At 38.1% G+C, this 144,179-nt stretch overlaps 1 protein-coding gene across 2 annotated transcripts; it reads right to left on the bottom strand.

Moving 5' to 3' along the window:
• Positions 1-36,629: 36,629 nt before the first annotated feature.
• On the bottom strand, positions 36,630-126,821 carry POT1 (protection of telomeres 1). Of its 2 annotated transcripts, XM_056118315.1 has the most exons (19): positions 126,642-126,821; positions 123,040-123,112; positions 118,589-118,680; positions 104,596-104,706; positions 104,077-104,124; positions 99,978-100,092; positions 84,599-84,729; positions 82,783-83,073; positions 77,185-77,340; positions 73,328-73,497; positions 72,480-72,568; positions 65,737-65,793; positions 63,730-63,886; positions 62,221-62,423; positions 58,014-58,149; positions 46,076-46,164; positions 42,789-42,880; positions 38,590-38,695; positions 36,630-36,835 (listed from the first exon to the last, which is right to left on the bottom strand). In XM_056118315.1, exons 1-19 carry the CDS (start codon positions 126,762-126,764, stop codon positions 36,723-36,725), a joined length of 2,352 nt encoding a protein of 783 aa, XP_055974290.1. In that variant the 5' UTR covers positions 126,765-126,821; the 3' UTR covers positions 36,630-36,722. The 2 variants fall into 2 exon arrangements, with proteins under 2 accessions (XP_055974290.1, XP_055974291.1); XM_056118316.1 differs by lacking the exon at positions 118,589-118,680 and having other exon boundaries at positions 126,642-126,701.
• Between the last annotated feature and the right edge of the window lie 17,358 nt (positions 126,822-144,179).

Genomic DNA, 144,179 nt, shown 5'->3' with positions numbered 1-144,179 from the left:
TTAGGGGGAGAAAGGAAGTTTTGCTTATACCTGGGCCATATGCAGCAGATCTTGCTCCTGACTGTGCTCAGGGGTCACTCCTGGTGGGACGCAGGGGACCATATGCAGCACCTGGATTAAACTGGAGTCTGCTGCGTGTAACACGAGTGTCTTAACTTCTGTACTAAATTTAAAAGACACATTTTATTTTACTTTATTTTGGTTTGAAGGATCCACATCTGATGATGCTCAGGGCTTACTCCTGGCTCTGTGCTCAGGGATCACTCCTGGAAGGATTTGGGAGGACCAGATGGGGCCCTTAGGGACAGGACCCAGATTGGCTGTAGATAAGGCATGCACTCTTCCTTTTGTGCCCTTTCCAGCCCCCAAAAGACAAATTTTAAAGATAAGAATTACTTGAAAAGAGATATATTATAGGTTTGCATATCTGAAGAGATAATGATGAAATCTGTAGGAGGAAAATTGGGCTGGTTTTGTCCCTTAATGTCATCCTGATCCACAATGGTCTCCTGTTGGTTCTGTCCCTCCATGTCACTTGTTGTTCCCTGGTCTGTTACTGATGCTCTGAATTCTGTCTCCGGGGCTCCTTAGTCCATAAGCCCACAGCTCTTTATCCCCTTAATTGTTCCTTATTCTCAGGCTGCATGAGTAAGAGCTGCTATTTTTCAACTTTGGGCAGATGCCTGTGGAGGGTCAAAGAGAAAGCGGCCCAATCTGTTTTCCCATTTCTTATTCTTATTAGCCATCTTCTTTGTCTGATTGGCTACCCTGCATATTGGTGCGATTTAAAATAATCTGTTGTGGGGCTGGAGCAATAGCACAGTGAGGAGGGCATTTACCTTGCACGAGGCTGATCCGGGTTCAGTTCCCAGCATGGTCCCATATGGGCCCCCGAACACCGCCAGGAGTAATTTCTGAGTGCATGAGCCAGGAGTAACTCCTGTGCGTGGATGGGTGTGACCAAAAAAAAAAAAAGAAAAAGAAAAAAGAAAATAAAATAATCTGTTGTAATTAGTTTACCTGGTTCCCACTCCTGTGCTCTTCCCCTTCCCCACCCCACCCTGGTGACAGGCAATGTAAAGAAAGTACACCAGTGTTTGCTCTCAGGGTCCATGTTATAGAGATATGTGAGGACCCTCTCTTCCTATTTCTCAGCATTTATTTTTGAAATGTGAAGCCTGTATGCAAATTCTTTCTATGGACACCTTTTGCCCTGAATTCTACTTTTATTTCATTCCTGCCCCCCCCCATACTAGTAGAGGGTCAATAAGGAACTAAGACTGATGTGATCGGAAGAATAAGAATGGCCTTGCTCTCCAAGCCTGTGTTCTCCCTTGAAGCTGCTTGTCTCTCTGTTTCTTTGCTCGCCTATTTACACTTTGGAGAAAGCCTGTGTTCTCTCTTGAACACATACTTCTCTCTTTCTCTCCCCTCACATATTTTTAAATAAGTTTCAGTAAAAACGTATTTAGTTTGAACGCCGTATTTGGCTAGGGCTTTGATGATTGCTTCAGTCTCAACAGAATCAAAGGCCTTCTTTAAATCAATGAACCTTAGACAGAGCGGCATCTTGAACTTTCAAGAAACCTCAATGATTTTGGATATGGTGTGGATATGGTTGATTGTGCTGAATCCTTTGCGGAACCCAGCTTGCTTGCATGGTTGTCCTTCATCTAGTGTTCTTCCAATCCTATTCAGGATGACTCGAGTGAACAGCTTGTAGATGAGAGACAATAGGCAGATCTGGTGATAGTTGCCAATGTCATGGATGTCTCCCTTCTTGTACAGTAGTACAGTCCTGCTGGTTTTCCATTGGGATGGAACCTTGCATTCAGACAGGTAGCATGTGAAGAGCCGAGCCAGTGTATTGATGAATACTGACAGTAGATTCTTCAGGTGTTTGGGTCTGACCTTGTCTGGGCCTGGTGCTGTTTGCATCTTTACCAGTGAGATGGCATGTCAGATTTCGGAAAGGAGAACGTTGGGAACAACATATTCATCCTGCGAAATTAATTAACTCAATACATCAGGATCCTCCGTGAGCTGTATTACGGATTCACTACCAGGATCTCACCTTTCTACAAGGAAGTGATCATTGATGTCAAGAGAGGGGTTCGGCAGGGCAATACCACTTCACCGAAACTCTTCGATGCCACCCTTGAGAATGTCATGTGACGACTAGAATGAGAAGGAATGGGAGTGAAGATAGATGATCCGTGACTACACCACCTCTGCTTTGCTGATGACATTGTTCTAATAACACTAAACATTAGCCAAGCAGACCAAATGGTGTCCGACTTCGACCATGAGTGTGGAAAAGTCAGACTACAGCTGAATCTCACAAAGACAATGTTTGTGAGAAACAGTCTTTTTCCTGACGCTCCATTTGCTCTCAACAGGATGAACATCTCCGAATGTAACAGTTATGTGTACCTAGGTCGAGAAGCCAACATGACGAATGACCTGCCACCTGAGTTGCGCAGGAGGAAGAGAACAGCTTGGAACGCCTTCAAAGAGCATTAATGAAATAGCTAAGAGGATGAAGAAACTCTGGCTCAGGGCACATCTCTTTGATTCCACTGTTCATCCTGAATTCACAGAGACCTGGGCCCTATGCAAACAGGATGAGAACGCTATTCGGGTCTCCCAAAGAGGAATCAAAAGAGCTATGCTTGGAGTAACCCGCTTCACTCAAATGAGAGAAAGAATCCAGAGTTGTTACCTCTATAGATGACCAAGAATCAGGGATGCTGTCTCATTTGCCAAGATGTTGAAAATCAAATGGGTTGGACACGTAATGAGATTTGGATTCCCAAAGAGGAATCGAAAGAGCTATGCTTGGAGTATCACTCTTCACTCAAATGAGAGAAAGAATCCGGAGTTCTGACCTCCATCGACGATAGAGAATCAGGAACACTGTCTTGTTTCCCAAGGTGTAGAAAATCAGATGGGCAAATCAGATGGGCTGAACACTTAATGTGATTTGGAGACGACTGCTGGACTAGAGTCATTACCGACTGGATTCCACAGGATGTCAAAAGATCGCGTGGCCGCCCACTTACGGGATGGTCAGACCTATTCATCACGACCCTGAACGTTTGAGGTTTAAGGCTCTTCGTGTTTCTGGAGCTAGCAGATGTCATTGGGCTCACTAGCACATTACAGGAACAAATGGAGATGTTACTGGTGCCCACTTGAGCAAATCGATGAGTAACGGGATGTCAAGTGATCAGGTGAAGAGAGAGATATCCTGTCTTTCCACAGTCCTTTTTCCCCTCACATCTTGCATATCTCATACCAATGCACCTTACTAACGAGAATATACAAAGAAAAGGTTTTCACACTTTCCCAAATGTACAACTCAAGAGTAATAAATCAGCTTCCCTGTTCTTTCCTGACATCTCCTACCCTACCTTCTCCCCTTCCTTTCTCAAAAGAGGTTTCAGCTGAATGCAACCATGTTACTTCCAATATTAATTACCTGAGAATCCTGTAATATCCATATACAGAAAGATCAACTTTTACATGTGATGATTCCTTTCTAGCTCCAGAGAAGTCCTGAACCTCCTGAACCTTTGATGGTCAGTCTTAATATTCACTGCTTAGTATATTACCTATTGTAGTCTTTACTGCTTTTAATGTTCACTGTACACTTTCCTGATTACATTTGTCTTCAAAAGAATGACTTTGTCTGTTATTCATTGTTTTTTTTCTCTTCTGGATTCAGAGTCATCATTCCTATAGGCCAAAATTGGGACTCTAAACTATATAAACAGAATGGTCATTTTCTCTCCTACAAACACACACACACAGACACACACACACACACACACACACACACACATGCTGGAAGACATTTCCAAGGAGCTTTAATAGTTAGTAGAATAGGGGAAGGGTTTGTAGTAGGACAATAAAACAACTATAGTCCAGCAGCCTCACATAATGGTGCCTCAGGCGATGCTGAGGTAAAGAAGTAGAGAGGACCAGAGTATATTTTAGGAAATAAAAGCAATGATTGCAGTATCAGCATCCAGCTGGGAGAACTGTCAAGCTAGAGAAGAGTATCACTGAAGGAAATATTTTTTTCTATCTGGAATAAAAATTTGGGCAGTGGTGAACTCTTTCAAATATTTTCTTAAGAAAGGAAATTTCTAATTAAAATCCTCCTAGTATATAAGTCAATATTAATAATTGGACCCAAGGATTCTCATACATTTTATGAAGGTTAAATTCTGATCTCAAGGTTTGTTTTATTCACACCTGGAATATTTCCTGCTTCAGATCTCCAAAGAGTAACTGTGGTCTTTGTTTCCCATAAGATATTGGAAATTACCAGGAACACACCAAAAGGGCAGATGCTTTCTCTTTTCCTAACATGCTTTACATGCAAATTATTCTCTATAGACAGTATCTTACTGCCAAAGTTATATAAATATCTGGAGTCTCTTGGAGAGGACAAGCAGTGGCAAAACCTACTGACTTATTCAAGACAGCCAGGAAACTCAAAAAGATTTTTAAAGTTCTTCCTTTCGAGCCAGATGTAGGAATGATTTATTTTTTATAAGAGTTCCTTTTCTGAGTTATTTACTTGTTCATTTTGCAATTTGATTTCTACTAACATCTATTCCTGCTTATTTCTGATATTTATTAACTTCCTGGTGACTCCTTGTTCAGTAAAAGTTAATGTCTGACTCATGTTTTATTTTTACTTATCTTCCCATTTTTTTAATTAAAAAATGCATTTCTAATCTAGTGCTACGCCTACCGTTTCTTTGACTTTCTGTCTCCACTAACCTTCACCTCCACTCAGCAGAAGTTACCTCCACTCGAGTCCCATCCAGAGCTTTTTAATCCCCTGGTATTTCTCTGCCTCTGAAATATGACATTTTTCCACCACATGCTCTAATTCTAACTTGCCAGCTCTCTCACTCTGTTACCATCATTAAACATGTAGTTTTACTTTAGAGTGACCTCAGTACTCTTAAAAACACACCCAAGAATTCCTGTTTGGTATTCTCATCCAAATTTAAGTCCCAATTCCTGATTTCACATTTAAAATGGTTCAATTTTATTACAGTTTTCTCTCTTCATGGTGACGTCTCCCATCCAACTCACTGCAAATACTCACCTGGATTACTTCGAAATATTCCCACCAATCCTCCTGATTCTCGTCTTTCCAAAATTCCTTCTAGGCCACTCTCTACCCTAGGTAAAGAAAATTTCTTAAAAACCGGTTGGTGATATTTCCTTAACTAAAACCCTATAATAACGTGCAGTACTTAGAGAATAAATGTGTGTGTGTGTGTGTGTGTGTGTGTGTGTGTGTGTGTGTGTGTGCGCGCGCGCCTGCGTAAGGCCCCGGAAATGTGGGTTAGAAAAAAAAGTAACTCCCTCCAAACCAACCAGCCAATGGTATGAAGGATTTTGAGATACAAAAACCCATTTGAGAACATCAAAGACCCTAGAGCATGGAAACTCTTCAGAAGAGAGGCTTCTGCAGGAAAAAGAAACTAAGGGACATTCATGACAGACTGAATAAACTATCAAAAGTTCCCAGCTCTTTCCCTTGACAACACCTTTGCAACAGACTTTATTTCTTAGAAAGTCCCATATGGGACAATGTAGGAGAAAGCCTATAAAATTAACTTGATAGAGGCATGCAGTGCACATTTTCTCATTTGGGTGTTCAGATGTTAGGAGACACATTTTTTTAAGTTTCATCATTTATTTTATTTTATTTACTTATTTTTGGTCTTTTGGGTCACACCTGGCAATACTCAGGAGTTACTCCTGGCTCTATAGTCAAGAATTACTCTTGGCAGTTCTCTCGGGACCCTATGGAATTCCAAAGATCAAATCCAGATTGGCCAGATACAAGGAAAACACAAAACCCACTTGTACTATTGCTCCAGCCCCAAGGGAGACTCATATTCTCTCTTGGGGATTCACCAGTATCTTTGCTTCGCCATTTGAGATGTGTACTACCTCACCATCCTTTAAACATGTCCTTTCTCTTTCTTTCCCTTCATATTTCCTGAATAAAGGTATTTTATTTCACTGTTCATTTTCTTCCTGAAATTCTTTTCTGAGAGTATAAATGATGACCAGGAAACTAGCAATCTTATCTCTCAGAAAGCATAGTCTAGTGTCCCGAGTAAGAATTACATATTTTCTAAAGTACTTATATATTCCATCTTTAAAGCATTTACAAAGATTATCATGTCTCTCAAATTACATTCATCTCTCATTAAATTTAGAGAAGTAAATATAAGGGTACTATGATATGACTATGGCATAAGAGTCTGAAACACATTACCTTCTCAATATTCAGTAAATTAAAAAGAAAATAGCCTAACTCAGAAAGTCAGATGTAGAGAAATTGGATTAGGTAACTATAAGCCTAAATCAGAATTTCAAATTTAGAAATTAGAGAATTTCCATAAGATCATCTTCCCAGAAATACAGAGACATATCTGTCTGCTTGAAGATGACTAGGAAAAAAATATTTCCAAAAGGATGGTTTTTGTATTACAGTAAGGAAACATTTATAATCCATGCATCTAAAAACTTTTAATCTGTTTGAGATATGCACTCTCCACACTCCGCAAATTCACATTAGCACAATAACTTATTTTTCTGGTTTCAAGTTAGCATATTTTTCGAGGAGTTCCCTTTTGTGTTTTGCCTCAAAATATGAAGGTGACATCTAGAGGCACAAGAAACCAATTTATGCCAAACCCTTCATATCTAACTTCATGATGTACTACATGTCCCACTGGACTCTCCAACATTTCTGACAGATTCATCATCTTCCCTCCGCACCTCAGGCTTTATAGAAATACAGTAAGAGCCACACACTTGTCTTCTTAAAACCTCAACATCAAACTTCTCCGGTCATAAATGTGTGAGTTGTCAGAGAACATTGATATTTCCCTGCAAGTCTCCTTCTTCAAGAAAAATGGAAGTGTCAGATTATGATAATTCTCTATCAAATGCCCATAGTACGCAGACAAATTGAGGGAAGAAAAAAGTTTGCAAGTACGTACGAATAAAAGAGAAAATAGCAAGTTGTTAAATTTTCCATGAATGTCATAAGTGCTGGCATTTTTATAATGTAGTTCACGCAGACCATTAGGTCATATCCAGCTTCTTTTAGCTGACAAAAATCTGTTTCCTGCTGCTCTTACTGTTAAGTGATGTGTCTGTATAAAAGATAGAACAGCGTTTTACGAGGCTTTAAGTTTTCAGGACTATGAAAAATATGGTAAGATCTCTTTACATAATTTCTGATGCAGAGCACAATCATAATTGTGTACATGTGTGGGCGTAGAGGAGAATATAAAACAAAAGTTCCTAAGTCCTATTCTCCATTGTCTGACACACTAGATCTAATTTCACCCAATTTGCTGATATTTTATTAAAATTAACTTTTTTGGGGGGAGGGGAGTTGCAGCCCCCATAAAGTAAACTTTCATGTAGGCAGAAATGCACAGATCTCTTTCTCTTGGGTTAGTTAACTATTAATTCGCATTCTATTTTTAGATAGATGTTTAGCTATACCTCTGAGATGATTTCTTAAAAATAATTACTATTTAATGACTACATGCATCAAGTTAAAAGTGTACTTAGAAATTATATTCTTCACTTGGCCTAAAATACTAGAGACTAAAAACAGCATTTTCATTCCTATACCATTTTCTCTACTTTTGCCGGTTTACTACAAACTACATATATTATACATCCCATAAAGTATATTTGCATCTAGATACAGTGTCTGGGGCTGAAGTGATAGTACAGTTGGTAGGACATTTGCTTTGCATGTAAATGACCTGATTTTGATCTCCAGTGCCCTATATGATCCCCTGAGCCCAGCAGGAGTGATCCCTGAGTGCAGTCAGGAGTAAGCCAGGAACAGTCAGGTAAGATCACCCCTCACCACGCCCCCCCACCAAATGACAGTGTCTTTGTAATTTATCTTTTATTAGAGTGAAGTAACAGTTTAATAAAATGTTTTTATTTTAGGGGTACAGTGTTACCATACCATGCCCACCACCAAAACAACAATATCCTTCTACCCCATCCCATTGACTCTCTTCCACGGGTTTAATTTACCTTTCTTTTAGTGTTCTCAATTCTGTGGTCAAAGAGTACTGGTTTAGACTCTGCCTATTTCCTTGCTTTGTGTGAGTGTGTGAGAGTGTGTTTGTGTATTGTGTGTGTATTGTGTGTATCTATTTTATTCATTCTGTCTCATTTTTTCACAACACTCTCCAGTTCCATTTTTATTGTTGAAAAGAGCAAATTTTCATCTTGTATTACAGCTAAGTCATATTTAATTATGCTGGAGCGATAGCACAGTGGGTAGGGCGTTCGCCTTACAAGCGGCCAACATGGCTGACCCGAGTTCGATTCCTCCGCCCCTCTCGGAGAGCCCGGCAAGCTACCGAGAGTATTTGATATGCCAGACACAGTAACAACAAAGTCTCCAATGAAGACATTACTGGGCCCGCTCGAGCAAATCGACGATCAACGGGAGGGCCTTACTTTACTTTACATATGCCACTGTTTCTTTATTCTCCCATTTGCTATCTAACAGTTGGTTTGCTTTCCAGTGGGCTTTTTTAAAAAGTGCAACAATGAACATAGGTGTGCAGATGTTCGGGTTAGTGTTGTGTTCTTCAAATGGAAATCAAATTGGTGGACCATGTTAGTTCTTTTTTTATTTTTTGAGTAATATTTTCTTTTTTCATAGAACTGCACCAATTTTATTTCCCACCAAGTGTGAATGAGGGTTCCATTTTATCCACATGCTCACCAATACTTTTTTCTGTTAGCCCTTCTTATATAGGTCATCATTACAGATATAAAGTAATATCAGTCTGACAACTGATTGTTTGAATATTTGATGAAATTGTGTTGTGGGACAGAGTTTTGTGACTTCTTTACATATTTTGGATATTTGACTTTGTCAGATGTGTGCTATGTGACTATTCAAGTAGGATTTCTTTTTAACATGATAATTGTTTCATTTATTGTTTTTGGTTTTGTGTTTAGACTATATACTCCAAGAACCATTTGATGCCAGGAATAGAACCTGGGTCTCCCTTATGCAGAGAATGCATTCAGCCTTTTCAGCCTTCTCCCAGCCTGAGTAATACTGGTAATTCCCATTAATATACACAAGGATTTAGATTAGTATTATCCTACTTTCTCATTTTGTTTTTGTTTTCCATTCCCATAGAGTCCAATCTCTGAACAAACTGCCAAAGGAAATATTGTGGGCTGCTTTGCCCTCATTTTCTCAAATGTGTGTTAGGGTTTGGGGTCTAACCCACACACATCTTTAATTGATATCAACTTGTTTAGTGTATGATATGAGATAGTGATTCAATTTTATTTTTATTTTGCATATTCAGTTTTCCATTAACTCTTAAAAAAGACTTCCTTTATCTATTGTATGCTTTTGCAAGCTTTACATATACATGAGGGTTTATTTATGGAGTATCCATTTAACTGGTTTGTGAGTCTATTTCTACTCAAATATGACACTATTTTGATTACCATAGCTATATAATATATTTTAATATTGGGGTATGTGAGGTATATTTCATTCTTAAGTCATCCACATATCCTTATTTGGAATGCATTATTTCTTCTCTCTCTCTCTCTCTCTCTCTCTCTCTCTCTCTCTCTGTGTGTCTCTCTCTCTGTCTGCCTGTCTGTCTCTATCTCTGTCTCCGTCTCTCTCTGTACTTCTCTCTCTCCACTTTACTAACTCATATTTACTATATAAAACTATTTACTTAAAAGGCATGCATATATACAAACTGATTTATTTGAGAAGTTAAGAGAAAAATATTCCTTTATGTTTAACTTTTTGCTGTGCTGTTTTCAATCTCTGCAAGAGCTGAATTCTCCCACTCACATTTTCCTTTAACCTGAAGAGGACACTTTAGTGTTTCTGTTACTGCAACTTCACTGCAGACATATTGGAAGCTTTTATTCATTTTTAATCAGTTTGAATTAATACATAATAGTTCCCAATAGCAGTACTGTTATTGTTCTGTACATTCAGTGCTGCCACACTATAATCAGTTTCATTTTATTCTTTAAAAGATATTCTATTCTATTCTAGAATAGAATTCTGAATCTGAATTTTCTTTTAGAACTGAAAGGATTTTGTACCATTGACTTCTAGTATTCACTGTTTTCTTTTTACTTGTAAAGTCAAATACTAATTCCCTATATATTCCACCAAACACCCACAGAAACACATATACATATCCGCATTGGGATGTGGTCAAGACTTTTTTTTCACTCTTAAAATTTTGACGGTGTGGGCGTACCTGGTGGTGCTCAGGATTTATTCCTGGCTCTGCACTCAGAAATCATTTCTGGTGGGGCAGGGGGGGACCATCCGGGATATATACCAAGCAAGTGCTCTACCCACGCTGCTATCACTAAAGGCTCCAAATTTCTTCTATCTCTTCCTCACATGATTATGATGTATATACTTAAGTTGCTTGTATATTTTTTTCCTTTTTTTTTAATTTTAATTTTTTTTTTATTTATTGAATCACTGTGGGAAAGGTTACAAAGCTTTCAGGTTTATGTCTCAGTCATGCAAATATCAAACACATTTCCCTTTACCAATACTTATTTTTTACCATGAAGAACCCCAATAAAACCCCACCCCCCACCTCTCCCCGTCCCTGTGAGGCAGATGAATTCTAGTTAACACTCTATCTGCTTTGATTAGATTCATCGTTTCAATAAAAGATTCACCACTATTATTTAGAGTTTACCCCCCCCCCCCCCCAAATCAGACATGCTGAAAAAGCATTGTGAAGTGATTTGCTTTCTACAGCTGGGTTCAAGAATTAAATGTTGGTTTTGGATTTCTGCTATTTTACCTATTGACCCTGGAAGTATTTCTACTGAAAGTCAGATAGTTAAGAAATTGGTTTCTGTGTTCTGGAGTCGTGGCCGTGCTGGAGAGCCGCTCGCGGGGGGCAACCGGTGGCCTCGGTAGGGCATGAAGGGCGGAGCAAAACGCCCCCCTTCCCATGAGGTTTTAGTCGCCCCCACACTCCCGGCTCATACCTGCTGTCCACAAGGCTCCCATGTGGCCGCCATCTTTCTTTCCAGAGAGGAGAGGGCGAATGGGGCAACACCCTTTCCCCTCCGGCAGACTTGATGGGCTGGATCAACGCATAGTCCGTTCACTTTTCTGCTCCAAGCTGCTGGGTTCTGCATTAAGTCCTTGTGCTTCTGTAATGTATATTCTTTTACATTTTCTCTCCTTGCAAACTTGGATTCATGGTACATATATGTGTATGGGGCTGGAGCTATAGCACAGCGGGTAGGGTGTTTACCTTGAAGGCAGCCGACCCGGGTTTGATTCCTACGCCCCTCTTGGAGAACCCAGCAAGCTACCGAAAGTGTCCCACCCACACGAAAAGCCTGGCAAGCTACCCGTGACATAGTCACTATGGCAAAAACAGTAACAATAAGTCTTACAATGGAGGCATTACTGGTGGCCGCTGGAGCAAATCGATGAATGAGTGGACAGTGCTACATGTGTATAAGGCAAGTTGATATTATCTCAACTATCTCTAAATTTCTGTTCGTTGTTTTTAATAATTTTTCTGTGTTCTTCCAATTGCTTAATTTTTGTCTGTGTCTTCAAATTGAACTAGTTATTTTGCAATCTCCAATCCACTTCTAGGTCCATTCATCGCTGACATTTTAGTTTTATATATTTTAATTTTCACCTCTAGAATTTATATTATGTGTTGTTTGTATTTCTATGAAATTCTCTACATGGTTGTTGGATATAACTATTGTTTTTCAGTACTTTGACATATTTGCAAAGTTTTAAAGATGTATGGTAATTCACTATTGACTCTATCTTTTGAGTTTGTTGTCCTGTTAATATTGATTGTTTTCATTCTTCTTTATCCCATTTCATAATTTTATTTTGAACATTTAATGATGCTTATTATATTCTAGTCATTGTGGATGACATATTGAGGAGATTATTCTATATTGTTTTCTGAGTACTATTTTTTTCCCTAGCATTCAGTTACAGTATTGGCTGCTCACCTTGAACTTGTGAAGATGTGTTTTCAGAGATTTCTTAGCAGGCTTAATTTTAGATTTTTCATTAACCAGGGAAAATATGATAAAAACAAATCTTAAAATATAGTTTTTAGTTTGAAAGCATGATGTTTTAATGAAAAAGGGGAATTTATCCAGTCCTTGTTATTCTCAATGACTCACATGCCAAATGTTTGCCTTTATTGTATCAGTAACTCCATGCTCCATTGAGCCTTTTCAACTCCCAAATGTTGCTTCATCTAAGAGTCTTAGATTCACCCTTATGCTGGTACAGTCACCAAAGATTTGAGGAAAGTTTATATTTTTGTTCTGTTGTTCCTTTCTCTGTGTCTCATTACTTAATGGAGGAAAATTCTTTTTTACTTCAGCAGCTGTGGAGCTGCGACATTCAGTCCTGAACAAATCAAACCAAAATTGTTGCAGTTTCATACTTAATGTCTTGATACCCTAAATTATACAAAGCAGAGTAGAAAAGGACAAAGGCAGTTACATATGGTTTCTTATGTCAACAGTAAATTTTCAGGAGCCAAGAAAATGACTTACAGGGCTGCAGCAGCACATGAGAGATCCAGGTTTAATCCTCACATATTCCATCATGTGATCCCTCCCTGAAGACGGTTAAACACCATTGAAGGTTAATCCCTTTTTTGGTTATTTCTCAGTGACTTCACTTTTTTTCCCCCTTTCTCTGCCTCCTCCTCCTCCCTCTCCTCCTCCTCCTCCTCCTCCTCTTTCTTCTTCCTCTTCTTTCTCTACCATCTCCTCCTCCTTTTTCTCCTCCTCCTCTTTTTTCTTTTTCTTTCTTCTTTTTATTCCTTTTTTTGTTTTTGTTCCACACCCAGCAGTGTTTACTGCTGACTTACTCCTGGCTCAGTTCTCTCTGTGCTCAGGGATCATCACTTCTGGCAGGTCATGGGGGTACTTGAGGTAAATATATATATATATATATATATACATATATACATATATAACACAGTGGTAGGGCATTTGCCTTGCACGTAGCCAACATGGCTGACCTGAGTTCGATTCCTCCACCCCTCTTGGAGAGCCCCGCAAGCTACCGAGAGTATCTCGCCCGCACGGCAGAGCCTGGCAAGCTACCCATGAACCCGTGATGTATTCAATATGCCAAACACAGTAACAACAAAGTATCCAATGGAGACGTTACTGGGCCTGCTCGAGCAAATCGATGAACAAGGGGAGGACAATGACAGATATATATATATATATATGCATATATACTTTTGCTTTATATAGTATATAGCATATTCATTAGACATTAGTAGTGTGATAACTAGGTATTAAAATATTTTGTAGAAAAGAACCATAATGCTGACTCTACCCTAAAATAATCTGGTAATAGATATAGCCTCTATCAATCACATAATTTAGCAAGCTCACTTTTGTAGAGTGCTTTGAAGGCAGCACAATTGAGTCTCACTATCCTTTTCATTTGCATTTCACTGATTAATAAAACAAAACTAAAACAATGAGCTTGTTGCTGTTGGCCTGTTGCTGTAGTTTCCTTGGGAAGTAGCTCTTCTCAGCATTTTATCTATTTATTTATTTATCTGTGCAGAGAAGTGATAAAGGAAGACCTCAAAGAGACAAAAGCAAAAGTGTTGGCTGATGTGGCAGAAGCTGGGAAAAGTATTAGCAATGCCCATCTGTCCTTGCCAACTACAAGACCAAGATGAATGCTCTCCGACGTCCTGATGGATCTATCACATCTTCCAGAAGGGCAATGGAGCAGATTATCCACTACTTCTACTCATGTCTCTTTGATAGCCACATCTACCTGTCCACATACCAAATTCCAAAGGATGGATATCTCATTCCCAATGTTCTCCCTTTCGAAATCTGACACACCATTTTGTCGGTAAAGAAATGAACAGCACCTGGTCCAGACAAGGTCAGATCTGAACACCTGAAGAATCTGCCACCAGTACTTGCCAATACACTGGCTTGGCTCTTCACACACTACCTGTCTGTATGCAAGGTTCCATGCCAATGGAAAACCAGCAGGACCGTTCTGCTGTCCAAGAAGGAAGACATCCAAGACATCGGCAACTATTGCCCAACCTGCCGGTTGTTCATCGTCTACAAGTTGTTCACTTGAGTCATCCTAAATAGAATAGGCAGAACATTAGATGGAGGACAACCATGTGAGCAAACCGGGTTCTGAAAGGGATTCAGCATGATGGACCATATCCACACAGTGACCAAGCTCATTGACGTCTCACGAGAGTTCCAGATGCTGCTCTGTCTAATGTTCATCAATTTAAGGAAAGCCTTTGATTCTGTTGAGACTGAAGTGGTCATCGAAGCCCTAGCCAAACAGGGCATTCAAACTCAATACATCAGTATCCTCTGCGAGCTGTATTACAGATTCACCACCAGGATCTCATCATTCCACAAGGAAATGATCATCGACGTAAAGAGAGGGGTGATACCATTCGGCAGGGTGATATCATTTTACTAAAACTCTTCAGTGCCACCTTCGAGAACGATAACCGACAACTGGAATAGGAAGAAATGGGAGTGAAGATGGACAGCTGGCAACTGCACCTCCTTTGCTTCTCTGATGACATTGTTCTAATAACACCAAACATTAGTCAAGCAGCACAAATGTGGAAAGGTCGGACTGCAGCTAAATCTCACTAAGACAATGTTCATGAAAAATGAACTAGTCCCTGACGTTCCATTTGTTCTCAATGGAATGAACATCTCCGAATACAGCAGTTATGTGTACCTGGGTCAAGAACTTAACATGAGGAACGACTTGGACCCAGAACTGCGCAGGAGGAAGAGAACAGTGTGGAACACCTTCATGAGTGTCAAAGAAGTTGTTAAGAGGACGAAGAACCTCTGGCACCAGGCACATCTTTTCGACTGCACCATTCTTCCTGTACTATTATACGCCGCAGAGACCTGTGCCCTATGAAAACTGGATGGAATCATTATTTGGGTATCCCAAAGAGGAATCGAAAGAGCTATGCTTGGAATATCACATTTCAGTCAAGTGAGAGAAGGAACCCAAAATTCCGATCTCTGTCGACAATCAAGAATCAGAGATGCTGTCTCATTTGCCAAGGCATTGAAAATCAGATGGGCCGGACATGTAATGAGATTTAGAGACAACCGCTGGACTAGAGTTGTTACCAACTGGACTCCACGGGATGTCAAAAGGACATGTGACCGCCTACCTACGAAATAGTCAGACTACTTTGTCAAAACCCTGAACAAACAGTTTGAGGCTCTTCATGTTTCTGGAGTGAGCAGATGTCATTGGGCTACACTAGCACACGCCAGGGATGAATGGAGATGTTACTGGTGTCCGCTTGAGCAAATCGATGATCAACAGGATGACAAGTGATACAAGTGATTTATTTATCTATTTATCTATTTACATATCTATTTATTTATTTTGGCACAACACCCGGTGGTGCTCAGCCTTACTGCCTGATCTGCACTCAGGGATCACTCCTAGTGGACTGAGGGACCATATTGGGTGCCAGGAAAGCAGACCTGACCGTAAGGGTTGCCTGGGAATTTGAGCTGACAAGACAAATGTACAAGACAAATACTCTACCTGTTGTACTATTTAGCTCTGCATCACCCCCATTCCAGCCCCCAAATCCCACCCCCATCTCACTATTCCTTTAAAATATATCTGTCTTAGGCTTCTTTGGGGAAGCACACCAGCAGAGTTCAGGCTTATTCCTGACTGCACTCAGAAGTCACTTCTGGGGGGATCTTAGGGACCAAATGTATTGCTTTGGATGGAACTGGAATTGGCTGCATGCAAGGAAGGCAAATTTATTTATTCTAAAATAAATTTGGGGTAGGGTATGGGTTACCACTGGCAGTGCTCAGAGCTTACTCCTGTCTCCTTTCAGGGATTAGTCCTGGAGGTGCTTAGGGAACTATAGGTGATTCCAGGGATTAATCCTAGGCCAGCCATGAGAAAACATGCTTCTTAATCCCTGTACTATCTCTTCAGACCACCCCCTTTTCCATTTCTGGAGAGATTTTTGTTGTTGAGTTGTGGGAACTAGTCTTATATTTATAAAATAGACTAGTCCTCACAAAATATGGACTATGTCTTTAAAGAAAAGTGGATAAAACACATGGTGAAAATGCATTTTGAAAAACTTTCCAGCTACTACATCACTTAAATGCACATAAAATCTCAAGTCATGGAGAGTTCAAAGTCACAAAATTTTGTGATGTAACTGACTTTTTGAGATACTTGCTCTAGCAATACACTTATCATTTCCTGTGTTCATTTTCATGTTCAATAAATAAGCCCATTGGGATCACACAGGGATCCATACATATACTCTGCATGCCATGTGTTATTTCTAATAAAGTGTCCCTTTCTTTATGACTCTTGTGAAGATTAAATTTATCAACACATATGAAACAGTGTAGGATGACATTGGTTTGTCCTTCCTCCCTTGCTACAAGGAACTCAGGTTTATTACAGTGCTCCTGAGGCACTTCTATTTCATTGTGTTTATTTGTAAACTCTTCTCTATGCTCTCCTCCCCCCCCCCCCCCCCGCAACCAGTTAATCAGCTTTTCCTCCTTAATCAGCTTTTACCCCTAATCATACTCTGTTAACTTGTAAGGTCAGATTCCTGAGAAATCTATGATTTTATATGTATGAGTGAAATACTGCCTTTCTCCTCTCCTTATGTCTTTTGAATAGTTTACTTTAAAGCAATGTCCTTTTTGTATAGATACTGGAAGACCGTTAATATTATGCTTTGTAACTTAGAATTTCATTGGCTTTTAATATTATTCACTCCCAGGCATCTGCTTTCTTGACGTAAGCCTCAGTTGCCCTTAGTTTCTAGCACCCTAAAATCAGAGTCCCAAGGAGGGAGTGAATGGACCCAGGGCAGGCTGTGAGTTACCCTGGCATAGAAATGGGCCAGGCCCAAGTGCCACAATTCTTACTATAAGTTAAGAGCTTGATCATAGACAAATGCTGTCATGATCCAAAAGTAACAATGAGACTAGGATCCTGCTAGGGATAGGAAAGACTCTTTGGCCTGAGCACTGTAGTCTGAGACTGAGATGGTCCTAGGAGAGCAATTCTATAAGTTTAAGGTATTTATTACTGTACCCATACAAAATGATTAATATTATGAATGCTTATATGTTTGCTGGATAAGGAGAGGAGAAACACATCCATGGGATTCCACTCTAGGGTGGGTTGACCTGCTAATGAGAATCTGTCCTAGAAGTGGCTTTCCCCAAGAGAAAGAACTCTACCTCTATTGATTGTGACCACGCCTATGTGTAATGGTTACACCAGCCCTCATGGTTTTGGGATTTAACTAGACTGGAAGAGTGACTGGGTGATCAGAATCCAGATCCAGATTCCAGAGTCAGAAGGATAATGAAGGGGGATTGGGGAAGAGAATGAAGTAGCATGGAGGAAGAAGAAGCATAGGGGAAGACACAGAAGAGAGACAGGAGTGGATGGAGAAAGGATTGGAATAAACTGCAACTAAGACCAACCAGCCTGGCCCTCGTTTCCTTCCTTCACCTGCCCATCGTCATTGACCTCCCCGGGGTGAGACTATCAAACGCGGGAGAGATCACTGAGGTCTTTTTGAGTTTACACAACTTAGCATTATGCCTGACATATCAAAAGGACACAGTAGCAGATAACAGAAAAATTCAGAGAGGACATCTTCATTAGATGTGGATGCTGTTGCAATTTTGCTTTTCATACAAAATAGTAAGTTCAGAGAGGGAGAGCTAGTCCAACTTCTCTAAAATGCTATAGAACTGTTAGGCTTTTCTTATTTAAAAAAATATATTGCTCTTAAACCCTCTTCCATATAAAGTTTTTCTGTACTCACACTGCCTGGTTATTATGAAATGATGCTTCATTTATGATATCATGTCTGCATTCCAGGCTGGATGAAGTAGGATGGGAAAAAAAGCATAAAGATTAGAATTAGTTCCAGAGAAATTGATCTCTTTCTATCAGTAAAGCAAACCTTTTAGACAAGGTTTTCTAGTTCTGGAACAGAAATATACTATATGGTTATTACCTGGTGAAATGTGACTGGAGAGAATAGACAATGATGGGTATTAGGAAAATCAAAACATACTGTTTGCCATTCATAGTAACAGTTAAAATAAAAAATTGACAATAGTGACTTTGCTTCACATTCATATTGAAACTCCAAATATTTTAGGGTCAGAGAGCTAGTACTAGGTTTGCATTGCTTCTTTGTATTTGGCTGAAACAGAATCTGCTCCTGGAACTGCATAAATGGACCTTTGAGCAACATGAGGAGTGATTTCTGAGCACAGAGCTAGGAGTAAGTCTTGAGTATTTCCAAGTGGGCACCTCCACCAATGCCCTCCTAAAAGGAAGGAAAAAAGAAATTTAGAGCTTTTAAGCGAAACAAAGAAAAACAGTTAAAAATAAATGTCCATCCTGTGTGTGAATCTCTATCACCATAGGGCCCCAAATAGCAAAACAGGTTGGCCAAGAATTATCAGGAAGAGCCACTAGGCCTCCTGAGAGCTGTTTGTGAATCCCCACAAATAAATAAATCACTGTCATTGTCACTGTCCTCCTGTTGTTCATCTATTTGCTTGAGCGGGCCCAGTAACGTCTTCATTGTGACAATTGTTACTGTGTTTGGCATGTCGAATACGTCATGGGTAGCTTGCCAGGCACTCCGAGAGGGACGAAGGAATCGAACTTGGGTCAGCCATGTTGGCCGCTTGCAAGGAAAACGCCCTACCCGCTGTGTTATCGCTTCACCCCAGATAAATAAATAAGATTAAAAATTTACACATTTTGTATTCCTCTATAATGATTAACCATGGGATATATTTATACACATATATAGATAGATATATATAGAGATCCCTACTTAAAGGAAAAATAAAGAAAATTATTTACAAGTATGCTGACATTTCAAATGCATTAGGCACCTAAACACATTAATATGTTTTAGATTCTTCCGGTGGTAAAATATAAGGGTTTTTTATTTTTTGTATTTACGTGATAATAAAAATTATGGAAACCATTCTTTTGTACCACAAGTGAACATCTTTCTCTTAGGGTAAATCTTGTAAAACAAGGTAAAATTTATATGTATTCTCCACTGGTTTCTTTATTAACATTTCCCTCTGTCCCAAATACCCACTTCAAGGACAACGGCCTGGGGAATTTCACAGCTAAACACTGAGTAAGTGTTGGAAAAAATTATACAATGCAGTTTCTCACACCGAATTTTAATGACTCCTTTTAAGCAAATAATCTCTCCTTTCTGAGGAAAGGTCACAGGAGAATTGCATACTGATGGTAACTAGACCTGCAAAATAAATATATTAAGGGGTTTATATACGTGTCCTCAATTATTATACATGGTGGAAATATACACAGAGTAATTATTTGATGAGATATTAGATAATGCTGGATTGGCAATCATACTGCAACATATCAGTGTATCAAATCAAGACATTGTATATATTAACCTTACAGAATTTTTAATATATCACACAATATTTAATATATCAGTGAAATCATCAAAAAGTTGTATTTAACTTTATTGGTGGGGGGAGGTGCACACAAAGATTCTCAGGTGATACCCCTGGCTCAGCACTAAGAATTGACTCCTGGTGATGGTCTGGAGACCATGTGTGGAAGCAGGGATTTGAACTAAGGCTATCCCTGCCAGAACGTACAAGGCAAGTGCCTTATCTCTTAGACTAGCTTTCCAACCCTAATAAAGTTGGATTTAAAAAAAGATTTAAGGGGCTGGAGAGATAGCACAGCGGGTAGGGCATTTGCCTTGCACGCGGCCCACCTGGGTTCAGTTCCCAGTATCCCATAGGGTCCCCTGAGCACCTCCAAGAGTAACTCCTGAGTGCAGAGCCAGGAGTAATCCCTGTGCATCGCCGAGTGTGACCCAAAAAAAGCCAAAAAAAAAAAGATTTAACAATCAAACTTTTTCGCCCTCTAGAGAAGCTGGAGCGATAGCACAGCGGGTAGGGCGTTCGCCTTACACGCGGCCAACATGGCCGACCCGAGTTCGATTCCTCCGCCCCTCTCGGAGAGCCCGGCAAGCTACCGAGAGTGTTCGATATGCCAGACACAGTAACAACAAAGTTTCCAATGGAGACGTTACTGGGCCCGCTCGAGCAAATTGACGATCAACGGGAGGACCTTTTAGAGAAGCCCATATTCTTGAACATGAACCCGTCTCCTACACTCTCCTCTCTCTCTCTCTCTCTAAATGTCTTTCCAAAAAAAACTATTTTACTTTACTTAAAAAAAAATCATGATCACGATAATGACCATCCTGTTGTTCATCGATTGCCTTGAGCAGGACCCAGTAATGTCTCTTTCGTCCTAGTCCTGAGATTTTTTAAAAAGTGCCATATTAAAGGCTCTTTCAGGGTTAGGAGAATGAGACCCATCATTGTTACTGGTATTTGGCATATTGGGTACGCCACAGAGAGTTTGTCAGACTCTGCCGTGTGGGCAGGTAACATTCAGTAGGCTGCCAATTTGTCCAAAGTAAGAATGAGATAATAAGAGGTTGTGCAGCCGCGAATGTGGCTGCGCACTTCAGGGAGCTGGGTTTTATAGTCTCTGGGTCTTGGTCATTGATGGGATTACATGGCGCCAGGGGCCAGTTGGTGGGTGTGACCTCTGCCTACTGGAATATGGAGGATCTGGGTGGAGGATGCTCAGCCCTGATCCGAGCAGGCTTGGAGATCTCAGCCCCAGGACCCACATGTCTTTGTTCCTCTGCCAGTACCTTCATGCTTGTGGAGAGTGGTCTCAGCATGGTGGTGGTTGGTTCTGGAGGTCTTCTGCTGCCAGAACCCTGCTCGGGGCGGGGAGGGAAACTCAACCTGCTCCGCTCCAAGGGGCCGCCCCGGTAAGGACAGCCAGGCGCGGGGGCAGGAGACTCTGCTGGGTTTTATAGTCTCTGGGTCTTGGCTGTTGATGGGATTACATGGCGCCAGGGGGCCGGTTGGTGGGTGTGACCCCTGCCTACTGGAAGATGGAGGATCTGGGTGGGGGATGCTCAGCCCCAATCCGAGCAGGCTTGGAGATCTCAGCCCTGGGACCCGCATGCCTTTGTTCCTCTGCCGGTATCTTCATGGGTGTGGAGAGTGGTCTCAGCATGGTGGTGGCTGGTTCTGGAGGTCTTCGGCTGCTGGAGCCCTGGTCAGGGCAGGGAGGGAAACTCAACCTGCTCCGCTCCAAGGGGCCCCGGTGAGGACAGCCAGGCGCGGGGGCAGGAGACTCTGTTGTTAAAAAAAAAAAAAATAACAACCAGAATACAAGTAGCAAGCTAAATTAGTTTCTGCTTTTTGCTTTTTGTTTGTTTTGATTTCCCCACACTGGACTGTGCTCAGAGCATACTTCTAGCTCTGTACTCAGGGATCACTCCTGGTGGGCTGGGACCACAGGTAAAGCCAGGATTGAATGAGGGGTGTCATGTGCTAAGTAAGTGACCTACCCACAGTACTATTGCTCTGGCTCTGTTTCTGCTTATCTGAAATGAAGTCTAAAAAAACCAACATTTTTGCTGTTGATTCTATTAAATTAGAAGAGTAAAATCTGTAATAAAGAAGATAATCACTGTTATTTTTATTTAAATTGAAGAGAAAATTTAGACCTTCATTTGAGATTTTGTAGAAAATACAGATTTTTAAATCTTGATTTTCTGAACTTATTTAAAGTACTTGGAATTAATAAAGATCAAAACCCTGATAAACAAAATTTCAATTCTTATAAGTGTTTCTACCAAAGATAGGTGTTTTAAATGCTTCAAAAGGTGAGATATACATTTTTACAGTAGCTTGTAACCTTGAACTATAAGGAAGTAGTTTTAATTGTGGTGGATCAAATGAGAAAAATGCCAAAACCTGTGTGATAGTTGAATTTGGCTGACTTTTCGTAGCTGAAAAATACTTTTAACCTACTTACATTTATAACCTATTGAATATTTCCATTCTTTTTCAGGTTCTCACACATACCTAGTTATTCATTATTTTCCCTTGATAATCCTGGAAGAGAACAGTCTCCTGACTCCGCGCCTGACTGTCCTCACTGGGGTCCCTTGGAGGAGGGAGGGTTGAACTTCCCTCCCCACCCCAAGCAGAGCCCCGGCAGCTGAAGACTTCCGGTTCCAGCCACAGTCATGCTTAAGACCACGCTCCACATGTTCGAACAAAGCTCACGCATGAAGGAACTGGCCGAGGAACCCAGGTGTGTGGGACCCGGGGCGTAGATCTCCAAGCCTGCTCGGATTGGGACTGGGGCCTCCTCCACTCAGATCCCCCATCTTCCAGTATGTAGGCATTACAACCACCAACTGCCCCCGGCGCCATGTAATCCCATCAACGGCCAAGACCCAGAGACTATAAAACCTTGCTCCTGGAAGTGGGTGGCTGCATTTGCGGCCATGCGACATCTTATCATCTAGTTCTTACTCTGGAGAACCTGGCAGGCTACCAACAGTATCCTGACCACACGGCAGAGTCTGGCAAACTCCCCGTGGCGTATTCAATATGCCAAAAACCAGTAATAATTATGGGTCTCATTCTCCTGAACCTGAAAGAGCCTCGAATGTGGCACTTTTTAAAATCGCAGGGCTAAGACAAAGGAGACAGTACTCGGGCCTGTTCGAGGCAATCTATGAACAACAGGAAGACAGTGACAATGAATTATAGTACATTATGAATTATTGTGTTTACAGAGCAGATGTTCATGTACATATATATCTTAAATGAATGAATAAAAGGCTCTACTAAAGGAATCAAAAACTAGTCAGTAAAATTCACGACTTGCACAAACTTTAACAAAGAGACTATGGATCAGATTAAAGGTCTCTTTACACATTTAAATTCATTCCTGGTTTTCAACTTTTAGACAAATATTGGTTTATTTTAATGGACACTTTGCTTGAGAAGCATATTTGTTCTTGTCCAGCATAAGACAGAATAAGAACAAAGACAATTTGGCCTGGATTTCATGCAAGATTAATCTCATAGAACTTGACTTGTGATACTTTTACTCGGATTTATTTGAGATCAAACGAGTTACTTTCTAAAGAGATATGTCCAGTGGAAACATTATAAAAAAATAAAAACTACTTAGCATTCTGAATTTCTCCCTCCATGCTCAAGACTCACTGTTATATATCCGATATACACAACATTTTTAGCTGTTGGAGTCTAAAGCATAACTTTGTAATATATGCAGTAAATTTTTTTAGCATTCACAAGCCCAAAATTAATTCCTCCTTTCTTTTAGAAAGCAGTTTTAAATGAATTTCTGATGAAGGAATAAACAAACCCACAGTAAACAGACCACATCTGCAAAGTGAAATTAAAAAAATCAATACTGTAGAAAATATCTACTAAATATGTTGTTTTCAGCATATCAAATCCAAAATCACTATAGTGAAGACAATGCCATATATCAATTACCTTAATGTCAATGGTTGGGTTTAAGTGGTTTTCTGCAAGCAGAAATTTGAATTTCCTTGATTACTTAAAATGTAAATGCTATTTTCCATGCAACTTGAATTTGGGCTTTGTTTAAAGGCACAGTAAAATTTAATAACTGAAAGCATGGTCCAATTGAAAACAAAAAACAAAAACCAACATAATCCTCCTGTCAAATCTTTTAATATTAAACTTAAACTTCTATTCATCTACAAAGACCTACCATAATTAACCTTCTCATCATCGAGGGCAGAAGAAATAATGAGTTCTGTTTAATGTAAAGTTTATAAAAATGTAGGAAGCTTATTTTACATGATGTTAACTTAATCAGCAATAGTTTTCTTGAATTATGCATACATCTAAACTTGGTAGAATCAAAGTACCTTTCTCCAATAGTTTAAACTATTTAATGACATTTTTTAAGTGGAATTTTTTAGCATAATTAAAAGTAACAGAGCACACATTCTACTTTATTGAATATGTATTAAATTAAGTGATTTTAAACAGTTTCTGAATAGCCAACACATTATTAATAATGGGGTTCTCAACTTTTCTATCAATTCTCCCTATAGGTACCTGACTAAATATTCAAAGAATGCTTCTTAGTTGCAACATGGAAATATCTAAGAATCATGTTCTCCTTTCTTAGTTTTTCCACCTTATCCTAGAGAGTAGCAACATGTAAAGATTGTCACTGTCACTGTCCTCCCGTCCTCCCGTTGTTCATTGATTTGCTCTAGCGGGCCCAGTAACATCTCCATTGTGACAATTGTTACTGTGTTTGGCATATCAAATATGTCACAGGTAGCTTGCCAGGTTTTGCCGGGTGGGCGAGATACTCTCGGTAGCTTGCCGGGCTCTTCAAGAGGGGTGGAGGAATCAAACTTGGGTCAGCCATGTTGGCCATTTGCAAGGCAAATGCCCTACCAGCTATGCTATCGCTCCAGCCCATGTCAAGATTATTCAAAGTATATTAAAAAAAAACACACCCACATACCATACTTTTAGGGATAATTTTATTTGGTTCTACCTGAAATTTTTGCCACACATTTGATTTTTGAGGCAAGAGACTATCTTTTCACTGCTGCGTTCCTATTTCACATCATAACTCAAATCAATGAAGTTTGCTTGTTGAATAAATGCAAATACTGAAATGAAATCAGACTGATAATGTAATTCTTTCTTATATTCTGTAACAGTAAAACTACAATTGTTCTTAAATATCCTTTGAAAATAGAATTATTAAAAATATATTTTGGGTTATCAGTAATATAATCAGAATTTTGAACATTATCTTTGTTCCCACTTTTCTAAACAACATATTTTGACATTATTGTGCTCAACTTTTCATAGTTCAAAAATCAGAAAAAATACTGCCACAGAGAGTAATAGCTTTTCTCATTTTTGATCCATGCCATTAAATGACTTTAAAGAAAGCCTATCTCTTAACAGTATAGAAAGTTATTTTTTGAATTTAACTGAAAATAAAAATCCAATAAAAGAATAGGAACAAAAGTGAACAATATTTTCCACCTACTATGTTTGATGGAAGCGCCTCTTTGGTTTCTCATAAACTATCTCAGAAGTAGACCCTAAGTAAATCTATAATATATTTTTACCTTTCCTTATTTAGATCACACTATCTGTCACACACGTGGAATCCTATTTGTGAGATCTCTCTACAAGTAGGGAAAATTAAATCAATTATTCCTTCAAGGTTGGAGAAAGGTCATAGAAAATACGGAGCAGATCAATATTACCAAACTGGACTCTACAGAAGCACACCATAAATTGTATTCTAATATATGTTATTATTTCCTTGTCCATAATTTTCCATTTAAAATATCATCAACCTTCTAAATGAACTGCCAAGAATTTAAGGAACATTAATGGTCACATTTTGTTTGCCAGAGCAACACTGTTCAACCTACTACTATTGAAATTAATAGTAAAAACAAACAAACAAACAAAACTCCCTTTGGATAAAGAAGCTCAGTAATCAATTTTCCTCTTTCTTAAAACTCTTGAATAATCTAAATTTAGACAATTTAGATCAAGGTCATCTAAAATTCTCCTAGGAAACACTTCAGATGTCAAAGAGGAAGTCTCATTTCAGAAGAGGAAAGGAACCCTTGGAAGGGAATTTGAAAGGAAGGTCAGCAATGATTTGGGACTAATGACATTTCTGGGCTTTGTTTGCTTTTTTCCCTTAGTTTAGGATTTGTTTGTGCTTAAACAATAATCAAAAGGCAGTCTGTACTTCAGTACTCTATCATTTCCTTCCCTCTCTGCATTGAGAATACTCATTAAGCCCAGAAGTTAGTTTAAGATGTTTATTCCTGGATAGAGAGAACCCCCTGTTTTTGTTCAGTCATCAAAAACTGGATAAAATAAAGGTGTCTCAAGGCAAAATTGGAAGCAGGATTTACTAAATCAAAGACATGTCAGGACCGGGAGCTTTTTTTTAGGGGGGTGGTGGCACACCCAGCAGTGCTCAGGGGTCACTACTGGCTCTGTGCTTAGAGACTATCCATGACGTCTGACAGAGCACAAGTTGGCTCCATATAAGGAAAGAGTCTTAACTCTAGTATTATCCTGAGAACCCCTAAAAGAAATTTTTAAAGAACATCTGGTTAACAGTTTTCCAATCTGGACAGCAGAACGAGTAGCAGAAAATTTGGAGGGAGAAAAGGGTAGAAAGTGGTGTTCTTAAACTACTTTTAATACTTTAAGAAGCCTAAAAAATCTGTACAATTAATCATAGGAAATATGCACTGATTTTTTTGCTTTTGTTTGGAAGTATATTAATTTATTTTGACAGCACTAGTTACATTCTTGGTCTATTAATCAAACCCAAAGCTCTTATTTATTAAAATAAATAAAAACAAAGGGACATATTTTGTCTTAAAGGTGAAATTTCATAGTTAGAACCTTTAAATGATGAAAACAAATGTCTCTTTCATAGCTAAATCAAGAGAAGTGAAGGGAATTCCTCGGGAATATAAGTGAACTTGTTTACAGCAGCTGATAACAGAGCTCAAACTTTTTAATTCCCAGGAGGTAAGAACTGAGGCAGGGTAGACAAAGCACAGGCTTTGGAGTGTAAGGCCAGGCACTGCTATCTCTGGAATGTGCAATGCACCCCTCTTTCCTCTGTACTTGACAACACTGCAAAGTCACCTCTTTACTATTTTCTTTCTTTTTGGATCACACCCGGCAATGTACAAGGTTACTCCTGGCTCTGAACTCAGGAATTCCTCCTGGAGGTGCTCAAGGGACCATATGGAACGCTGGGAATCGAACCCAAGTCAGCCGCGTGCAAGGCAAACGCCCTACCAGCTACTATTGCTCCAGCCCTCATTGTCACCTCTTTAAAAAGAAATATGGCTCTTGCTATTTTATACCAAATTGAACGTACTAAAGTATCACCTTCTTTTCCAGACTGATTCTCATTTTATGAAGCCTCAAGAGTTGAATCTAAAGAACTGGAATTTCTTCCAAGGGATGTTCAACCTCTCACTAGGTGCTCCTTGAGCAGAGGAGTTTCTGGCAGTCAGTAAATAGGGAAGGGAAGTGGAGCCCAAGTTTTCAGAAGAATATCAATGTAATTAGAGTGGAACTGGGGAAATCATGTTATAAATGCTTAGAGTTGGCTGCCTTAATAAGGAAAGCAAATTGTGTCCTGTGCTTTAACCTCCTATCATAACACTGTGTGGTGACGTCTTATCTGGAAAATCTTGGTTTACTGTGGTGACCAGGAACTCTCATAAAGATTTAGGAATATATGAAGCCGGGTTTCAGGAAATTTTAACTCCCTGACGCATATCTACTCTCTAAAAACCAAATTCTATTTTCTGATGCAAATTAGCAAATTTTGTCCAGTGCTTTAACCTCCTATCATAACACTGTGTGGTGACGTTTTATCTGGAAAATCTTGGTTTACTGTGGTGACCAGGAACTGTCATAAAGACTTAGGAATATAAAAGTCGGGTTTCAGGAAATTTTAACTTCCTGATGCATATCTACTCTCTAAAAACCAAATTCTATTTTCTGATGCAAATTACCTTATGTGCCCTATGCCCTTTTTATTATTTGAGTAAAAATTAATCTTGCACATTCAATATTGGAAATTCAGTGCTTTCTTACAGGTGTCAGTTGTGGTTTTTGGAACCATAAAATAAGAATTACAATATCTCTGCAAATATCCTGGACTTTAAAATGCATTTTGGTTTAACTAGAACCAGACTCAAAACTAATAATGCAATCCATCATTATTCTTTAAATCTCTACTATAAGATAAAGCCATGTACAAAAAGTCATATAGCCTATTCCAAGATACATTCTACCAAATAGTAAGAAAAACTTACTTCATGCTTGAAAAACTAATGGTTTGTGAATTATTTATTAATTATATCATTATTATAAATTTATATATATTATATAATACTTTTCTGAATAATAGAGGCATTGGGAAAGTTTCTGTATTTCATTTCAGTTTTATTCACATCTTAATTTCTTGTGAGTCAAGTAAAGAAACTAGAGATGTTCATATATTGACTGTCTTGTCTCTATATATGTGTGTGCATGTGTGTGTGTATTTTGGAGGGGCATCACTCTTTCTCAGCGCTTGCACTCTATTTTCTGAATTCTTTTGTTAATAGTAAATTAACTACCAGCCCTACATGGTTAACATTTATTGCAAAATTGTTTTATTTCTTATACATTTCATAGTAAGGATAAGATATTGAGAAATGAGGATTTGAAGGAATGAAACTATACTAATCATTTTGAGAAGAGGATTCTTTGGTCAATTGATCCAATGATATTCACTTCAGTACCTTCCCACTTAATACCTTCACTAGATTGGATCTGAAATGATCCGCAGGGTATAGCTTTTCTCTTTATACCACTTGCAGCTGGATTTGCTTGGATGTTAAAGATTCAGCAAAGAAAAAGGAACAATTTATTTTTTAAAGAGCATAGCAATAAAGATAAGACTGACTTTTGTTACCAAAACTTAATATCTCTTCCATTGTTTTGGGGTCAAACTCTAATACTTTTATATATGAATTTATAAGTAATTTTAAGTATTTGTAACATAAGCATTTTTCGTTTCTTTCTTTCTTTTTTAAAGACAGTTTTCATTTTATTAAGACCTAAGGCTTAAAACACAAAACTAAAGCTTTTGTAACAAAGATTCAACTTCTTTGTAGTTTATTTGCTGGCAGAGAGGGACTTCTGAAAGAAAATCAACTTTATACCTATAGATTCATATATGTGTACGTATATGATATGTATTATATTTTATAATATATGTATAGATATGTATGTATATATAATTTCATTTTATTTTCTCAGCCCTCTACAAATTTCTTAGGTGGGTTGCTCTTTTCAATTTTCAAGAGAACTTAAACAACTTGTCTCAGTTCAAACAGCTAGTTAAGAGTGCAACAAGAGGTAGAGTCCACCAAGTTTTGAGCAAGAGCCCGGGGTTATATCCAGGATCTGATGCCTTTATGGCTTTCTCCCCAGATGACAATGGGAAATCAAGGTTAAGAATCATTGATTAGTCTAGATTCTATTCAAAGGCTTTCAGTGGGATGGAACAATAGTAGAGTGTGTTGGGTGCTTGCCAAGCCCACGGTCTACCAGGTTTTGATTCCAGTCACAGTTGTGATCCCTCAACTGAGTGTAGAGCTAAGACACCTGAGAGCCACCAGGCTTGGCCCCAAAACCAACGCCAAACCGAGGCTAACAAACAAAAAACACTCTTTGATCAGGCAAGTAAAATAAATGCCTGAAAGTAGATCTACACCCCAATATCTTATTTCTAAAATAATATTTATAAATCTTTGTCTGCAAAGGAATCACTTAGTGAGATTGTCTAAAAATATACATTTCTGAGTTCCAGTCCTATAAAATCTTTCATCAATAAGCTTGTTTTTAATGTAAATTTCTAGGATTCAGGTAACCTGCTCTAAAATCACCTTAGATTCTCATCAACTGAAGTATTCTGATTTTGTATCTGGACTGTCAAGTACTGGATTGTAATATGCTGAGAGCTTCTAGTCACAGGGTAGACAATAGTGAACAAATAAGATTCCTTGCCTTGATAAATTCACTGGGGAAGAGACAGCAGGAACAAGAACGTCGGAGGAAAGACAATAAGAAAAATTAAGTCTGAGGTGTGGGGATAAAGTAAAAGAGGGGGTGGTGATCTTTTATACGGTCATGGATAGCTTTCTTGATAAGGTCACACTTTATTATGTGTGAGGGACTGAGTAACCCATGGAACCAAGAACAGATCATAGACCTTTAAAATAACAAGTGAAAGTCCTTGAAGAGAAAGTTAGCCTGATATTCTGCGAAAGCAAGACGTGTTTGGAGAGAAGTAAAGGAGAAAAGTGATTGAGCATTCATTAATGTTTCTAATGGTTGCTGGCTATGTAGCACTGCACTGTAGCACTGTCATGCTGTTGTTCATCGATTTGCTCGAGCAGGCACCAGTAACATCTCCATTGTGAGAGTTGTTACTCTTTTTGGCATATCAAATACAACACGGGTAGCTTGCCAGGCTATGCTGTGTAGGTAGGATACTCTGGGTAGCTTGCCGGGCTCTCTGAGAGGGATGGAGGAATCGAACCCGGGTCGGCTCATGCAAGGCAAATGTAGGAAATTTAAAACACTCCACAGTAATAATTAACAGAAAAAACAAACATCTCATCACCTTTTCAAAGGTGGACAGCCAGTGGGAAAAGCTCTTGCTCCATTTCTTCCATCTTCAGAGCTTATCTCCTACTGCTTTTTGTGAAGATTTTGCACTTAAAATAAATGCTAGTAATTACATACATCATTGTTACTTACTATTAAATGACATACAAATTAACCTTTCTAATCAATAGTGAGGTAAATGGACCATATCTTTTAACTACATGATGTAATGACTTGTTATCTAATAAGAGCAAATCAAGGATGCATTTTTATGTACAAAAATTAAGTTTTGCTCAAAATGTGTAGATCCCTTGAATTTTTTTAACAATATGACAATGAATTATTTTAAAAATGCTCCTTGTGCTTAGGTATCTTCTTGCCCTATATCTAAAGGTTATGTACTAAGGCTGTCTTATATTGTAAAACATGATAAGTCCTTTTGGATTTAAGGCTTTCTGAACAACAAAAAAAATTAATGGAAAGACATGAGATGACTTTAAACACCTATCTTGTACTCTATTCACCATAAATGCCATTAAAGCTTTGATCACCGAAATATTTTTCAGTTATTATAAAATTTATGGGCATTTATTATTCTACAATGTTACCTAATAGTGCCAAAGAATCTAATAGTACTGAATCTTATGAAGACAATGTTTATGATAAAGTCTCATTCCTGACGTTCCATTCACTCTCAACAGAACGACCATCTCCAAATGCAAGTTATGTGTACCTAGGTCGAGAAGTCAACATGACGAATGACCTGGCATTTGAGTTGCATGAGGAAGAGAGTGGCTTGGAACACCTTCAAGAGCTTCGAAGAAATAGCTAAGAGGACAAAGAACCTCCAGATCTGGGCACATCTCTTTGATTCCACTGTTCTTCCTGCATTAACATATGCCTCAGAGACCTGGGCCCTACAAAAACAGGATCAGAACTTTATTCGGGTTTCCCAAAGAGGAATCAAAAGAGCTATGCTTGGAGTATCACGTTTCACTCAAATGAGAGACAGAATCCAGAGTTCTGACCTCCGTGGACAGTCAAGAATCAGGGACGCTGTTTCGTTTGTCAAGGCATTGAAAATCAGATGGGCTGGGCACATAATGAGGTTTGGAGACGACAGCTGGACTAGAGCCGTTACCGAGTGGATTCCACGGGATGTCAAAAGACTGCATAGCTGCTCACCTACAAGATGGTCAGACTTCCTCAAGAACCTGAAAGATTGGTTTGAGGCTCTTCGTGTTCCTAGAATGAACAGATGCCATTGGGCTACACTAGCATGCGACAGGGACGAGTGGAGATGCTACTGGGACCTGCTCAAGCAAATCAATGATTAACGGGAAGTCAAGTGATCAAGTGATCTAGTAGAAAACATGCACATGGGAATTCTCACTTAACCAAATGAAAGCACAGTCATGCCTAGTTACCCTATGCTAGGTTTTCACCTGGCTCCACAAGTTACTAATTTTTATTTTAAAATGTTATCTTTTGTCATAACCATTACTGACATTTGGGACAGAAAGTCAATGTAAGGTGGCTAGACTGGGCAAGAGCTTTTGCTAGAATACTTTGCTCTATAATGGAGGACAGATTTCAGAACAGAATTAAATGTGAAGAATCTTGGCTTTTTATTTTTTATCTGGGATTTTATATTTTAAAAAGGAAAAAAATCATGAAAAGGAGATTATTTATTACAGAGCTTCCGAGTTGTATAAGAAAAAGTGCTTGTGTTTAGAAACTATAGCAATATTTTTATAGACTATTTTATTAACACGTAAAAATTTAAAAATATTCAATAAATGTTTCAAATTTTCAGACTAGTTGAAAATATCTTTTTTTGGTTGTTGTGGGCTAAATTGCTAAGTAAATTCTAATAGAATATCCTGCCAAGAAAACTTACATAGAAAAAGGAATAAAAGCAAGTGCCTCCCTCTACACCCGCACTCTCCACTCTCCTGACAATATCAATGTGACATTGTGGCCGAAATTTCAAAGGAAACAAATAGACATTCATTAAGATGATAGTATAACCTAAAAATAGCTGTCTGAACCGTTCATGTCTCACCGAATGGCACATCTGCAGGAAGGCTTCCATATACGTTGATGGATTACCCTTATCATTGTAATTGATGCCTAACACTTCTCAACTCATCAAATGCAGTCCTGAAAGGAAGGGACATTTATCTCCACGAAAGATGATCATCACTTTGAAATCCTAAGTGATCTTGAATTTCCTAAGCCTAAATCATAATACTGCAGAGAGAGAAATAATACACAGTGCTACTGATTCATTTCCTGGTCACTGAAAGAATATATGACCTCGCATACCGAAGCACACTGCTAGTACCTGCTTAGTGAGTTGGATATTATTTCAAGCACTATAAAGAAGAGAAAGATCACTATGCCCAGGTTTTATTACTTGGCTAGTTGTCCATTTTTGACCCCTCTGGAATGGATAGGAGACTGAGGCAATCCAGTGATCCTGGAGAGTTGGGGCCATCAGCAGACACATTTTTTAATTTACCTAAAATGATGTTCCAAAAGTGTGACTTTTGCCTTCACACAATCTAAATTTCCCAGTAACAGGGAAATTCACAAGGTTGAAGGCCTTCTTTCTTACATTAACTTTTTCCCACACTTTCTTTGAAGTATAAAAGAATATTTTGACAATGTTGTCACAGCAGAGTCCTAATAAATATTAGGAAATCTGGACAGGTCTCCAAAATTGTGAATAGCAGAAAACCTACAAAAAATATAGTGAAATCAGGTCCCAGAGGGCACAGATTTATGAGGAAGAAAAGCAAATTAAAATAATAATGTAACAACTAAGATAACTCAATAAAACATTACATAGGTATATTTTACAAAACATTTCAAAAGTGCAAAGAATGAGACTTTAGATCAAATTCACTTTTATAATATAGAAAGTGGTACATAATCAGAGAGTTCTCTGATTATAAAAGTCTTCTTATGCTGAGCAAATGCAAATAAGTTTTTATTTCAACATACATTAAAATTTTAAGGAAACAAAACTAAGTTGTACCAATATGTTTCATAGCATAATTCTATTAAAATTATGCATATACACATTTACATGTCCTTAGTGAAAAGTCTGGAAAATATTACACAGTGTTAAAAGCAGTTTTTCTTGGTATACTTGTTAAGAGCAGAAATTTGTTTAATTTTACTTCAAATTCTTTCTTCAAAATCTTCAAAATCATTTGTTAAATGTTGCTTTAAATTCTTTTTTTTTTTTTAATTCTTACAAATGTACGTTCTATTAAACTTTTTTTTTTTCCTGGATAAAAAGAACTCTAACAAAATGCGTAGCCAAAATTCAAAATGTTTAAAATATTCACAAAAATATAGCTTTCCCCCCTGATATCCAAAGAACTGGCTGAATTAAGAACATAAATAATGACATAATTGCTTAGACTTTGGAAACAAGAAGGCACAGGGATTAGGAAGAAGTGAGCAGTAAAAAGGTGTTGGCCCATTCCTAGAACTTACAATGATGCACTACACAGAATTTATATCAATTGAAGACTGGGGAGTCAGTGCCCGATTGTGTGGGGACTGAAGATTGCTTCTCAGGTAGATAGGAATGTACTCAATTTCCTCTTTTTCATCAATACCAGACTTTCTATATTCATTTAGAAACAACTTCTCCTGTGTAACTTGACTATGGTTAAGTAGAAACAAGATACACTGCATCTTGTTATGTACAATTCCTTGGAGTAAAACAGAATTAAAGGAAGGGGGCTTCAGGAAAGAGGTTGCAAGCAGTGTTTGCATTATTCTATTGAGATAAAAAATAGTGAGCTAGAACAGATGTGTTTAAGACATACATTCTCTTTCTCCTGTGGCACACTGTGAAGGTTAAGGGATAATTCACAGAGTTTAAAATAATGGATTCCCTCTGGCCCTCATTTCTACTGTCCTCACCAAAAACTGAGTGCTGAAAGGAGGTAGAGGTAAAGAGATATTCATGATAAAATTTCAGAATCTATATTGAAAACCATAATGCCCCAAAGGAAAGAGGAACAGGTATGGGAACACTGTATGACTGAAACCCAATCATGAACAACTTTGTGTATCTCATGGTGCTCCAATTTTTTAAAAAAAGAAAAAGTAGAAAGAAAGCAAATAATGATGCTTCGGAGAATAAAAGTTGAGGCAGAGGTTGTACAAAACTAATTTCTAAAGTCTATGTAATTTTAAACCTTACCAGAAGATTTTATTTTTGTTGGCATCGCTATTTCAAGGAATGGAGCTCAGTGAAGTCCATCATAGTGCTGCTGTAGAAACAGCATTCCTCGGTAGGAAAAGGTGCATACATCCTAAATGAATAAATACTAAGAACATTTGTTAAACATTGAAAAACTACAAAACAAACAAAATGATGACAATGTGGGGATTTATAGGGAAGAAACAGAAACAATCTATCACCAAGAAGAGTTGCACACACTTTTTATTACTTGGAGATGGCATGGGCTGTTAAGGTGAACCTGTTCTCAGCATTTCCTAAAGAGAACAGTGCTCTCCTACTAGCATGCCACGGATACTGAAATTGCATCCATGGTGGGATTCAGATTTTACCCTGCCTGACTCCCGACCTACGACTCCCTACACACACAACAAAATCTGACTGTTTATTTCTCAGATCTGAATCCAAGTACTCCTTTGCATTTAATAATAGTTTCATCTTGGGATAGTTTCATCTTGGGGGTGGAGCAATAAAACAGCAGGTAGGGCACTTGCCTTGCATTTCTGGGTCCCCAATATCCCATATGGTTCACCAAACCCACCAAGTGCAATTCCTTGAATGCAGAGTCAGGAGTAAACACTGAGTATAGCTGGATGTGGCCCCCAAACCAAAAACAAAAAAAACAAAATAATTGTGTCATCAGATCATTAACCAAACCTCAGTTTTCTTTTCAGGAAATGGATCATTGTAAAACTCAAAAGGTATTTTACAGAGCTTTTGGTGTGTAGGTAGTCTGAGATATCTGCTATACTGATACATCGACTTTTATTCTTTGCCTCAAATCATGCCTTGAATCAATATAGGGCAAGTAAGTGAAATGGCAGAAATGCATTTACTTATTAACTAATATTGAATTAGGCAGATATTTATCTCACATTAAGAAATACAAATCTATACATTTGTGTAACCATAAATCTACCCATACACATAAATATACAAAAGTATTTATTTTGTCTTACATGCTGTGGTCCCAGTATGACCTCTAGTACAGCATGAGCCCCTGAGCGCTGCCAGGAGTGAATCCTGAGAACAGAATCAGGAGTAGTCTCTGGGGACTGTGTAGTATGCTTCAAGTAGTATTTATATAAATATCGACCCCATCAAATAATATTTATATAAAACCGAATACTCATGACTTTAAGCTTTATAAACATTGTCAAATTTTTTTTAAAAAAAGTGTATTATTATGAGTTTACATCTTTCAGTTTTCAACTTGAAATAAGTATATTTTATGCAAGACTATAAAAAGAAATGATGATATTAGTAAGTCACTTACTGAAATTCTCTTTTATTAGGTTACAGTGGAATTAAATGAATTTTATTATGAGGAAAAACATCAAATCACACATTTAGGCTTGAAAAAATCCATTCATTCCCAATACCAGTAGCCCAAAAAAGCAATTCTTCTACTTGCTTTTTCATTTTTTTTTTTTTGAAACAGGGTAGGGAAGGGGATTGGAGAGATAGTTCAGCCAATAGGGTGCTTGCCTTGCACGTGGCTAACCCAAGTTCCTTCCCCAGTATCGCATATGGTTCACCCAAAGCACCACCCTTTGTAATTTCTCAGTGCTGAGTCAGGAATAACCCTTGAGCATCAGTGGATGTGAGCCCTCAAAAAAAAAAAAAAAACAAAAAAAACAAGAAACCAACCCCCAAAAATCACTTTTTAAAGTTCAATGTTAGCTCACTGACAACCATCAACTACTTAAGAAATGTTTTAGCAGATACTCATATAAAAACACAGCAAATAAAACCAGAAAATGCTACATACTTGCTATCAATAAAAGCTAAACATTTAAGCCAAGGGTGTTTTCTATTCCCACACTCACAATACCATCATTATTGCTGAATTGCTACCTCCTCACCCTCCCACCTCCCAAAAGGACCAAAAGAAGCTCAACAAAGGTTAGTGGTTAGCAGAGAAATCAGAGACTGACATACTGGAAAAGTGATAGGAAAGGCATTTTCAAGTTCAGAGTAACAAAAAAGCTCCCCACCAGGTAGGAATGCGAACAAAATGAAGCAAACTCCATATTTTATAGCAATCATATAAAATTTAATGTTCCCTAAAATGACGGTGTTTTACAAATGCAAAGTGAAATGGCTATAAATATTATATGACATCATCGGCAACTGTCGTGTCAAAAATCTGATAGCAAATTTGCTGTTCCGATCCACTTGTGACATTATATGACTTGATGAAGCACTCCAACCATGGATATCCATCTATAAGTCAGAGAGAAAATGTTATTTACCCATTAAAATCAAGTAAATAATTGACATATGGAGGTTAGCAAGAAAAATGAGCCTATTTAATTTAGATTGAAATGTGAATAAAAACACTTAGGAAACTTAACAAGTATCATTACCAATATTCATTGAGTTTCTACTATTTTTCAGCAAGTCTGACTAATTTTTGGTTTTCAGTACTACCACCCTTGGCTGCAAAGAAAGTGAACCTGAAATTTAAATCAATTTAAACTGTCCAACTAAAGGTTCCCCAAACACCAGGCTAACAGTGTTAACAATTTCAGCAGTGGTAAATACCATTTCTAAACTTAGGTCAAGACCATAGTAAATCGATTTATAATTTCCAGAAAGTTTTCTTAACGTTTTTCGATTTGGGGACATTTAATACAGTGGTCAATATCGACAGAGTCAGAATGGGGTCTCTAAGCATCAGCCAGAATGATCCCTCCTGGAAAAAGCTTGGAACAGTGCTGAGAGTGACCAAAAACAAACAAAAATGTCTACCAGGACTCTGCTTCCTGACATCGCCATTTTATTTCTGAAATCTATCCAAAAGAATTCAAACAACCTACAGAATTAAAACTGATATCACGGTAAAACAAAAGCACAGTAAAACTTTGCAGTGGTACAAAATCTATCATTTTGGAATTGTTATATATGTCTTAATTACTATGAGAAAATAAAAATAAAGCCTAACCAAAAAAAAAAAAAGGAAAAACATACGAGAGTTCAAGTGACAGCAGCTAAATCTGTAGCTGTTCAATTCTGTTCCTGATGAATAAAATGCTAGAATAGTCAGTGTTTTTTAAGCAAATTTTTTAGGCCACTCCTGACTATGCTCAGGGCTTACTCCTGGCATTGCTTGGGGGACTGGGTGTGATGAAAGTGATTAAACCCAGGCTGGTTGCAAATGGGGCGAGCGCCTTACTCACTACATTATCTCTCCAGCCCTGAGTCAAATTAGTTTTAAATGCTTTTCATCTGTAAGATTCAAGATGAATATAAAAATAGCAGCAAAAAGCTAGTGGCAAAGGGTGGTTACCAATATACTCTGACGTGTAGACCTGACTGAGGAATAAAATGTTATACAGAACACTGAAAGCTGGGGCTGGAGTGACAGAACAGCAGGTAGGGTGCTTGCCTTGCATGTGTATGACCCAGGTATGGTCCAAAAAGCCCTGCTAGGGTGATCACTGAATGCAGAGTCAGGAGTAAACCTTAAGCACCCCTGGGTGTGGCCCCAAAGCAGGGCAGTGGTAGAGAGAGAAAGAATACTGAAAGTTGTGGATGAAACTACATAAACTGGAAATATTTCTTGCAAAAATATGATCCCAGAGGGTCAGGGAGATAGTACAGTGGATCTCTGGCACTCTATATGGTCCCCTGAGCCCACCAAGAGTGATGCCTGAGGACAAAGTCAGGAGTAAGTCCTGAGCATAGCTGGGTGTGGCCACCAAATTGAACAAAAAAAATCCCAGTCGGGATTATTTCAACTAAAATGTTTGTACAAAATACAGCATCAAGTAGACTTTTATTAGACTTTCTACTATAAAATAATTGAAAATATTTTCATTTCAAAAATCGTACTTTATTTTATCCCTGCCACTATCTTCATCAAAAAACATCATTCAACCCCTCAGCAATGGATTTGGATTCAAATTTTAATTAGACATATACTAGTTCTATTTCAAGAAAAAGAATGAATGATATGGTTTAATTGGACTGCCTACCAAGTTTTCTTCCTGGGGGGCAAAACATATCCATGATCATATCCATACTTTGCTGAAGGTCATCACTCGTTAGGATTTCTGAGGCTGGGATCTGAAAGAATTTCTCCTTAAAAGAACAATGGAAGAAGGACTAGTTTTAATATCTTTTTAAAAACCAGAACCAATACAAAGTATGTTATCACTTAATTGCTCGAGCGGGCCCAGTAACGTCTCCATTGGAGACTTTGTTGTTACTGTGTCTGGCATATCAAATACTCTCGGTAGCTTGCCGGGCTCTCCGAGAGGGGCGGAGGAATCGAACTCGGGTCGACCATGTTGGCCACTTGTAAGGCGAACGCCCTACCCGCTGTGCTATCGCTCCAGGTATTTCACTCTATCAAGACTGTCACTGTCACTGTCACTGTCCTCCTATTGTTCATCGTTTTGCTCGAGCGGGCCCAGTAACGTCTTCATGTTGAGACTTGTTGTTACTGTGTTTGGCACATTGAATACGTCACAGGTAGCTTGCCAGGCTTTGCCGTGATGGTGAGATACTCTTGGTAGCTTGCCGGGCTCTCTGAGGGGCGTGGAGGAATCTAACCAGGCTTGGCTGGGCTGGCTGCTTGCAAGGCAAACGCTTTACCGCTGTGCAGGATAAATTATAGGATGCAACTTTGAAGTCCAACATTTTGGAGCCGTAGCTGGAGAGCAGTAACAGCGGGGAGGGCATTTGCCTTGCATGAAGCAGACCCAGGTTAAATCCCCCGCATCCCATATGGTCCTCCGAGCACCGCCAGGAGTTATTCCTGAGTGCAGAGCCAGGAATAACCCGAGCATTGCTGGGTGTGACCCAAGAAGCAAAAAAATAAAATAAAATTTTGGAGCCTGTGTCATGGTGGCAGACACGTGTTTTGCAGTTCTGGGTTTGAGTTCCATCATGGGGAAAATAAAAATGAGTAAGAGAAAATTTGCAATAAACTGACAAATCTAAAAAAGCCATTTACAACTTTAATGTAAAATCATAAGAACCTTACATATACTGCTATACAACCTACTCCAGAGCTAGCAATTCTTGATTTCCTTCAAAATTACGTAGTAGTAGCCTGCTGATCTTCTTAAGAACATAATTACAAATTAACATCTCTTTGGAATATTACACATATCATATAATTATCAAATAAAGCCAGAAAATAGGACGTGCTTTAAAAAAAAAGAAAAAACACGTTAACAGTACTATTTTTTAAAATTTGTCATTTTTTTACAACAAAACTCACATATAAGCAGATGTGAATGCATTTCAAACCTGAGTTGTTTAAGGTTTAACTGTATATATATATATATATATATTTATGTACATATATATAGTATATATACAGATATATATACCATAAATAAAGTTAATTGTTTTAACTTGTAATGAAAATGAAGTTTAGAAAATAATAAGGCTTCTATATACTTTCTATGTCTATAGAAAAAATATATCTAGGTTAAGGTTAGAAGGGGCTGGAGTGATAGCACAGCAGGTAGGATGTTTGCCTTGAATGCGGACGACATAGCCAACCTGAGTTCGATTCCTTTGCCTTCAATTCCTCCGCCCCTCTCAGAGTGTCCAGCAAGCTACCAAGAGTATCTCGCCCACACAGCAAAGACTGGCAAGCTACCCGTGACATGTTCAATATGCCAAGAACAAGTCTCACAATGTTACTGGGCCCACTAGAACAAATCGATGAGCAATGGGAGGACAGTGACAGCTAAGTTTAGAACAGTGTAACAGCCTCACCCACGAATGAACCCACAAAAAACCCAAGTATGCAGGACTCTGTGACTGAAAATTCTGGGTTCAACAGAACCGGAATGGGGATCCTCTGCTCGCATCCTCCTATTTCCAGCAACTCAGCAGTCAAGGCCATAAACCACCTATGGTTGGCACCAGAAAATCTCGTCATTGGCCACCATCCAGATCGCATGTCCTTCTCTCCCGGAAGGGAGCATATAATGACACACGCCATAACCATATTGCCAGACCCCCCACCAGGCTGTTTTATTTGCGGTGCCCAGGAGGGGGCCAGGTGAGACCCCTCCCTGTCCCAAGGGACCTAGCCCCAACAGCCAAAAATTTCCAGAACTCAACCACTGCCATGTTCATGGCTGCTCTCCACATGCTCCGGCCGAGTTTCACCCAGAAGTGAACATATTTCTGGACCACATGGCCACATTTGTGGCCGTGTCAAAACTCATACCTCACACCACTAATACTCCAAGAGCACACCACATATAATGGAGTTTAAAGTTGAAGGCAACCAATCTTAGAGGGAAATATTTTTTTATAGATACATTTTATGTGTGTGTGTGTGTGTCTGTGTCTGTGTGTGTATATGTATATCTATAAGCACACAAGACTCAACCATTGACAACATGTTAGTGACCTCTTATAGAAGAGCTTAATGGCCCCTGGTTTAAATACAATCTTCACACTTTTGTGCATGAAGGAAACTTTTTGGAAGCATTTTTACCTTTTTTTTTAAATATCAAACAATACACAATAAATTATTTCAGTTCTGCTTTGGGGCAGGGGTTTGGATTTGAGATGGAAACATCCAAAATGGTGGTGGGTTTGGTGTTCGAATACGGTATGTAATCAAATACTGTGAACTACTTTATAAAATAAAAAAAAAGGACTGAAGGACAGGAAAATGGTAATACATAATTTTCTCCTCATCAAGATTATTTAAGATTATACCTTTTATTTTTTTTAATTGAGTCACCGTGAGATACAGAGTTACAAAGCTGATTGTTATACAGTGTTCCAACACCCACCCCTCCACCACTGTACATTTCCCACCACCAAAGTCCCCAGTTTCCCTCCTGCCACCCTCCCTATAGACTATCTGTTTGGCAGGCATTCTCTCTCTCTCTCTCTCTCTCTCTCTCTCTCTCTCTCTCTCTCTCTTCTCTCTCTCCCCCCCCCCCCCCACTCTGACCCTCAGAACATTATGGTTTGGATTACAGATACTGAGAGATTATGTTTGTTTCTTTACCTGTTTTCAGCATGCAGTTCTTATCTGGAGTGATCATTTCCAACTATCTTTGTCATAGTGGTCCCTTATCTATCCCAACTGCTTTTTCCTCCAGCATTTGAGGTAGATACACTCCCAACTGGATCAATCCTCAAATACCCAAGGCAGTAGAAACAAGGGCCAGGAGATTGGTCCACAGTTGGAAGATTATACCTTCTTAAATGGAGAAAGGGGTTTTGCTTTCTCCATCATTTCTGTATATCTGTCACATAGAAAATTACCTGACAGCAGGTGCTCATTCAATACTATAATAAATAGGTCAATGAATTGTTTAAGTAGGAGGAATTTTTTGCTCCCAATCTAGACAAACTTTGTCTAGTTGGAGGAAAGCAGTTTTTGGGTAGAGACTTGAGCCTTTTAGTTTTAGTTTAGATTAGCCCACATGGGCTAAGCTAATCATCTCAACTTCAAGACAGAACCCCAAGATTAAATCTGGACATAACGGTTTGACTGAGCTTGCCTGGTTTACAATATTCCATTACTTACTTCATTTCATATTACTGACTGAAAAATAAACCTGTCTACTTGAACAGAGGAGGAGTACAATCAGAAGCTCCATTTAGAAAGTCTGAAAATTTCCTGGATTCTGCACTCTGATCTCTTCTCTTGGATGACTGCAATAAATATCCCTAAACTACAATTAAAAACTTGTAGTACATGCAGATCCTTTCTGCAAGATCCACAAGCTTTTTAATGACTTATTGAAACTAGGGGTAGTTTGCAGAAACTCGGAATTTTGTACCGTTATAAAAGGTTAGGGTAGTCTTGAGAATCCCCAAACTCAAAACTGGCAGAAATGAGAACAGTTCTCTGAATAGGTTCTCAGCTTCAATAATTACTTCCCTACTAATTTATTTCACTAATGTAAAAGTGAATTGCTGATAATCCTTAAGTGGAATGATTATGCCTCTGTCTTTAGAGTATCAAAAGATTCTCTTCTCAATTTCTTATTCCTCAAGTTTTCATTACTTGGATATAAAAAATTTATAGTGCTACATTGAAATAAATATATAATTTAAGAAAAATGTGCTTATATTTTATCTATTCTGTTCCCTTAAATCTTCTTACTGATAAGGCTGATGAATTAAAATTTGAAAATATAATGTTTTTACTGAAAATATCTTTAGTACATTTGTTACTTACAGAATCCATGAGATACGCCTCTAATACTCCTGTTCCATCATCAAAAGTAAATGTCATTACAAACACATGTTGGAGGGGCACAATACCAAGCACTAATGAAGAAAGAAGAAAAAAAGATCAAAACCTAGAAAAAAGATCAAACCCCATCAATCTACTGTTCTTTAAAATCAAAGTTAAATTTTTTATATGCTGATATATACCTGTCAAATTTGTTCCCTAAAACAACTCAATAGATTTTCTCCCTAATATTAGGTTCACTTAGCAAGGTTCATTTTGGAATATTACATGATACCTATATAGGGACACTGAATAATGAGTACACTGTAGCACTGTCCTCCTGTTGTTCATTGATTTCTCAAGTGGGCATCAGTAACATCTCCATTGTGAGATTTGTTACTGTTTTGGAATATAGAATACACCACTGGGAGCTTGCCAGGCTCTGTTGTGCAGGCAGGATACTCTCAGTAGCTTGCCAGGCTCTCCAAGAGAGATGGAAGAATCGAACCCGGGTCAGCCGTGTGCAAGGAAAATGCCCTACCTGCTCTGCTATTGTTCCAGGCCAGAATGAGTAAAGTTTTTTTTCAGATAAAATAATAATGTATCTTGAACTGGATGCTTAGACAAAATATATGAAAATATATTTAAGAAATACAAATTCAAAATTTGCTGACCTTTGTCCGCCAAAATTAGTAACAAGTCTCACAATGGACACGCTACTGGTGCCTGCTCGAGTAAATCGATGAACAACGATAGGACAGTGCTATTAAAGACAAAGTTTAGATACTAGAGAAGTCAGGGAGATAGCACAAAGAGTTGGGGTGCATACCTTGTATGAGAGAGCCCAGATTAAAACCAGCACTTTATGGCTCCCTGAGCAGTACCAGAGAGATCCCAAAACAGTGAAGTATAATTTTTGATCCCAAATCCAAAAATACAATAATTACAAATACCATTATGTTCTAAAAATTACAACATGCAGTTCAAGATTTTAGATCTATATGTATGTGTGTGCGTGTGTATACATATTTTAACATTTGTGTAAAGGTAAAGGTAAAGGCCCTCCCGTTGATCGTCGATTTGCTCGAGCAGGCCCAGTAACGTCTCCATTGGAGACTTTGTTGTTACTGTGTCTGGCATATCGAATACTCTCGGTAGCTTGCCGGGCTCTCCGAGAGGGGCAGAGGAATCGAACTCAGGTCGGCCATGTTGGCCGCTTGTAAGGCGAACGCCCTACCCGCTGTGCTATCGCTCCAGCCCATATTATATATATTTGTATCTATATTATTTCTATATTTGGGGGGCACAGTGGTTTGGGATACAACTGGTGGTGTTCAGGGTTTACTTCTGACTCAGTGGGCTAGTTCCTAGTAATGCTCATAGGACCATATGTGGTATCGGGGATGGAACTGGAATTAGCCATATGCAAGGCAAATGTATTACTCTCTATGCTATCTTTCTGGCTGCTGATATATATAGTTTTGCAACATATCTCTCCTCTTTGTACATAAGCAAAGTTATAACTTATTTTCTAAGAGTCCGTGACTTATTCAATATGCCAAAACACAGTAACAACAAGTCTCACAATGGAGATGATACTGGGCCCGCTCAAACAAATCAATGAATAACGGGAGGACAGTGCTACAGTGCTAAGAGACCCAACGAGTTGAATGGAACAAAATAATAGAATCACAGATTTTACACTTTGGTAAGATTAGAGGAAAAGCATATAATTCTAAATCATATAATTTAGTTAAAATGAACTTGAGCTATGTCTGAAAATGAAAGGATTTCCATATGTTTATAAAATGGTATATTATTATTATCCATAAGTGAAACTGTTATTTAAGGAAGACTAATTTTTAAGATGACAGAAAAAAAATAAATTATAGCATACGGAAATTGACGATACAGAGGAACTGATTTTTAAGGATTCAAGTGATTTCACTGCCTCATAACAATGAGTTAAAACCAAGAAAGATAAACATAAAACATACTATGAAAAACTATGTAAACAAAAAAAGAATTTCATTAGTAAGAGGCTAGGCAGGCTAAGTTTGATAAGCAAAAAGCTGAGGTGAAAATAACATGGGTTTCCAGAACACAGAGAAAAATAGGAGATAGTAGTCTTGAATAGCTGGCTTAAAGAGTAAGTAAACAAAACCAAAATATAGAAAATGAACATCAATGAGGTGAAATGTCAGGCTTACAGCTGCAGAAAACAGTTTTAGGGAAATAAAGGCTTTCTTATATATTCTGAATTGCCCAGACTACACTTAGAGCAGTATTTCCAGCTTTGAAAGGAGTATTGGAAAAACGGAATATTTACTGAGCAAGAGAAACAAAGCAGTAAAGTTGAAGGGAAGAACCAACATAAGGGGGTGGGGCGGGAATTCCTGCATGGAAAAAAAATAATAAAACACCCAAAGTAAGCTTGAAGGAGGTCTTTAAAAGTACAAAGCCTACTGACATTGTAGAAGACATGCTAATGTTAGTACATAGAACCTAGTCCATGTAAAAGTACAGGTAAACACATGTTGCTTCACTATTCAGAAGTGCAGACAAATGAAAGGGATGTGAACTTTTGCAATGCTATACCTGTTCTGAAAAGGCTTTAATCCAAGTTTGGCAACTACATTTAAGAATAAGATATTAAAAAGATGCTTATTCCAGCTAGAATTCTATGGGGCAAATTTTTAACAGATATATTTATAATTCTTTATATCCCAAGAGTAAAGAAAATGGCAAAAATTTCCAGAAACCAAACTAATGATTAATAATTAACACCAAAAAATTATATAAGTATAAGTGATGATTAAGATACTATTAGCATTGTAGCACTGTCGTCCCATTGTTCATCAATTTGCTTGAGCAGGCACCAGTAACATCTCCATTGTGAGACGTTGTTACTGTTTTTGGCATATCGAATATGCCACAGGGAGCTTGTAAGGCTCTGCTGTGCGGGCGGGATACTCTTGGTAACTTGCCGGGCTCTCTGAGGAGGACGGAAGAATCGAAACTGGGTTGGCCGTGTGCAAGGCAAACACCCTACTGGCTATGCTATCACTCCAGCCCAAGATATTATTAGACACCTAAAATTAAGTTTCTGAGTATTTTAAACATTTACATTTCTGTATTTCTATTTAAATCACTGTTAATAATTTTGCTAAAGACATCTAAACTTTAATTCAGCCTTTGTTCTGGTTGTACTATATTCACAAATACAAAAATATAATTGTTGGCATAACCTTTCATAGAGTTAAATTGTAGAGAATAAAAGAATACCTAACCTTCTGCCACAGAAGAAGGAGTCCACGATCGTTTATCAACAATGGAATTTAGGTTTTGTATTGGTTTCAAATTAGAACACCGTTGACATCTGAAATCAGCAAAGAAATATTTTAAATTGTGATAATTCATTATTAGAAACCAAGTATTAGAACTCATTTTTGCTATTCAGTCATACAATACAAACATTAAATCAAACAAAAATATAGTATCATATAATGTATATTACAAATATAATTATAAAAATCAGCTTTTTAGAATAGAATAAATTAAATAACAATGTTTATTTTGGTTCTTTGTTTGCTTTGGTATCAAACCCAAAGCTTTAGAGCTTACCCTATCTCTGCCCTCAGAGAACACTCCTAGTGGGGCTGGGGAAGGGGGAGACATAGGAAGGCAGGGACAGGGATCAAACCTGGGTTGGGTGCTGCAAGACAAGCACCTTACCCACTATATTACCTCTCTGGTTTCTTGCTTCCTCCTCCTTTTTTTAAAGCATTGTTTCAAATGAACAACAGTAAATTGGGAAAAAAAAAGAGTCAGGTTCTAGGTTCAGGTTAATTCCTTTATTCAGAATAATGAAGTTTTGGCTTTTAGAAATATAAAATGTCAAAGACAATATTTCATAAGGCCAAAAAAAAGAACATTTTTCTGCCCAAAGATGTCAGTACTAGCAAGATTTGGGAAAAGGACAAATAATGATTCTGGGATAATAAATGATGCATTCATTAAGCACATATTTAGACTTTCATAGTTTATAATACCTAATATAATTATTGTTTGTAACATAAATTGATTTAAAACTACACAGTATAATTAAGTTGCACATTATTTAGTGTAGGTGTTTTCTTTATGTATAGTACAAGTACAATTTATTTTACATAATCATAATGCTTAGGAGTTGTTATTAATAAAACACACCGAAGAAAAATGTAAATACACTTAGAAGTTTCACGCAGCTTCCTTTTCACTCACACTCTGGCTAAAAAATAGGCTAACTATATTAAGTCCTATACTCTTGCATCTTTAAAAGATGGAAGGAAACTTTTTAAGAGAATAAGATAATTCAATGAAAATTATTACTGTTTAAGACTGATATTCATTAACTTTAGATACTGATAAAGGAGTATACGTACTAAAAGTGATGAGTAAAAATTGAATAGCAAATTTATTTATTCCAAAGTAGCTCAGGAAGTTAAAAAAAGAAAATTAAAAATATTTTTATAAATCAAAAGAGAAAAGAATATAGTTGGTGCAAAAGGGGCATATAGGGCAGAAAAAATGAGTAAGTGCCAAAGGTAAAAATAAAATGAACTTGGACACTCACAAGTAAATCTCATAAGAGAAGCACAAGCTGTGCAGAAATACCTCCAGACTCCGCACCTGGCTGAGTCTCATCTGGGGTATCCCTCTGCCCCAACAGAGTCCCAGAAGGCAAAAACCCCCAGAACCGAATCGTTAACATGCTCACTGACAATCTCCACAGTCTCGGGACAAGCCTCATGCATAAGAATGTACCTCCTCAAAAACTCAGGTAGTGGGTTTTGTGACCAAAATCTCCAGGTTCTTATGGAGTAGGGAATGGGCAACCTCCCCCCATCTCCCTGTTCTTAAGGGAGCATGGCAATCATGTCCATAAACTGCCTCTGGTGCCATAGAATTTCATTAACAGCTATGTTCCAGAGACTCATAAATAAATCTCAGAAGAGAGCCACAAGCTGCAGAGGTGCCTTCTGACCCTAAAGTCACCAAAGCTCCAACTGTATAACCCTATTTAAAATTTCAGAATTCCTGGAGGGTATGGCTGCATTCCTGGTCATGTGACATCTCATACTCTACATCACTGATGTACAAAGAGTAGCACACCACATTTGATGGAGTGTAAAGCAGAAGACAACTGATCTCATCCTAATTTAAAAAAAAAATATAGCACAATAAGGCTTAACCTGTAAAAATATGTTAGTAATCTCTTATACAAGGGCTTAACAGTTCCAGGGTGAGACACAACAATCTTCACACACACTTTCCTTAAGAAAACTTTTTTGGATCATTTTTAGTGGGTTATTCATAACAAGCAATACAAAATAAATCATTTAGGATCTGCTTCGGGGCAGGCTGGGGGGGTGGTGTGAAAGATTGAAATAATGGTGGTGGGTAGGTGTAATGGTGGTGGAACTGGTGTTGGAATACTGAACGTAATAAATTATTGTGAACAACTTAAAAACCATAAAATTATATTAAAAAACGAAGTCTATCATAAGTAGTATTTTAAATTCATTTGTTTAAAAAACAATGAAAACCAAATTATAAGCATTCGATTACAAGATCAACTGAAATGTAAATACAAAAGAAACAGGAAAGCAACAAGATGAGAATCAGATACAAAGACACCAAACTGTTCTCAACCAAGCAAAAATTTCCTCTGGGTTTTTGTAACACATAAGTCCAACCCAGGTACAGTAAGAAAAACATGAGGGAATAGTAACCTTAAAGAAAAAAATCATGAAGCTACTGAGAATACATAATAGGCCTGGAAGATGAAATACTGAACCTGGATAAATCAGCAAAATTCCTTTAAAATATATAAAGCAAACATAACAAAAGGTCACAAGTCCACAGTTATGGAGTATATCAGAAACATGATGAAATGAGCAAAATAATAAAATTACAATGAAATGAGAAATTCTGAACATAAAAAATTGTCTAGAACATAAAGAATCATTTAAAACTATTCCATCCTGAACATTTTATTTTTATTTATTTTTTTATTTTTTATTATCTTTTTTTTATTAGTGAAACACCATGAGGTACAGTTATAGACTTATAAATTTTTGTGCTTGGGTTTCAGTTATACAATGATCAAGTACCCATCCCTCCACCAGTGCCCATCCTCCCCCACCACGGGTCCCAGCATCCCTCTCACCCCCTATTCCCCCCCCCGTCCCACCCTGCCGCTGTGGCAGGGCATTCCCCCTTGTTCTCTCTCTCTTCTTTTGGGTACTGTGTTTTGCCAGAGAGGCATTGAGTGGCAATCGTGTTTGGTCTATAGACTACTTTTAGCACGTCTCTCCCACCCTGGGAGGGTCTTCACAACACCCTTTCTTTGGTGCTCTCTTCTCTGAGCTTCCTTTTCACCTAGCACATGTGGCTGGCCTTCAAGTCATGGAGCAAAATTCCTGGTACCAATCTGAGCCATTCCTGGGTGTTAGTCTCCCGTTTTGTTGCTTTATGTTCCCCAGATGAATGCAATCTTTCTGTATCTATCCCGCTCTTTCTGACTCATTTCGCTTAACATGATACTTTCCATGTAGTACCACTTGTATGTAAATTTCATAACTTCATCTTTTCTAACAGCTACATAGTACTCCATTGTGTAAATGCACCAAAGTTTCTTTAACCACTCATCTGTTCTCGGGCAGTCAGTTTTTTTCCAGATTCTGGCTATTGTAAAGAGTGCTGCAATGAACAAACAATTGCAGATGTCACTTCGACTATACCTTTTTGCCTCTCTGGGATATATTCCCAGGAGTGCTATAGCTGGGTCAAATGGGAGATCAAATTCTAATTTTTTGAGAATCGTCCATACTCTTTTCCAAAAGGGTTGGACCAGCCTGCATTCCCACCAGCAGTGAAGGAGGGTCCCTTTCTTGCCACATCCGCGCCAGCCCCTGTTGCTTTTGTTCTTGTGGATGTGGGCCGGTCTCTGTGGTGTGAAATGATATCTCATTGTTGTTTTGATCTGCATCTTTCTGATGATTAGTGATGTAGAGCATTTTCTCATGTGCCTTTTTGCCATTTGGATTTCTTCTTTGTGAAAGTTTCTGTTCATTTCCTCGCCCCATTTTTTGATGGGGTTGGGTGATTTCTTCTTGTGGAGTTTAACCAGTACCTTGTATATCCTTGATATCAACCCCTTGTGGGATGTGTATTTGGTGCATATTCTTTCCCATACTGTAGGCTGTCTTTGTATTTTGGTCACTGTTTCTCTTGAGGTGCAGAAGCTTCTTAGTTTAAGATAGTCCCATTTGTCTATCTCTGTTTTCACTTGCTCGGCCAGTGGCGTGACATCTTTGAAGATACCATTAACTTCAATATCATGGAGAGTTTTGCCAACTTTGTCTTCAATAAACATTATGGATTCCGGTCTGATGTTGAGGTCATAAATCCATTTCGATCTTACTTTTGTGCATGGCGTAAAGCAGAGATCTGAGCCCACTTTTTTGCATGTAGCCATCCAGTTTTGCCAGCACAATTTATTAAAGAGTCTTTCCCTGCTCCATTTTACTTTTCTTACCCCCTTATTGAAGATTAGATGATTATATGTTTGGGAGGAGATGTCAGTATATTCAACTCTGTTCCACTGGTCTGCAACTCTGCCTTTGTTCCAGTACCATGCTGTTTTGATTATTACTGCTTTGTAGTAGAGCTTGAAGTTAGGTAGGTTGATTCCTCCCATTTTCTTTTTCCCAAGAATTGCTTTAGCTATTCGTGGGGGATTATTGTTCCCTATAAATTTTAGGAGTGTTTGCTCCATTTCTTTGAAGAATGTCATGGTTATCCTTATAGGGATTGCATTGAATTTGTACAGTGCCTTGGGAAGTATTGCCATTTTGACAATGTTGATTCTCCCCATCCATGAACAGGGGATATTTTTCCATTTCCTCGTGTCCTCTTTTATTTCCTGAAGTAGCGTTTTCTTTGTACAGATCTTTTACTTCCTTAGTTAAGGCGATTCCTAGGTACTTGATTTTCCTGGGCACAATTGTGAATGGAATTGTTTTCTTCATGTCACTTTCTTCTCTTTCACTATTTGCATATAGAAAAGCCATGGATTTTTGGGTATTGATTTTATAGCCTGCCACTTTACTATACAAGCCTATTGTTTTCTAGGAGTTTCTTGGTAGAGGTTTTAGGGTTCTCTAAGTATAGTATCATATCATCTGCGAATTGTGAGAGCTTGATTTCTTCCTTTCCTACCTGGATGCCCTTAATATCTTTTTCTTGCCTGATCGCTATTGCAAGTACTTCCAGTACTATATTGAACAGCAGTGGAGAGAGTGGGCATCCTTGTCTCGTCCCTGACCTTAGGGGGAAGGCTCTCAGTTTTTCCCCATTGAGGATGATGTTTGCTGTAGGTTTGTGGTAGATGGCTTTAACTATATTGAGGAAAGTCCCCTCTATTCCCATTTTGGCAAGAGTTTTCATCATGAATGGGCGCTGGATCTTGTCAAATGCTTTCTCTGCATCTATTGATATGATCATATGATTTTTATCTTTTCTTTTGTTGATATGATGGATTATGTTGATTTCTGAATGTTGAACCATCCTTGCATCCCTGGGATGAATACTACTTGGTCATGATGTATGATCCTTTTGATGAGTTGTTGAATTCTATTGGCTAGTATTTTGTTGAGAATCTTCGCATCCGTGTTCATCAGGGATATCGGCCTGTAGTTTTCTTTTCTTGTGGTGTCTTTGTTTCCTTTTGGTATTAGAGAGATATGGGCTTCATAGAAACTGTTTGGGAGAGTTTCCGTTTTTTCAATTTCCTGGAAAAGCTTGAGAGGAACTGGCAATAGGTCCGCTTTAAATGTTTGGAAAAATTCGCTAGTAAATCCATCTGGACCTGGGCTTTTGTTTTTGGGAAGACTTTTGATTACAGTTTCAATTTCCTTGATGTGAATAGGTCTATTCAGGTAATCTATATCTTCTTGATTCAGCTTTGGGAGATGATAGGAATCTAGGAATTTATCCATTACTTCTAGGTTCTCTTGTTTCGTGGCATACAGACTTTCAAAGTAGTCTCTGATGATCTCTTGAATTTCTTTAGTTTCTGTGGTGATATCCCCATTCTTATTTCTGATTCGATTTATTAAGGCTCTCTCTCTCTCTCTGTTTCTTTGTGAGTGTTGCTAGTGGTTTATCTATCTTATTTATTTTCTCGAAGAACCAGCTCTTGGTTTCATTGATCTTTCGGATTGTTTCTTTGTTTTCCATGTCGTTGATTTCTGCTCTAAGTTTTATGATCTCTTTCCTTCTGCCTGATTTAGGCTCTTTCTGTTGATCCTTTTCTAAGGTCTTGAGCTTTAGGTCAAGTTGTTTATGTGCATCGTTTCTACAGTCCTAAGATATGCTTGCAGAGCTATAAATTTTCCCCTTAATACAGCTTTCGCTGCATCCCATAGGTTCTGGTAGCTCGTGTCTTCATTCTCATTTGTTTCCAGGTATCTTTTGATTTCGTCCTTGACTTTGTTCTTGACCCACTCATTGTTCAGCATCGAGTTGTTTAATTTCCAGGTGTTTGATTTTGCTCTCTGTGTCAGTGTGTGATTCACTTCCATCCTCAGTGCATCATGGTCTGAAAAGATGGCTGATACTATTTCTATCTTCCTGATTCTGTTGAGGTATGTTTTGTGTCCTAGGATGTGGTCTATTTTGGAAAATGTTCCATGCGCACTGGAGAAGAATGTGTGTTCTTTCTTTTTGGGGTGTAAAGCCCTGTATAGGTCTATAAGCCCTATCTCTTCTATTTCTTCTTTCAAAGCCAATAATTCCTTGCTGGGTTTTGTTCTTGTTGATCTATCCAGAGTTGATAAGGCGATGTTGAAGTCTCCAAGTACTATTGTGTTGGCAGCGATGTCCTCCTTAAAATCTGTTAGCAGTTGTTTTAGATATTTAGCTGTTCCCTCATTTGGTGCGTATACATTTAAGAGTGTGATATCTTCCTGCTGTACGTATCCCCTGATGAAGAGAAAATAGCCTTCACTGTCCCTTCTAATCTTTTTCAATGTGAAATTAATGTTGTCGGATACTAGTATGGCCACCCCAGCTTTTTTGAAGGGGCTGTTTGCTTGCAGGATTGTTTTCCATCCTTTGACTTTGAGTCTGTGTTTGTTCTGGCTGTTGAGATGAGTTTCTTGTAGGCAGCAGAATGTTGGGTTCTGTCTCTGTATCCACTTTGCCACTCTGTGTCTCTTAAATGGTGAATTTAGACCATTGACGTTGAGAGAGAGTATGGTTATGGGGTTTTGTGTCATTTTCTGTGTGGGTGTGTTGTGGTTGAAGGATTTGTCTTGTCTTATAGTAGCCCCTTTAGTCCTTGCTAAGGTTTGGTTTTGAGTTTATGAAGTTCCTGAGCTGCTGTTTATCTAGAAAATAGTGTACTGTTCCTTCGATTTTGAGGGAGAGTTTAGCCGGATAGAGTATTCTTGGTGAAGCATTCATTTCAGTGAGTTTTTTGACTATATCTTGCACTGCCTTTGGGCTTGCAGGGTTTCCTCTGATAGGTCTGCTGTGAATCTAAGGGGTGCTCCTTTGTATGTGATTTCCTTCTTTGTCCTTGCTGCTTGCAGTATTGTGTCTCTATCGGCAGCATCGATCATTCTAACTATGATATGTCTTGGAATGATTTTGTTGGGGTCTCTTTTAGCTGGCACCCTTCGGGCTTCTTGAACCTGAATGGCTGCATTGCAGAGCTCTGGGAATTTTTCAGCAATGATTTGTCTGACGGTGTTTTTTTCATTGGGATTGTTTCCCTGAGCTTCAGGTAGTCCCATGATTCTAACGTTGTTCCTCTTGGAATCATCTGCTAGGACTCTGATTCTCTGTAAAGCTATTTTGAGGTCCCTTGCCACTGTTTGTTGTTGCGTGTTGGCTTGGCGCAGCTGATCTTCCAGCTCACTGATTCTCTCTTCAGCTGCGGTCATTCTATTTTTAAGAGAAGAAACTGAGTTTCTCATTTCATCTATAGAGTCTTTTCATCGTGACATTTCTGCTCTCATTTCTTCGTGTAATTTGTCGATTTTTTCTGTGGTGTTACTGGCTGTCTGTCTGACTGTTTCATTGAGTTGATTGAACATCTTGATGACTTCGTATCTGAATTCTATGTCAGAGAGGTCCCTTAGGTGAGCGGTATCGACAGAATGTTCTGGATTGTTTTTGTTGTCCTCCACTTGTGGTGGGTATTTTCTTTGTTTTTTCATATTGCTGAGTACGTTGGGGACTAAATTCCTTGGGAACTAGGTTCTTTAGAATGGATAAACAACCTGCGGCTGCATTAGCGGCCGCCGGCCAGAAAAAAACCATGCCCACTTCTGAAGTGACGCCCACTTCTGAAGAGGCCACAACTCTACAGAAAACTGGGTTTGAGATGAGATGGGTGCCACGTGAGGAGTGAAGAGGGGACGGCAGATGCTCACGGCTGCTTTTCTCCAGGCGTCTGCAGGGACGCCTGAGGACCCGAAGGGAGAGATGGAAGTCCCGGGGCCACACACCAGAGGCTGAGCTGACCTGGGTTTGAGATGAGATGGGCACCGCGTGAGGAGTGAAGAGGGGACGGCAGACGCTCACGACTGCTTTTCTCCAGGCCAAGACACCCACTTCTTCGCCAGCCTTTCAAGCTGCTGAAAGTGTATCTTCCTGCAAACTTAGCTCGTAGACGATCAAGAATCAGGGACGCTGTCTCATTTGCCAAGGCATCAAAAATCAGATGGGCTGGACTCGTAATGAGATTTGGAGATGACTGCTGGACTAGAGCCGTTACTGACTGGATTCCACAGGATGTCAAAAGACCGTGTGGCCGCCCACCTACCAGATGGTCAGACTTCTTCATCAAGATCCTGAACGATTGGTTTGAGGCTCTTCATGTTCTGTTTATATCCCTGAAACCAGATTCATCCTCTTGCCACTCTTACTTGTTTCATTCTTTTAAGATGAGTTTCATTCTATGAGAGTTTAGTAGAGTACTTCGCACAGGCTCAAATAAAGTTTATACTTATTTCAGTTTGATTTATTTACTTCAAGAGTAAATTATGTATCACTGTGCTCCTTTGGGGAATGTACAAAGATTCAGAAACATATTCCTTTGCTCTATTTACTCCAGGAACATTTCCCCTAACTAAATGACAAAGTAAGTAGGAAAGAAACAACATTTTATTTTTAAGTAAAAAAGCTAACTATACAATAGATAAGCGATCTGAAAATGCCTATTATAGGATAGCACAAAACTACCCAAATCTCAAAGAATCATTATAAGCCGCACCATGTTGTCTGGCTGTAAAGTGATCTAACTAAAATATAAACAATGAACACCTAAACTGTTTGTGTGAAATATTTTAATATGCAGCTAAGTAATTCATGGGCCAAAGAAGAAACCATAAGGAAACTATGAAACATTTAGAAATGAAGAAAAATCACCACATATAAGATTTTATATTAAAGCTAAAGCAATCGTCTTGGGGAAAACTATAGACTTGGCAATGAATATTTATTCAAATTAATGTTAAGGGATCTAAGCATTCAGTTAAAAATCTTGAAAAAGGAAAACTAAATAACGTAAAATAAGAAAACTAAAAAAAGCACAATAGAAAAGGGCTGGATGGCAGGTCCACATACAGATTGAAATTTGATTCAGGCAGTGCCCCAAACACTAGTGGGTGTAGTCCTGGTCACCTCAGCACTTCATGGCCTGAGAATTGAACTCACTAGACCTCACAGAATGACAAATTCTGCTGGAACTGAACCTCCCCGCCGGGCCCCCAGGGTGCTGCTTTGGAGTCTGGCACCCCTCTAACCCCCACAAGGGAATAAATACTTCTCCAGAAAATTTTCATTATTAAAACAGTCAAAATGAATTCTATTAAGCTTTATATCCAGAAATCTAATTGAAATTCTGTAAAATTCTTGTTTTACAAAACATTTTGAGGTGCTGTATAGAGTACAGGGGGGAGTACGGCTTATCTTGTACTGCTTACTCTGGTTGGATTCCCTGGTATATCGTACGGTCCCCTGAGCAATCCCAGGAGTGATTCCTGAGTTCAGAGCCAGGAGAAAGCACTAAACACCACCAGCTGTGGCTATGACACAAAAAGCAACCAACATTTTTAATATGCATAACTATACTAATATTTTTAAAATGGTAAAACCAAACAACAGATAAAAATGTCACGCCTTCTTGAGTTTCTGTAATGTAACTAATAAAAGATTTGTACCTAATATGGGAAAAAGCTTTATAATCAGATACACACACACACACACACACACACACACACACACACACGACCAGAAACTCACTTTTAGTTTAAGTTCATTAGTCATCTATTCCATTCATTTGACAACTCATCAGAGGAGCAAGTTTAAAAATTAGAAATTAAAATTTTAAACACTGCTGATCAGCCCATAAAATGTTTCAAGCATGGATTGGATAATCGATGTTCCAATCAGTGATAATTTTGCTCGGAAACACAAAACTTGCACACTGCACAATAGAGTAACTCAAATGATAGTTGAATACCTTGCAGCAGTTACTTTCAAAGTTTTGGGTAAGAGAACTCATAGTAAGAAATTCACTTTATATCATGATCCAGTATGTATACAGAAATGCAGAACAGAAACATTCAGGAAAGAACACTGATCTTACTATGTAAAATGATCTCTCTTAACCCTTGTTTCATCACATTTTATACTTTACACCAGACCATTAAATAATAATACTGACTGCAATACACTTAACTGAAACAGTTTAACTAAAACACACAAAATAATATGCTATACTCCCTGAAAACTTATACATATATCATGTGAAAACATAAGAGCATTAATAAGAATTAACTCCCAGTTTCGGAAAGTCTCTATCTGAGAAGGAAAAGAAAGAGGAGGCTGTTGAGAAAGTATTCTTTTTTCTTGTGGTGTTGGGAATCAAATCCAGTGCTTCACGGATGCAAGTATTATCCCACCTAGCCAGACCTGGTGTACCTTATCCATGCATCTGTAAAATTTTATTTTGACATTTTAAAATTTTATTTTAAAGCAGAATAAAAACCTGAAAAAATATACAAAGATGTCGACATCTATTAAGTCTAAGTGGAGTGTACATAATTGCTTATAATGTATTTTTTTATAATTATCAGTAGGAATAATTATTTATTACAATGAAACATTTTTAATCAGCAAAAGATAAACTCTTGCTGATAAAATTCAAAGTAATGGAATATACAAGCATCTTAAATTCTAATATTTCAGGCTATACTGATCAGAAATGTGTAAAGCCTAGACAATATTTGCACTTGGACCTCAATTAAGTGAAGAATATTTCTAAAAACTTATGAATTTTCTGCTTCAAAACTAGTAATTAATAAGAGGGCAAGAAGGAGAAAAGAGAGAAAAAAAGAAAAAACAAATGTGAATGAGAATGCAAACAAAGAAAAAACAATCTAGTGATTTACTGAAAGAAAAGGCTCAATGAAACTTTATTTTTTATCTAATTTATAAATAAGCCATGATAAAGTGAGTATGAGATGATGCATCCGATGAGAAAAAATGTTGCTGGGACACAAGATTTAACTCTACAAAAATAGCTTTATTTCTTAACTGAAACCAGTATTTACACTTTATAACAAGGAGTAACACTTGCTACCTTATTTAGGAGTAGGAAAGAGAAACATGGCATGACAAAGCACATTTTATAATCCTAAGATTTCTCTAAGCAGAAGACTTACTGAATCAACAACCAGAAGCAAAGAATATTTATTATATCTTCACTGATTCTTTCAAAATGCAAATAAATCTTTCTAGGGGTCAGAGGGGATAATATAGTAGGCAAGGTATTTGCCTTGCACCTGAACCAGTCATATTTTATCCCTGGCACCATATAAGGTCCACCTGACACTTGCCAGAAGTGATCCCTGAGCTCAGAGCCAGGAGTTAGCCCTGAGCACTGCTGGGTGTGACCCCATAAAACAAAACAAACAAATTAACAGATTTTCCCATCTCTAATGTATTCTATTAAGCTTCCAAATTCTCAGTAGTTAACTCATCTGTAATTTACAGCATAAAATTCTTAACTCACTCACTTAACTTTTATTGCTAGGCAGTTCTAGAATAATCCTAAAATTATTCTTAGATGACATTTAACTCCCCAAATTCCCATAACTGAAAACATACCCATAGTGATGTGTTTTTCCTTGTATGAGGAACGGTGCCGAAAGGTTGAGGAGTTCTAGGTCTTCGGGGCCAGATTTCACAGGAATTACACTATGGAACTTGTTTGAGAGGTTGATGATTTCACGGAATGTGCCACCTATTAAAGGACAAAAATAAACTGTCGTGTAGCAGAACCGTAATGTAGGTAAAATGAAGCACATGATACACTCAGATTTAATTCATCACTTAAATCAGTGAGATTATTACAGAGAATAATAATAATTTGTAAACTTAAGAGTCCTACACTTTGGGAAAGAAGAGCTAATAGGCAAGAATGCTGAGACCAGCAAAAGAAAAGAGTTGCAGAAACTGAAGATAGTACAGTGGGTAAGGCACCCAGCTTTCATCTGTGGCACTACATATGGTTCCATAAGCACTGCCAGGAGGGATGCCTAAGTGCAGAGCCAGGAGTAAGCCCTGAGCACTCCTGGGCAGTGTCCAAAGATCAAAAACAAAAACAACCTCAAACACCCTCTAATATTCATTATGTATGAAAATATTACCAATATTCAAATATTCTCTATGTATGTATTCTTAAAAGCTGCATACGTAACCCAGAGCTCAGAATCTGTTGTGGAGAATGCTATATAGCCTATTAAGCTGACCCCACAAACTACAAAAACACTGCAGTGCATCCACCAGTATTCAGCAACAAAGTTTATCCTCAAAAATAGCTAATGATACACGAAGGGGCCCTGGCAAGCATCCTGGTGGTCACTTTCATTTGTTTGTCCAGCACTGTGTAGTACTTGAGATGGGCAAGTCATGTAAACTTTTGGTGTACTAGTTTCAGTTTCTTGTTTTGAAAAACTGTTAAAATAATGTCACTCCATAAGCTGCTCATAAAGATAAAAAGAGTTAATATATATAAAGCACTCAGAGCAGTGTACGACAACTATTTCCATGGTTGCTATTGTCACTGTTAGATTTTTACTCACTGCAGGCTCTTAAAATCAAGTCTGATGAGATGAGACACTGCAATATACCTATTGCCTAAGTGACTGCCTGGCATACAGTAGGCACTCAATAATGTGTTAAATAAATGAACTTGTGCCAATGAGTACATTAAAAAATGCATTTGTTTGGTATAAATCCACAGTGGGACAGTAGATAGCCATAAGAAAAATAAATATTGCCATTTGTTACAATTTAGATGGAAGGGAAAGAATTATGGTAAATAAAATGTCAGAAAAGACAAATCCTGATGATTTTACTTATGTGAAATATCAAGGAATAAAGCAAATGAACAGATGGAAAAAAAATTCCTTTAGTTGAAATCATACAATTTACTTCAACATGAATGGAACTGGAGGGTACAATTTTAAGCAAAGCAAGTCAGAAGAAGAGAGCAAATATCGGATGATCTTACTTATATAGAATACCAAGACAATGGGCTGGAGCAGTAGCACAGTGAGTAGGGCATTTGCCTTGCACGTGGCTGATCCAGGTTCGATTCCTCCATCTTTCTTGGAGAGCCCAGCAAGCTACCAAGAGTATCCCTCCCGCATGGCAGAACCTGGCAAGCTCCCCACAGCATATTCAATATGTCAAAAACATTAACAACAAGTCTCCAATGGAGACGTTACTGGTGCCTGCTCGAGCAAATCGATGAACAATGGGAAGACAGAGCTACAGTGCTACCAGACAATGGACTGCAAGGTATCAAAGGTGGAGAGACCTAAATTACCCTAAAACTTAGATTACAGCAATGTGAAGGACAAAGAAAGAAAGAAACTGAGGGGGGGAGTAAGAGGAGGCAGATGAGATATAATAGGGGTCAGGGGTGGGCCCTGGGCATAAAGGTGGTATAGAGGTAATTATTTACAAAATGAACAATTTGGAAAACATGAGATCTTAACTCCAGTAGACAAACTTGAATCGTTTCTGTCAAGGAGGCAGGCTGCAGGGTGGGAAGGAAGCTGAGGACATTAGTGGGGGGAGGTTGACACTGGTGGGGTTAGAACACTGTAAGCCTGAAACTCAACTATGAATAACTCTGGAAACTGTGGTGTCTTAATATTAAATTATATTAAAACCCTTTTGAACAACAAAATGAGGACTCCAGAGAGGGAAGGTTGGGCAAGAGGAATTGGAAGAGAGGGTCCAAAGGACAGTAGTAGAAGGACACTGGAACTTTGGTAGGGAGCAATGTGCAGCAACATATATCTGAAGCAGCGTGTCAATTCTAAGGCATAGAGTGCTGTAAACCAAAATTACCAAAATGCAAGATCCCTGCCTGCTGGACGCTCTGTCCAGCCCATTGTGTTCTATTAAAGCACTGATATATATGTGTAGCTAGGGAGCAGATACTTTCATCACTGTCACTGTCCTCCCGTTGTTCATCGATTTGCTCGAGCGGGCCCAGTAACGTCTCCATTGGAGACTTTGTTGTTACTGTGTTTGGCATATCGAATACTCTCGGTAGCTTGCCGGGCTCTCCGAGAGGGGCGGAGGAATCGAACTCGGGACGGCCATGTTGGCTGCGTGCAAGGCAAACGCCCTACCGCTGTGCTATCACTCCAGCACAGATACTTTCATATGCTGCTAAATACATAAATATATATATGCACATAGGGGGAATTTTACTGGAAAGAAATTGTGGCAATTTTTACTTCACTCCTTGTGCCCCCATCATTTTACTCTATCCAGGGCAGAGATAAATCTTATCACAGAGTTACTGTGTTGAAAAGATTGCCACAATTCAGCTTCACCAGTTACTACTTTTACTAGAAGAAATGAAACACCTCTGTGTTCCAGTTTTCTCAAAAGAGCATCATATGGGCTAGAGAGACAATACAGCGGTTAAGGTACTCGCCCTGCTGTGACCTACTCTGGTTTGATCCCTGGTACCACATATGGTCCCCCAAGCACAGGGTCAAGATTAGGCCTTGAGTATTACCTGGCCCACCCCCCCCAATAAAAAACAACAACAGTTTAAAATAGTCTTAACTGTGTAGGATTTCTGTGATAACGGAGGAAATTAATTATAATAGCTTCTGTTATACTATGAATATATTAAAACAAGAGATAGTCATAAACAAACTAATGTTTATATGTAAAAATACTTATGAACATCCAAACCTTTTTTCCAAAATTATGTATTACTTTTTTTTTTTTTGCTTTTTGGGGCACACCCGGCGATGCACAGGGGTTACTCATGCCTATGCACTCAGGAATTACTCCTGGTGGTACTCAGGGGACTATATGGGATGCTGGAAATCGAACCTGGGTTGGCTGTGTGCAAGGCAAACGCTTTACCCGGTATGCTATTGCTCCAGCCCCAATTATGTATTACTTTTACAAATAAAAAATGTCAGTAATAAAAATGGATTAGAATCCACTTAATAAAGATCAATTCTTTTAAAATAAAACTAAAATGTATCTAATAAAAATTAGAAATATTTCCCTTGGATTATAAAATACTATTAAAGAAGAAAAATCCCCGGAAAAATAAACTTTATGTTAAAATTTTTCAAAGTACAAAAAAAGGTGAAGAAAATATATAAATGACTCAACATTTTATTTTTTAAATTATATCATCTTTACTTGGTTTAGGTATCAATAGACATTTTTGGTTCTATTTTTATGAAACAACAGTGACATCCAGAGGCCAAATAGAGAAATTGCGCATAACAAACTCTTAAAATTATTACCTTGTTCAACAAACAGCTTGGTTCTGATTTAGACTATAAGATGATTAGTAAGAGGAATAAACACAAACACTTGACTCACTGTCACAGTCACCCCATTGTTCATCGATTTGCTCGAGTAGGCCAGTAACACTGTGTTTGGCATAATGAATACGTCACGGGGAGCTTGTCAGGCTCTGCCGTGAGGACAAGATACTCTAGGCAGCTTGCCAGGCTCTCTGAGAGGGGCAGAGGAATCGAACTTGGGTCGGTCAGGTTGGCTGTGTGAAAGGCAAACGTCCTACCTGCTGTGCTATCGCTCCAGCCTTTATGTATAGTTTCGAAATATAATTCAAAAAAATTATATACATATAGTATTTGAACACACTTGTTACGTATAACATTCTACTTAATGACATTTAAATGAACAATATTTTGACTTTTTATGCCATAAGTTATTCCTAAAGCATATTTTACTATAGTTAAAAATACATAAACAAAATTGGTATTCTAACATAGCAATAACTTAAGTATCCTACCTTCTATCAAAATTAGACAGTCATTTGATAGTGGGAGAATACCATTATTTTTCACAAAATGAAAAGCTACTTTTCGTTCTTGATCTTCAGAAGTCCAGACTTTTGAATCATATAATGAAGTATTTTGTATGTTGGAATCTGAAATTTTAGTTGAACCCTCTTGCAAAATGATGTCTAAATCACGCTCATCTGGAACTTCCTGCCTGAAATGATTAAAATAAATGACATAAAACACTTGGACTGATATACACTTGAAAATTGCATCAAAAAGTTTATATGCTGATGAGGAGCTTGGTACTTTTTAAAACTATAATGATATCTGGGGCTGGAGTGATAGTACAGTGGGGTAGGACACTTGCCTTTATTCGATGGACCTGGGTTCAATTCCCAGAAGCCCTGTAAAGTCCTCATATGATTCCCTGAGTCATGACAATAATGATCCCTGAGTGTAGAGCCTGAAGTAAGCCCTGAGCACCTCCAGGGTGCCCCCAAATGAAAACAAAACAAGAAAACTAGAAAACCAAAAAAAAAAAAAAACCCCAAAACTATAGTGATTATTTTTCAAATTAAAAACTTATTCACTAAGTATATTTCACAATATTTCACAACTATGTATTAATAACACCATAATTACATTAACACCACAATTTCCTGAGCTCACTCTGTGGTATCAAAGTGACTTATAATTATTTCAAACAGCTGTCCCCCCTCTCCTCCCTTTAATGTAAGGACAGCTAATGAATTTTCAGCAATAATTTTTGGAATATGCTGGGCTAATAAAAATTTATTCCTCTTGATCTGTGATAAATATATTTGAATTATGAATGTAAATTATGAATAAAATAGTTGATATTGGAATAAAGACTGAAACAGTCATTCTCAATTACTAAGAAACACGTGAATGATATTTACTATATTATTGAAAAGAAATATTTCTGGGTCTGGAGAGATAGTACAGTTAAAGGCAAGCTGCTGACCCAAATTTGATCCCCAGCACCCCATATAGTCGCTGGAGCCCTTCCAAGTATTATCTTTGAGTGCGGTACTAATTATAAGCCCTGAGCACAGTTTTGTTTTTTTGAGGGGTATGACAAAAAAAAAGTAAAGCAAACACAATATTTTCACTACCATATCACCTCATTAGAAAATTTAACTAATGAAATTTGTATATAACAATTTTAGTTAATGTTTATTTTTAAATATTTTTGATCACAAATTAGAAAGACTCCCCAAATATTTAATTCTGTTTTCATTTATCCTCAGAGATACTAAATTAAATTTCAAACCTAAAAATAGCAACTGCATTTATTTACATTACTAAGGAAAAAAAACAAGTATTTACTCTAAGAGTTTAATATTTTCCCTAAAAAAATTACCATTTCTTTAAAACCCAATATATAAAGTCACAACTTAGTCACTGCAAAGAATTAAAAATACCCGAAAATATAATACAGAGTCAAACAACAACAAAAACAAGAAAGCCTATTTTTGTTATAAAAGTGTACTTACAGTGAATGGCATTTGGAACAATAAAGTTTAACAGACTGGAAGAGTCGTCTGGGCTTGTATGACCTTAATTTTGCTCGAATACGATATTGCCGTGGAGCTTTTTGCTTTAAAATAGCACATAGGGGGGTTTTCTCCAAATGTTGATGGTCTGTAAGAACTATAAAGAATTTAGAGATTAAATAGAATAATCTAGAAGAACCATATTTCTGACAGGAATGAATTCTGCTAAACCAAATATATACACAAACATCAAAAGAAATAAAGCTACACAGTCAATTCCACAAAGACAAGGCTGTCTTTATTCCCTAAGACAATGCCAGGCACACTGAAGGTGCTCAAAAAATAGCTACTGAATAGTGGTTGGATAAGCAGGTAAGAAAGATGGTAATTCAGTAAATGTATAAAAAGCATTCTACACGGGAATACTGGCAACTTCCTGTCTAAACTTAGTGAAAGCAGCTAAATTGTTAGCTGTAAAACATTTATGAATAGTTACTAATTTATTCATCTCTTAGTGACCCGTTAGTCAACAAAGTTCTAGTGACTCTTTATTGAAAAAGAACAAAATATGTTAAATATAATTTGTTGAGCAGGCTCCTCTCCCTGATGCTTCAAGCTACATGCTCCTGAGTCACCACAGAGAGAATCGTCTACTGTGGGTGTAGAATGGGACCCCAAGGAGGAATCTGGTTTCATGATGGGGAGGGAATGCTGGATGAGGAAAATGGTCCCAGAGGCAGGGAAGAGCAGAGGTTTTAGAGTCATACCAAGAGGAAAAAAAAAAAAATCGAAAAGATGCATTAGGCACAACTGCCTATGAAACAAAATGGTCTCTTCAGCTAACTTTGGGGAAATACACTGAAGGTAATACTGGAGAGTTTTCAAGGGTAAATAAAATTATTTTGTCATGTCGGTTAGCTTAAAGTAACAACATTTATTCAACTTTTAGACATTTCATATCAGCACCTATCTTTACTTTAGAAACTAGAGGGTCAGGGATGTGGCTAAAGAGTTTGATTTCTAACACCAAAAAACTGCAAGAATAACAACAACAACAGAAGTAGAACTGATACACAAGTCTTATAAGCTTCAAAAAGGTTGGGACAGCTCACGTCTATACTCGCTTTAATCCTACCAAATGTCAAAATCAATCTCTCTCTCTCTCTCTGTCTCTCTCTCTTCTCTCTCTCTACCCCTCCCTTTCTCTGTCTCTCCCCCCCTCCCCCACACACACTCGCTCCCTCGCTCCCTCCCACCCTCTCTCTCTGTACTGCTAGACTAAAGCAAGGGTCTCACACATGCAAGGCTGTACTACTGACCCACATCTCTGGTCCTAAATTAAAAACAGAATCAAAATTACATGTATCTACTTCTGTATTGGTTTGTAGCACCATGGGTATATACTAACACATCCAATTCCAATATATTAACCATCTGTTTTGAGCCTTCTCCCGTTTCACATTTGAATGTCCTTTCTCCAATGAGAAACTTGCATTTTTACCAACAGTATATTGTTAAGCTTTTTTAATAGATTTGTGCTTAAAAACTGTATTTTCTTAAAAAAAAAAAAAACTTCGCTTAACACAAGGAGAGAATCTGATAGATTTCCCATCATTACTAACATCAGATAAGTCTGGGGAAGTAGCATAAGGAGCTCTGCTTATGAACACTATATGCACATTGCTAAATGCACAGTGTTAACTAAACTGATTACAGAGAACTGCTAACACATCAAGATACCTTACAGTATCAAGCTAAAAATAAGAACCACCACACTTTTCAATAATACGTTTCCTATATGTAGTTAATGTAAAATGTATGTCTTTATGGTTTTCACTCTAGGTCAATTAGGTTGAAGTAGAGGGATAAAAAGCCAAATATGGACATATTTTTGTCCTTAGGAATATCTGCTTGCACTATTTCATGAATGTGAATTAGTTAAAAAGTATAAAAACTTAGGATGCTGACTGTGTATGTTCTTAATTTAAAAATGGAACATGGTCTTACTTGTAGCTGACAGTTGCTGACATCTTTCAACTTCATAAAGCGAAATGGATCCAGAACCTAAAATGAAGAGAAGGGAAAAAAAGAATTCTATAGTTTTAAAGTTCATTGAAAATTCAATGTGGCAATGAAAATGATAAAATGCTGCTGAGAGAAACTGAAGAAAACTTATAGAGTGAGTTGTGGAATGTCCATAAATTAAAGGGTCAATATTATTAAAATACCAATTCTCCCCAAATTAATGTATAGATTAAATATAACCCTAATAAAAATTCAGAGGGCTGGAGCAATAGCACAGCGGGTAGGGCGTTCGCCTTACACGCGGCCAACTTGGCCGACCCGAGTTCGATTCCTCTGCCCCTCTCCTCTCGGAGAGCCCGGCAAGCTACCGAGAGTATTCGATATGCCAGACACAGTAACAACAAAGTCTCCAATGGAGACGTTACTGGGCCCGCTCAAGCAAATCGACGATCAACGGGAGGGCCTTTTATTTTTTATTAAAAATTCAGAGGTGTAATGTAGAAACATGGGCTGGAGCGATAGCACAGCGGCAGGGTGTTTGCCTTACAAGCAGCCAACATGGCCCACCCAAGTTCGATTCCTCCGCTCCTCTCGGAGAGCCCGGCAAGCTACCGAGAGTATCTTGCTCGCACGGTAGAGCCTTGCAAGCTACCCATGACGTATTTGATATGCCAAACACAGTAACAACAAGTCTCATGATGGAGATGTTAATGGGCCCGCTCAAGCAAATCGATGAACAACGGGAGGACTGTGACCGTGACCGTGAATGTAGAAACATACAGGGGTAATCTACCGCTAAAGTGAAAATGCAAATAATCTATCACATAAAATCTTAAGGGGGGAAAAAAAAAGCTGCATTGGTTAGAAACGACCTCTAGATTATTACAATGCTATCATAATGCCAGGGCCAGAGAGAGAGAGAGAGAGAGAGAGAGAGAGAGAGAGAGTACAGTAAAAGATGCTGGCCTTGCACACTGGTGCCCTGGGTTCAATTAGTGGCACTGCATATGGTCCCCTAAGCACTGATAAAAGTGATCCTTGAGTGCAGAAGCAGAAGTAAGCCCTGAGCACAAGCTGGGTGGGACCAAATCTACACTCCCCTCAAATAAAAAGTTATAATCCAGACAATGCTAGACTGAAAATATACAATGAGATTTTAAAAAAACAAACAGGGGAATAAAAACCCTCAGTTTTACTTCTGATTTTTATAAAGGCAGCAAAACAATCCGAATGGAAAGAAAAACTTTTTCAACAAGTCATGTTTTAACAACTGTATCACTGTCATCCTGACGTTCATCGATTTACTCGAGCAGGCGCCAGTAACGTCTCCATTCATCCCAGCCCTGAGATTTTTAGCAGTCTCTCCTTACTCATCTCTCCTAACACTGCCATATTGGAGGCCCTTTCAGGGTCAGGGGAATGAGACCCGCTATTGTTACTGTTTTTGGCATAGTGAACCCGCCACTGGTAGCTTGCCAGGCTCTGCTGAATTCAAATTAATAATTTGAATTAAATAAAGATAAATAATTATGAAGGGAGAAAACTTCAATAAATGGTGCTGGGATTTTTGGTATTTTAACTAGAAAAATAATAAAATTCAACTCTTACACAAGTAGCAAAGCAAATTGTAACTGAAGTAAATACCTAGATACAAAAAGTGAACCTTTAAAATTTTTGAATCATCATACAGGAATTTAACTTCATGATTTCAAGACACGAAAATGTGATTCAGTTAAAAAGCAAATAGAGGGGCTGGAGTGATAGCACAGTCGGTAGCTCATTTGCCTTGTGTGTGGCCAACCCGGGTTCGATTCCCAGTATCCCATATGGTCCCCTGAGTACCACCAGGAGTAATTCCTGAGTGCTTGAGACAGAATAATCCCTGTGCATCTCCGAGTGTGACCCAAAACCCAAAAAGCAAAATGAAAAAAAAAATGCATATAGAGGAAGCCTGAGTGGGGGACGGCTCTGTGGCAAAAAGTAACCTGCCTGGCTAGCAAGGCTGAGTGCATACTCCGGGCCTGCCACATGCACTGTGCTTTAACAACTAGAAATTTAAAATTGCTTAATTCTTAGAAAGACTACTACATGTTGAATGGAAAACCAAGAAAAGAAAAAAAGTATTATAACCACTGATTTTCGGGAGAAAAGGACATACAGGATATATGGCTCCAGCCGTAGAGCATGTGACTTGCATGGGTCAAAACTCTGAGTTTATTTCCTGGTACAACATTCCGGCCCCCCATCCCCACCCCCGGCATAGCCAGGAGTGGCACTGAGGGACCTTGAATATTGACAGCCATGTCCCCCACAATAAAACAAAAGAGGACAAACTACCATTACTGGCAGCCATATGGATAACTCATAAACAGAGGATGGCAGTGTATAATATATTACTCCATTCATTAGAATCAGCTTAATTTATCTAGGGCAAAAAAAAAAAAACCAAGGAAAAAAATTTTCTGGTATCTGGGATGTGGAGAGTGAGCAGTAAGGACTGGAGTGAAGTCTTCAGAGTTCATCATTCAGATTTTAAATTATACAAGTTTATAGTCAAAACTAATGGGATAATAAAGTTGACCCTTTCTTTGAATACAATGAACTGTAGTTCATTATGTTCATTACTGTACAGTGTTTCAGCATACTAATTCTGCAACTAAAGTACTAAATCTGGATTAAAATTAAGATGGACTGATGGATGAAAAGAGAAATAGATGACGGAACAAAAAGGGTGTTGATTGGAGGATTTAGTTAATGGGTGTATTAATGTTTACTGCAATTATTTCCCCTTTTTGTTAATTTTTTTCATATGAGAGAGAGACACACAGGAGGCAGATTTAAAAAAAAAGAACTTACAAAGGTTATAGTAAGAGATGAACAACATAAAATAGGTTCTTAGTTTAGCAAAAAGGTAAAACCAGTAAACACAACAATAAGTTTATGAATACTCTATAAAATGAACAAATTAACTAAAAAATATTAATAGTTCACAATCATTTTTACTGAGATTTTATTATGTGTACAGTATCTTTCTATAATTTTTTGATGTGGGATTAATACATATATATGTATTACTAGACCTTTCTCAACATAACTAATAAATGGCAGAAAAATTCCAGGAAAAACCCCAAAAATCTTGAATGGAATGCTATGCTGATAAAATATAACTAAAATAAATCTGTTTAATAACTGTCATCTTACATGAAATATAAATGACAAAAAACTTAAAAATCACCTATAATTAAAAATGAAAATAAGAGCAAATGTGTGATAATATACAGATAGTCTCCCATAAAAAAAAAAATAAAAGAGAGAGATGAAAAACCCAATAGACAATTAGGGACAAGGTAGTGCAAGAACAGTTCAAAGCAGGAATAAATAGAGCTGATAATAAACTTTTCAAATTCCCAAATACACCAGGAAACTAAACAAATAGTACCTGACAAACTATAACAAACTGTGTTAGTATGAGTTAGTGGGTCAGTGTGTGGGCATTCAATACATACAATGAGGGTGCAAGGAAAGGCTATTTTTGTAAATAAGATTCATATGTAAACTGTAAGACATTTGGCTGCATCAATTAGGCTAAAAGATGTATATATTCTGATGCAGAAACCTGTTTTTTTTAATTCTAATGCATAAACCTCACTTTCAGCAATTTTAGAGGAATAAGGCATAAGAGTAAAATTGTCTAAGAATATTTAACAAAATTTTATTGAAAATTAAAAAAACTACAAACTATGAATGGCTATCAATAAAGAATGGCTGAATTATAGAATATATATTTTGTAATTATATATTTTATAGCATTGTAGCACTGTCCTCCCACTGTTCATCGATTTGCTCGAGCAGGCCCAGTAACGTCTCCATTGTGACAACTGTTACTGTGTTTGGCATACTGAATATGTCACGGGTAGCTTTGCTGTGCGGGCGAGATACACTCAGTAGCTTGCAGGGCTTTCCGAGAGGGGCGGAGGAATCGAACTCGGGTTGGCTGAGTCGGCCACGTGCAAGGCAAATGCCCTACCCACTGTGCTATAGCTCCAGTCCATAATTAGTAATAGAAAACAAATTGCCTAATGTTGCCTTTTCGGCAGACCTGAGTGTTGGGGTAAAATCCCAAATAATAATGGTGGATCTGGTGTTGAAGTACTGAATGTAATCTAAGTAGAGAAAGAGAGAGACAGAGTAATGTGGAAATCATCTGCCCCACAGGTAGGGAGAGGGTATGGGATAGGGGATATTCTGGAGTTTTTGGTGGTGGAAAATGGGCACTGGTGAAGGGACGGTGATTCTCACACAGTGATTCAATAAATTTATTTAAAAAAGTAAAATGAAATATATAATCATCCTAAAAAGAATTATCTTTGAGGCCTCTGGGGGATATGGCACAGAGGAGGAGCATGTGCTGCATGTGTGTGAGGCCCTGGGTTCGAGTCCTGTCACCACCACTATCCGACACATGCCTTTGCTTAACCACATCTTCCAAAATATGAGCTTGATTGGAACAGTTACGTACTGAGTTGAATAACAATTGGTTCGAAACAAACAAAATGCTGTCAAGAGACTAAATAAAAGGATGGGGGGGGGATTTAAAAGAGAACCATGAAAACATTACATGGAAGAGTGAAAACAAGGTTAATTTGACAAAATATGGAAACGTATCAATAAACATGATAAATATGAACATAGTGAATTCATTGTTAATGATGGAGTTTCCTGAATTGAGTAAAAAGTGAGATTATATGCTGTTTTACAAACAAGACAGTGGGAATAGAGCAATGAACAAAAGTTGAAACTACTGAGATAGAAAACACTGTAGCACTGTCCTTCCTTGTTCATAGATTTGCTTGAGCGGGCACCAGTAAAGTCTCACCAACAAATTATGAGACTTGTTACCCTTTTTTGGCACATTGAATATGTCAGGGTAGCTTGCCAGACAGACTCTGCCCTGTGGGCAGGGTTTTTTTTCCTTTTTTTTTGTCTTTACATCAACATCTGACATGAGTAGGTTAGAAAAAGATAAAACAGGCCAATACCAGGAAGAGGAAACAGAGTGTACAAATAATCTTAGCAGGACCGAATGGATTTCAAGGCCAAAAAATCAGTATGATTTGAGAAGAAAAAAAGTCATACGTACTGGTAATTATATGTATCTACTCTACCAATGTGTTTATCTTGTATGCTTGTCTAGTTTATGTCAACAGAAATTTAAAAAAATGGTTTCAGTGGTTAAGTTAGAAAAAAAAGAGTTGATTAGCTAATCCAAGAGAGGATTCAAACCTCGCAACTGTCAGGCAGCTGTTCTCTAATTGGGAATTCTGAGTTTAGCGTAAATACCTCATTATGCAATACTGTATAATGACATATATTTTACAATATATTAAAAAATACTATGAAACTATTATAATGAGTTTGAATTACTCAGTTAGTTTAGAAAGTGGCTTGAAAAATATAGTTAAAGAAAGTAACTGGTATCATATAATTTCATTTTTAAACATTTTAAAGAGAAAAAAAAACTGTTTATATATAGCCAATTTGTAAAAAAATATAAAGGTACTGAAGGAATCGTAGCAACTATTCACATTAACCTCACAGGCTTGGTATAAAGGCATGGAAAAGCCATGTTATTAGATTGTACGGCACATATCACTTTTGCAATTTAAAAATAATTTAAACACCCCTTTATTAGGAAAAACAATTTCAAAAAGCATAATAACAAATTATACTATCTGCAAATGGCTGTCAATTGAAGTAAATTGGCCACCTAATGGGAGTTCAAGTAATCACAGATCAGGCTAAAATGGCATCAATTAGGTACTAGGAAATGTAGAGAGTTTTGAAGCAAAGAGAATGAGCAAATAAAATTAGTCAAAAACAAATAAAATCGCTCCACTTGAATATGATAGCTTTGCCACCAGTTAACAGCTAAGCAATCCTGGGTAAACTGTTTGACCCTCTTCACTAAAAGAGAAGAAAAATATCAGCCTCAGTAAGTATGCTGTTAAAATAATAACGCATGCCAGTTTTTGCTAAATGACTTCCGAGAAATGTATATTAATTTAAAATGTATCACTAATAGTAAAGAAAGATTAAATAATAATGAAGTGTTTGTTTAAATCATATTAGTGAGGGCGTTAAAAACTGTAAGATAAGTACGTGTGTGTGTATGTGTGTGTGTGTATGTGTGTGTGTGTGTGTGTGTGTGTGTGTGTATAAGTATGACCTACAATATAGATCACGGAATGATTTTTATTTTTCTCTTTTCCTATATTGGGGGTCACACGGCTCTGCTCAGGACCATCATCCATGCTGGGGACTGAACCCAGATAGCCTGTGGCATCCAAACCAAGCACCTTACCCACTGTGCTAGCTCCCTGGCCTAATCATGAATTACAATGAAGACTAAAGATGTAAACATATAAACACAATCACAACATTATTACAAGCCGAGTAATCCCACCATACTAATTCAGGACTGCAAGGCAAGCACCCTGCCAACTGTATTATGTCTCCAGTCCCCAAAATGTTCAATTTTCACAGGATATATAAATCATTCCAGAATTTATTTTACAATGAATAAAGAATTAATTAAAAACATGGGGGAGGGGCGTTAGTGGGGAGAGAAAAAAGATAGGAAGGTGTTTAAAGAAAAACAAGATTAATATAGGTAGACCATTTTACTCAGCAGAAACTAAAATGTCAATGTGAAAAACTGATCATACTTGAAAGAGTAGGAAAGTTGTCTTCCACTTCTAATGGACGGATACCTTCTGAACACTGATTGGCAGTCGAATATGCAGCTTTTAAAACCCTGAAATATGAAAGGATATCATTTAAAAATGCATGAAACAAATGACGTTAGTTTAGCTCTATGCAGAGAAACTAAGAACTTATTAAACTGCATAAAAAAGTCTATGTATGTATGCAATAAACTACTTCTTTTACAAATACATAAGCTCACTTTTAGAAAAGTAGTATTTTTGTTATGGCAGGAATCAGTATGTTTAAAATTCTAGATACATCAAAGGTTTTCCAAATTTTAGCTAAGCTTCAGATTCCCCTGTTTATTGCTTGGATTTGCAGTATGCCAAATGACAGAAGAGCATAAAGACAAAGGCAGAAATCATATATCACTAATAGAAGCTATAAACCTAAGTGAGCTTGTTTAGCTATTTGAATGCACAACCCTTTGATTTGTTTCATTTAGCTCATCTATTAAAAAAAAAAACACGCAAAACTTGGTAAGAAGACTACAGGAATAAATTACAAGGAATCTATCAGGTCTCTCCTCCCCCACACACACCCCCACCCTGGCCCTAAACTTGACACTTTCCACCTCAAAACGGCATAACTTTAGCAATCAGCCTCACACCTGACTTAGAATTTCCAAATATGTGTATAGTAGCACTTCCTCCCATTGCTCATCGATTTGCTTGAGCAGGCACCAGTAATGTCTCCAATGTGAGACTTGTTACTGTTTTTGGCATATCGAATACTCCACAGGGAGCTTATAATGCTCCACCTTGCAGGCGGGATACTCTCGGTAGCTTATGTGTATGTTTATGCTTACTTTTTCAATTCATCCACATCAGAATTATTTTCCTGCAGGACTCGGATTCCCCGACCATAGCTGGTACCTCCATGGAGATGAAACTCTAGGGCTAAAAATGTTGACTGGCTCTCCGAATTTGCTGACTGAAGCTTGGTATGGAGGCTATAGATTCTAAGAAAGCTTCCAACCTGAAATTAGATTATTTGCTATTTAGAAAATGAAGAAGAGTCAAACAATTTCTTATACTCAAAACTATCCAGTGACCACTAAAATCCATAGTCTAAAAGAAGGACACTGACCAATTAGAACAAATGCTTGTACGCTACACTAGCATGTCATCAACATTCAAAAACATCAATATTCTAAAACACTTGTCTGGCAGAGCCAAAACCCAAGTGTGCAACACACACACACACACACACACACACACACACACACACACACGGGTATTATGCACACATCTGTGAATAGATATGTATGTATATAAAACATCTGGTTATGTGTATTCCCATCTCTCTCTCTCCTTATATATATATGCATATATATAGTCATGTTTAACTATAAGTCAGTCACATTTCAGAGATTCCACAGTGTGCAGAAAGAAGGTTCTATTTTGTAAACTAAGCTGTGGGAAAGAGCAAGGCTTAAGCTATAATCTATCACTTTATAAAATTCATAATAATTAGGATACTGGTATTAAAAGCAGAAATACCTATGAACATGGAAAAATCTTAAGAATGTATCAAAGGGTAAAAATTAGAGAATTACACATATATATATGTCTCATATAAGAGTATGTAATATAAAAGAATTAAAAAAATGGTATATGTAACTAATGGGCTGGAGTGATAGCACAGCGGTAGGACGTTTGCCTTACAAGTGGCCAACATGCCAACCCAAGTTTGATTCCTCCGCCCCTCTCAGAGAGCCCGGCAAGCTACCGAGAGTATCTCGCCCGCACGGCAAAGCCTGGCAAGCTACCTGTGGCGTATTCGATATGCCAAACACAGTAACGACAAGTCTCATGCTGGAGACATTACTGGACCCGCTCGAGCAAATCGATGGACAACGGGAGGACAGTGGACCGTGGATGGAATTAATAAAACAGATGGGGGCTATTGGGGAGCAAAATATGAAAATGTTTAGAACTAAAGAACTTTAGTATTTTTATAAAATTATTTTTAAATAATCTGATTTTAAAACCTTATTATTTTAAAAATAAACATCTTACTTTAAAAAAGTTGAAAGTTCTGAAATAAGTATAAGGAAATTATGTTAAATTATTCAATTTGAATGGTAGGTACATTGGTGTTTATTATACTATTTCTTGACAAATGTATTTCATAATATAATAAAATTTAAAGATCAAGAGAGAATTTACTTACATAAATAGGCAATTAATATGGCAAGCTGTTATTTCCAGAAATTCCTTCTGGAGGCAGCATTGTATTCTCTTTAAGCTTGCTAAATGCATTTCAAAAATGTGTGAGATGCTCTATTATTATAGACAAATACTGCTTTGTCTTTTAGCAATGTAGGAAGTTTCCAAAAATAAAAATCAAGCAATTCATATCCAAAAAATAAATTAAACAATGCTTTAAAAAATGTTTTAAAATCCCATTTCAATATAGAAACACTAAAAAGAAAACAAAGTAAATGCAGGTCTGAAAAAATCATTACCTTTAGAAACAATTTAAATAAATTTTTAAAAAAAGGTTAGAATGCACAAGTAAGTTGAACAATTTACTAACCTATTTATGTCTGAGAATAACCAACCATAACTCTGGGGTCAATGAAGGCAAAAATTCAATTATGACTATATATGTTTTGCAACTGCAATTATCTTTTACAACTGTCAGGATGAGACAGATAATTAATAAAATAATGCTTTAACTTCCGTGTAAAAAAAAATTGAAATGTTAGTGTATGTCTTTGTGTGCATGTGTGTTTGTGTGCACGTGTGTCTGTGCAAAATGTCTAGGGATTAAAATAACACTTAAGTTAGATTTAGGGAAAATGCTGGTAGCAACTTAAGCTGTAAAGTGTATAATTGCCTTAACTGTTCTATTTATTTTAAAATAAAAAAATAGATTTCCCTCTTTCCTACACAACAAATGCATTCCAAAAATTTTAGTATAGCAATAATGTAAAATACCATCAAGTGCTAACTTTTATTATTTCATCTAATCCTGAGTTCTTAAATTTTTATGAAACGGTATTCTGATTGTCCCCCCAAAATGTGATGCCAATGTACATTAAAATAAATGTCCACATTACTACATAGAAAAAAATAAAATATCCTGCAATCCTTCAGAGGAAAATTATTGTGGTCACATTTTGTGTGCTCACAGCACCCTCTAGTGGGTGATATAAAACACACAAGAGACAAAAAAAAAAAATCAGAAAAGACAGGTCACAGCATACAGCTTTGTCATTCACCAGTGGGTATTATTTACTTCATACTTTCTCCAAAACATACTGCACTAAGTACTATAGAGAAATTAGATTATAAGAAAATCAGGGACGCCAAGGGAAACAGAAATAATACAGAAGCAGAGGCAGTATAGGAAAATTAAAGAGATTTGAAAAGTAAAGAGAATCTAAAATGTAAATCTTTAGAATAGTTTTAAAATCATTATATTTAAATATAACTAATGTTGAAAAAAATATACACGAACTAGAAATGCATCAAAATGTACTTTACACTCTCAATTTTCTCGGACAAGTTGGTATATGCATATGTGTAATCATGTAAAGAACAAGAAAATGTGTTTAATTCCTAAACCGTGCCTTTAACCTAATTTTGAAATTTGACTTCAGTAAGTAACCTGAGTTGAAATATTTCCTCCTACAAAACACTTATTTCCAAAAAAACCCTGGCAACTAAAATTCATTTTTTAAATAATAAGAATTCACTTTTGTTGTTTTCTTCCTATAAGCAGGCTGTGGAACTCCCTCAAGGTCCTTATTTACAATAAGGAAAATCATTTATTTATAGTTTTTATGAGGGCTGGAAACAAATACTATAGAGTCAAAGGCTGGCCACACCCAACCAAGTATGAAACCTTGAGCTTCTGAGGTTTTCTCAGTTGTAAAATGGGAATTAGGTGAAATAATTTCTCCACTACTAGATATATCAGAAGTGCTTAACAAATGTTGCTCTTATTATCATTATTAACAGTAGTATGTATCACAAATAAAAGATATTAAAAAACAATAAACATCCTTAAAAGACTATTAAATGTAATATCACAACAGTATGCTTTTACTAAAAAATCTATTTCAAAATCGGCGGGAGTTCTAGTCAACTGTACAATAAAAACACAGATATAAATTATTATATATATTAGAAATGAGTTTAGAGTTTTCTTATGAGTATAAAGTCACTAGACTTTGATAAAGTTAAAAGCTTATCAGTTAAGTTTACATATACTTAAACATCCTTTAAGTAGAGCCAGAAATCTTTCACAATAATGTCATAGTAAAATTGTATAGTTTTGTTCATTTTTCTTTTTGATTTTGGGCCACACCTGACGATGCTCAGGACATACTCGCATTCTACACTAAGGACTATTCCCAGTCAGGTTCAGGGAACAGTATAGGTTGCTGGGGATCAAACCTGGGTTGGACACGTGCAAGGTAAGTGGCCTATCTCCTACCCCTAAAATTGTGTAGTTTTAAAATATGGAAGATATATTTCATTTAAAATAGTTGTTTGAGTCAATCTATTGCATTTCCTCATCATCCAAAATAGATGTTTACAAATTAAAATTGTATACAAACAAATTTTACATTTCAACATTGTGAAAATTATCTGTAAATGAGGTTTTTCCCATTTCCAAAAACACAAAACTGCCCAAATAGCATAATATCACCTTCAGAGACTTTGCCACTTGAACATGGTTATCATAGACTACAATGTCTACTGTCAGATTCTGCAGCTGGTGGATCTGATTTAAGTCACCAAGAAGAGCATTTTCTTGTATTAATACTCTCCAAGAAGGGAAGGGTGTCCTTGTGCCATCCCAAACCTGTCACCAAAGGAGAGAAAAATGTAATTATCTTTTGTGAAATGGCAAAGACTTAAGAGTTTTATCTGCTGTTAATACAAACAATGTAATCAAGTATATTCCCAAACCTATGCTAAACTTTAAATATGATGAATAATTCTCAATGAATATAAAAGGGCTGTATAAGTTAAGAAGAAAAATGAAAAACATGATAAGACACGTCTAGAAAAAAATATCACGAGAGAACATGGGCTAACAAGAGCCTTTATTCTTTAAAGTACTTCCAATGGCTTCATGCATACACTCAACATTTATTAAATACCCCCTTTGATGTTTGGGGTATTTCAAACATATGGCATTTTAGACAATTTAGTAATTCTCATTTTTCATATTATGATGGGGTTCAGGGAAGGTTACCCAACTTACTAAGAATTAGGGTTACTGAAGAAATGACCAACGCAAGAAGGATACCCTCTGGCTTTCTTCTATACCCTTGAGAGCAGGATAAACTGCCCCTGCCTTAGGAAGAAGAGGCATCCCTTCCACCAGAGAGAAAATAATGAGGGTCCAGAAAGTGACACACACAAGCTATATTACATTACCAAGCAACCAGTCCTAAGCTATTTATTGTCGTCTGACTAAAAAGTTTGCATACTGGTCACTTTTGAGTCCCACATTACTAAAAAACCTTCCAGACCCCAAATTAACTTTGCTTTCTTCTCCTTTTAATAGCTTTGTATCAAATTAGACCAGCCAGAGAACTTAAAAGTAAAAGGAGAATTTTCTCTCATACAATTAAGGGATTTAAAAACTTCCCTTTTAATTTTCCTGTGCAAATTCCCAGCTTTTAAGAATATATGCTGGCTTTTATCCTTCTATTTTTCTGCTTTTGGGGGCCACACGCCCAGTGGTGCTCAGGGCTTAAGTCTGGATCTACATTCAGGAATCACTCCTCATGGTGCTCAGGGGACCATATGTGTAGTGCTGGGGATGGAATCTAGGCCAGCCATATGCAAGAAAGTATTTTAACTCCTGGGACTGGAGGACTGGAGTGATGGTGCAGCAGAAAGGGTGTCTGCCTTGCATGCAGCTGACCTGGGTTCAATCCTTGGCACCTCACACAGTCCCCAGAGCAGTGCCAGGAGTACTCCCTGGGCATTGTTGGATGTGATCCTAAGACCAAAATTTTTAAAAATAGCAAGCATTTTACCTCCTGTACCATCTCACTGGTTCCAATTAATTTCTCCCCCACTGTTATGATTTAGAAAATATTTTTTAAAAAAACTATGAATATTTGCTTACATTGGCTGCTAGAAATATAAATTGATAAAAGTCATGGGTGCTAGTGGGGGAAAAAAAAAAAAAACTCAAGCTACTTTGAAGATTCCCAAAAAGAAGGGGACATGAACACAATGAATAGGGTCCTACTTCATCCTTAAGGTATGAGTTGGCCTGCATGTGTAGGGTGCATGGATAAGCTTTCAAGAGATAAACTAGGGTACACAAGAGTATAAAAGGGAATGAAAAAGATGTTTAATATGACATGAGTTGTAAATGTCTCTGCAGTGGAAATGTCAGAAGCTTGGCTGGTCAAGAATAACTATTCTATTTAGAAAACACTGTTTCTATAAAGAAAGTGTTTGCCAGCGTCAGATAATAAAGGAAGTAATGGATCATGCTGATGATACTGCTGTTTTCAGATAAACAATTATGAGTAAGTTTCACACTGTTCCCTAAATTATTCAAAGCAGAGGACAATCCCTCTGGGAACTGTAATAATACTGTATCACAAACAGTTTTCTCCACTTGGTGTTTGTTATTTCATTTTGAGTACACTGTTTTTTGTAACTTCAAGACAGCTTTACAGACCAATCTATGAGTCTCTGGGGAAAAGTTTCAGAGGGTAGACTGTGGCTATAATTATTTTCTGCTGCAGTTTTAAGTGCCTAAAAGTCAATTAAAAATTTCATATCAAAACTTAATCTATTATGCATTTGTATACTATATACACAGACCTAAATAATTTTCCAGATAGATAATGATTCACATTTAATAATCTTTCTTTGTCAATTAAACATGTCAGTTATCTGATTATGTATTGTATTAAATATAAAAGACTGTTTTTGAGGTCCCTAGGGTTTTTTAGTCATCAGTCTACTAAAGATTTAATATTACACTTTCATAATAGAAGTGCCACTTAGATTTTCCTATTTTAGTCTTGATCACTTAACTTCTCCAAGAAATTTCAGAATTACAGTCAATTAAAACTGCGTTGATCCAAAGAGAATACAATGGACTGGGGTGCAAACTTTTGCATGCCCTAGACCAAGGAACAACCCTCAGCTCCCCAGCTCCACACGGTAACTCCCACTGCTTTCCAGCTGAACCAGGGGCAACAGCCAAGCACTGAGTCAGAAGTTCCTAAATTTTAACACTATTTTACCTAATGATAAGAACTGTGTCTTAAGGGGGAATATCTGCTTGCATTCTCTGCTGTCCACACCATGACTCAAGATGTGCACCTCAATGCTCTCATGACTTGCTTTACATTTTTCTAATAAAACCATTTTACTTTAGTATAGAAACTAAGGGAGAAGAAATACTTTTTATTCTGTTAAAACATTTTTATAAACAATTTTTTTAACAGGTAACACTAAATATGCCATCATGAAGATGACAATAATTTTTCTGAAATGAAACCATTTCTGAATCCTGAAAATAAATGTAGAATTATATTTATATTCTTTTCATTTAATTGAACTGTTTTATAGTTTTTGATGAATTCTGTTTTCCAGATTCATGAATGAAACTGATCTATATAGCTAGTTTGGGGAGATATTAATCTGCTTTGGTCTAATTCAGCTTGAGAGAACTTACCATCTGGAATCAGAACTATTTTTGCATACTAAATTCACTGAAATTAAAAAAAAAAACATAAGTTAGATTTAAGTTTAGAAAATAAACTAAGGGGCAGCGATGTATCTCAGTAATAGAGCACTTGCTTTGCATGTGTGAGATCCTAGCTTCCATCCCTGGGAATGCAAATATCAATCATGAGTCAATTTAACTCAAACTTTGATTTTCCTATTTGTCAACATAAAAAGTTGCATACAGGAGTGGGAAAGATAGTACAGTGGGTAAGGCGTTTGCTTTGCATGCAGCAATTCAGGTTAAGCCCCGAGAACTCCATCCAGAACCAAGTCCCACCAAAAGTGTATGGCTCAACAAAAACCAAAGTTCCATATAACACTTTCTGATATTTAACTTTCCCATATGAAAATCTGTCTGTATCACTCTTCATTTAGAAAACCGTTTTATTTTTAAAAATAAGAGTAATCAGGCTTCATTTTTAAGACTGTAAACTTATTTGTCAATGGTATATTTTTTTATATCATCTACGACATAAAACAATCCCTATACACTATGCTATTAAGAAACGTGCTTTCACACGTAGCTGGTTGTGTTTACAGATAAATGTGTAATGGCAAATGTGAAACACAAAATGTTTAAGTTTACCTCCTAAGTGTATAAACATGATCTAAAACAAAACATCTACAAGTAGCACTGCACTGTAGCACTGACCTCCCGTTGTTCATCGATTTGCTCAGGCGGGCACCAGTAACATCTTCATTGTGAGACTTTTATAATGTCATATAATTAAACCCAAGCAGTTGGATAGTGTCCTAGGTCAAAATGTTTCCCTGGAATCTTTAGAAGTGGCTGTTTATAAAGAATTAAAATGAAGTCATATGGAATTAGGTGAGCCCTAATGTAACACTCAAGTTAGGGTGAGCCCTAAAACTGAACTTGACTGAGACCCTTAAAAGAAGAGAAAAATCTAGACTCCAGAACAGAACCATTTGAAGACAGAGAGAACAGATGGGGTCTGGTGTAGGAACGTGGCTGGCCAAAGAATACTAGCAAGCAGCACAAACTAAAAAGGGGCGAGGAAGGATTGAGGAGGAACACCTTACTCATGCCTTGATTTTGAACTTTGGGCCTCCAGATCTGGGAGAACACACATTTTATTATTTGAAGCTACCCAGTGTGTGGTAATTTATTATGGTGGCCCTAGAAAGCCAAGATCTTCTCAGGGGATGATATGAAAAATCTCTCTAATAAGTTTAAAAAACAACTGCAGAGTAACGTATATGTTACCAGATATATACTACAGGTATTTATTAAATTGTGACTTGAATATAAACCAGTGACAATGTCTATTGAATTATTAAAATGAGTGTATCACAGATACTAATAGACTTATCTGCACCATAGAATTCTTGTCATTAGTAGTGTTCCAGGATTAATAAATGCTCATTTGTTTATGATGTGACTTAGACCCTAAGTATATTTTGTGACCATATGCTGCTTTCAGCTTCATCATGCTTACTTCTTAATAATATTCATTTACTTTTATGAAGTATTTCAGGTATGTAGACAGATGTGATTTGTTGTTTGCTTTCTTTATTCTGGGGGAGAAGCCATTTTTGAAGTTTTGCTACAAAAATAGCTACAGGAGCAGGGAGGGAAGAAAGGAGGGGAGCGACTGCCTCAAAGATGAGCTCTCTTTGCTTCAAGCAGTTCTTACTTGATTCCATGATTTCCATTTTTAACTATACCCAAATAGGAACAAGATATAAATGATAATAATGCTGAATCCAATTCACCCAAGAGCCACTGTGTATTCCATTTCTAATTTTACCATTCCACAGAGTCAGAAGCTAAATGACCATAGATCAGGGATGAGGCAATGTTTGTTTCAATAACACTGTGCTCAGTCTGGTAAGTCAGGATGACATCAGATAGTCTTTTCCAGTAGGGTACATACCAACATAGATGAGTTTTATGTTACTCTTTCTACTCTGCTCATTTAATAACAAAAATGAGAACAGTATAATGAGAACCATAATACATACGCAAAACCATCATGCTTATGAATGATCTGCCCATCAAACATGCAGTGAGATGGGAAAGAAACCCAACATCAATGGGTCATGAGAGTAAGAACGAAGGCTCCCTTAACAAGGAGACAGAAATATGCACAGAAATTATGCATTTCCCATCACAATATAATTAAAATAAGGAAAGATATATAGCACAAACTACTATGTTTGAAAATGTATATATGAGAATACTCTTTCTGGAAATAGTGTAAAAAGGAGAAAAGTGGCATTGCTTGGATATCCATGCACATTATAATACATTATAATGGTAAGTATTAATGTAGTATATGTCGTATATTTACTATACATTGGTTTTATTTTTCAATGATAGATACCTGAAACATCCACTATATATTGTATTGCTACTTTAACAAAACATTCTCTTAAATGCTCAATTAGATTTTTAAACTGTTCATATAGAAGAACATATGAAAATCTTTTCTATCATAATACTGGTATAAATTCTTCATTTTATGTCAGTGGTACTAACTTAGAATTTCAGGCATTTAAATCTATCTACCTTTAGAAGAAACGAAGCTCCATCCACTTCTGCTTTGCCCAGGAGCTGACAAGTCAGGTCAAAGTACTGCATTGGCTGAACGTCACACAATTTTACTAATGCCGGAGAAGGTGAAATATTAGTAGATGCCCAAACACGTAAGGCTTCCACCTTTTTGCGATCCTCGGAAGTGAAGTTAAAATACTTGCTTGAAGTGCGGGGAATGACAGGAGCCCCCAAAGTCCCCTCAAAAGTCAAAGATGCAAAGCCAGAGCTGGTGATACCCTGAGTCTCATTTTTATATATTTGTATCTAAGGAAGTGGATAAAAGAGAAAATAGAACACAATCAAGCAGGATAGCTAACTGATGTAAAGCCTAGTATTAAAAAAAAAAACACAAAACATTAAAATCTTGTTAGAAGAGTTAATAAGCATATAATTCTTTAACATATTTCACTTAAGTAGCACAGGAAGCTAAAAATTTTACTGGACTATATGAAGATCTTCAAGCAATACTGCACAAAATTTTAAAATACTCCTCATTTTCAAAGACCTAAGTGATAGATTTCTTAATTCTCTAAAACTAGATCTTACAAAAACTTGGATTTTACAATGTTTTTAACATTGTAAAAGATAGAATACAAAGATATAAGACATAATTTACAAAAGGCAAAAGGATAAGTTGTTTGTGAGTATACTAAGAAAAATTAGAATACTTAAACATGAGGCTGAAAGAATGAAGAGCAGCTGTGGCTAAGTGATTATAGCTACAAGGACCTGACTTTTAAAATGTACATAAAGTCTACTATTCTGAGGGCATAGTACTTCAGTGATATAATTTCATTCCACTATACCACCCTGCTTTCATATTACTGGTGCTAAATTTATTCTACAATAATAGGTTTGTTTGAGAAGGCATTTCTTAATCTTTGAGTCAAGAGTGGAAATAACTTTTTAAAATGTTGCCTATTTATTTACCCAATTGCTGATTTTTAAAAAAATCTAACAACCAAGTTTCTGGTTGATAGCATTTTATTTTGCACTGAATAGTAACATTGTGTATAAGTGATAAAATTTATTACAGAAAGGTGAAAAAGATGCAAATTTTCATTGTTTTTACAATTAATTTGTAACTAGAGGGTGTCATATTAAACAAAGTAAGTCACGCGAAAGACAAATACTACTGTCTTATTTGTATAAATACAAATAAAAATACCAATACTAAAGAAAGACAAATACTAATTCATCTGGAACATAACGGAAACTAGTAAGACAATACACAAAAGTAAAAACACTAACAAACAAACAAACAAAACCCAAACTATTAAGCTTTGCCAGTTAGACACTTTTCTTAATGAAAACTTTCGTTTTATTTTGGAGCCATACCCAGCTGTGCCCATTAGGGCTTACTCCTAGCTCTGCACTCAGGAATCATTCCTGGCAGGTTTGCTGGGGATTCGTATGGGATGTCAGTGATTAAACCCAGGTCAGCCACTTGCAGGACAAATGGTAAGGCTTTAAAAAAAAGTATTTATTAATAATCTCGACATGGAAAACTTTGAAAGCATTCATCTTATATTTAGAAGACAGAATTTAACTAGTCTAGATGCTGGCATGAAATAAATTTCTATAAAAGTGGAGTAGATAGTTTTAAAATGAAGTTATATCTAAGAATAAATTATCCTAACATTTGATGTTATTTATATTATCTCTTATCTCTTGATATGTTTGATGCCATAGTCTAATAAAACAATCATAGAGTCAAGTCCTAAATAGCCTCAGTGAACAACACAGAGCTCACTTCAAACAAATATAAGTTCAAGACTATGAATTATACCTTTAGCCTGTGAAAGCGAACAATATCTCCATTTTTATAAACGATTGGAAGGGACTCATAATTTCCACTGAAGAGCAGGCAGGTTAACTTAACTTTTGTCTGGTCCACAATTGTTATAACTGAGCAATAATCTATAAAAGAAAAACATTTTACCTGAGTTTTAGTATTTAAAACACTGAACAAAATAAGAAAGTAAATGTTGAGTAATAGACACCATGTAAGCTTTACTCCTCCACCGAATTGAGTCATCTGAATACAGGTTCGTAAAAGACATATTCTTTGACTCTCAAATAGCAATGCCAATTCTTTTCTAGAGATGCTAAAATCTTAGTATAAAGAGGAAGGTATGTTTTATTAAGTTCCATGTTTAGAACCGTAAAGCAGATAAGCCTTTTCAAATAAAATACAGATCAAAAAAATAAGCATAATTAAAACCAGAGTGCAAATAGAAGATTAAGATATTCGCAGAGAATGTGATAGGGAGCAACATAGGACATAGAGATCCTTTAAAAGTGGTTATCCTTTTTTTCCCCCAGACACTATTAGTTCATGGTTTCTGTTGTTTTTCCTCCCTTCTGTTCATTTTTTACTAAGGATTAGTCACCCTTTCCTCCATGCCTCCCCCAGTGCTGGTCACAGATAGGTGCCTAATCAATATCAATGAAGTTCCATGGACAAGGCAGTGACCTGTGGATCTAGCCATGTGGGTTTCAGGCCAGCATACCTATTTAATTTAATTTACCCATGCTGACAGCTCCAGGCATGTGTAGCCTGTGTTTCTGATTTTTTGAAAATTGTTTTATTGTTCTTTTCCCTCTAATAGCCATGCAGGGCCAGTGACTGAGGCTATTTATAGGACAAACCACTAGTGCATTTGTGCAAAGACTCATCTTTCTCAAGCAGAAATAAGGCACAAAGTAGCTTTCTGAGCTCCAGGCTAGCTGTCTTAGCTTATATATACATAGCCAATGCTCAGAGACTGCCCCCACAGTTTCCTCAAACCCTCAGAAAGGCCACACGTTCTTTTTGGCAGGCTCCTCCTCTTCCTTACATTCCCATTATGAAAAAGCATGACAAAAGGTATGTAAAGGGTGTGTGTGTGTGTGTGTGTGTGTGTGTGTGTGACTAAGATGATTCTACACGTACATGCATAGATTTCTGTAGCAGACATTGCATAAATCTCATTCATGTGTTTCATCTAAGTGATCTCACACAGATGAAAAGAGTGCTTCTTTCATAAAGCACTCCATCTGCTGCATTTCCAGAACATCACAGCCTAAGTCCCTGTTCTTAGATTTCATTTTCTTGAAGCAAGTGCTTCACTGAAAACTGGAATACATTTATACTGCAGATACAGATACAGATACAGATACATATACATATACATATACATATAGTGATGAGAATTTGTAGGCATGCAAGATTTAATTCAATACGTTACTGAACAGTGGTGGGGAATAAAGTGGATATTATGCAAGGGTCAATACTAACTATAGGTGAATGACCAGGCATCTATAGTTAAAACAAATCCTTCCAAGATTTCAATCCCCTTACTAATTTCCTTTACCACTGAACAATGCAAAAGTCTTTGTTCTGCTTAGTATTTTGTATTTTAACAGCAACAAGTTCCACTTATTATTTATTCTCCCCTCTTTTCTGTTCATAGTTATAAACAAGTGAGGATATAAATTCAAATGTTTATGATGAATTTCTTGAAAGGAAAGCTCTACTAAAGTTAATAATGTCAACACTTGAGCATATGAAGTAAGAGCTTTGGTCAGTATCAAAATATAGTCAAAAGAGTTCCACAGCAAATTAATTTCAGGAAAAAAATTTTTTTAAGAAATAGTTAAACTGGTATATCAAAATTTTTGAAGTGATAATATGAAATATGTATTGTGAATCTCAAGAGCAGGATACAGTATGCAAAACTTTGCACTTTTCTTCAAAAATGTTTCACAGGCCTGCTGTTTCTCCCACTGAAAATGCTTTGCTAAAGGCTTATCTGGATCAGATATGAAGTTATTTTAAAAGATGTTACAGTGAGAAAGTTGGATAGCTTAAATCCTCACTTGATAAGGAAGACACCTATTAAAGATCAGAGGTTTTGTTGTCTAGGCATTCTCTTCAGTAGCTATTACTTCCATAAGAATTGGAAATTTACTGCTTGACATTCTGTCTCTCATTTTTCTTTGTGGGTAATTACAAAACTACAAAAAAATAAAAAATGTCATAACTACACCTTAAAGTGTAGAGTCTATCATGAGGAATTGGAAACTAAACACGATTTATATATGCATTATTTTAATTTCAGCATGTATGCTTTGTAAAAGAAAACAAAATTCATAATCAAGAAACAAGTGTCATTAAAAACTGTCTAATCTTTTGCTCTGAAGAACAATAAAGATGCAGCAATGTAAATGAAAACTAGTTTTCTGTTTCTTTCAATGAGTATCAGAATTATGCCATGATTAGATACAGAGCTATCATTTTAACAAATATTAAAATGGCAGATTGTTAAAGTAAGTTATCAGAATGGCCCAAGGAAATTAATTCTACCGAATAAATATATGATTAACCATACAGTGATGACTATTTAAATTTAAAAAGCTATTCTCTTTCCACGTTTTATATTTCACTTATTCCAAATTGAAGAAAAAATGAACTTGTGAAATTAAGGACAATTTAGAATCTCATATTTGAATAACAAAGTTAAAACAAAGTTAAAAGTTAAAATCTAGTATTCCATATCCCAGATAGTTACCACTGACAAGGAAGATAAGGGCAGCTGAAAAGCATAACAGTATCAGTATATTTGCTCTAAAGCTAAAAAATATCATAATCTCTAAAATAGATGATATTTAAACTGTTAATAAAGTATTGATCTTTACTTTAAGGCTTCTGTGAGACTTTCTATTTAAGCCGTTGACAAAGTATTAAAATAGTTTAACACTTAGGTGATACTTTATATACCAATATAAATCTAGAAATGAAAACAAATGGCAAATCAAGCCTTCTATTCTGTTATCTTCAGCAATTTACCTAACTTTCTCATATGATTTATGTTAACTGTCTTTTGGAGCTTTAACATAAGGGAAATCATTAGTTGATCTAAGCAAGGTCTTTAATCAAGTAAGTATGCATGCATAAAATATATATTACTATCACTATCACTGGAGCTGGGCTGGAGCAACAGCACAGCGATAGGGCGTTTGCCTTACAAGCGGCCAACATGGCCGACCCGAGTTCGATTCCTCCGCCCCCCTCGGAGAGCCCGGCAAGCTACCGAGAGTATTCGATATGCCAAACACAGTAACAACAAAGTCTCCAATGGAGATGTTACTGGGCCCGCTCGAGCAAATCGACAATCAACGGGAGGGCCTTTACCTTTTACCTTTTATCACTATCACTATCACCCCACTGTTCATCGATTCGCTCGAGCAGGCCCAGTAACATCTCCATTCGTCCCTGTATTATATAAAATATATAATCCACAAAAAAAAAACTCTTCCATGAAAGTCACTTTATCTTTCTTTTTAAATCATGTGGTAGATTTGTTTTTAAACCAATCAGAATTCCAGCAACATTCTTCTTTTATATACAAGCTTATTACTGAAACATTCAAGTAAAACATAAAAGAAAATCACTGAAACAAGGAAACAGTATAAACAACAATCTTACTTGATTATAAAAAAAAAACTTATTACATAGGTCTACACAAGTAATAGTCCCTCTATTAAGCTGGTATAAGGTTATATAATTTCTCTTTGTTTCTATCATATTAAAAAAATCAGCAGGAAAAACATATTACACATGCACACATGCACACACATACAAAGGTAAGTTGATAGGTCGATACCTCATGAGTGTAAAGTTATAACTGATTTGAATTGGCAGTTTCACTCTAATTTGATCAGTCACAAATCATAGACAGTTTGCACAAATGAATGGAATTACACTTACAAAGACCACATGTTTTATTCTATATAAAGTACTACAAAGGTATAAATAGAAAGCAAATTACTGGTTCTCTAGGATGGGGAATGGGAATCAGAGAAGGGGAAATCTTCTGATATGATACTGCTTATTCATGCCTTCCCTACCCACAAAAAACAAATTCTGCCCTCTGACGAATCAGCATCAATCCAATGAAATGTCAACATATTAAATTTTGTGGTATTGCTTGTCTGAACTATTATTTTCCAGTCTATCTGAAATTAAATATAACTTATAACCAGACTTATAACTTTTACTTATAACCAGAAAAAGTTACACATTTAGCCATCTCAATCCAAAAGTTTGATGAGAACCTTAAATATTAATAAGGTCAAAGGTTAGCAAAACATTGTTTGTGGATCAGAGGCCTGTTATTATAAAGTTTCATTGCAATGCACTCATTTACAATTGGCTTATGGCTCTTTTTATATTACAAAGCAACAGCATTCATGACAGAAACTCCTTGACCTGAAAAGTCTAAAATATTTACTCTCTGGTTGTTTAAGAATAAAAACCCAACAACTGGCTGTTTTAATCATGGACATACAAAAAGGCTAGTTATGTAACAGAATACTACTCTAATAATCTGAAGCAGGAAAAGAAACTTTTTAAAATGCCACTATCAAGTCCCCTTTCAAAAATGCACATCACTTTTCAAAATAAGCACATCCAAAGAGTCTAACATCATAAACAAATATTGACATACACAATTAAAAAAACTTAAAATAATTAAAAATCAGTGTAGGAAGAAAGAAAATACTACTTAAGATAACTCAAAATTACTTTTACTTAAACTGTTTAAAGCGATAAAAGTTTTTCAGAAACACCACTAATTCTCTGTCTAGGTATGTATCAGAGAGAAAGAATACCATATGCCCATAAAGAAACATAAACATTGGGGTGGAAGGAGGACAGTGGAAGAATTGATGGGGAGAAATTAAACATCATATCTGCAAGAGATGGACTAGGGAGAAACCTGCATAGGATGAGAGAAAACCCCTACACACATCTAATGTCAGGAACAAGACCATTTCTCATAAACATTATCTTCGTGAGATTCAGTGATAGTTTGACTTTTCGGTTGAAGTCGGCCAGCATTTGTGCTGCTTGGCTAATGTTCGGTGTTATTAGAATGATGTCATCAGCGAAGTGGAGGTGGTGTAGTTGCCGACCGTCTAACTTCACTCCAATTCCTTCCCATTCCAGTCTTCCCATCACGTTCTCGAAGGTGGCACTGGAGAGTTTCGGTGAAATGGTATCACCCTGCTGAACCCCTCTCGACATGGATGATCACTTCCTTGTAGAATGGTGAGATCCTGGTAGTGAATCCGTAATACAGGTCACAGAGGATCCTGATGTATTGAGTCTGAATGCCCTGTTTGATTAGGGATTTAATGACCACTTCCGTCTCAACAGAATCAAAGGCCTTCTTTAGGTCGATGAACATTAGACAAAGCAGCATCTTGAACTCCCGAGAAACCTCAATGAACTTGGTTATCGTGTAGATATGGTCGATCATGCTGAATCCTTTGCGGAACCCGGATTGCTTGAATGGTTCTTCTTCATCTAGTGTTCTGCCAATCCTATTCAGGATGACTCGAATGAACAACTTGTAGATGACAGACAACAGAGGGTCGGGTGATAGTTGCAAATGTTGTGGATGTCTCCCTTCTTGTACAGTAGTACAGTCCTGCTTGTTTCCTATTAGGACAGAACCTTGCATTCAGACAGGTAGCATGTGAAGAGCCGAGCCAGTGTATTGATGAGTACTGATGGCAGGTTCTTCAGGTGTTTGGGTTTGACATTGTCTAGGCCGGGTGCTGTTCGCTTCTTTACCAACAAAATGGCGTGCCGGATTTTGGAAGGGAGAAAGTTGGGAACCACATATCCATCCTGCAGAAATCGTTTTGTGGGCAGGTAGACGTGGCTATCAAAGAGATCTGAGTAGATAATCAGTCGATAATCTTCTCCATTGCCCTTCTGGAAGATGTGATAGATCCTTCAGGACATCGGAGGGCAGTCTTTTTCGTCTTGTAATTGGCAAAGGACAGGCAGGTGTTGCGAATGCTTTTCCCAGCTTCTGCCCCGTCTGCCAGCCCTGTTCCTCTTCTCCCTTTGAGGTCTTCCTTGATCGCTTCTCTGCACTGCTTTGCGAGTTCAGATATTCCCTTGAAGTTGCCCGAGCCTTGCCCCAAGTCACATTGGCGAATGAGCTCAAGAGTTTTCAAAGACAGGCGTCTTTTTGTGGCTCTCTCTCTCTCTCAGTGTTCCTCACACAATCTTGCAGGTGCTGAACCAGTCGATCATATTCTTCATCAATGTTGTCAACAACAGCATTTTCCCATGTTGCCACAATAGTGCCAAACAGCTCCCAGTTGGTGATCATTCTGCGAGTTCTCTTCCTAAACTTTGCAGCCCTTTCTCCCTGGTCTTTGAATTAGAATTTTGCATAAAGGAGATGGTGGTCCAATCCTGTTTGGAATTTTGAGACAACAGCAACATCAGTCAGGCAAAACCATTAACTGAATATGATGTGGTCAATTTCATTGTAGAACTATCCACGGGGAGACTCCCATGTCCAATGTTTAGATTCGGCTTTCTGGAACTGTGAGTAACCATGGATGGTCTTGGTTGACATGATGAACTCATATAGTCTCTAACCCTGTTCTTTCCATTCTAGGCCATGGGTCTTGACGTGGAGTTCTTCGGCTGATCTTCTTGGTCCTATCTTGGCATTAAAATCACCAACAATGATCTTGTAAAAGGTGTGGTCTTCTTTTTAGAACTTTTCCAGCTCCATGTAGAACTTCTCAATTACTCCTTCATCATAATTGGATGTTGGTGCGTAGACAACAAAGATAGAAACTTCCGGTAGATGAGATGAGTCTCATCTATTCAAGTGTAATCATCCAATTCGGGTTGTTAGGCATTCGAATGAATAAATGCTCATGGTCAAGTTTGTGTTGACAAGGACACTGTCACCACCAATGCCTCTTCTGTCACATGTTCCAAGGAATAGCTCTTCTCCAAAATGGTGTCGAAAACAGTGCGATGTGATTGATGCCTTCTTGTCTCAGTCAGACCAATGATGTCGTACTTGATCTTTCACACTTGTATCATCAGGTTTTCTATGGATTCATCCAATGCAAGTGTACATGCATTGAAGGTACAGACAGGCATTTTTGCCCTTCTTCATTTTGGCATCTTAGTTCAGCCTTGAGATTTTATCAGCCTCTCCTTCCTCATCCTTCTTAATGCTGCCATACTGGTGGCTCTCTCGGAATCAAGGGAATCAGACCCATTATATTTACTGGTTTGGGCATATCAAATACACCAAAAATAGCTTGCCAGGCTCTGCCGTGTGGGCGGGATATTCTCAGTAGCTTGCCAGGCTCTCCGAGAGGAATAGAAGCTTTCGGTGTGGCCTCTAATCTCCCTTGCAGGTGTTCCCATGGTTTCAGACCATATTTGAACCCCATCAAATTCGGTGTGGTAATCTTGGAAGATGGGTATTAAGTGTCTTACAATAAATTGCACAGCCAGGGCTGCATGGTCCAGAAAGCGTCCTGGAGCATGGTGGTAGCTGGGTAGTGGAGGTGTGTGGATGAGGTATTTATCTGGTACCAATAGGGTGGGTCTTCTGTGTGTAATCCCTGGGTTGCTGGAGATTGGTGGGAGAAGACAGAGGATCTCTGTTTCCGATTCCCTCCACTACCTCCAGTACCCAGCCGCTGCCATGCTCCATGAGGCTTTCCTGATGACTCCTCAGGGTGGGGAGGAAAACTCAACCCGCCCCCTCCAAGGGGCCCCGGCAAGGACAGCCAGGTGTGGGGGCAGGAGACTCTGCGCTGTTCTCTTCTGGGAGCTGGGTTTTGTACTCTACTATAAACTAATAAAATGTAAAGACAATTCTTAAAATTAGAGTTAATAATATTAGAGAGTAAATAAGAGAGCAAGGTCATGAAAGGGAGAGTTCTGGGTTAAGGACAGGACCACAAATGATAGCCTGATGCTTAATCAAAGCCATTCTCAGACATCAGAAAGCAAGCCGTAATGGGGACAAAATTCTTTATCTATCTTCTGCTGGTATGGACAGAATAACTAATAGCTATACAGCTGAGGAGAGATTTAACTTATCTTTCCAAATACTGAAAGAGATAAGCGATCCTTTGGACACCTTCCATTTCCTAAAGTAAGATAACCATGCCATTTGGAAGATACTCTTCTCACTCAACTAGACAAATTATAATGATTTTGTAGTTCTTACAAAATGGAAAACTAAGTATTTACTCAATTTATAAATCCTAATATAATATATAATAAATTCATTATTCAGCTTTAAAATATTAATAAAAAACATGAAATAACTCACAAATAAAAATTTTGGCTGTTGGTCAACAACCAAATGTTCTAGTTAAGTTTAACAAACTAGGGAAAGACTAAAATCAAAGTGAGGAGCCAGAGTAATAATACAGATGGTAGGGAACTTGTCTTGCTCACGGTCAACCCACCGTTGTATCTCGCCCACACAGCGAAGCCTGGCAAGCTCCCCATGATGTATTTGAGATGCCAAAAATAGTGACAAGCAGTCTCACAATTTCTTGTGGGACATTACTGGTGCCTGCTCGAGTAAACTGATGAACAACGGGAGGACAGTGCTACAGTGCTACTGGTGCCCACTCGAGCAAATCAATGAACAACAGGAGGACAGTGCAAAATATGTCGCTTACATTATTTTAAATTACGTAAATGTCAAACCAAGAATGTATGCACTGGTTGTGATATTAATTGAATATTTAAATGTGTATAAACATATCACTGTTTATCATGTGTTCAGAAGGAAGTGGTATTGTGTGCGGTATTGTGTGCCTGTAACTGGCATTACAAATAAATATGGATTCTTCTAGGACAAACTCTGCCTCATTATTACATTTTCATAAGCATATGGGTTACAAACAAGCTAAAATTTCCAAAGCTGTATAATCAGTATATATTTTTTTAATTTTTATTAGTGAAACACCATGAGGTACAGTTGTAGACTTACAAATTTTTGTGCTTGGATTTCAATTATACAATGATCAAATGCCCATTGTATAATCAATATTTGAAAAAAGATACATAACTAAATATTACATATACTTTTACACCAGGCTAGAAGCCTTGCTCTCTCTTTGATAAATTGCATGGCTCCTGGACCTTATGCAATACTAATAAGTTATTAATTATCCAATTTATACATGAATTCTCAACACTATTAATGTGGGATACGTGGGAGTCTTGCACCTTTAACAAATTAAAAGACAAGTAAAAATAGTCTTTTAATAGAAAACCATCATTCACACAAAATAAATGTATTCCAGAAATTATAATACATGTCACTAATGTATAAATGGCAAGTCATTCTCATAAGTGAAAATATTTCTACACGCACACACAAAAAAAAATAGCTGGAATGATTTTACCAAAAAAGGAGAAAAGAATCTAGGGCCCTAATACCCATTCCAAGAAGCAAAAGTGAGTATACGGGAGTTTCAGAAGTCCGATGTTTTGAATATAGCTCGAAGAAAAGTATTTACAGTGCTCTGATGTTCTTTTAAGATAACAAACAGCAAATAGGAAAAAAAAAACCTTGATTCTAGAAACATTGAACATTGAGACATCCCACAATGCTCTAGCTTAGTCAAACTACTTTTCTAAAACGGAGAATTTTCATGGGAAGCAGAGTATGAAAAACAGTTTATAAACACCAACACTCTTGATGTATGTTAGGCAACCCAAACAGATGAAACTTCTAAGATCTCCAAATTCAGGGGACGCTCAAAAAAGAGAGGATAATAGTAAAAGCTGGTAAGAATATTCTGACTGTGTTTTACATTCTCTGACCTTAAATATCAGGAGATTAAGCACACATTTTTTACTCTTTCAACTGCTCACAGAGTAAACAGAACTATAATTTTAATCAAGTGAAACTGAACTATATATTATCAATAAATCTGAAATTGTTTTTATGTCTAGAACATATACATGTTATTTAACAAAAACAAGAAAATACAAATAGAGAAAATGTTTCTTAAGTTAACCTCACTTAAAATATGACACAAAGCATAGAATGAAACATCAGTTTTTTTTTTATTTAAAACATTTTTTCTGGGGGTATGGTGCCGCCAGCAGGTGAATCTGTACCTGTGAGGCAAGTGCATCAACAGCCTGATGGCGCCTTCGGATTTCCAGATACACCCAAATTGCTGCTGTGCCTTTGGCCAGACCCCAAAAACTTGGGGCAAGTTTACCAAGAAAGTAAACGGCCAAAAGTTAGGTATGTGGGAGACACACCCACAAACCACCTCAGGCTCAGCTATATAATTGGAGGCGTGGCGACTATGGTTCCTGATTGAACTGCTTAACGGCCATGATCCCAGAGATTCAGAAACAAATCTCAAAACCCAATGGCTACTGGCAGAAATGTGTCTGGTCCCTGCAGTAGGTTACCGGTGCTGGGCCAACCCAGGTGGGAATAGGTTTCATGCCTTGGCCTGTTCTCCCTGGCGGCCCGGTGTCTGTCATCCTCCAGAGGCCACAGGAAAATCAGGTTTGGGCCCTCAGTGACGAGACATGTGGGGCCTCACGGGATGGGGGTAGAGCCGGCCCTTTCCTTCCCACGCCAACAAGACCCCGAGTTGCCACCTACGAATGGCCTCTCTGGCTCCTGATCAAGGTGCTTAATGGCCATGATCCCAGAGACTTAGAAACAAATCTCGGAACCCAGTAGCTTTTGGCAGAAATGTGTCCGGACTTGCAGTAGTTACTGTCGTCAGGCCACCCCAGAGGAAAACGGTGCTGTCCCTCCGCCTGCTCCCCCTAGGTGGCTCGGTGGCTGCCATCCTCCAGAGGCCATAGGACAATCAGGTTTGGGCCCTCAGTGACGAGACATGTGGGGCCTCACGGGATGGGGGTGGAGTCGGCCCTTTCCTCCCCACCCCAATGAGACCCTGAGTCATCGCCCACAAATAGCCTCTCTGGCTCCTGATCAAGCTGCTTAACAGCCATGATCCCAGAGACTCAGAAACAAATCTCGGAACCCAGTGGCTTTTGGCAGAAATGTGTCTGGACCCCACAGTAGGTAACTGTTGCCGGGCCACCGCAAGGGGGAAGGGTGCTGTCCCTCCGCCTGCTCCCCCTAGGCGGCTCAGTGGCCGCCATCCTCCAGAGGCCATTGGGCAGTCATGTATGGACCCGCAGTAATGAGACAAGCAGGGCCTCACAGGATGGGAGTGGAGCCGGCCCTTTGCTCCCCACCCCAACGAGACCCTGAGTCACTACCTATGAACGGCTTCTCTGGCTCCTGATCAAGGTGCTTAACGGCCACGATCCAAGAGACTCAGGAACAAATCTCAGAACCCAACAGGTTTTGGCAGAAATCCCTCCAGATTTAAGTGTTAAAATTTCAGAATTTCAAAATCGCATGGCCACTACTGCAGCCATGAGACATCATATGTGATTCATAACCAGCAATAGAAAACAAACTGTCTACTGTTGCCTTTTCAGCAGATCTGAGTGTTGGGGTAAAATCCCAAACAATAATGGTGGGTCTGATGTGAAAAATATTAAATGTGATCAAAGGTGGGCTGGAGCGATAGCACAGTGGGTAGGGCATTTGCCTTGCAAGTGGTCAATATGGCCGACCCGAGTTCGATTCCTTCTGCCCCTCTCGGAGAGCCCAGCAAGCTACCAAGAGTATCTTGCCCACACGGCAAAGCCTGGCAAGTCACCCGTAACATATTCGATATGCCAAACGCAGTAACAAGTCTCACAATGTTATTGGGCCCGTTCGAGCAAATTAATGAATGGGAGGACAGTGATTCAATAAATAAAATCATAAAAAATGAAAAAAAAAAAAGTAAGTTGAAGTTCATGTCCAATCAAATCAGCTAATCATTGGCTGAATAAATAGTAGCACTCCCAAATAAATAGATAAATAAATAAAAATAAAGATCAGAGAGAAGAAAAAAATTTTTTTTTCCTTTGAGGAAGTGGACACACTGGCAGTGCTTAGGGCTTACTTCTGGCTCTGCACTCAGAAGTCATCCTGCGTCATGGCTTATTGCCTAGCACTATCTCACCAGCCCTAAACTAAGACATTTATCAATGTAAGGTAAAAGGCCCTCCCGTTGATCGTCGATTTGCTCGAGCGGGCCCAGTAACGTCTCCTTTGGAGACTTTGTTGTTACTGTGTCTGGCATATCGAATACTCTCGGTAGCTTGCCGGGCTCTCCAAGAGGGGCGGAGGAATCGAACTCGGGTCGGCCATGTTGGCCGCTTGTAAGGCGAACGCCCTACCCGCTGTGCTATCGCTCTTGCGATTGATGTTATCTGGGCAAATTTAAAAAAAAAGAAAAAAAGAAACACCCCCCCACCCAGCTACTTCATACTATCTAGCCAGCTTCCCCAACACAAGCATATGTCTCTGGCCCCTGGGTCCATTAACTTCTTTGTCGCATCTAATTGCTCTAACCATGCGCAGCATGATGCTAAGATATGTAGCAACAGTAGGCATCACTGTCATGTTCCTATATTAGAGGAAAGCTTTTAAATTTTAATACTTAATTTGTCAGTTGCAGATTTTTATATAATATGCATTCATTATTCAACGGTGATTTTCTTCTATTCTTCATTGTTTTTAATCATTAAAAAGATACCGAATTTGGTCAAATGCTATTTCCTCATTTGAGATAATTATTGAGGTTTTACCTTTAATTCTATTAATGTAATATATCACATTTATTAATTCACACATATTGAACCTTCCTTTTAATTCTGGAATCAACCACTTTTGATCAGAGGGTTAATAACTTTGAAGTGATGTTGAACACAGTTTATCAGTACTCTGGAGAGAGTTTGGTAACCAAGTTCTTCAAGTATATAAGCCTGCAGTCTGGTCTTTGTCTGGTTTTGATTTCTAGGTTTATTAGCTTCATAAAATGGGGTTGAAAATTTCCTTCCTCTTCTTATTTCTGCTCTAATATTTATGATTTCCTCCTATTGCTAATTTATAGTATCATTCCACCTTGATCAAAAAAGGTATTTTGTATGATTAAAATCTTAAACTTGTCAAAGAACTTTTTTGATATCTCATATATCTTGGAGAATGTACCATGTGAACAAGAATACTACTCCTCAGTGGAATGTTTCAAATGTCCATTAGGTTCTCTATGCTGTTCGGGTCTCTCAAAGAGGAATCAAAGGAGCTATGCTTGGAGTGTCATGCTTCACTCAAATGAGAGAAAGAATCCAGAGTTCTGACCTCCGTCAACACTCAAGATCAGGGACACTGTCTCGTTTGCCAAGGCATCGACAATCAGATGGGCTGGACATGTAATGAGATTTAGAAATGACCGCCGGACTAGAGCCATTACAACTGGATTCCACGGGACATCAAAAGATCGCGTGGCCGCCACCTACGAGATGGTCAGACTTCTTCTTCAAGACCCTGATCGATCAGTTTGAGGCTCTTCATGTTCCTAGAATGAGCAGATGCCATTGGACTACGCTAGCATGTGATGGGATGAATGGAGACGTTACTGGTGCCCGCTTGAGCAAATCAATGAGTAACGGGATATAAGTGATCAAGCTGTTCAGGTATAGTACACTGCTTCTTTTGGACATGCTGCCTGTTCTGTCTATGATTAAAAGTGCTGGATTGAGGCTCAGATAGTAGAGAGGTTATATGCTTTGTCTTACATGCAGCCAATCTAGGTTGTATCTTAAGCACCAAATATGGTAAAGGATTAGGCAGCAACACAAAAGTACTGCCTAGAGCCAGAAGTAAACAGGGCCAGGAGAGACTCTGGGCACCACTGAATATGGCCCCCAAACCAAATTATTATTACTAATAATATTAATGGGCTGGAGCAATAGCACAGAGATAGGGTGTTTTGCCTTGTATGCAGCCAACATGGCCAACTCGAGTTCGATTCCTCCGCCCCTCTCTGAGAGCCCAGCAAGCTACCGAGAGTATCTCGCCCACACGGCAAAGCCTGGCAAGCTACCCGTGACATACTCGATATGCCAAACACAGTAACAACAAGTCTCATGATGGAGACGTTACCCGCTTGAGCAAATCGATGAACAACTGGAGGACCGTGACCGTGAATAATATTAATAAATTGAACTGAAAATGTGTTCCTGCCTAATCCTTCCTTTAATTCCTAATGCTTCATGTACAGATGTTAGGTACACATGCACTCAGACAGTGACTATCTACATGATACCTTCCTAGAAAGTCGATTATTTTACATTATAAAACATCTTTTTTGTGTCCTGTTTTTGATTTAAACAATATTTTGTGTTATATCAATATGTCCATGCCTTTATTCCTGATTATCCTTTGCACCCATCTTTTCAAGTTTCTATATACTCTTGAATCTAAACTCAGTCTTTGGTAAACAGCATATAGTTGGATCTTGATTTAAACCCATTCAGCTACTCCAGGATTCTTCCATCCCTTCACATTTCGGACAATTACTGAAGGACTTAATATTACTTTTGGTTCACTGTCTATGCCTGCCATAAGTATTTCTCTTCTTGCATTGCACCCTTGATGTTTTGTGTCTCAGTGATTCTCTGTATCGACATACTGATTTCTTCCTCATTTTCTTTTAGCATTTCTATATTTATTTTCTTTGTGTTCAAACAGTTTCCACAAGACACCCCACTGTTATAGCAATTAATATACAGCTTATAGAAATATAGAATATCAATATAAATTGAATATAGACTTACCAAAGACTCTAGTGTTATTTTCCCATTTGGGGACCATACCCAGAGGTGCTCAGAGCTTAAGCATGGCTCTGTGCCCAGGGAAAACCATTGGTAGTACTCAGGGGGCCATATGTAGTGCCAGGAATTGAACTTGGGTTGGGCCCGGGCAATGCAAGTGCCCTACCCACTGCACAATTGCTCCAGCCACAAAGAATCCGATTTTGAATATAAAAGCTCTACACTTTCATTTCTCTTGCTCCTACTTTACTGAAATAACAAGTTACATCATTTTTTATGTTGTAAAAGTTTATAGTTAAAATAATATTGGAGTTTTATTTATAAAACTCCACACACCAGATTTATGTATTATCGTTACAAGAGTATAGTGCAGTTGTCTATACATTGAACTTCACCACCAATTATATATTTTCATTGCTGTCATACTGAATTTTAACAACCTTCAATATTCTAAAGACCATTTAAAACTATTAAAATGTGCATCAGTGTTGTGTGATGATTATTAAATAATAACTGAGTTTCTAAGATTTAGGATACTAAAAGAACTGTGTTCTTAAAAGCAATATAGTTTTAGTCCATTATAATCTTAAGAACTTTTTATACCTACCAGTTCCTTTGCTCAAATACGGAGGCTTAAAGAACTTCACAACACCATATACATTGACAATATTACCACCCTTTAACTGATTCAGGGGCGTGTATACATAATGTGGTGATGGAATCTAAAATGATAGAAAATATGATTGTTTATACACATTAAGCATTTACGTATTGCAACCATGTAATGATCATATTCATAAAATGCAAATCTATCTTAACTACATTTCTTCCATTGAACTGTTAAAAAAAGGCTAGAGTCTTAAAAATAACAAGAAAACATACAAGCTACTAAAGTTATATAAAATGAATAATTTTTCTTGAGAATAATCTGATTGTGAATGTTATAATATATACACAATTCTACGAATTGCAGTTAAAAGATTTTGTTAACAGTACTGAACCCTATTATGACTTCAAAATTCAGGGTACTATTTTTGCTTTTTCCAGTGTGGTCATCAAGATTTTACTGAGGCCTAACAAAGTCGGTTTTGTATTAATGATATAAGAACATTAATAATGGCAATTAGAGTAAATCATCTGAAGAAACAATATATAAGTTTGAAAAAAAGTGAAAATATTTCATAAAAATATATTTTTATATTAGTCAAACAAACAAAAGGGTTCAGATATTGGTCCCATCACTGTACTACTGTATCCCTAACTGGAAGTAACTGTAATAATGGTTACCACTTTAAGCAATAAAAATTTTATTTTATCTTGCTCGAGCGGGCCCAGTAACGTCTCCATTGTAGACTTTGTTGTTACTGTGTCTGGCATATTGAATACGTCACGGGGAGCTTGTCAGGCTCTGCCGTGTGGGCGAGATACTCTCGGCAGCTTGCCGGGCTCTCCGAGAGGGGCGGAGGAATCGAACTCGGGTAGGCCATGTTGGCTGCGTGCAAGGCAAACGCCCTACCGCTGTGCTATTGGGTCACACCCAGCAATGCTCAGGGGTTACACATGGCTCTGCACTCAGAAATTACTTCTGGTGGTGCTTAGGAGACCATATAAAATGTCGGGGACTGAACCTGGGTTGGCCACATGCAAGGCAAACTGTACTATCAATCCGGCCCCAGCAATAAAAATTTTAAAAATAGGACTGGAGAGAGAGTGCATTGTATACAATATTTCTCGTGCATGAGGCTAACCTAGGTTCAATTCCCAGCACAACATATAGTTCTTTGAGCACCACCAGGAGTGATGCTTGAACACAGAGCCAGGAATAAGCCCTGAGCATTGCCAGATGTTACCCAAAAACAAAAACAATAAAAATTTATTTTTAAATTAGAACAAAATAATTAAATTGACTTTTTCAAGGAATCCGATCCTTCACACAGATGGGCAATCTTCTTAGACTTTGATATTGAAAGAACTTGTAGTGCACCAATGATAAAAACCACCACTCACTATTCGCAGATGACATGATACTACACTTAGAGAACCCTAAAACCTCTACCAAGAAACTCCTAGAAACAATAGGCTTGTATAGTAAAGTGGCAGGCTATAAAATCAATACCCAAAAATCCATGGCATTCCTATACGCAAATAGTGAAAGAGAAGCAAGTGACATCAAGAAAACAATCCCATTCACAATTGTGCCCCAGAAAATCAAGTATCTAGGAATCAGCTTAACTAAGGAAGTAAAGGACCTGTACAAAGAAAACTACAAAATGCTACTTCAGGAAATAAAAGAGGACACGAGGAAATGGAAAAATATCCCCTGTTCATGGATGGGAAGAATCAACATCATCAAAATGGCAATACTTCCCAAAGCACTGTACAAATTCAATGCAATCCCTATAAGGATACCCATGACATTCTTCAAAGAAATGGAGCAAACACTCCTGAAATTTATATGGAACAATAAGCCCCCACGAATAGCTAAAGCAATTCTTGGGAAAAAGAAAATGGGAGGAATCAACCTCCCTAACTTCAAACTCTACTACAAGGCAGTAATAATTAAAACAGCATGGTACTGGAACAAAAGCAGAGCTGCAGACCAATGGAACAGAGTTGAATATACTGACATTTCCTCCCAAACATATAATCATCTAATTTTTGATAAGGGGGCAAGAAAAGTGAAATGGAGCAGGGAAAGCCTCTTCAACAAACTGTGCTGGCAAAATTGGACGGCTACATGCAAAAAAGTGGGCTCAGATCTCTGCCTAACACCATGCACAAAAGTAAGATCAAAATGGATTTATGACCTCAACATCAGACCAGAATCCATAATGTTTATTGAAGACAAAGTCGGCAAAACTCTCCATGATATTGAAGCTAATGGTATCTTCAAAGATGTCACGCCACTGGCCGAGCAAGTGAAAACAGAGATAGACAAATGGGACTATCTTAAACTAAGAAGCTTCTGCACCTCAAAAGAAACATTGACCAAAATACAAAGACAGCCTACAGAATGGGAAAGGATATTCACCAAGTACACATCCGACAAGGGGTTGATCTCAAGGATATACAAGGTACTGGTTAAACTCCACAAGAAGAAATCACCCAACCCCATCAAAAAATGGGGTGAGGAAATGAACAGAAACTTTCGCAAAGAAGAAATTCGAATGGCAAAAAGGCACATGAGAAAATGCTCTACATCACTAATCATCAGAGAGATGCAGATCAAAACCACAATGAGATATCATTTCACACCACAGAGACTGGCCCACATCCACAAGAACAAAAGCAACCGGTGCTGGCGCGGATGTGGCGAGAAAGGGACCCTCCTTCACTGCTGGTGGGAATGCAAGCTGGTCCAACCCTTTTGGAAAACAGTATGGACGACTCTCAAAAAATTAGAATTTGATCTGCCATTTGACCCAGCTATAGCACTCCTGGGAATATATCCCAGAGAGGCAAAAAGGTATAGTCGAAGTGACATCTGCAATTGTTTGTTCATTGCAGCACTCTTTACAATAGCCAGAATCTGGAAAAAACCTGAGTGCCCAAGAACAGATGACTGGTTAAAGAAACTTTGGTACATTTACACAATGAAGTACTATGTAGCTGTTAGAAAAGATGAAGTTATGAAATTTACATACAAGTGGTACTACATGGAAAGTATCATGTTAAGCGAAATGAGTCAGAAAGAGCGGGATAGACACAGAAAGATTGCATTCATAAAGCAACAAAAAGGGAGAGTAACACCCAGGAATGGCTGAGATTAGTACCAGGAATTTTGCTCCATGAATGGAAGGCCAGCCACAGGCTCTAGGTGAAAAGGAAGCTCAGATAGAGAAGAGAGTACCAAATGAAGGGTGTTGTGAGGGTCCTTCCAGGGTGGGAGAAGCATGCTAAAAGTAGTCGATAGACCAAACATGATTGCCACTCAAAGCCTCTCTTGCAAAACACAGTACCCAAAAGAAGAGAGAGAGAACAAGGGGGAATACCCTGCCACAGAGGCAGGATGGGACGGGGGGGGGGGGGGGGGGATGAGGATGGGGGGGGGGATGCTGGGACCCATGGGGATGGATGACGGGCACTGGTGGAGGGATGGGCACTTGATCATTGTATAACTGAAACCCAAGCACAAAATTTGTAAGCCTATAACTGTACCTCATGGTTTTTCACTAATAAAAAAAGAAAAAAAAAAAAACCACCACCACCACCAAAAACCATTTGGGGCAAAACAGAGAGAGAGAGAGAGAGAGAGAGAGAGAGAGAGAGAGAGAGAGAGAGAGAGAGAGAGAGAGAGAGAATATACTTTACCAACAAAATTAAGGCATTTAATAGACTATGCTTTATTTTGGTTTATGTTGGGAGGTCTCAACCAAGAGTGCCCTCGGGTTAGTTCCAGGTTGGTGCTCAGAAGAATGGTGTCAGGGATTGAATCCAAGACGCCACTACCCAACACACTATTTCTTTAAATTATATCCCCATCCCCAATATACTATATGAACAAGTGTTTCCTCAGGGAAGAAATGAATAGGGCTGTCATCAAAGTTTTATGTCCCTAACTATTATAGCCACATATAATCATCATAATCACCCAGTACTTCCTGAAACTATAAAACGGGTCAAAGATATATATACATATATGTACATATCTGTAAAGGTGTAAGTGTATGTACACATCTTCTACATTAAAATGAATGTGAACTTACCAAAGACATTGATTCTGTTGAAAAATCTTTCACAGCTTTAACATAAACCTAAAAAACAAAAGATCTAATTGTATACAAATGACTTACAATGTAATAACGGATCTTTAGTTGCAGTAAAACTATGCATATAAATGTAATGTTCAAATTCATTATAATAGCATAAAGTTGCAGCTTACAAAACAGCAACAAAAAATAAAAACATTATGTGTAAAGTTGTCTAAGCTTTCATCTAACTCCTTAATTTTAATTGCATCAGAACACCCCTAGGCCAGGTCTGAAGTATCAAACAAGTCTTTAAGATTTCATTAACAATAACTATCATTAAGGAAATTTTCTTCGCTACTTGGAGTAATTCTAAACATAAAGCCAAAAGAGAACTGATTTTCAAGTTTTAAATACCAGTTATATCATCAGACTAAATAATTCATCTGCAGATTTACAGAAATATTACTTCTACATCTATGCTATTACTTTAGTTCAGTAAAAGCACAGTTATTAGACTAAGAGTTATATACATACATAAACGGTTGATGGCAAATCCTCAAATGCTTTCAAAACTAAGTCTGTTTTTCCATCACTGCATGAAGAGGATCCTGACAAAACAATAAATCCGGCCACTGCAATGGTATCCTATAGAACAAAGAAATAATAATTTTTAATGATCATAGGATCTATCACTCTGCATGCCAGACACCCTTATATTTATTATTTTTTAAAACAGGAATTATTTCTATAAAAATAAAAACTGATTAGCCTGAATTTGCTTAAGGCTTCTAAATATAAAATATGACATCCCCTCCTCTAAAAAAATGTACTCAGTCAGTTATTTGAATGCCTGACTTTATGAACCTGGAAAATACTAAATCACTTAGAAAGAAATGTATTTTTGGCTTTCAGACCACATCAGGCAGTGCTCATGACTTATTCCAGGCCCTGTGGTTGAGGATCACTCCTGAGCTGGGGGGAGGGAGTTATATAAAGTTCCGGTGCTCAAACCCTAGTCAACCGCACTCAAGGTAATTGCCCAACATTCTGTACTATATTTCCAGCCTTCACTTAGAGATTTCTTTTAATGGAATTTAAAAACCCAATGCTTATCTCAATTTATCTGACTACATTTGCATGGATAACATAAATGAAGAAATAATAATGACCCAAAAGTATTAAAAGTGAACCTATATAAAACCAAATCTCAGAGTTAAAATAATGGTGAGAATGAACGTGTCATTGACGCTAAATCTCCACATTGTTATAAAGCTTATATGCGTGCATATAAAAAGAAGACAATTCTATTTACATATTAGTAAAAATCAAGATGCTTTCTTTCCACTTTTGATTGTAATAACCACAAGAAGTCATTCTCCATTTTCTTCCTGCCTCTTCTGCCTCCTGTTCTTTGATTAAATTCCTCGCATTTTTTAAACATTAGAAGATACACAGTTGGCTGGAGATACAGTAGAGCAGGCAAGGTGTTTGCCTTGCAAGTGGCAGAATTAGGTTAGACTCCTGGCATCCCATAGAGCACTGCCATGAGTTGTTCCTGAGTAGAGAACCAAAAGTAACCCTTGAGCATAGTCCAGTATGTATGGCCAACAGACAAACACAAGCAAACAAACAAACAAATGAACAAAAAAAATACACGCTCAATGAATTATATCCTTTTTGTTTTTTTTTTTTTCAGCTGTCAGAATCAAAGTCAGTTCCTCCCTCACACAGGCAAAGCTTGCTTGGTTCAACCCATCATACTACCAAATAAATAGTAATAATTAAAAGAAAAAAAAAACACAATCTTTAGCAAGGGGAAATCTTCTGCTTACCAATATTTCACTTTGTACATACAAGAGTTGGGTATCAAACCCCAGGAGTCCCTATTAAGGTCCGTTAACTAGACTGTGAGCAGCTGTGGGGAGCATGGTGACAGACACTGGTGCAGATAAAACCTGACCTTGCAAAGCAGTCCAGAAGCAAAGCCTCACAAGAGAGAGTATCTGGGCAAAGTTGGCAAGAACAAAGTGTCAGCCGGCACCCTGTGTTCAACCTTGAACCTCACTCTACCTCCTAGTCACATGAGCCCTAGACACAGAAACTGTCACATATAGTTAGCAAGTTATCCTAACTGCAGCATCTAGCCTTGATTGGATTGGACCGGGGCAAAGCAGAGTTGGAGAGGTAACAGGCAAATAATGCTAAACTTTCTGTGATTGGACCATCCTCTTAAGCAGAGACCCCATATAAAATATGTGTGTATGTGGCAATAAAGTGAACAGCCATCAGCTGCTCCTGGAGGGTGTTTCTCCGAGCGCCTGTTATCCTTCGCCCCACATCTCCCCAGACCCGGTGTGCAACGTGTCCAGGCACTGTTGGAGGGAAAACTGTTTCCCAACACAGCTGGAAGTAAGGGGTCTTATATCACTCTGGTTTGTGTTCAAGTAGCACAAGGAGACAGGCCCTGCATAAATAAGTGACATATGTCTTTGCACACTGCCAACCCTCATTCAATCCCCAGCACCACGTATGGTTTCCTGAGCACTGCCAGGATTTATCCCTAAGCACAGATAGACCTAGGAGTAAGTACTGAGCACTGTGGCTCAAAGCTCTCCCCCGGGCCTCCCTCCAAGTCCTATCAAATAAAACCACAAAGGATCTATAAATGAAAGGATTTGATACTGCATTTCTAAAATCTCTGGTCCTGTACAGATACTTTAGCTCTGCAAATTTCTTCATGTGAATGCAACATAATTTAACCTATGGTGACAATTCTAAATAATCAAAGATACATGGGAAAAAGTTTTCCTTCTCAACTGAACATATGCTGTTTCTCCCATGTTTTTAAGGGTGATAAAATAAGGTAAGATTTACTTAACAACTAGAATAAATCATTTCTACGAACTGAAAAAATAAGCAATGCTTTCAGTTTACTTCAGAAGATTGATCTAAATGAGAACTTAAGATTTTAGATACATTTAAAATTGTTCAATCAAACCAATACAAAAGATGAAATGAAAGTAGTAAAGTCATTGGTTCATTCATTCTAAATTCTAAATAAATGAAGCACACACACATCTTGTTTCTTAAACACACACACATATATGTGTATATATATACACATATACATACGTCACACACAAATACATGGAAAGAAATACATTAATGCCAAGTAGTAGAGGTACAGGCGTATATCTCTCTTAATTTTCGGTATAATTTCAGCATTTTTAGAATGAGTTTTTTTTTTATGACGGAGAAAACTAAAGCTGCACATTAACATTCTATAAACATAAATGCATTTTTACTGTAAATACAGAAAATATATGAATAATATAACTCACCTAGTCTCTTAAGTTTCCACCTATTTCCACTGAATGCCAAACAGATTTTGTTAACTGCCTACTACTTTTCCCACATACAACATATAGTTTTTGTTTAGTCTGTGTCTCTGTTGGATAACATCGGACTGTCCTTGCTCCTCCCACAGGGAGCTTAAGGTTTATTGAACCACTCCCACAACAGTGGCCCTGAGGCACACCCAATTCCATGAAGCACAAATAATCCTATATTGCTTTTCTCTTTTTTTTATGTCACTTGCATGATTTATTTATATTTAGCAATTTCTTTTTTGTATAGACACAGAAAGACAGTTCATGCTACGCTTTGTAACTGGGAGTTAATTGACTCCAAAATAATATTTAATCCTGGGTATCCATATTTACTTGACTTAAGCCTCAGTTGCTCTTAGTTCCTAGCACTCCAAGAGCAAGGTCCTGACAAGGGACTGGATGGACCCAGGGCAAGCTGTGAGCTACCCTGGCATCGAAATAGGACAGGCCAAGGGCCATAACATTTAACTATAAGTTAAGAGCATGGTCATGGACAAACTCTTTCATGACCCAAAAAGAAGTAACTGAATAAGGACCCTGCTGGGGTTAGGAAAAACTAACCTGGCCTGAGGACTGTGGTCTGGAATATATAGCGAGATGTCCCAGAATAGTCAACCTTTAAGCTTAATATATCTCTTACTGTGTTCATACAAAATTGCTGGAAATATTATAAGAAGTAAATTTACCAGGACTGTTTAAATGGACTACTATCTGAGGAAAGGATAAAGCAATACACTGGGGATGGATTCTCGCCCTTGAGTGGATCTCCTTGTAATCTGGAGTGCTGAACACTCAGATGAGATTTTGTCCTTCAGTTAATCTCCTGTAGGAGTGGCTTTACCTCTGTTTGTTGTTATGATAAAGTTCAATCCCACCTTTGTGCATCCCATCCTTCATGATTTCTATATAATTATGCTGTAAGGGGTAAGGGAGGGACTAAGTTCAGAATAGATTAGAGGAGGAGAACGGAGACTTTGGGTACGCAAGGACTAGAAGGAGAACCAGATTATGATGATAACTCGAAGCAGATGACTAAAAGAGGAAGAAGAAGAGCGAAAGACAGAACTTTGAGGTTTACAAGGAGACTAGGATGATGGAACTGTGATGACTGGGACAATGACCAAAATGAGGACAACTACTATCACATAGGATTACTCAGGGGAGGAGAGAAATAAACTGTCAACTGAACCAGCCTGGGGTCTGGTTTCTGTTTTCCCTTTACTCCAGTCCTTCCACCACCCTGGCAATGTGGCTCTCAGCCACCGAACACTTAGAACACTCGCATCCCATGTGCCCCAACTGTGTTTTTTCTTTTTGAAACTCACAAGTCTCCACCAATAATAAATAGAATTTTTCCCTTTGATATGTGTATAAAACCCTCTATCTTGATTATTAAGAATTTGATAACCCAGCCTCCTCCAGGCCTAATGCTGTGTGTCTGATAAGTGCATGGGAAAACCTCTAGGCTCCAACAGCCTCTTGTGACATAGTAGATTGTCTTCTTTCCAATGAATTCACCAATGAAACATAATGCAACATAATTTTAATATTTCACTTACCTCAAAGAGTAACACTGAAGGTTCAAGTAGCAACAAAGGTAAAGGTAAAGGTAAAGGTAAAGGCCCTCCCGTTGATCATCGATTTGCTCGAGCGGGCCCAGTAATGTCTCCATTGGAGACTTTGTTGTTACTGTATTTGGCATATTGAATACGTCACGGGGAGCTTGCCAGGCTCTGCCGTGCGGGCGAGATACTCTCGGTAGCTTGCTGGGCTCTCCGGGAGGGGCGGAGGAATTGAACTCGGGTAGGCCATGTTGGCTGCGTGCAAGGCAAACGCCCTACCGCTGTGCTATCGCTCCAGCAACAAAGAACTTACTAAATTTTTAGACGAGGACTTAACAACCCTTTGATCAGATACAACGATTTTCAAGTAAAATATGAAATCTTTTATACTTATTGATTTTAATATCAGTTTTGTTATCTAATCAATTTCAACTTTAGAATTGTATTATCAGTTGTGGCTTTTGTCTACATTAAAATAAATTTTAAAAAATTTAAATACTGATGAAGAAAGCGCTAGTTTGTTATACGAGAAAAGCTGAGTGAGCCATTTCATTTGCAATGAAAAAAACATTTTACTTTCCCTATTGTCCTTAATGTTCTTAAAATAATGTTAAGAGTGATGCACAGTATTGGATGATAAATCTTTGCTTACAAAACTGAGATGATCAAGCAGTGCAGGGGAGGGTATGGAGGATGGGCTGGACTAGGACTGCCCCAAAGATAGCCCTGGGGCCTCCAGGGTGGTGAAGGTGCAGTAACTGTGTATATCAGACCCATAAGTATCAACATCATTACAACCATGTTACCTAAAACTATCTACAAATTAAAGGGTTTTTTTTTTTTAAATATAGCTCTGTTCAGAGCCTGTGACTAAGAATTATGTGACAGCTACCCATATAAATACCCATAGAAATACCTGCAAAGACTTTTGTTCATTGTCAGGGATCAATAAACACCTATCAAATGAACTGATGCTGGTAAAAACTGAAATGCAGATCTAAACAAGAGGGGAAAACTGTGCTTAGGATTCATTTTCCATGGATTTACCAATCATAAATGCTTCTACATTATTTAAGTACAGAGATAAAAAATGCATAAGAGGCAGTGATCCTTTGTATAAGCATGCAAAGACTAAGGTGAACAAAAGACTGAATATGCTTTGCTCTAAATTCTAAATTCCCATGAACACATACTTCACTGCTCAGAGTATATGCTGACATATCAGAGCAGGTGTTTATCTCAGTGTGCTGAAAAAAGTCTTGGAGAGGCAGCCTGAGAAAAATATTCTGTTATTATAAGTGATATGGCCTTATCAATATCTGTGTATTAATGTTAGAGAAGTGAAAACACATTTGATATAACTGAAGCTTGTGATTTTACTCAGGTAACTCAGATTATCAGAAAATAAGTCATTTTCCTTTTCTGTGTCTGAACCCTCCTGTACTGGCATTTCAAAAAAAGATCTTGTCACGGAACAGTTTCCTAGTCTACTCAGCAAGAGTATTTCTACTACAGACCAGATGCAGGGGCAAGGAATGAAACCAACTCAGATCTTTTAACATAAAGAAATGCTTGTTAGGGCCCAAAGACAAAACTCAGCAGGCTGTGCACAGTGCATGTCGGAGGTCCAGTTCCATCCACTGACCTGGAACCACACAATCACCACCAGGAGCAAATCTTGAGCACAGAGCAGCCCCTAAGTGCTGCTGAGTGTGGCCAAACAAAATAAAACAAAACAAGCACAAAAATGTTCTTTAAAAATCAGCAAACTTTAACCAACAAGGTTTAACATGCTTAATATATCCTAATTAGTGCCGAAATCAAAAGCAAATTAATAGGTAAATACAAAAATGTAAACAAAAGAAATATCAATTACTAATTTTTAGCCGACATTAAAAATTCTTCCCTGAAACTATAACTCTCTTGCTCATCTGTAATGTCTCTGTGCCTCCCCCTCCCTGGAAAAGATCATGTTCTCATTTGAACATGTACTTCTGGATACAAATCTTACCGGGTTATCATATTTTAGCTTAGATTTCTAGTTTTAGGACCACAACCCAGTGGTGCTGGGGGTCATCCAGTGTTGGGGACAGAACACTGAACCTCCCACGTGCAAAGCATTTGCTCAGGCCATTGAGTTTCTTGCCGGCCCATTATCAGATTTTAAAATAAGCTGAAGACATAATAGAGTGAGTAGGATATTAGACTTACAAATGGCCAACTCATGTTAAATCCCCAGTGTAAAATATCTCCAGGGGGCGGCCAGGGAGAGGCCCCAGTGGCTCTCCCCCTTACTGCCCTCGGGCGCCCAGGTCATGGGGCAGACAGTGGATGAAACGAGGACCAAGCTGGTTGGTTGATCAGTTGCCCTTTATTCCATTCTCCCCATCTGCCTGCCCCAGTCTCTCTGAGTCCCCCATTTTAGTCTCACACTGCCCCTCATTCCCATTCCCTCCTGTCTCTCCGCCCTCCATATCACAGCCTAGGTTCTCTCTCTCCACGTGCCTGCTCTTCTACATTCTGCTGCTACATTCTTCTCTCTCTGTCCCCCTTGCTATTCTCTCAGTGGTCCATCTTGCTGCCCTGCTCTTTCTCTCGTCCAACTCTCATGTCCAACTCTCATCCTTCCACCAGCTCTCTTGTCTCTCTTACTCTCCAGTACTCTGGGCTGACATTGCACTCAGTCTGGTAGCCAAATCAACATAAGAAAGCCCTTCCTGAGGGCCCACCAAGTTCAAAGCGAGCACCAACTAAAAGGTATTTCAAAGCCTTTCCTGACTGCCAAAGGGCAAAATACTTCTGAAGGTGTTTTCCTCCTTTCCTCAGTCCAATAACTCTATCAACATCCTAATACTAGTATTTTTTGTATGAACATCATAAGAGGTAACATTGAGGCTTGTAGGGCAGCTCTCCTGGGAATATCTTGCCACAGACTCAGACTACAGGGCTCAGGCCAGATTAACAACAAACAAACACTGTCTTCCCGTTGTTCATAGATTTGCTTGAGCGGGCCCAGTAACATTTCCATTTTGAGACTTGTTGTTACTGTGTTTGGCATACTGAATATGTCACCGGCGAGATACTCTCAGTAGCTTGCCGGGCTCTCCAAGAGGGGTGGAGGAATCGAACCTGGCTCGGCTGTGCTGGCTGCGTGCAACTCAAATGCCCTACCGCTGTGCTATCGCTCCAGCCAGGCCATATTAATCATTCCTAACACCAGCAGGGTCCTAGTCTCGTCGTTACTTTTGGGTCATGACAGCATTTGTCCATAACCAAGCTCTTAATTTATAGTCAAGCATCAGGCACTTTGGCCAGGCCCATCTGGATGCCAGGGTAACACATAGCTTACCGCTTTCCCTGGTTCCATTCAATTCCTCATCAGGAACCCGCCTTTGGGGGCGTTAGGAAGTAAGGGCAGTTGAGGCTTAGGTGAGAGACCAGATGCCCAGGAGGAAAATATCACTGAGAGTCACATTACAAAAGCATTAGCATATACTGTCTACTTGTGTCCATACAAAAAGGACATTTCTCTGAATAAACTATGCGAAGGACTTAGGGAGAAGAAAAACAAACAATATTTACAAGTCAACAGAGCACAAAGAAAGAAGTTACAAATAAACAGAGGAATGGAAGTACTGTGATGGGAGCAACCCAATAAGCCTAAACTACCTGAGGCTATGCAGGAAAGACAAAACAGTCTTATCCTACACCCCAGCACCTCATACAGTTCCCCAAGATCCACCAGGAACAATCTTAGAGTGCAGACCCAGTTGACCACTACCATGCATTGCCCCCAAATCAAAAATAAACACTATTAAAGAGTGAAACAGTATATGGAAAAGCCAGTGATTTGATGCCATTGATAGTGTAAGTGACTGACATAAAAATATTTCTGTTATTAAACAAAAATTCAAAGTTGTGCTCTGCTAATAAAATAGATTTGATCAGGGATCAGGGAGCACTGTCAGGGGTGATCCTTGAGCACTAAGCAAGGAGCACTACCAGGTGTAGTTCCAAAGCAAACCTAAACAAAACAAAAAAACAAACAAGTAAAAATTGCCCTAAAATGACTGTTCCTGGTGCTGCAGATATGTTACAAGTATTAAGGTGATTGCCTGGCACATGTTCAATCCCAGTTGATTCTAGGCACCACATATGGTCCCCAGAACTGTATATGTTCTCCAAGAACCACCAGGAGTGATGCTGAGCACCTCTTTATGTGGCTCCCAAACAAATAAAGCAAATCTTGGGCCAGGAAGAGAGTAAGGAATTAAAGTGCCTGATGTCCATGTGGCCAATCCAAGCTCAATAGCCAGCACCAGATGTCCACCACCCCACATCCAGTCCTACTGCTGGAAGAAACCCAGAGCACTGCCGGATGTGACCCAAATCACCTCATTAATATATATTTTAATATATTAGTGTATTGATAGCATAGAGGGTAGGGCATTTATCTTGCATGCGGCAGACCTGGGTTTGATTTCTCCATCCCTCTCGGAGAGTCTGGCAAGCTACCGAGAGTATCTTGCCTCCACGGCAAAGCCTGGCAAATTCCCCATGACGTATTCAATATGCCAAAAACAGTAACAAATCTCACGATTTGTTGTGAGACGTTACTGGTGCCCACTTGAGCAAATGAATGAACAACAGGAGGGCAGTGCTACAGTGTATAACAAAAAGCAATTCTTGAGGATCCCGAATTCATGCATCACTATGAGAAATGAGTTTAACTAGCCTCATCATAACAAAAAAACATGCATATATACATAGAGTTTCCATCAATTCTTCCCTCTTTGCTTCTATACTTCTGAAATCTCCCCCAAAGACTCCTGTAGCCTATGGTACTCATCCTTATCTACAAATTGCTGATTCTTTCACAAAAATTAAGTAGACTTTCATGTCATAGCCAGTTGCAGACTATAGTGTCTTTCAGATCATGCATTTAAATGGCTTTTTTTTCCCCTGAAGGAAGCTGAAGCAGATAGTTTCACGTCTTACTAATCAAAAATATCAAGAGAAAAGAAAAGGGAATTTAAATAGTAGATAGTTGAACAGCAATATACTATAATTTCCTGGCCCAAGTTCTCAAAACCTATAAAAATGTTAAAAGTGCACTTCTTTACAGAAAAGAGTTCATCTGAAATGAAACATAAACTTCTATTTCACTTATATTTCATTGTTTATAACCCATGAAAACGAAATTATTATTTAAATATATGCCGGCAACACATGTATGTCTACATCCTGAGGAACAAAGACACTGTTAATAGCATTTAGAGTTTTTGGCTTCTGGGAGGACAGGAGTCGGAGAAAATACCTTTTCTGGCTAATGTCCACATGTAAATGAGACATTATGCACATCTTTTTTTCTTTTTTCCATTTCCCCTTCTCTTAGCAAACTATTCAAACAGTTTTCTATTTTGAAGGGAAAGTAATAGGTATGTCATAATCTTTAAAATTAAGTTTTACCTGTTAACTTTATTAATATTCTCATTTTTATTCAAATTCAACCCTCCTTTTCCCCTTTAACATTTCTCAAAATATCGCCTTAAAAATATTAATTCAACGGACCTAATTCAAAACCTAGCAGCTTTTGGCAGAAATGTGAATGGACTATGCAGTAAGCTACGGCGCTGTGCCCCTCCCCCCCAGGGAGGGAAAGGGTGCCTGTTCCTTCTACCCCCCCTGCCCCCCCCCCCCCCCCCGCATGGTGGCTGCTGCCTCAGAGCCTATTGGACAGCTAGGTATGAGCTGGCAGTGACAGGGCAACTGTGGCCTCATGGAATGGGGGGCAGAACCGGTCCCGGCCCGCCAAGACCATGAGTTACGCCCCTCCTCACAAGAAGCTCTCCGGCACAGCCATGGCCCCAGAGGCACACAAACCAATCTTGGAACTACGTGGCTTTTGGCAGAAATCCCTCCAGACTTAATTAGTAAAATATCAGAAATCCAAAATCACGTGGCCCCTATCGCGAATGTGCAACATCATATGTTCTTCATAACCAGCAACAGAAAACATTATTTTATGATGCCTTTTCAGCAGGTCTGATTGTTAGGGGAAAATTCCAAATAATAATGGTGCATCTTTTGTCTAAATAATGAATGGAATCAAACTGGAGAGAGAGTTCAGTGGAAATCATCTGCCTCACAGGCAGGGGGAGGGGTAAGATGAGGGTTATATTGGGGTTCCTGGTGGTGAAAAATATGCACTGGTGAAGGGATGGGTGCTTGATCATTGTATGACCAAGACTTGAACCTGAAGCTTTGTAACTGTTCTCACGGTGATTCAATAAATAAATTAAAATATATATATTAATTCTGTTCTTATTAAATATTAAATTTTTAATAATTCAGAAATCTCATAACTATTAATTATGCTAAAACTTCCATTTTCAAGGACAAGAACAGTGAGTGTGCAAGTTTTTCGCCAGAAAGGTATATACAGCAGTTAAAAATAATACATCAATAAATTATATATTTTAGTTTACTCTAAAATAAGTTTCGATAAAAATTATATTTCAATAATTTATTGATTCCTACGCAATCTAAATGACTATACTTGTGTGTGTCCGTGGGTGGGTAGGTAGTAAGTGAGTGCACACAAGTACTTTCTACACTTTGTTTCCTAGCCCAATTCCATGATAACTAAGAAATAAATTTTTTTTTAGGATATTGCCTCATAGGTTTTGCTGTGTCATATCAATTATCTTAAAACTATCATTTCAGTCAGCTTTTTAAAACTGTATCTACAATCATCCTACTTATGATCCTGATTCAGTTTTGTTTTTGTTTGGGTGCAACCCCCATAAACTACCCACGAAGGTCTCAACAGAAAACATAGGAAAAAGGAAAGGATACAAGATTCAAAGTTCCCAAGAAAAGCAAAGTTTTCCAGAATACCATAGACTGGTACATTATCATTTAGAATCAAAGCAAGAATAAAGAGTTTAACAAATACAAGTAAAGCAATGCATTACCACCCAACTGACATTGCAAGAGGTAAGGCTGGAGAGAGAACAAAGGGACTAAGATGCTCACATTACACGTGGCCTATCCCAGTTTGACATTTTGATGTATGTATCCCAATACAATTCGTATTATTTGCTATGTCAGCAATCTATCACAATATTCTTCTAAATAATCTAACACAGACTTTAAAAGATTCCCTTAAAAACTTGAGAAAGAGTAAGTATGCATTTTAGAATATACTGAAAGAAAATTTTGTTCCCAATGTAGCAGCTTAATTTCAATGGCAAAATACTTCAAAGAAAGCATCAAATGAATAATAGTCACACACAACACTAACAAAATGTATAGTAGCAGATAACAAACAACAGCTAATAGTATTAAAATATTCAGAAATATACAGAAAATAAAAATTAATATTCATCATTTAAAAGTTTTTAACATCAGGACACAAGGAGCAAATGTTATTTCGGATGTATATGGAGCAGTTGTTAAAAAAAAAAAAACTGATGGCCCAGTGGAACAGTGCAGGAACTTAGATATATTTTGCCCTGCAAAAATATGGTTACAAGTTCAAATCCCCAGTGTTGCCACATGTACCTAATGCAACCTGGAAGCTCTGTATGTGCAATTCCCAGAGTTGCAGGAGATTTCTAGCCAGACCAAAGGCAGGCAGATGAAGGACTATGAAAGGGGTGTAGCCCCTAGTTGACACTTCTAAAAGAATGTGCAAGTGCCATGGCCAGGAAGGGTGACTGCTGGTAAATTCAGATATGTGTCAAAAACTGTAACACAAAATGAAAAGATTCAAAATAACACAGAGCTGAAATCAAAATAGGCACAGGCGCCAGAGCAATAGGACAGTAAGCAGGGAACTTGTCTTAAATCCCCAGCACCCCATTTTGGTCCTCAGAGCCACACCAGGAGAGATTCCCTGAGTGCAGAGCCAGAAGTAAGGCTTAAGCACTGCCAGGTGTGCCCCCAAACCAAAAGCAAAAGAAATAAAATAAGCACACAGGTCAATCAAACAGAACCAACAATCAAGAATTAAACCCTAAGAGTTTATGATAAGAGAGCCACAACAATAAAGTGGACCAGAAAGGTGGTCACTGAATTATTTCACACATATGTGGGATAAGAGAAACAAAGGGAACAGACAAGACCAGATGAAAACAAATTCTTGAACAGAGACCACAAAACTGAATTTACTAGAAGGGCAGGAAGAAGGGGGAACTGAAATAGAATTATGCATGGATGGTGGTGAAGGGATATTGGTACTCTGGCACTGAGCAGAGTATGGTAACACATATTTAGAAAAGCATGAAATTGCATACCTATGTAAATAAGCAGACCAAAATTTAAAGACAAAAAAATGTGCATATCTATATTACAGAGATATCCTCAATAACTGCTTGTAGGCACAACTCGAAGAAGGCAAAACTCAGTGAGCACTCTGGCTATGTGTGTGACACAACAACCTGATGTGTGATCCAGGTGACCATCACTGCCAGACATATACGTGATCCCTGCAATCACCAGTACATGATAAACAAGATAAGGGGGAGAGAGAAAAAAAAAACACTGAAAATTATGACACACATATGCACTACTCATCTATTTAAAAAAATATATATTTTTATTAAGGCACTGTGACTTACAAAGTATATCAAACAACTCAACAGTTCTGTGTTCGTTTGACCAAACACTTTAAACATCCAGCATAGTTTTTGAATTACTGTAAACTTTCCTATTGACTGTCTCTTACTGAAAGAAAAAATAAACTCAAAAAATAATTTAGAAAATAATGATAATAGAATACTGATGTAATATATTTGATTATATGAAGAAACAAATGATTTTCGATATGTAACAGAAGTGTGGTTAATGTCCACATAGAAATAAAGACATATTTACCTATATGAATCATTTTTATTTTAAAATTTTATATGAATACTTAGGTAGTACATACCTCTACACATAGACAGCCTAGTGGTTTTTTGGTTTGTTTTGTTTTATTCTGGGGCCCACAACTGGCTGTCGGCTCTGAGATCAGAGATCAATCAATCCTGATCCCTAAAATCCCGTTTTGAAGATTTAGGAAGCATTTCCAAAACAAAATATTCTGAGTATAACTATGAGTTAAGTTCACATTGTTTTTTTAAGTAAGAGCTTTAACTAAGTAAGCATCAACATACGTGTATTTTCTAAATATCATAATATTAAAAATGTCAAAAAAGTGAGGGAAAGCTGTCCCTTTCATGTAACAAAAATAATTTTTACACTATGAAAATACATTACAATGTCCTTAAGAATGTTCCAACTCTCGAGCTGCTGTGTGCTGCATTCTCTACGAGTGGGAAGAGGACCCTTCTAGCAGTGCTCAGAGGACCATGTAGTACCCAAGATCGAACCCAGACCTCTTGCATGCAGAGCATGTATTCTCGCTCACTATGTCCTCTCTGACACTAAATGCTGCTATTTTTAATAGTCATTTTCACATTCCCAAACCTTTACAATAAACCTCATTTGAAAAGGCTTTTCTCTGGACAACGTAGTATTACAAAGACTTTAAAATCTATTTCTAAAATAATAAACATAAATGTATCTTACCCCATCATAGAAAACTTTTGCACAGTCCTTTGCTAATTTTCCAAAAAACAGTATACTGATGGTGTTCGTCTCTGTATTTGAATTTCCTTCTTCTATAGAGAAAAAGACACACACTCCTTAGATATTTTTTTTTACACACATACAAGCAAAATAATGATAATTATATTCTAAGTTAAACAAAAACTAAACTATACATGCTTCAAATGTAATTATGGGTAAGAATATTTGAAATGTTAGGAACTCACTTTTTAATATACATTTCAAAACTAAAGATTGCTATATAGCACTAAGACCTAAACTTTCAAGTTTCTCTTGACTACATTTTACAAAAATTTTTACAAATATGACATTATAAAATAATCAGTATTTATTTTCCCACATTCATAATGGAAAGAATTATGCAGCAATAATTGTTTAATTTTTGTAGTACATAACATCACTCTCCAAGTATTTTATTTTTAATGAACTTTAGCTATCTACAGCTGGAGTGATAGCACAGTGGGTAGGGCTTTTGCCTTGCATGTGGTCGACCTGGCCGACCCGAGTTTGATTCCTCCGCCCCTCTCGGAGAGCCTGGTAAGCTACAGAGAGTGTCTCGCCCACTCGGCAATATTCGATATGCAAAACACAGTAACAACATGTCTCACAATGGAGACGTTACTGGGTCCGCTCAAGCAAATCGATGAACGATGGGAAGCTAGTGCTAGTGCTAGCAATCTACAATTCTCTAATTATATTTTGTGCTTTTGTTTCTGTTTTTGGGCCACACAGGCAATGCTTAGGGCTTATTTCTGGCTCTGCACGTGGGAATCACTCCTGGTGATACTAAGGGGATCATATTGTGATATTGGATCGAACGTAGGTGGGCCATATGCCAGGCAAGTATCCTACCGACTGTACTATCTCTCTGGATCCAGTACATTAAGTTTTAATCTAATCAATTGTGGTCTCCTCCCCTTCAGTATCTATATAGGGAAGAATAAAAGCACTGTGAATACAGTTAAGACAGTTATGTAAAAAACAACTTGGGAAATAAGAAACACAGATTCTACAAGTAACCGAATTTGAATATTCCAAGCTTTGGGGAAGAAGCTCATTAGCCATCCTTTCTCAGCAAGCATCTCTTTTAAGTAGTAATAGGAAGTTGGATGCTAAGATTTGTAAAGTTTCATTCAAACCTGCTTTCAACAAAAACAATAAACCCTGCTATCACATTAGACATGCATGCATTTATGAAGTACACAAAAGATCTTTCCACATTTCTCAGTCTTGTATGGCTCAGAACTCTGGCATCTGCTAGGCTATCGAGTCTAACTGCACCACTTAGTACACCCACCTATCATCTCCGTTCACTTAGCGCTTTGGTACAACACCTCAAAACAAATATATACACAAATTGAAAGATGACTTTCCCCAAACACAATGATTCATAATGAAAATGTAATATTTGCTTCTTTAATAGCCTAAATGCTCTATCAAATGTCTATTTTCAGCCATGACTGAGTAGCATAACTGGATTTATTCTTCAGTCATAGAAAAAAATGTAATATTTGCTTCTTTAATAGCCTAAATGATCTATCAAATGTCTATTTCCAGCCATGACTAAGTAGCATAACTGGATTTATTCTTTAGTCACACAATGTCCTGAAAATGGGGAACAATATAGAAAACTAGAAGAAAAAAGGTAGGAATCAATAATGATGTTAGAGAGCAGAAGGAAGAGGAAAGTAATCTCAAGAAGAAAAGTAAAGATGACTGGGAGATATCTCAGTGGGAATGGAGCTAATGCTCTGCATGCAGGAGATGGGAGTTTGATCTCTGAACCTACACAGTTTGCCAAGTATCACCAGGAACACTAAGTAGGGAGTAGCACTGTAGCACTGTCCTCCTGCTGTTCGTTGATTTGCTCGAGTGTGCACCAGTAATCTCTCCATTGTGAGACTTCCTACTGTTTTTGGCATACTGAATATGCCATGGGGAGCTTGCCAGGCTCTGCTGGGGGGGGTTGGATACACTTAGTAGTTTGCGGGGCTCTCCGAGAGGGGCAGAGGAATCAAACCCGGGTTGGCCACGTGCAAGGCAAATGCCCTACCCACTGTGCTATGGCTCCAGCCCGAAGTAACCCCTAAAAACTGCCAGTTGTGACCCAAATTTAAAAAAAAAGTGCACAAATTTTATGATTTCATCTTTTCTAAATAGCTGCATAGTTTTCTATTGTGTTGATGTATCAAAGTTTCTTTAACCAGTCATCTGTTCTCGGGCATGATGCATCAACTTGGAGAGTATCATGCTAAGTGAAATGAGTCACAGAGAGAGAGAAACAGACACAGAATGAATGCATTTGAGGAACATAAAGTAACAGAATGGGAGACTACCACCCAAGGATAATAGATATAAGGGCCAGGAGGATTGCTCCATGGCTTGGAAGGTGGCCTCACTTGTTGGGGGAAAAGTCAACTGGGATAGAGAAGGGACCACTAAATGAAAGATGCTTGGAGGGCTTGCTTGGGATGGGAGATGCGTGCTGAAAGTAGATGACAGACCAAACATGATGGCCACTTACTACCTGTATTGCAAACCGTAACACACAAAAGAAGAAAAAGAGTAAAAGGAAATGTGCCTGCCACAAAGGTGTGTTGGGGTGTGGGGGTGGGGAGTTGGCAGAAGGGATACTGGGAATATTGGTGGTGGAGAATGGACACTGGTGGGTACTCGATCACTGTATGACTGAAATGTAATCGTGAAAGCTTGTAAGTCTGTAACTGTATCTCGTGGTGAGTCATTAAAAAATATTAAATTTTTTTAAAAAATTAAAATGTGTGAACTACATGAAGCAAAAAATAAACATACAGAGTGTGCGGCAAAACTAGTAGTAACGAGAAGGGAAGAGGGAAAAGGCATAGGTCAATCAAGGGAAAGAGGTCCATCATAAGATAAGTGATAAAATTCACAGCCTATGTGACAAAACTAGTTTGTAACAATGCCCAATGGGACACAATGTGAACAAAACAAAAATTTTTCAGTTAAGTTTTTATGAAGGCACAGTGGTTTATAAAATGATTCATAGGTGAGTTTCAGGCATAGAGTATTCCAACACAAATCTCACCACTGGTAACAACTTCCCTCCACAATTGTCTCCAGATTTCCTCCCTGACAAGCAAGTTTGGGTGTTGAGTTTAGATATCACACTTTAAGGGTTGTTGGCGCTGTGCTTCAGGTATATACATATACTCCACCTCTTCCACTGATACACCCGAGTCCCTGATCCTTACCTGTCACCTTTCATCTGCGCCTTCTTAGATGCCCCCTTGATTCTTGTTCTTTTTCTACACCCTCCCCTCCCCAACTTCTTTGCTTCACTGTCTTTCTCATTTCTGTAATATAAGGTCAAGGGGAATGTAGGCATCCCTCCTTTGAAACCTTGCAAGACCCTCATTCTGTTACTCTATATACCAGAGACAATTAACACACCTAGAATCCTTCTTCTCGCATACTTCACTTAACATGGTATCCTCTAGTTTATCCAAGTTGTATCACATTGCATGATCTCATTCTTGCAATACACAGTATTGCACTATGTATATATACACCACATCTCTACTATTCATTCATCTGTTATTGGATACCTCGGTTGATTCCATATCCTAGCTGTTATGCTAAGTTCTGTAATGAATAATGGTGCAAATATGTCCTTTTCATTTTTTCTTTTTTGTTTCTGGGCCACAACCAGTTGTGCTGAGGGTTTATCTGGCTCTATGTTCAGGATCGATCCTGGCAGTGCTTGGGGGACCTTATGGGGTACAGAACAGAGATGGAACCAAGGTCAGACACATGCAAGGCAAATGCCCTACTCACTATAGTATAATTCTAGCCCCAGCATCTGTCCCTTATGAGTGGATGTTTTTGTTTTGGAGGGTAGATGATATCAAGAAGGAAAATTATCAGGTTATATGAAAACTCCATTCTTTTCTGAAAAATCTCTATCCTGTTTCCAAAGGTGTGGAACCAAACATAATCCCACCAGCAACGGACAAGAGTCCCTTTGTCAACACATTCCGACCTCACCAACATAGAACATAGATTATTTCCACTTTTTTTTTTTTTTTTTTTTTTTTTTTTTTGGTGAGAGGGGCACCTGCACCGGGTAGTGCTCAAAGAAAGAAAGATAGATAGATAGATATTTCTGCTGTGCTTGTATGTGTATATATAAAATTACCCAATATGGAGGATTGGAAAGGGTTCCAGTCTTGCATTGAGCCGCCAGATTTGATCCCATATGGTACATTTGATACCATATAGCACCCCACATGATACATGAAGCCCTCCCAGGAGTAATCCCTAAGCACAGCCAGAAGTAAGTACTGAGCACTGTCAGGTGTGGCCCCAAAACAAAAACAAACCAAATTTCAGATTACAGACAAAACCGTAAGCTAAAATGGTCTATTACATACCTTGTAATTCAATCTTCAAAGCAGCTGTTCTGTTCCCACCATTAGTTAAAGAAGATGTAAGTGAAAGCTTTCCCTGAAATGAGAAATTACAGACAGGTCAAAAGGCCTTATTGTAATAACATGATATAAATAATATGAATTGTTTTTGAAAATCAATAAATGTTATCTTTTAAGAAAAATCTAGATTCAACTCACCTTTCATGACATTTTTTGAAGAAAAATCAGAGGCATTAAAACTTCTCCAGGTTATAATTTAATTTCTTTTAACAATATTACTAGCTAAATTTTTAGCAGTTCCTCATTATATAAGGATTAGTTAGCTCAGCCTCTTTTACATACCTAATCCTTATAAAATCCTAAATATAAAATACTAAATACTAATTCTCATAAAGTACTAAAACCTAAGATACTGTTTCCTATCTAAGAAAAAACAATGAAGTCTGGGGGAAGAAATAATTGTAAAGTAGATAGATCACTTGCCTTGCATGCAGTTAAAAACCCAGATCTAATCCCCAGCATCACATACTGTCCCCCAAATCCTGCCAAGAGAGATCCCTCACTATAAGGCCAAGAATAAGCTCTGGGCACTGCCAGATTTTACCCAAAATCAGAAAAAGAAGGAAGGAAGGAAGGAAGGAAGGAAGGAAGGAAGGAAGGAAGGAAGGAAGGAGAAGAAATGAAACTGCACAAAGAATAAAATTAAAATTTAAGGAAAAATTTTAAGTGTATATGATTCACCTATAATTAAGAACTGTGCAGATGAGTAAATGAACTAATGCAAAATTAAAGTTCAATCTTTGTTTTGCTTCTATAATCAACTCAGTGAGGCTTAAGGTTCATTAGATCTAAGTTAAAATGAAGTACTTAGTGTAGATTCTTTCTACAATTTCTTCTGGTTCTAAAACTTAATGATTATGGGTTGGAGAGAGAGTTCAAAGCAAATGTTCTGTAAGTCAAAGGCCTGGATTTGCACCTCTGTATCACACGGTCGCCTGAGCACTGCAGGAAGAGAAGACCCACCATTCCAAGGCAGAGAGTGCATCACTGGCTGCACTGGCTGTGGCCAAACCCCACCATGCCCTCAAAAAAATAAACCCCAAACTTAATAATTTTATGAACAAATATATGATGGCGCTCTTTGAAAACTCCTCTACATGAGTATAGTTTAACAAAATTTTAAAAATATACTGTATATCTCTCACACTAATATTTTAAACTTTGATATAACCAATCCCAAATTAATAGTTGTGACTATGCATTAATTTAAAACATAAAGTTAGAAATCAGAAAAAAATACACATGGCCATGAATTACACATTCCATCAAAAATAAATGAATATGAGGGACATGGCTCAACAAACTAGAGTACAGGCTTTGCATGATAAAGGCCCAGGTATTACTCCTGGTATCACATGGTCCAGGTCTTACTCCTGGTACCACATGGTACAGTGCCAGAAATATTACCTGAGCAGGGAGTAGTCCCCAAGCAACAGTGACATGCTGAGCATGATCCAAAAAAGCAAAAAACTAAAAGAGCAGACATCAAAATTAAGAGTCAGGAGCCAGTAAAGTGGTCAGAGGAACTGGGATCTATCATCAGCACCAAATTGCCCTCCCACCCATTGCCTGGTACCCTCCAACGACCACCAGGGAGGCCCTGGCACAGAAGCAGTATAGAATTCTCTGAACTACTGAAGAAACTGGCCATGTACTGCCTCTGGATTCCTTGAGCACCACGTGGGAGAAACTCCTCAAATAAGATGATTAAAAAGTAAACATAATTCAATAATGGAGTACATATATACTTGAATTAAATAAGTTAATAAACATTAACTGTTATTATTTTCCTATTTTTCTACCACTTTCCCATCTTTCCCTGACATAATATAAGTCCAGGATCAATTCTCACCTATATTGCTGCAGTTGATTTAACTAAATATCCTTTCTCTAATTTTGCTCTCTGAATAAATTCTTTACCAAGAAGACAGAGTAGGGGGTATGGAGCCTCCAGCTGGTGAATCTGTATCTGTGAGGCGAGTGCATCAGCACCCTAATGGCACCTTCAGACTTCCAGATACCCCAAAATTGCTGCTGTGTCTTTGGCCAGACCCCAAAAATTTGGGGCAAAGTTTACTAAGAAAGTAAATGGCCAAAATTTAGGTATGTGGGAGACACACCCACAAACCACCTCCAGTTCAGCTATATGATTGGAGGCAAGGCCTCTCTTGCTCCTGATCAAACTGTTTAATGGCCATGATCCCAGAGACTCAGAGACAAATCTCGGAACCCAGTGGCTTTTGGCAGAGACGCAACCAGTCCCTGTGATGGGCTATCGGCGCCAGACCACCCAGGGGAGAAAGGGTGTTGTCCCTCAGCCTGCTCATCCTTGGCGGCTCAGTGGCCGCCATCCTCCAGAAGCCAATGGACAGTTAGGTTTGGGCCCGCAGTCATGAGACACATGGGGCCTCAAGGGATGGGGGTGGAGCCGGCCCTTTCCTCCCTGCCTCAACGAGACTCCAAGTCATCGCCCACGAATGGCCTGTCTGGCTCCCGATCAAGGTGCTTCACGGCCACGATCCAAGAGACTCAAGAACAAATCTCGGAACCCAGCAGGTTTTGGCAGCAATCCCTCCAGATTCAGTTGTTAAAATTTCGGAATTCCAAAATGCATGGCCACTACGGCAGCTGTGCGACATCATATGTTATTCATAACCAGCAATAGAAAACAAAGTGTCTATAGTTGCCTTTTTGGCAGATCTGAGTGTTGGGGTAAAATCCCAAACAATAACGGTGGGTATGGTGGCAAAATATTGAATGTAATCAAAGTAGAGAGAGAGTAATGTGGAAATCATCTGCCCCACAGGTACGGGGACGGTGTGGGATGGGGGGCATACTGGGGGATTTGGTGGTGGAAAATGGGCACTGGTGAAGGGACTGGTGTTTCATTGTATCACTGAGACTTAACCCGAAAGCTTTGTAACTGCTCTCATGGTGATTCAATAAACAAAATTATAAAAAAAGGCAAAAAAATAAGTAAGGTGGAGTTCATGACCAATTCAATCAGCCTAAGCAATGGGTGAATAAATAGCAATACTCATACCAAAAAAAAAAGAGAGTAGTTTGACCCAGAATGAATTATAAATTCAGTGGTTAAGATATGTCAAGTGTCTCCTATAGGCTTTAGTATAACATCAAAGTTTCTCAAAATGCATGACAACTGTTTTAACTAAAATGAAGATATAAATCTAGAACCAAAAGCTCTTAACCCAAAGTTCTGAACCAAGAGCTCTCCTATGTTCCAATATCACAATACTAATAACACACTAGATTAGGTAACCTGCCAAACAAACCCCAAAACAAACATTCCATCAGCAATCTATTTATTGGTTTTACACCTCCAAAATTCATCCCACAAATAATTCAGAGAAGAATTCAACATTGTTTGCTAAGTGTACTAAATATTATTAGCATCAGAATATTCCATCCCAAATGTTTTAACAGATAAAAAACATTTCTAAAACAATTCTCATAAATAAGCTCAACATAAAACTTAGCATTCCTTTACGAAGACAAAAAAAATTATGAAGTATGAAAATGCTTACCTGAACGTATTTCTTGCTATAATCACAACCTGGATGCAGTGATCTGAAATCTACTTTCTGTAATTTACTTAGTGTTTCCACTTCAGGCACCCCATTGACTTCTTTTATTAGTTCAAGTGGCATATCAAAACCGCTTCACAGTGCTGGCCAAAGCAAATTTACTTAGGGAAGTGAGAAATGTGCTACTGAAAACACAAATATCAAAATGTAGTCAATAAATTGTTTTACACTTTGAGTTTTAATTTCCTTTAGTATTCACAGTTGGGCATTGGGGTAGAAGGTGGCTCACTCAATAATTATTTTACTGCAAGCGTCAATACAGGCACTCTCCTGAAGCACTGACATTTAATCCTTTTGACTTTAATTTTGTATTTGGAAAAAGTGCTTCTAAAAAACCATTTTTGATGTGTGAAAACCACACCAACAATTACCTTTACTACTCTGCTTTAAAATACACAAACTCTCGGGAAAAAGAGGGTGGGAGAGGGGCTGGGTGCTTTGACGATAAAATATTATGTACAAAAAGTCTGCACCAAAGCTCATTCCTCTGAAATACATATTGCCTCCATCCTCTAACCCCAACGAAAAAGGAACAATGAAACTAATGTCAACTTGTGCCCTAGAGGTTCCATCTAACTTCTCAATTCTCCTGACTGGGGCATCCAAGAGTTGTCAACCCACCCCAAGCCCAAGTATCCTAAGGGCTGAGCCAAACAACTCCAATGGGCTAGTCAGAAAATGTCAAGCAGATGTGGAACACAGCAGGCTCACGATGAAGACAAACAAAAAGAATTTCCATGCGAGGACGACCCCAACAGTTTATTTAAAACGAAATCGGCCCTGCTCTAATAAAAAAAATAAGAATGAAAAGAAATTCGCATGCGGATCAAAAAATTCACATGCTGATCCACAGTACCAAGTCAAAACCTACTTGGAAAGTCACTTACCCGCGCGCTGGAAACAAACACGGAAGCGTTTAGCGCGGCGCTCGCGTGACGTCACGCGCACGCCGGCGGGCCCGCGTCCGCGCACGCGCACACCGAATTCGGTGCTGCCGGGCGGCCGGCTCCCGCTGCTTAGGGAGGGATGCGCTGCGTATAGTTTGCGGAGCCTAAAAAAAAGTTTCTGGGCAGTTTCCCTGTTAACCGAGCGATCACGCGGAAGCGGTTGCTGGGACGGAGCGGGAGAAACGACTGGGAAAGGCCCAGCGTCCCCTGAGCCCCGCCCCCGTCAGTTTCCTCCGTTCCCGGTGGAGTTTGGGGCTGCAGGAACCGAGCTCAGCCGTCAGCGATTCCTAAATCTTGGCATCTTTTAAAAAGATTTTACCGAACCAGGGCGGGATTTGAGGTTTTTTGTTTTTGTGGGGTTTTTTTTTGGTGAACTGGAAAGCCCTGCGAGTAGCACGATTCCGTTCACTTGTTTTCTTTCCCCAGAGACAACTGTCCAAGTGTGACTGGCAGAATTGGTGTGAAGCTCTAGGCGGATTTTCTAGGGCTCTGATTTTGGAAAAGAGGGACTAAAGCATTGTTCGTTGTGACTCTTGCGAATTTTTGTCCTATGCTAATGCTTATTTAAATTGCATCACCACAACGCAAAGCCATGATGTAATAAAAATGTAATTTATTTTCAGAATAATGAAGCTCTCTCTTTGACTTGCCTTAGCGTTTCATCCGTGAACAGTGAATGTGAAACCTAAGACTTGTGTTGTAGCACAATGCATTTATGAGCATCTACGGCGACTTCAGGGCCGTCGGGAAGCCAGTCATGGGACCGGCTGGTGCTCTCCAAAAGGGCTCATTTCTTCTCTACCTCTTCTTTCTTAGGTTCTTGTTTTAGCGTGTAATCGGCCAGAGCCGCAATGATTGCATCTTCAGCTAGGAAGAGAGAAGTGCAGTTCCATGCGGGCAAAGCAGAGTTCCTTAGCCATTTCTGTGCCATATCTGATAATCAAATCCGTTTCCAGGGTCTTTTCCTATCAGGGTCTTTAGACATATCTGAGGGTCAAAGCTTTTTCCAGAGTCTTTCCCAAAACTCCAGGCATTCGATGGATGATGAGCTGAAGCAACTGCAAAAGAGCTAACAATACAGTCTTCCCCCATTCATCTATGTGAAGCTGCCATTTCATCACATCACCACATGCTGGAGCCCTACCCGTGTCTCATCAAGGGAACCCACTCTTCTAGAGTTTCGTCATCATCAGCAATATGCTTGTCATAGAGCTGGCCCAGAGCTGACAGATTCCAGCCTGCACACAAGAAGTCCTAAACTGCCAGTCTCATTTACACTTACTTATTTGGCTAATCCACAGAGTAAGCTTAGTAAGTGCCCAAGGCATATGTAAGGCCTAAATATTTGTTAAAGTGAAGAAATGCTCAGAGAAGCAATGTTTAATCTTCAGTCACCTCTGTCTTTCCTTTCTCTGTCACCCCCAACATTCATCACACTGAAACTGGCATTGCCAATATGACTGAAATTATCTTTGTTGCTAAACCAAAAAAAAATGGTTTTAGGCTTTCTTAACTCTATTAACACTTCAAGCTTGCCTTTTAAAAAATTGTTTTCATTTTGCTAACGTGTCTTATTTTACCTTATTTTCTACTAATTAATAGTAAGAAGTAAATCATACCATAAAATTCCATTATTCTCATTAACTTTCCAAACCTCGTTGTTTATTCTTGTAATGATACAGGGACTCAAACCCAGAGCTTCCCACAGGCTTAACTACTAAGTTAAGCTTATATGGCCAGTTGCTGAGACACATCACAACCCTACCATTAACTTTTTAATATTGACATTCTTGAAGTACATTTTCTTAACACTCAATGTTTCAAATATTTCCTTTCGTATTAATGGCAGTCATTAATACACTTCTATTGTACCTCTGAATCTCCTGAAAGCTCTTGCTATTGTGCTGTATTCTCACAGAATGACAATAACTTCTATGTTTTACTAAATTTTTTTGCAGTAATATCTGGGTTAAATTAATTGAAAGTCTTTGCCATGTAATCTGATGGCATTTCTGTTTGATTCTAATAAGTATTTCAATTTATACAACCTTATTTCAATAAAACATCAATTTTATATAGTTTTAGGCTTAAAATAACTCAAATTTATAGCAAAATAATTTTAAATTGTTTATATAATATTATGCAATTTTTCAGTGCACATTAAGACAGTAAAATAGTATTGTGTATAGAAGATTGAGAAAAACACAAGTGCCCATTGAAAATCTTTCCCCTGAGTTTACTTATGTAACTTTTAGTGTCTGTCAGATTCAGTTCAGTGGCTGTTCTTTCTGAGAGAAATGCTAAGGAATATCTAGCAACAGAAAATTAGAGTTTAAAGCTAATTGATCATAATTACAGATTCCTGTGTGTCAGGTAATTCAAGGGCTAAGCATGAAGGGACAAAATTTCATTAGGAAGAAAAAAGCAGTCTGTTTGGATCATACCATGTGGCAGCAAAGCTATCACACTTTCAGTAAAAAGAGTACCATTGAGATAAATATTTTTGTTTCAATTTGGGGGCCACACCCAGCAGTGCTCAACAGTTATTCTTGACTTTGTGCTCAGGGATCACTCCTGGCTTGGCTCAGGGGACCATAAGCATATCGTACTGGGGATGGAATCGGGACTTGGCTGCATGTAAGTGCCTGAGCCTTGTAGTATCTCTGGCTATATAAAATAGGATATATTTTGCTTAAATTATAACAAAAATGGATATATGCTGATATTATAATATAGAGTAATAAATCTGCATTCACAATCTTGAATGTAAGGTTCCATTAAAAAAAAAATCTTTCACTAAGAGCTGCAGGTCTCTGGTAGAGAGTACCACAATCCCTAAGTAAATGGTAGTGTTGGTGTTTCTTTGCAGTGATGGTAATACCAACGGGGTGAGGAAGGACATAGCAGAGCTGGGGGGAGAGAAATTAAGGAGGAATTAACAAAATTTCATAGTATACACAACACAGAAGAGGTTTTCTTTTTGATGTGCTGTTCCCATTCACCCATTTCAAAAAAAAAATATCGATTTCACAGGGAAGGAATTGGTTTATACTCAGATTTATACAAATATGATGGAGGCAGGAAGATAAAAAATAATAAGAAGAGAGGCGCTGTAATAAAAGGTAGTTTAGTCAGCCTTTGGAAATGTTCAAGTAGAACGTTTATGTGATGAGTTTAGTGTTTCTTCTACATTTTTTATACCATGAAGTTATTTCTTAATGTATCCCACTATAGCACCCGCATCTAAAGCATGTTTTCCTTTATAATGGTAAAACTAAAAATTTGCGTGAAATATCTTTTGAAACGACAATGTTCTAGCTCTAAAATGTTGGAAGTTTCAGCAACACATAACAATTTGTTAGCCTGAGATTTCTGCCCTTTCTTTCCCTCTCTATTGAGTCATCAAAAATAGGAACAATTTCAAATCCTTTATGAAGAGAACTTTTAAAGAATACCAGGTTGATTAAAAGTCACATTAAAAAATTAATAATAATTCAGAACCATTTACTTCAGGTTCAAAATGCATTTTTAACACAAAGGAACATTTTGTGAATTTGTTAGATCTTTCTCAGTTAGTTGAAATAGAATCTGCATTAATTTACTTTGTTAATACATTTTCACAAGGAAATAGAAAAGTCTGTTTAATATTGTTCTCTTGATGAAAATTGATGGTATTTTATTCATTTTTCACTTGTGTACAAAGAAGTGATATTTTCTCTGGTGTAATGATAGTTTATCTTCCCTTCTCACAACTTTCCCACCAGTGATTGTATATTGTTAAGATGATAGGGTCACTGCCACTATGAATTTGAGAATAAAATATCTATGTTCGCCCTACTTTTATCTAATATTTGGTAGTGGAAAATTAGTTTAAGATATTTCTCTTATTATTAGAGCAAAATAGAAATGATTGCTGTATTTGAAAAACTTCAGTTTAATTTCTGTGGCATATTCGATATGCCCAAACCAGTAACAAGTCTCACAATGGAGACATTACTGGTGCCCGCTTGAGCAAACCGATGAACAACAGAAGGACAGTGCCACAGTGCTACAGTTTAATTTTGGTATTTTAACCTAGAAATGCTGTCAGAGTCTGCAAAAGAATTGAAGAGAAAGAGAGAAAAATGTTTTGACTTTTCTACTTATTTTCTTATGACGATGATCTAAATGGTTCAAAATCCTAAGGTGCATGTAATAATAGTCTGTGGGTTTTTCAAATGATAAAAAATAAAATTTATTTCTTTTGCCCTTTGTATTTCATAACCAAAAGATCTTTTTAATGTACTTAAGTTATCTGTTAATTCTAATCATATTGGAATATCAATATAAAGTTTAGATTCTAGATAGTCTTCCTAATTCTAATCAATAATCTTCTTCCACATTAGAAATGCCTTTTAAATTTAATTTAGGATCCATATCCTTTATACCAAACCATATGTTCCTCCTTCAGAAAATCCTAGTGTCAGGTTGAAGAGATAGCCTAAGCTATGCATGTAGGAAGCCTGGGTTTGCTCTCCAGTGCCACATGCTCCTTTCAGCACTGCCAAGAGCAACCCCTTGAGCACGAAGCTGGGAGTAGCCCCTGAGAATGACCAGGTGTGGTCCAAAATCAAAATACAAAAATGAAAATGAAAAATTGAAATTCTGTACTCTGCCACAGTTATGGATTCAGGAATGGGCATGTTACCCAATGCAAGGTTGAGAGAGATGAAATAATAATAATTGCTAACTACTGGGAGAGATTATTCACATTACACAGGAAACATGAAAAATCAGCACACGTCTCCCTGGTACCAAGTAAGGAAGCATGTAGATCGAGTACTCCAATATTAAATGAAAAATATGGATCCAGATTTAATATAGAGCCAGTCTGTGTGAGTGAAAAGGTCACAATTTTTAAAAATCATTCAGTCTTGATGTAGAGTTAAGATCTTTAATCAACTAATCAGAAATCTCACTTCTCTGGTTATATGATTTAGATATCCTTTTTGTTCATTATTTCAAGGTATTATTTTTATGTCAATCAAAAACAGTTCTTAAAAAAATAAAAACGGGGTGGTACTATCCTCCCATTGTTCATCAGTTTGCTCCAGCGGGCCCAGTAACGTCTCCATTTTGACATCTGTTGTTACTGTGTTTGGCATATTGAATATGTCACAAGTAGCTTGCCGTGCTCTCGGTAGCTTGCCGGGCTCTCCAAGAGGGGCAGAGGAATCGAACCCAGCTCAGCCGGGCTGGCTGCGCACAAGGCAAATATCCTACCACTGTGCTATCCCTCCAGCCGCCCTTCCCCCCCCCAAAAAACAGGGAATTATTAGGTATATGATGAGCTTGAGCTATAGCACAACAGGTAGGAGGGTTGCCTTGCATGCGACCGACCTGGGTTCAATTCCTCTGTTCCTCTCAGAGATACCGGCAAACTATCGAGAGTATCCTGTCTGCACTGCAGAGCCTGGCAAGCTCCCCGTGGCATATTTGATATGCCAAAAATAGTAACAACAAGTCTCACAATGGAGATGTTACTGGTGCCCACTCAAGCAAATTGATGAATAGGAGGACAGTGCTATGATCTGCAACATTACTAATAATATCTATTTAACAATAGCTAGTACTGAGATAGAACCAAGGAAAAATAGCTTCTAAGGATTCTAATTTTAACTTTACTTTCTTTAATTTTTTTTTAAAAATCAGTTTTTTTTTGGGGGTTGAGGAAATTAATTTGTCTTTATTGAAGCATCCTACAACATTCAAAAGTTTCATTAGTGAATTGACAGTCATCGCATTCCCTTTGCAGTTAAACACACATGGTTTCCCTATCATGATTCATTTCTTGATTTTTGTATCCCAAACATTGATTTCCCATCAATTATAAACTAGTATTTCCAACATCATACAAGAAATATCCCCTTAAATGTTTCCAATTTATTTTTATTTTTCCCAAACCCTCCAATTTATTTTTAATTGTCAAAATTCAGAAGTTTTCAAAAGTAGAGAAGATGTCACTCCCTCCACAATACCTTTCAATGGTTTTTCTAGTCACTCAGAAAATAGAATCACGCTTCTCACCAGCTTTGTTTTTGTATAAAAATATTGTCTCTCAGTCTCTGCTAAATTGTTCCGACTGTCCTTTCTTTTTTTTTTTAACATTCTAAGCACACAACCTAAAAATATCTTTCCCATATGTTCATGAAACTTTCTTCCTTCAACATGTTTTAGCAAGACTATAGACTATCTAATTCTACAATCTCATGAGGAATCGAATCCTGGATGTTATAAAGAGAAAATCATTTGGGAAAGAGCCTCTGGAAGAAATAATACCTATGGTGTAGTGATGCAGCCAGACTCAGGACATCACAGATCCATACTACTACTATCTACTGCCAGGAGCTCACAGGTCTCCATGAACAACACCACTAAAAGTCAGATGGTGCCTGAGAACAGATGACGGGTTAAAGAAGCTTGGTACATTTACACAATGGAGTACTATATAGCTGTTAGAAAAGATGAAATCATGAAATTTACATACAAGTGGTACTACATGGAAAGTATCATGTTAAGAGAAATGAGTCAGAAAGAGAGGGATAGACATAGAACGATTGCATTCATCTGGGGAACATAAAGTAACAAAATAGGAGACTAACACCCAAGAGTGGCTGAGATTAGTACCAGGAATTTTGCTCCATGGCTTGGAGGCCAGCCACACATGCTAGGGGAAAAGGGAGCTCAGATAGAGAAGGGAGCACCAAATAAAGGGTGTTGGGAGGATCCTCCAAGGATGGGAGAAGCATGCTGAATGTAGACTGTAGACCATACATGATTGCAAAGCAATGCCTCTTTTGCAAAAGGAGAGAGAGAGAACAAAAAGGAATGTCCTGCCACATAGGCACGATGGGATGAGGGGGGGTGGGTTGGGGGTGGGAGCAATACTAGGACCCGTGGTGGTGGAAAATGGGCACTGGTGGAGGGATGGGTACTTGATCATTGTATAACTGAAACCCAAGCACAAAAATTTGTAAGTCTACAACTGTACCTCATGGTATTTCACTAATAAAAATTAAAAAAAAAGAAAAGTCAGATGGATGATAACAATAATGCTACCTGTAAATAATATCTGGGAGAAAGGAAGAGAAACATATCTTATGAGATGGTCCTTAGGACAAGGGAATTCTATAGGGCCCATTCTACTAGGAACCCCTATCCTGCTATTTGAAAACAACTTTACAATTCTTCCCATTTCCGAGTTATGGAATTATCCTGAAAAACTCTCATGCTTTAGACATTTTTTAATAAAAATAAGCAAGTTCTCACTTGAGTGCCTTAAGGCAAACTTCCTTCCTGCCTGCCTTCCTGTTTTTCTTTTTAAAGTAATATTGGTTCGGATATGAATGTGTTATCAAAGCATTTTTTTGAGGATAAATAACAAAACTGCTTTTTAGGATATACTGACATCTATGATAAATTGTGATTTCAATTCCAATTTTTTAAGAGACATTTTGGAAAATTCAATAATATTATGCGAATTTGGCACTATTATAAACCATAGGGGTTTAGTGAAAAGTCAAATGTTAAACCAAATATGTTGAGCTGAGGCAATAGTATAGCAAGTAGGCAAGTAGGGCACTTGCCTTACAGACTAATCAGGGTTCATCCCCTGCATCATATATAGTCCCTAGAGCCCCACCAGGAGTTATCACATGGTGCACAGCCAGGAGTGAGCTCTGAGCATCACCAGATGTGGCGAAAAGAAGGAAGGAAGGAAGGAAGGAAGGAAGGAAGGAAGGAAGGAAGGAAGGAAGGAAGGAAGGAGGGAGGGAGGGAGGGAGGGAGGGAGGGAGGGAGGGAGGGAGGGAGAAATGGAGCAAAATATCAAAACAAACAAAAAATAAAATAAATCTGAAAAATTATAAAATACTTCATAAAAGTTCATATGAAATCATTTCTACAAGTCTTTAAAAATTTCACTAGTTTTCAGCTTTCTCCACAGTCAATAAGCTACATTCTATAACTAGCCACATTTCAAGATGAATAGTTAAGCATATTCTAATTATATTACATAGACTGCATTCAGATATTTCCAAGTTTGAGTATGACTTTACAACTATTTTTTTTACATAAAACTCGTTTTAGGTGAAAGCAAACATAACCAGAACATGAGAGCCATGAAAACGAGAGTGCAAATGACTGCATTGATTTATGCATCTGAGACCTATGCTCTTCTACTTGAGTTCTTTAGTGAGGACTCTACTAAATAATAGTCATGAACCACCATATTTAAAACTCTAAAACCACAGGTAATAGGGTCTCACTGAAGTTGAGCTATCAGAGAATGAAATATCTAAAGGGATTTTTTCAGATCTTCGCATCACAAAGAATTCTTTAACGTGTAAGGTAGAATCAGGCCATTCTTCTACTTGTAAACATTAGAAGCAGCTTATCTTTTAAATGTAAATGAAAGAAAATCCAATTACATAATGGAATACTAAAACAACTAGCATTCCCCCCAATTCAGGTCCCAATTTCTGTAAGTATAAATTCATACACATTCCATATTGCATTCTTAGAAGTGTTCAATGCAAGCTAGAGAGAAAAGAGAAAACAGCTTTCAAATCAGCAATCATAGGAAGCACTGACAAAGAGAATTGGATGAGAATGACTTTTAAAACCTAAGAACCCTCTTCAATCCAAAGTAACTTTAAGCTGACCATATCTGGGCTCAAAGAGACAGTATGATGGTTGTTTACTTGCCTTGCAGCTGTAGGGATCAATTGCTGAAACCCTCTATTTTTTCCCATGCCCCACCAGTAATGATCCTTGAGCACAGAGCCTGCAGTAAGTCCAGAGAACTGTTTAGTGTGGTTCAAAAACTAAAACATATATATATATGTATATATGTATTATATATGTTTCATAAAAATTAAAACACATATACATCTGTTAGGGTGGAGCAATAGCACAGCAAATAGGGTGTTTGCCTTGCACGCGGCCAACTTGGTTTTGATTCCTCTGTCCCTCTCAGAGAGCCCAGCAAGCTACCGAGAGTATCCTGTCCCCATGGCAGAACCTGGCAAGCTCCCTGTGGCATATTCTATATGCCAAAAACAGAAACAACAAATCTTATAATGGAGATGTTACTGGTGCCCGCTTGAGCATATTAATGAATAATAACTGGAGGACAGTGCTACAGTGCTAATATATACGCATTTCATTTTGAAACAAACTATATGTACATGTATGTATATTTCACAAAATAATAACCATACACTGATGCAAAAACCAGGATATCTTTTATCAGTTATTCACATATTTTGAAGAATTTATCCACTAAGGAAAGTGGAAAAAATTCTAAATATATACAATAGTCCATAAGACATGCAGGAAAGGATTAAGAAGTGTTGTGAAATAGTACCAAAGAACGCTTCAAGTTCAGAGTCAACACATTCAAAGACTTGGGAAGGGCCCCAGAGAAAGAATTATTTGGGTGAGTGCATGAATAGTGGACAGACACCTCTCTTTGCCTGAACATCAGCTGTTTTTGCCCTCAGAGCAAGGTGGTAAGGGTGAGTGCTTGCATCACTGAAGCCAGACAGAATCAGACAAAAATTGCTGGCATAGTCTACCACTTTTTGCTCCCACAATCTCTGGAGGCCAGCTCTGATGTCAAACCATACATCTGCAGCCCAGCAAACAGAAATCATGGATTGAAATTATAGGAGTGAGAAAAAAGTGCTAAAACTTTGAGAAAAAAAATTTTCCTAACATAAGTTGCTAAAACCAATCTCACAAGAAATTAATCTCCAAATTTTAGACAAAAATATGACTTTAAAAGAAATCTAATTGAGAGTTACCCCCAGTGAGTGGCTCTCCATCACGGTCATGGCTCCAGAGGCAAAAGGACTTAATCCAGAGCCCGGCAGCTTGCAGAAGAAAAGTGAATGGACTATGCATTAAACTATGGCACCATTCCTCCCCTGGAAGGAAAGGGTGTTGCTCCCTTCTGCCTTCTCCCCCCCTGCCCCCCACCGGGCAGCAGGATTGGCCGCCGCCGCCTTATAACTTATTGGAAAGCCAGGTATGAGCCAGCAGTGATGGGGCAACTGCAGTCTCATGGGAAGGTGGGTGGTACCGGCTCGTCCTTCACGCCCTACCGAGGTCACGAGTTGCCCCACACTAGCGGCTCTCCGGCATGCCATAACACCAGACGCACAGAAACCAATCTCGTAATTATCTGGATCTTTGCAGAAATCCTTCCAGATTTACCTAGTAAAATATTAGAAATCCAAAATCATCATATGGTTCTCATAACCAGCTATAGAAAACAAATTATTTCACAATGTCTTTCCAGCAAATCTGATTGTAGGGGGGAAATTCTAAACAATAATGGTGCATCTTTTGTCGAAATAATGAATGTAATCAAAGTAGAGAGAGTTAAGTAGAAATCATCTGCCTCAGGCATTGGGAGGGGCGAGAAGGGGGGTATACTGGGGTTCTTGGTGGTGAAAAATGAGTACTGGTGAAGGGAAATGTGTTTGATCACTGTATGACTGAGACTTAATCTTGAAAGCTTTGTAACTTTTCCCACAGTGATTCAATAAATAAATATAAGGAAAAAAAGAAATGTAATTGATACCTTCAGATTGAGTCAGATAGCATAACATATAAATAATAATTAAGAGATCTATTGTAGATACAGACTATTCATTGAGTATAAATGATTGGTGTATAAAGGATACACAGCAACAAAGTTTAAAAGTTAAATAAAGTGGGTAATTTTCTAGAGAAATATACCAAATTTGACTTAGGGATAAAGTAAATCTTTAATCAATATGTAACATGGTTAAATGAAAAGAAAAACCGTAGGAGGATTGAAAATTTCCCCCTAACTCTCTGGGTTTTTCTTGGGTTGGTTGTATACTCAAATTAACATCAGATCAATTAGTACGGAAAGAAATTTAATTACGTATGTATTGGGGATATACATAGAACGAAACATTGTAAAGTCAGTGAGACTAAATGACAGTATAGATACTGAGCAAAGTACCAGGATAGGAACCTAAGACCTTTTGGAGAGAGGAGGGGGCTTCAGATGATGAGGGAAGGTGATGTATGACAAATATCAAATGTTTTGAAACAGTTGTCTGCCCCGTCATGTAAACCATTTTCTGCAACACAAAGGATATTTCTAGAAAAATCTTAAATCTGGGTAAAATACCCAAATTTCATTCTTCTGCAGAATTAAGAAAGGGAACCAAGTTTCCTGTGAGCCGCAGGGCCTCTATTGACCTCAATTAGAACTAATTCAGAGGTGATTTAGTTTAGGCAGATCTGTCCAAGTATCTTGAAGCATCTTGTTCTCAATGTTTTGTGGAGTCCAACCATTTTGTACTATCCTCTTTGCAGAATTTAAAATTATTCTCTGTGAATAAGGAAAAAACAAGTTTTTCCTATCATTGATAAACAAAAAACAGAGCTGTGTGCTCTTTCCCTTCTCATCAAACCTGAAATGTATTTTCTTGGGTTAAGTAATTTACAACAAACCAAGATAGACCAAAATACTAGCTGGAGGCTTATAATTTAGATTGTTTTTTGATTTCTCTGCCAGTGCATAATTCTGTCGTAGCACCACAATTCTGTTGCATGGTGGGTGAATTTGATGTCATCGTTATTACTCATAAAATCTTAGGTAGCATAGTAAAATGCATTTTTATGTTTATGTTTAGAAAACAATTTTATCAGTTCTAGAAGAATTTTATTTTAAATATTAGTAGGGAAACAACAAAGCTAAGAAAAGGAGAAATAAAAAGTGATTTAACTGTGTTCCAGAATTGAATCTGAGCATTATTATTATAAAATAAAACTGAAAGTACTTAAACATTTTGAAATTAACACTTTATTAAGATAAAAAAAAAAAAAAGAAATTATGCCTCTCAGGTGTCAACTTGTTCCAGATTGTCTGGCTTCATAATGCTAGAAAATAGTGTTAAATGCTAGTGTACTAATATTTAGCAACAAAACTCTCTCTGAAACTCCAGAAGCTAACTTTTTTGTTTGTAATTGGAATCTTTTTCAGTAAAACACAACAAAATCCACAGCGAGAGGAATATGCCCTTACAATCAGTTGTTCATATATAGAATTCAACTTAAATCTGAAATAAATGATCTGAAAATTTAAGATTTTTTTAAAATGAATTTTGTTCTGGTTCTTATATTCAGATACAATTTTTTTCTACTGATCGTCAACATCTTGTGAATACAGACAACATAATCTCTATGGAAAAATTATGTATAACAAGACAAATTTATACATAGTACTTAACACATTTTGAAATTATTCTTTAAAAGTCTAAAAAGTTTTGGTACTGATGGGTGGGACATTTGCCTTACATGTGGCTGACAGGGCCCACCCAAGTTCCATTCTTCCACCCCTCTCAGAGAGCCCAACGAGCTACCAAGAGAATCAAACCTGCACAGCAAAGCCTGGCAAGCTACCTGTAATGCATTCGATATGCCAAACGCAGTAACAAGTCTCACAATGTTACTTTGTTCATCAAGAAAATTGATGAACAAGGGGAGGACAGTGAGAGTGACATTTAAAATTATTCTTAAATTTTATATTGCGGGGGGTATGGTGCTACCAGCAGGTCAATCTGTCCCTGTGAAGCAAGTGCATCAGCAGCCTCATGGCACCTTCAGACTTCCAGATACCACAAAATTTCTGCTGTGCCTTTGGCCAGAAACAAAAAACTTGGGGCAAAGTTTACCAAGAAAGTAAATGGCCAAAAGTTAGATATGTGGGAGACACACCCACAAACCACCTCAGGCTCAGCTATATAATTGGAGGCATGGCCTCCCTGGTTCCTGATTGAACGACTTAACGGCCATGATCCCAGAGACTCAGAAACAAATCTTGAAATCCAGCGGCTTTTGGCAGAAATGAGTCCTGTCCCTGCAGTAGAATACTGGTGCTGGGCAAACTCAGGTGGAAATAGGTTTCGTGCCTTGGCCTGTTCCCCCTGGCAGTCAGGTGGCCACCATCCTCCAGTGGCCACTGGAAATCAGGTTTGGGCCTTCAGTGATGAGACACGTGGGACCTCACGGGATGGGGGTGGAGCTGGCCCTTTCCTCCCCACCCAAACGAGACCCCAAGTCGCCACCCACGAATGGCCTCTCTGGCTCCTAATCAAGCTACTTAATGGCCATGATCCCAGAGACTCAGAAACAGATCTCGAAACCCAGTGGCTTTTGGCAGAATTGCATCTGAACGCTGTAGTAGATTACTGTCACTGGGCCACCCCAGAGAGGAAAGGTTGCTGTCCCTCCACCTGTTCCCTCTTGGTGGCTTGATGGCCGTCATCTGCCAGAGGCCATCAGACAGTCAGTTTTGGGCCCGCAGAGACAAGAAATGCAGGGCCTCACAGAATAGGGGTGGAGCCAACCCTTTCCTCCCCATCCCAACGAGACCCCGAGTCACCGCCTATGAATAAACTCTCAAGCCATTTAATCGTCATGATTCCAGAGACTCAGTAACAAATCTCGAAACCCAGCGGCTTTTGGCAGAAATGCATCTGGTCCCTGCAGTAGGTTACTGGTGCTGGGCCACCCTAGGTGGGAATAAGTTTCTGCCTTAGCCTGTTCCCCCGGCGGCCCAGTGGCCACCATCCTTCAGAGGCCACTGGACAACCAGGTTTGGGCCTGCAGTGATGGAACACGTGGGGCCTCATGGGATGGGGGTGGATCAAGCCCTTTCCTCCCCACCCCAACAAGACCCCGAGTCTCCTTCCATGAACAGTCTCATCTCCTGATCAAGCTGCTTAATGGCCATGATTTCAGAGACTCAGAAACAAATCTTGAAACCCAGTGACTTTTGGCAGAAATGGTCTGGACCCAGAGTAGGTTACTGTCCCCAGGCAATCCCAGGGGGGTTGACAACCTGCAGGATAACCTCCGCCTGCTCCCCCTAGGTGGCACGGTGGCTGCCATCCTCCAGAGGCCATTGGACAGTCAGATTTGGGCCCACAGTGGCGAGACATGTAGGTCCTCACAGGATAGTGGTGGAGCTGGCCCTTTCCTCCCCACCCCAACAAGTCCCCGATTTGCTGCCCACAAACAGCCTTTCTGGCTCCTGATCAAGATGATTAATGTCCATGATCCCAGAGACTCAGAAATAAATCTCAAAAACCCAGTGGCTTTTGGCAGAAATGTGTTTGGACCCCATAGTAGATTACTATCACTGGGCAACCCCAGGGGGGAAAGGGTGTAGTCCCTCCGTCTGCTCCCCCTAGGCAGCTCAGTGGCCGCCATCTTCCATAGGCCACTGGACAGTCAGGTTTGGGTCCTCAGTGACGAGACACATAGGGCCTCACTGGATGGGGGTGGAGCAGGCCCTTTCCTCCCTGACCCAACAAGATCCTGAGTCGCCGCTCATAAATGGCCTTTCTTGCTCTTGATCAAGCTGCTTAATGGCCTTGATCCCAGAGACTCAGGAACAAATCTCGGAACCCAGTAGGTTTTGGCAGAAATCCCTCCAGATTTAAGTGTTAAAATTTTGGAATTCCAAAATTGCATGGCCACTACTGCAGCCATGTGACATCATATGTTATTCTTATTCTTAGCAAGCAATAGAAATCAAATTGTCTACCATTGCCTTTTCAGCAGATCTTAGTGTTGGGGTAAAATTCCAAATAATAATGGTGGGTCCGGTGTCAAAATATTGAATGTGATCAAAGTAGAGAGAGAGTAATGTGGAAATCATCTGTCCTACAGGTAGGTGGATGGTGTGGGATGGGGATTCTGGGGTTTTTGGTGGTGGAGAATGGGCACTGGTGAAGGTATTTGTGTTTCATTGTATGACCGAGACATAAACCTGAAAGCTTTGTAACTGCTTTCATGGTGATTCAATAAATAAAAATATAAAAAAATGAAAAAAAGTAAGGTGGAGTTCATGCCTAATTCAATCAGCCAATCATTGGCTGAATAAATAGCAGTACTCTTACATTAAAAAAAATTAAAAAATAATTTATATTGCTAGTTATAGGGACAGCCTTTGAAGGTGTCCATGAATCTCAGGGACCACTGGGGTCATTCCTAGCAATTCTTATGGAGTTCCTACTGGGAATCAGCCCAGAATCTCACATACACAAATCACGTGTTGTTTTCTAGGAAATTAAGTGATCATTTTCAAGTTATGTATTATGATGCAGGTTGACTTTAGGTTGACCTTGCGACCACTCACTACTTTCGGACTAATGTTTTAACTATCATTTTTGCTTCTCAAATATGAAAAGCATATACTCCATACCCCTTAATGGAAAATTTTGAGATAAATAGAGCAAGGCTTTATTCTTATTATTTTGGGAAAATAACTTCTCAATTAATTGAAGGTTTTGAATATTATATATTCTTGATGAAATGCTCTTATATTTCTGCTATTTTAATACCCAACAAAGAACAACTCATATATAATAAAGCATATAAAGGAAACTTGAATAATAGATAATAAAAAATGAACTGCATATGTCCTCCTGTTGTTCATCGATTTGCTGGAGCGGACCCATTAACGTCTCCATTGTGAGACTTGTTACTGTGTTTGCATATTGAATACTTCATGGATAGCTTGCCAGGATTTGCCATGTGGGCGGGATGCTCTCGGTAGCTTGCCTGGCTTTCTGAGAGGAATGGAGGAATGGAACCCAGGTCGACCAAGTCGGCCACGTGCAAGGCAAACACCTTACCCGCTGTGCTATCACTCCAGCCTCCTAAATGTAAAAGCAAGCAAATTTTTTATATTGAAAAAATATTTGCTATAAGGTGATTATCATAATATGCTAACAACATAGCATAATTATGAAAATCACGGTCCTCCTGTTGTTCATCAATTTGCTCGAGCGGGCCCAGTAATGTCTCCATCATAAGACTTGTTGTTACTGTGTTTGGCATATCGAGTACGTCACGGGTAGCTTGCCAGGGTCTGCCGAGCGGAGGAGATACTCTCGGTAGCTTGCCGGGCTCTCCAAGAGGGGCGGAGGAATCAAACTCGAGTCAGCCATGTTGGCTGTGTGCAAGGCAAACGCCCTACCGCTGTGCTATAGCTCCAGCCCAATTGTGAAAATATCCTTTTTAAATATCTTAAAAAATTAAATTATGAGAATATGAGATTGACATAAACTAGGAAAGACAACAGAATTCTTTATGAACTAAATACTTAGAGTTAATGTAGACTATGTTAATTACTGATATTGCTGAGAAATTATCTGTTTAAAGTGATCTTACATAAAACTAAAATCTTTGTGTCTTAATTGTATAAATTATTAGCTTGCCATATATCAAATAAAGAGGCTAATATCCAAGACACATAAAACACAAAACTCTCAGTCCCAATTTCATTTTATTTCATAATATTTCCAAATTAGTTATTTGGAGCTCAGACTATTTTTTCTCCATGGAAAATGGAATGTTAGAATGAGTATAGAGTAACTCCCAAGATATGTCATACCCAACTAATCCAATGTATAACTTGTAACAGCAAAAATTTATA

The sequence above is a fragment of the Sorex fumeus genome, unplaced genomic scaffold (genome assembly GCF_029834395.1).
Source record: "Sorex fumeus unplaced genomic scaffold, SorFum_2.1 ptg000037l, whole genome shotgun sequence".
Taxonomy (NCBI): Eukaryota; Metazoa; Chordata; class Mammalia; order Eulipotyphla; family Soricidae; genus Sorex; species Sorex fumeus.
This window is presented reverse-complemented; position numbering and strand designations above follow the sequence as displayed.

Bases quoted from the DNA above. Each gene is read 5' to 3' on its own strand.
- POT1 (XM_056118315.1), bottom strand. From the start codon at position 126,764: ATGCCACTTGAACTAATAAAAGAAGTCAATGGGGTGCCTGAAGTGGAA. The intron at 104,125-104,595 runs GTATGTATATAA...TTTGTTTTTTAG, and splicing joins ATTTGCCATCAACCGTTTAT to GTTTATGTTAAAGCTGTGAA. The intron at 46,165-58,013 runs GTATGTTTTCAG...TGCTGATTTCAG, and splicing joins GGAAAAACACATCACTATGG to ATGTCAACGGTGTTCTAATT.